General features: G+C 41.5%; 7 protein-coding genes and 1 long non-coding RNA gene across 10 annotated transcripts; 4 read left to right on the top strand and 4 right to left on the bottom strand.

Moving 5' to 3' along the window:
* Positions 1 to 56,675: 56,675 nt before the first annotated feature.
* slc36a1 (solute carrier family 36 member 1) lies at positions 56,676 to 88,354 on the bottom strand. The gene is made up of 12 exons (XM_044040421.1): positions 88,128 to 88,354; positions 85,500 to 85,637; positions 83,494 to 83,608; positions 81,926 to 82,016; positions 80,764 to 80,852; positions 80,141 to 80,230; positions 79,737 to 79,821; positions 77,135 to 77,362; positions 75,627 to 75,725; positions 75,216 to 75,382; positions 74,380 to 74,549; positions 56,676 to 57,036 (listed from the first exon to the last, which is right to left on the bottom strand). Exons 2-12 carry the CDS (start codon positions 85,534 to 85,536, stop codon positions 56,762 to 56,764), a joined length of 1,446 nt encoding a protein of 481 aa, XP_043896356.1. The 5' UTR covers positions 85,537 to 85,637; positions 88,128 to 88,354; the 3' UTR covers positions 56,676 to 56,761.
* An 895-nt stretch (positions 88,355 to 89,249) lies between these two features.
* On the top strand, positions 89,250 to 91,666 carry atox1 (antioxidant 1 copper chaperone). The gene is made up of 4 exons (XM_044040435.1): positions 89,250 to 89,370; positions 90,256 to 90,331; positions 90,412 to 90,566; positions 90,922 to 91,666. The coding sequence occupies exons 1-3, from the start codon at positions 89,365 to 89,367 to the stop codon at positions 90,534 to 90,536; spliced, it is 207 nt and encodes a 68-aa protein (XP_043896370.1). The 5' UTR covers positions 89,250 to 89,364; the 3' UTR covers positions 90,537 to 90,566; positions 90,922 to 91,666.
* Positions 91,667 to 92,104: 438 nt separating this feature from the next.
* LOC122778475 (zinc finger protein OZF-like) lies at positions 92,105 to 94,336 on the bottom strand. Its single transcript, XM_044040430.1, has one exon. It carries the CDS (start codon positions 93,995 to 93,997, stop codon positions 92,789 to 92,791), a length of 1,209 nt encoding a protein of 402 aa, XP_043896365.1. The 5' UTR covers positions 93,998 to 94,336; the 3' UTR covers positions 92,105 to 92,788.
* Positions 94,051 to 109,789, bottom strand: LOC122778474 (zinc finger protein 112-like). Of its 2 annotated transcripts, XM_044040429.1 has the most exons (5): positions 109,357 to 109,789; positions 108,481 to 108,735; positions 103,410 to 103,488; positions 99,678 to 99,756; positions 94,051 to 94,212 (listed from the first exon to the last, which is right to left on the bottom strand). In XM_044040429.1, the coding sequence occupies exons 1-5, from the start codon at positions 109,715 to 109,717 to the stop codon at positions 94,051 to 94,053; spliced, it is 936 nt and encodes a 311-aa protein (XP_043896364.1). In that variant the 5' UTR covers positions 109,718 to 109,789. The 2 variants fall into 2 exon arrangements, with proteins under 2 accessions (XP_043896364.1, XP_043896363.1); XM_044040428.1 differs by lacking the exons at positions 94,051 to 94,212; positions 99,678 to 99,756; positions 103,410 to 103,488 and having other exon boundaries at positions 107,498 to 108,735.
* LOC122778473 (zinc finger protein 501-like) lies at positions 100,456 to 105,853 on the top strand. Of its 2 annotated transcripts, none has more exons than XM_044040425.1 (3): positions 100,456 to 101,539; positions 105,361 to 105,493; positions 105,660 to 105,853. In XM_044040425.1, exons 1-3 carry the CDS (start codon positions 100,564 to 100,566, stop codon positions 105,775 to 105,777), a joined length of 1,227 nt encoding a protein of 408 aa, XP_043896360.1. In that variant the 5' UTR covers positions 100,456 to 100,563; the 3' UTR covers positions 105,778 to 105,853. The 2 variants fall into 2 exon arrangements, with proteins under 2 accessions (XP_043896360.1, XP_043896361.1); XM_044040426.1 differs by having other exon boundaries at positions 100,456 to 101,546; positions 105,368 to 105,493.
* Positions 109,790 to 109,893: 104 nt separating the features above from the next.
* On the top strand, positions 109,894 to 116,280 carry LOC122778821 (zinc finger protein 771-like). Its single transcript, XM_044040923.1, has 4 exons — positions 109,894 to 110,621; positions 111,484 to 112,299; positions 113,552 to 113,586; positions 116,143 to 116,280. The coding sequence occupies exons 1-4, from the start codon at positions 110,450 to 110,452 to the stop codon at positions 116,278 to 116,280; spliced, it is 1,161 nt and encodes a 386-aa protein (XP_043896858.1). The 5' UTR covers positions 109,894 to 110,449.
* Positions 116,194 to 134,896, top strand: arhgef37 (Rho guanine nucleotide exchange factor (GEF) 37). Its single transcript, XM_044040420.1, has 16 exons — positions 116,194 to 116,397; positions 119,757 to 119,945; positions 120,235 to 120,331; positions 122,557 to 123,041; positions 124,480 to 124,609; positions 125,203 to 125,350; positions 125,437 to 125,636; positions 126,078 to 126,208; positions 126,704 to 126,808; positions 127,190 to 127,303; positions 127,941 to 128,110; positions 128,627 to 128,774; positions 128,858 to 128,986; positions 129,926 to 130,121; positions 130,800 to 130,969; positions 133,199 to 134,896. The coding sequence occupies exons 4-16, from the start codon at positions 122,568 to 122,570 to the stop codon at positions 133,385 to 133,387; spliced, it is 2,304 nt and encodes a 767-aa protein (XP_043896355.1). The 5' UTR covers positions 116,194 to 116,397; positions 119,757 to 119,945; positions 120,235 to 120,331; positions 122,557 to 122,567; the 3' UTR covers positions 133,388 to 134,896.
* LOC122778480 lies at positions 130,699 to 132,238 on the bottom strand. Its single transcript, XR_006361435.1, has 3 exons — positions 131,281 to 132,238; positions 131,052 to 131,151; positions 130,699 to 130,876 (listed from the first exon to the last, which is right to left on the bottom strand). It is a non-coding gene; the product is annotated as an uncharacterized LOC122778480 (long non-coding RNA).
* Positions 134,897 to 144,179: the final 9,283 nt, after the last annotated feature.

The raw sequence follows: 144,179 nt of genomic DNA, 5'->3' as shown, positions 1-144,179 counted from the left end.
TATACACAAGCTGAAAGAGTTTGTAGAAAGGTTGAGGGTTGTCAAAGATTGACACTATATTGCAACCTGTTGGTAACAGACTATGTTAAGTGACATCTTCATATCAACCACAAGAATCATTAATGGTGTATGTGCACAATAACTCCCCAGTGGCTAATTCAGAAAACTGACTAATGTGTGACTCACACATTTCTATGTTGTTATGCTCACTAAAGACACTGTCACTGTTCATTTTTGCAGTGATTGTGGGAGCAACAACAGGGCTTGATTGCATCCGTTGTGGTCTGCCGCTGCTGACAACACATTCTTTTTTATTTATTTATTGCATTTCCATGAAGCACAGCTTGATCTAAACTCTTTTGTGTGTAAACACTCCAGTGGTCAAAGGGGACACTGAGCTCATTAGTACTTTGTTTCCCCCAGTTTTTTTTATCAATTCCTGTCTACCTATAGCAGTGCAATCATTTGGAAATGACACATACTGTATAGGACTTATACAGTGTCACGGTTCAAATCCCTGTTTGGCCGAGGACCTTCCTGTGTAGAGCATGTTCACCCTGGTTAACTGGATAGTCATGGGTGCAAATATGGAGTGAATGGTCATTTGTTTCTGAGTTTTTGGTCTGCAAGAGTGACCTGTCCAGGGTGTGACTCCGCCTTTCGCTACAAGTCACCTGAGATTGGCTCCAGCTGCCCCTGTGACCCTCATGTGGATGATAAAGTGGTAGACAATAAATGAGTGAATCCTTTCTCCTGTTAAACTCAACTTAAGGATGCTCTAAGAATCTTGTTGAAGTTCAAGGTGGGAAAGTGCTAGTTACTGTATATGTTTGTGATGTATTTTAATTCCTTTTAACAGTCTGTATGTCTGTATGAATGGTTTTATTTGTCTAAGTGTGTGCAGTAGAGTACATTGTGAGTCTGTAAATAAAGTTATATATTTACCCTTTAACCAAGCAGTTATATTTGTCCACCCAAAACCAGAAATTGGGAATAAGTGATCACATGGTGTGACAATATAAATCATATCAAGTGTAAAAAGATTTTAGTGAACAAAAGAAAAACAATTTAATTTAGTGTAATTCAGTTACACTTCACACGTGGCTCTTAAGTGGTTCATTTATCCCTTTGTTTTGTAGGCTCATCAAAATAGAAATATACATAATCCACTTCAAATTGAGAAAACTTTTAATTACATTTTATTTTACTTAATTTGATTTGGGATTCTGGTTGACTACTGAGACACTGATGAACCTGTTTAAATAAACAGTATTGCACTTTGGCACTTGACCATCTACACTTGAGGAGTTTTCTGCACCTGGCTCTCTCTTTAACCGACTGCTCTTGGATCGGACCAGGGGTGTAAAATGCAAATGACCTGCAGACCAATGAGCATCTCATCTGGTCAAGAGGGGGCCGGTCAAGTCAAAAAATAAATATTCAAAAACATATCAATATTCCATCATCACTAGTTATAATACTTGTAATGTCACATAGAATAAATGTTGTTTTTAAATTGAACAATATATACTATAGTTTATAGTTTTTTTCAAAATTATGCAAAAAGAGGTTCGAAAAGGCCACTACATGCTTCAAATCACAGTATTGTAGGTCTTTAAACCATATTAAACATAAACATACATTTTGTATTTGAATTGGTTGTTTGATCGCCGTGAATGGCGATATCACATTCCAGTGCGCTGTGAGTTTGTGACCCCTGATCTAGAGCATGGAGGAAACTCAGATTTGCACCGAAAGTAGTTTCACAGACTTTGTCTGCACTGTGAGCTGTTCAATGTCAGAGCAGCCAGTAAACCCGTTCCCCATCACTTGTTTTGCAGGTTTTATTCTGGGTTATAACTCACAGGTTCAGAGACACCATCACTGTTTGCCATATTTTAATATATAATCCTTTGCTGTGCTGCACTGTGTTGTTCTGTTGACAACTCAACTCAAGTACCTCTCAAAGATTATTGCAAAGCCATGCTTTTTTTTTTTTTCTTTTTCAAATTGCACTGCCAGATTATTGAGAAAGCTGTTCTGCAGCTGAGCATGGAGCAGCAGCAGCATTTGGCCCAGTGCCACAGTATATGAATATATTAATGATGATGCATGGAAAGCTGCGATTTCTGCCATTTTCTCACTTGAATGGAAAGTTTGCACAGCCACTGCCATGCGCTCAGTAAGTCCTGTAATCCTCAGACTTATTAGAAACCTACTTACACTTTTACAGACCAGCTGGAAATAATTCAATTGACAAAAAAAGAGCTTCATTTTATTTTAGCTTGCTAAAAAGCTTCATCAAAAATCCACAGTGTCATGTGAAAAGTAGAATTATTGCACACAAAATGCATGTCGTCCTGTCTGGCTAACTGAGTGAAATGACTGATTAAGTGACCTGTCGCTGTTCTAAGTCTGAGAAATCCTGCTGCTATGAGTGACATGTTGGCGGCTCTGTAAATGAAATCCAGCATTTTATTGCTGGCAAGTCACTCAGGCAGTGCTTGGCCTATTCTCAGGGATTTGCATAGAGAGTGTAGAATAATACACACACACACGCACACAAGCAGGCACACACACTTCATTAGACTCGAATAGACAAGCAGGAAACACATGTGTGTGTGTGAGCTATACAAACTGAGAAAGAGTACATTTCCTTGACGTAAGCAGAAATTGAATTGTTGTGTTTGTCCAATTAAAAATGTGCTTTTAAATAACATGTCCACGTTAGTTTGAATTAAATTGTAGTGACTAACATGCCAAGATAATAAGGGATGGGACTTTTTTTTGACAAAACAACCGATAATTGATACAGACTCACCTCAACAAAAAAAAATAGAATATTTTATTAATATTAAACATTAAACATGGATTCGACCGGCGAAAGATAACATTGTTGACACTGAAAGGGTGATGTGTTAGAATAACTTGGGCATAAGCAATGTGCGGCGTAATGTAAATAATTACTGTGTTAACGTTGCTGTGCAGACTAGCCATTGGCAAATCTATATGCTCTGGGCTTAGTGCAATTATTATATTTGTTATATTGCAATTATTATATTGCAGTTATGTTTAATTAACCTGCAAACATTGCAGATACAATTTCAAATCAAAATGAGGAGAGAGAGGGGAAAAAAGGTATGTACAAGCCTCTGACCCAGGAGGAGACACTTTCAGTTGTGGATTTATACACCGATATAATATAACTATAATCAATCTTACCTTTTTATAATTCTTGTATCAATCAAAAGTGAAAATGCTGACAACATTTACAGTATTGGTAATTTTTGGAGTGTGTGTATGTGTGTGTGTGGGTGGGAGCAATGAGAAACTGTGTTGTTTTGATGTAGAAAAAAAAGTAAATGAAAGTGGTTCTTGCAGCTTTCACAGACTTTTTGAACGTGCCTGTCTTTGAAAATGTTTTTGTTTTTTTTTAATCCTAATGAGCACTAAGCAGCGGCATGACATTGCGGGTACCAATTTTCTTAACCGTGGTGTCTTGACAGTAATTATTGGTGTTGTCTTACACTGCACACACATTTAAGTATCCACATGAAGCCATGTATTTTAGCCTGTCCCCACTGAAGAAAATGAACCTCTGGAAGATCAGCCCCTGTAGCTATCCTACTACAACCACGGAGAAAGAAAGATTAACAACATCATTTACAAATGACTTGTATCTAATTTAGCAGAGAGAAATGTGTCTTGATACTGTGGCTGTTTCACAAGCTTCTATTATGTCACTTTTCAGACGCCGCCCTCGTAACTCTCAGTCCCAATCAACGGCCAGAATTTAAGTATTGGCTCAGCTCACTTGTAACCTCACCAGAGCAAGTAGGAAAGCACCAGGTACTATCGCTAATAGAAAAGCCAAAAAAAAAACTTGAGCTGATCCGAGTCAGAACTGAATAGTGCGAAAATGCCTTTAGTCATTGTAACTGTTCATTTTTGACAATAAATAATCATTATACATTTGCTGAAAGGCAACAGAAAAAATAATTATAAGCAAGTACTGTAGGTACAGAATTAAAAAAATAATAAAGAAATGATAAAATACTAACCGCTTCAAGGCCATTTTGTGGTCCCTTCATCTGAGTGGCCCAAAAGAAGATAAAGATAACAAAAAGAAAAAGAACACTGCTGAGTATGACAGACTTTTCAAAATAAAGCCGCTTTATGAGGAGATGGTGCATGCTTGGAGGGCCAATTTCCAGCCCTACCAAAATCTTTCAATTGATAATGGTCGCTAGCAAAGCCCTTATCAGTATGACACAGTATATCAAGAACAAGCCCACAAAATGGGGATACAAACTTTTTTTGCTGGCTGAATCCTCAACAGCAGGGGTCTCAAAGTGGCGGCCTGGGGGCAACATGTGGCCCTCCAATCGATTTCATGTGGCCCTACAAACAATATCAAGTTGTAACGAGTCATTTCTATATGTTTTTATTTTTAAATGAATAGATTAATTTGCATTGCATAATGTTTTTTTTTTTATTGTTGCATATTTAAACAACCACTTATATTTTGAAATTATCCAATCTAATCCAACTTTATTTGAAAACCTTTGTAAAGCACTTTAAAACAAACACAGTGGACCAAAGTGCTGTACAGAATAATGGATAAAGAAGAAGTAAAAGACAGAAAAGCTCACACGTGACAAACGTAAACAAACAAAAATGTCACGGAGCTCCAGTGAACGTTAAAACACCTAAGTTTAATGGAAAAACGGCGTGGGAGGTGTTCATAGCCCAGTTTGAACTGTTAGCTGATGCTGTTGGCTGGACAGATGAACACAGAGCACTGCAACTCGCTCTGTGCCTGCAGAGGATGCTGCTTCATGTTTGCTGCTGCTGAGTCGGGAGGAGTGAGGTGACTATGGTGCCCTGGTGGGGGCAATTCAGAGACATTTTGGGCAGTATGGACAGCCTGTATTGCTGCGTTCTGAGTTCCATAACAGACGCAGACGACCTGGTGAGCCCCTCCGCATCCTTGCAAGCGATATTGAGTACATGTGCAAGCGCTCATATGAGACTATGCCACCAGCGGTGCAGCAAGAGCTCGCGAGAGACCAGTTCCTGCAGGCGCTCAGCCCTAAAGATTTCCGGGTCCACACACTTCTCGCTCATCCTACCATGCTGAATGAAGCACTGGAGCTGGCTGTTAAGCGGGTGATGCTGAACAGGGATTTTGGTGAGACTGAGGGATCACCTGTCATGAGGGCTATGACAGCACTCAGCATAGGGTCTAGGGCCCCGGAGGAACCGCAGGAGGCGATCCAAGCTGCTGCCCTGCAGGTGAGAGCTCCAGACGCACGTTCACGGTGCCGCACACAGAACTGTTGGGGGTGTGGACAGACCGGACATCTGCTCAGGGACTGCCCCAGGGTTGCCGCGGCGCAGGGAAACGGCAGGGGGCCCATGTAAGTGGGAACGCACGGGCCGCTGCTGTGAGGTGCATCTGGGCTAAAAACTGTGAGGGGCTAACTCAACTACAGCAGGATAAACTGTGGCAGGTGCTGCTGGAATTTAGAGCCATTTTCGCCCTCAAAGATGGGGAGGTGGGGTTGACGCACATGGTGGAACACTTTATAGACACTGGGGATGCTCGACCCGTTAAGGTGCGACCAAGACACCTCCCCCTGGCCCGACAGGAAGCTGCTGACAGAGAGAACCGGAACCGGATGGTGCACGCGTCTCTTCCGGTGGAGCCTTCTGGTATTGAGCCTTCTGATAGTCCGTGGGCCTCCGCGGTGGTGATGGGTCCTCTTGGTTCTCCACTTTAGACCACCGGGTCGGTACTGGCAGGTCCCGCTGTCGCCAGAGTCCAAGCCAAAGACAGCTTTCTGCACCAATAGGGGGTTGTGGCAATTCAGGGTCCTGAGTTTTGGTCTCTGTAATGCTCCAGCCACCTTCGTGAGACTGATGGACAGTGTGCTGGCTGGGGTCCCACGTCAAAAGTGCCTTGTCTACTTGGACGACCTCCTTGTCCACAAACTGGGCCAAGAGGGCATCGGCACGCTGGAGGAGAAGATTAGCGCCATCAGAGACTGGCCCACCCCCGCAGACCAGACCCAACTGAAGAGCTTAATGGGTCTCGCTTCTTATTACAGGAGGTTCGTGAGGGGGTTTTCGTCGATCGCGGCGCCACTCTTTCGCCTACTGCAGAAGGACTGTGTGTTCAGCTGGAGCCCAGAGTGCCAGCAGGCATTTGGCACCCTCCGGAGAGCCTTGACTGAGTCCCCTGTTCTAGTACCACCTGACCCCACCCTGCCTTTTGTCCTGGACACAGACGCCAGTAATGTTGGACTGGGAGCCGTGCTGTCACAGGTGGGACCGGACGCAGAGAAGGTGGTGGCGTACTTTAGCCGGATACTCAACAAAAGTGAGCGGCGTTACTGTGTCACATGGCGGGAGCTCCTAGCTGTTGTGACGGCTGTGAGACATTTTAAATATTACCTGTGTGGGGCACCCTTTGTTGTCCGGACTGATCACGCTGCCCTACAGTGGCTCATGTCTTTCAGAGAGCCAGAGGGGCAGGTGGCCCGCTGGCTAGAAGATCTGCAGACCTTTGACTTCACTGTGGCGCACAGGGCAGGTGCACAACACTCAAATTCGGACACGCTGTCCCGCCGCCCGTGTGCTACAGAGGGCTGTCGCTACTGCGAGAAGCGAGAGGAGAGGGAAAATGAGCTCGCACAGCCCGAAAACCCAGCCCAGCTCTCATGCAGAATGCTGCAAGTGGTGGACACGCCAGATTGGAGGACACAGCAGGAGAACGACCCCGATCTACAGCCGGTGTTACAGTGGCTCGAGGTCGGACAGAGGCCACCATGGAGTGACATCATGGGGCTCTCCATCGCTGCTAAGAGTCTGTGGGCTAAGTTTGAGGCACTTCGGCTGAAAGAAGGCGTGCTGCAGCGGGCGTGGCGGGACCAGTGTCAGAGAGGCCGATGAAGTGCTGGAGACGATGGAGGAGGATGTTGTGGTCAATGGTGTCGAACGCAGCAGAGAGGTCGAGAAGAATGAGGAGGGATGTGGAACCGGAGTCAGAGGACATCAGCAGATCACTGGTGACTCTGATGAGAGCTGTTTCTGTGCTGTGGGAAGGGCGGAAACCGGATTGGCATTTTTCAAATAGGTAATTTGATTTGAGATGGTTGTGAAGCTGGATGGAAACAACTTTTTCTAGGATTTTGGAAATGAATGGGAGATTTAAAATGGGTCTGTAATTTGACAGAGGGATTGGGTCTAAGGTTGTTTTTTTGAGTTGAGGTTTTATCAAAGCTGTTTTGAGGGAGAGAGGAACGTTGGCTGTTTGGAGAGAAAGATTAAAGATTTTTGTTATGAGAGGGTTAATGGAATGGTTGTGTGTTTTGAGCAGAGGAGAAGGGAGGGGATCAAGGGAGCAGGTGGATGGTTTGGATCTGCGGATGATCTTTTCGACCTCCTGCTGCGTTGTGGGGATGAAATGTGAGAAATGTTGTGTGCTGAAAATTGCTGGGATGTCTTGAATGGGACTATGTGTTTGTATGATAGATGAGCGGATGAAAAAATCAAGGAACTTGTAGCAGTTACTGTCTGTAGTGTAGTATGGAGTGATCTGAGGTTTTATAATGTGATTTACTGTAGAGAAGAGCTGCTTGGAGTTACCTGGGTTATTGTTGATGATTGTGGAATAGTGTTCTGACCTGGACACGGAAAGGGCTTTAGCGTAAGATCTTTGATGTTCCCGGTAGGCCAACTTATGCACCGTCAGGCCAGATGTTACACTGGCTCCCTCCAGGACACGGCCTAGTCTATCTCAAATGTGTTCCAATTACTATGACACCCACTCAAACTTGTACACACCTGTTTCTGATGGTCCCCAAAAACCTTTTTGTTTTTTTGGGCAGTTGCACGTTTCCATCAAGTTGCATGAATTTTGGTATCACACAGTTTCAGCTTCGTGATGCCGGGTTTCATGTTAGGGGGCACTACTGGGCGTCCCTCAAAAGTGCTGTCCTTTAGGGAGAAACACAAAAATATTGAGTCCATGAATTTCAATATGTTTTCACACCACTGTGTGAGTGTTTGGGCCTGAATTCAACATAAAATACAGCACATGCACATGTACAACATGAGCAAGTATAGTATTTTACTACACTATACAGTCAGTATGTGGAAAAGGAATTCAAAACAGTGTATTTGCTTTACTTTATTTAGACAAAATGTGGTGTTAAAATGTGTAGAAATAATCAAATGCTTTCAAAAGATGAAATGAGTACTTCATGATTGTGGATAATGAATTTAGGATGATCAATGTTTTCTATTTTAAAGTGCTCAGTGTCACAAATAACAAAATGCAATGGAAGCATTATGTAGCAGCATTATGAGAAGAGATGAGGAAAGACGGTAAGAGGGTGTGTGAATTAATGTCATGCATGTCCATGACCAGGGTCAGTGTTAGTGAGGGGCTGATAAGGCCAGCAGCAGCAGTGGGAAAGTCACTGTGGCTTTGGGTCCTGATGGACTGTAACCTTTCGCCAAAGGGAAATGTCACAAAATTATGCTGGAGGGCTGGAATTTTAGTAATTAGTCTGTGTCAGTGCCATTTTTTATACTATGTACTTCAAACTGCCTCACCTGAAGTAACATGAATTATCCCTTCAGAGCTATAGACATATACATATATAGACACTGTATATGTGTATGTGTGTGCATAAAACTATATATAAGGATTGCTGACATGTGCAATTGAAAATCCATGGGAGCCATTCCCATTGAAGCAGTAAAGGAGCAGAAAATGGAAAATGAACCTGCATCTCCTGAGCATATTGCGGTTGCTAGGAAATCCTCATAATACTTTGCATGGTGTCTCGCAAAGCTCTGCCTTCCTCTCCTCCTCATCCCCCACCCAGCCCCTTTAGGTGATTCCTAATAAGTCATCTCACCAACTCCTCGACCCGCACCTCATCTGTCCCATCACCTTTTCTTTTTTTTATCATCTTCTGTATTCCCTCTAGCCGTAGCAAACAGAGAAACATACAATAATTGCAGTGTTGAATGGAGTTCCCTCCCCTTGATTTCCCTTTGGGCAGTAGTGGATACACTGTATATACCATAATACAAACAGTTATTTTAGATTTAGTGAGGAAGGAGTGAGTGAATTAAATGTAGAAAAGGCACATTTCGTGGGTGAATGCAAAATAAATATGCATTCTGGTTTTTGCTGTAATACATTTGAGACACTTTACTTTTTCTTAAGGCTGTTGGCAATATTGACATGTTAATTGCAATTAACAAACAGCTGACCTGAGTGACTCTTGCATTAATCATGTGTAGTAGTAGCTACTTGATCAGCCGATGATCATTGTGTGGCATTATGCAACTGAAAAAACCTGGAAAGGTGGAATACAAAGGGACTTTGGGATAAAGACTGTGGCTCAGTCACTTAAGCCCCTTTTCCACCTGTGGTCCCAACTGGCCTCGATACGACACGGTTTAGGTTGGCTTTCCACTACAAAATAGTACCTACCGCATGTGACTTGGTTTTACACACGACACACACAAACTAGTGACTAGTGACTTGTAAAGCAGTTATTTTTGATGTGCAGAATCATCACAATCAGTTAATTAAAAATATTTGTTCTGTACTTCCTCCATGACGGGAGCACAGACTCCGGCTGACAGTCACTGGACTGAAATACAGTGGCAGGGTTTGTGATGCCACTCGCCAGTCGCGATCACGTTCTGCAGTGCTGTCGCTTAATGCACTAGACTCCTCAGTTAAATATTGAGATTTTAGACATTCCTGGCAATTGTTGGAGATTAACCCATGTTTTTAGGATTGTTAAGTCTTTTTAACTGATCTACAGTTCGGTATTGTTCGGCTTGATTCTTGTGTCGGACGTCTCTTCTTGTGACGGCGCTAATCAGTGCTAATCAGACTGTATAGCGCCGTCACGCATAGTGTCACCTCAGCTCGCTTGAACCTCACCAGAGCAGGTTCTAAAAACAGTACCAGGTGCTATTGCTAGTGGAAATGCAAAATAACTGTGCGGTGCTGAGGCGAGGCGAGTCGAGCCAGTAGAAACGTGAGAGACCTGCTTGAAACAGAGAAGGCACCTAAAACTAGAACTTTGGCAGTGTGAATGCTGTTGCATTAACATTTCTGAAGTAGGCATTGTGTTACCTCAGGTGTATTGTACTTCTTTTGATTTTATATAATGCTTTATATTGTTATTATAAACTTAAAACCTGTTGTGAATCATTCATCATGATTAAAAATGAAGTTCTGTCACGAGACATCAGATCTGTTAGTGTTTTTGTCTTGTTTAGTCAGTTCTTGTGTTAGTTTATGTATAAAAGTCACGTTTAGTTCATGTCACTTTTGGTGTTGGGTTTGATTTTCACTTCCCCTTTTATTTTGGTAAACGTTCATGTCTTCCTGTCACATTGTTCCTTCATCTGACTTGACACATCTCCCCTAATTCCCTCATGCACTTCACCTGGTGATGCTTAAGTAATCACTCTCACCTGCCCTTGATCCCCTCTTCCCTATATAGTGTCCCCAGTCCCTCTGTCATGTGCCAGTGCGTTGCTTGCAGAGAACACGTCAGAGTCCAAGTCTGTTTCACCTTTTGCTAGTTATCATGGTTAAGAGAGAAATTGTTTAGTAGCCCTACTTTTTCTGCATTTTTTAGTAGTGTATGTATATACAGTATATATATATATAGTATGTAGTCCAATTCACAGTTTACCCTTGAAAATAGAAAATAATTGTGTCCCATTGTGCAAATGTTCCATTGTGATATGTCTATATCAAATACTTGGGCTGTATGCAGATGACTGCATGGTGTTTCCACAAAGTTTGCTGATATAGGCAGAGGACAACTTAAATTTCATGAGGCTTAAAACTTACCTTTGGCAGATCTATATGATCAAATATGAAGTGGCCGCGTAGTAGAAATCATTAACGTTTACGTTCATACTGCAAGAACACTAACTGTATTTACAAACTGGTTAAGCAACTTCAGCCTCCCCATTTGACTCCATATTATGTTGGGCAATCCCCCATTATAACCAGTTTATATACATATGCACATATTGTTTCATAAACCATATCATATTTGTGATATTTAACCTCATTATTGCCAGGCCATTGAAAACTTTGAGGGAAACTGCAGTTTTCGTGAGACTGCAGATTGGACTGTGCCAGTACTGTAACCTTCTCATACCAGAGAGGCTATAAACACAATTTCACATTTCTCCTCTGGGACTTATTCTTGTTCCAAATTTAAAAACCAAAACCAGTAAAACAAACGTTAAAGCAAACCTGTCAAAAGTACACCTCATTCCAAGGCTATAGGGAAACCAAACAAGTAGTATTTCAAAGTAATTTTACACTCATACAAACATTCTTATGGCTAGTTTATTCAACGTCTACCACTAAACCCCACTACATGTGGAACCTTTAACATCTGTGCAGATGCTGGATGAGATGGTTGCAAATGACTGTACCTGTGTTTCATGACAACTTTGTTGGACAGAGAGATGCAGTTCTCAAAAGTTTCATAGTGCTGAATTTGTGTATTTGTTATGTAACAGCCAACACAGTGCAATTTTCCAAAAAAATACTTTACCAGAGACATGAAATGAATAATTATCCTTCAGGGTACCCCAATGAGAGGAGAATTACCTGGATGTTAAATGGGTTGTTTGCTGGTCTGAACATTTGGTTCTCTGCAATACATCATATTCTACTGATGCAGCGGTCAAAGCAAAAATGATCCTATTACTTTTGAACTGAAATGGGTGGAAGTGCCTTTCAGGTCATTATAGCTGAAGGCAGCCAAAGTTCCCTTAATGGAAGATACAAGAGGATTGATCATTCAACTTGACCTTTCCAGAACCTTTGTGCTTAACTACTTTATGAACCCAAGGAGAAGTATTTCTCTTGGCACTCAGGATACATGCAGATAGTAAAAGATGCACTGTTTAAAACTTTTGGTTGTCTTTGACGTTATTGTACTGCCTCGTATTTGTATAGATCAAGCAATACTATCAGACCTGACTGAGGGAGTGTTTATGTACATACAGCAGGAACACAGGGGTTTTTCACAGGAGCAGTAGAATTCACTTCTGTAACTCCATGCTCGCTTCTTTGTGCCTTCAGTCATACCCCATCCTGTTTGCAGCTGTCTCGCTTTGCTAGCACAATTTTGCTGTTGCCTCCATCTGTCTTAACGTAAAACAAATTACTTATCTTGCGCAGTGCAGTAATTTTGCCAGGCAAAATGAGATGTAAACACCGCCATACGGAGAAGCACAGTCGTGAGGTTTGAGAGTAAATGATATTTGTTTATATTTAAAAGTTTAGAAGCTTTTAATTAATACAATTAAGATTTTAATCTTTTTAAGCTTTGGTGTTTGAACCTTTTCCACTTAATAAAACTTAAAAAAAACATAGATTTTAATTATTTTATTGACTTCTGAAATCTGAATGGCAGTGATGGAAACATGACACCCGGATGAACATGCCAATTTTCTCTTCTATTCATTTATTTCGGCAATCTAGTCACACCCTCGTCCCTCCTATGTGGCCCCTGAAGGTACATAAATGGCTTCATTAATCAAAGTAAACAGTGCCATCTCATTCCCAGTCATTTGGGATCAACATATGTGCAGATGTCAGGGAAGAAGCATAGTTAAGTGGCTGCTAAATCGAGAAGCATGTGGCCCTTGTGAGGGAGAACGACACCATCGTTGTCATTGTTGAGCTGCTACAGCCTCGGTTTTGGAGAAAACAGTCCTTAGTCCTATTTTGAGCAGCGGTTGTTTAACAGTTCCCAGGCTCTAAAATAATGGGATTCAAATATACGAGTGAAATCGAGTGTGTGCTTCCATTTCTGTCTTGTTTTTGCATGTCTAAGCAGGTGCTAGCTCCAGTGACTGCTCATCCACGTGGTAAAATTATGCTCAAAACTTTGTCCTACTAATTAGCTGTTAAACGATCCCAGCGCCTGGAGCTAGTGCAATAGGGGTGTGTCCAAATTCACTTTGCTAATTCAGAGTACATATCTTTATTGTCACTGAGGGGCAATTTGTTGTGCATTCAGCAGTATTCATGCATATCACACAGGCAGACAACAAACCAGGAATTAATAATGTTTTTTTTAAAGAAACAGTCAAATATATTTAAACATAGTTAAAAAATGAATAAATAGAAAATATAAAGCAAAATATATAAATAAAGAGCCATTTTGTTGTCGGAGTGTGGTTTAATGGGCAATCACCACATTATCAACACTTGTTCACATAGTTTACGAGCCTGCCAGCTGGGACACAAGGGAGGAATGGGTTTAAATGCACAGTATGCAATTTCTGCTGCTAGGGGTTTCTCTCGCAATCAAAACAATGACAAATGACCTAGTTTGGTGAGGGGAGCAGCATGGGATCAAAAGCTTCTGCTCGCTTCTTGCTTTCCTGACTGATCTTTGCAGTCGTTTTTCCAATGTCCCATTTTGGTCCACAATGATCAGCTGTTGTTGAAAAGTGTGACACTGACTGACCGACTCCCCTCCCTCCCTCCCTCCCTCTCCACTTGCTACTGACGAGCATGATTACACACTTCACCACAGCTGGTGAATCTCAGCTCCTCTATACAGCCGTCAGTGCCTTTATCTGTGGCATGTGTCACAAACTCAGCACGTCCTGGACCCGTTTCAAATTAAAAGCACTCCCGCAATTCTGTTCCCAGTTTCCATTCATTTTTTTTTCAAATAGGCTTATCCAGAGAAATATTTGCAGCATAATCCGTGGATTCACATTAAAGGGTCCTGGCATTAAACATTTAAAAGATTATTATTTATGGCCCTATGTAAAAACAGCAGCTGCTCCACAAAGCGTATGATGGCAAGTGAAATTAATGAAACTCTGTGACCTTAAATGCCATAATGGATTTCTATAGTTTTAAACACCTTTGGAAACATGTTCTCCAATGTTGGTACACTACTGAAAAAACATACTCATGTCATTTTTAGATATTTTAATACAGCAATTGTACATATATCTTTAACAAAAGGCTCACCTCATAAAAATCCATGCCTATTGAAGTCTAGAGCATCATAACAAAATGATGATGATGAAATGATGAATGATGAATGAAAGAGGGCGAGTCTACGTCGCACATGGTAAGGTCAGTGTTGATAATGCAGTGTTAATGCCTCCTACACCCGAACTTCAGATACTGAACTGTAACTTTAAACAGTCATTAAATGAACAATGACAGTTTTAAAACAACTGGAACCGTGTCAGTAAATTAGACCTACAGCCAGATGGATGCAGAGAGAGTTTAATTGCATGCAATTTTGGAAAAGTTGCAACATGCAGCTCACCGTTCAGACTGCCATCTCCCTGTCCCTTCAACAGTCAGGTGCATGTGCAGTTTAGTGGATTTATTTTATACTGCTGGACATAGCAGTTAAAATGAGAGTGAGTGCATACTACTTATCCACTGACACACACAGTTATACTTCACCAAGGATGGACCAAGACATGATATTGGTCCAATACTCAACGAACGAAAGAAAGAAAAGCCATTATGATCGATAAACGTTTCATGCAGCCGTGCGGTGATGACTCCGCCCACTCCACATGTGGCGCTGGTCATGGCGACACACAGCAAGAGTGTGTGGGAGTGATTGTGGGAACTGCGGTTTTTTAACTGTGGTTTTACCTGTGTTTTTAACGTTTTTAACGTCTTTTAAATACTTTAAATACCCGAGTCATCATGGATTTAGTGAGTGTTTTTTTCCTGAACTTGGTCGCTCTTGGGAGTGCTATAAGCGTCCAACAGAGCAACCGACCTGACAGGCTCCGATACAGCCGTGACTTCCTTATTCACTGCAGCAACTCAGGGGCAGTGATTTCACCTGATGGCATCACGCCGGAGATCCGGAGGAATTGGGCTGGAGGCTCCCGTTCGGACCGGCTGGCATCGGTGGCGGCGGGGCATGCGGCTTTTCGGAGACCCGGAAGCCCTCGGCAGCGGACTGCGGCTCGAGTGAGGAGGCGTGGCCGGAGAGGAGGTGTGCGTCAACGGCTGCGGAGACTGGGACTCCGCCGCTTGCCGCTCCCTTCAATTATCCTCGGCAACGCGCAGTCTCTGAGAAATAAGGTGGACGAGCTTCAAGCGAATGTGAAGCATATCTCGGAGTACAGGGAAGCCTGTGTGATCGCTTTAACCGAGACCTGGCTGAAGGATTATGATCCGACTCAAGATTTTGACATTGATGGTTTTGGTCAGCCTTACCGGCTTGATCGTGACGCACAAATCACCGGCAAATCATTGGGAGGGGGCGTGTGCTTGTACGTCAATCCTCGTTGGTGTAAGTCTGTCAAAATAAGAGAATCCATATGCAGTCCCCACGTCGAACTCTTATCAGTCTCACTGCGCCCATTTTATCTGCCAAGGGAAATCCCACAGGTGTTCCTGACAGTGGTTTATATACATCCCAGAGCTGATACGGCAGAAGCAGCGTCCACTATTGCTAAACTTGTGCACCAATTGCAAAATAAATGCCCTGATGCCCCACATTTTATCCTTGGTGATTTTAACACTTGTAGTCTGAAACAGCATCTTGGTCATTTGCACCAGTATGTAAAATGTCCAACGCGACATGGTAAAATACTGGACTTGTGCTACGGCACTATAAAGGGAGCTTACAAATCCTTCCCACTGGCTCCACTTGGCTTTTCTGACCACAGCTGTGTCTTGCTTGCTCCGGTCTACCAGCCGGCCCTCAAGAAGGGGAAAGTTGAGCGCAAAGAGGTCGCTCTATGGACAGAGAGCGCTATTCGGGAACTGAATGGCTGTTTGTATAATACGAACTGGGATGTTTTTAAAGACTCATGTACTAATTTAGATGAATTGACTGACACTGTGGTAAATTATATTACCTTATGCGAAGAGATGATAATCCCAAGAAAGACAATCACACTGTATCCTAATAATAAGCCTTGGGTCAGCAAATCCCTCAAGAATTCTATCAATAAGAAAAAAATAGCTTACTATCAAGGAGACATATCTGAACAAAAAGAAGCCCAAAAATTGGTGAAAAGGGAAATCAAATTGGCCAAAATGCAGTACAAGGACAAGGTTCAGGATGAATTCAGGATGGGCAATTCTCGCTCCGCTTGGAGAGGAATTAAGTCCATGATGGGAATCCAGGACAAGAAGAAAAGAGTATCTAACAGTGACAAATCTGACTCCTCCCTGGCAGAAGAATTAAATCAGTTTTATTTGAGATTTGATTCAATTGACTTCTCTGGAGAATTGTCTAAATTCAGGGAAGTTCCAGTAAGCAGTGGGATTCAGATAGATGAAATCAGTGTGTGGAGCAATTTTGGAAAGACTAACCCAAGGAAAAGTTATGGGCCAGATGGAATAAGTGGCCGACTACTTAAATGCTGTGCCCCATTCTTAAGTGAAATCTTTACATACATTTTCCAGTGGTCCTTGTCATTAAATAAAGTTCCCACATTATGGAAAGAATCCACTATTGTTCCCGTGGCAAAGGTACCATCACCTAAGACATTAAATGATTATCGTCCTGTGGCCCTCACCTCAGTGGTGATGAAGAGTTTTGAGCGTATAGTAAAAAAGAGCTTGCTTGCTATGACGCAGACCGTGATTGATCCCCTTCAATTCGCCTACCAACCCAGGAAAGGGGTGGAGGATGCTGTGGCGACACTATTGAATTTAATTGTCAGGCACCTGGAAGGCAGGAAAACACACATACGTCTATGTTTTGCTGATTTTTCATCAGCCTTCAACTGTATGCAGCCTCTTGTCCTTGCTCACAGGCTTTCAGAAATACCCAGTGTTGATTTGGGAACTATATGCTGGTTAGTTGATTTTCTGACAACTAGGCCTCAGAGAACTCGTGTTAATGAAACCCTGTCCGGGACTCTGTTGTGTTCCACAGGCTCGCCCCAGGGATGTGTCTTGTCACCTCTGCTGTTTATGTTGTACACTAATGATTGTAAGAGCACGTTTGAGTCTAGGCACATAATTAAATTTGCTGATGACTCCGTGATTGTCAGCCTCCTGCAGGACCATGAGGCGGGCCACGGACCGGTCCTGGACCATTTTGTTAGATGGTGTGATGATTCTTATCTGCAACTTAATGTGTCAAAAACGAAAGACATGAAAATTGATTTCCGTAAGAATCCACCTGTCACAGCCCAAACCTTTGTCAAAGGCACAGCTGTGGACACAGTCAACCATTATAAGTATCTAGGCACCATCCTGGATGATAAACTGTCTTTTGAGAGCAACTCAGATGCCATCTGCAGGAAAGTAAATCAGAGGTTGTTTTATTTAAGGAAACTGAGGTCTTTTAATGTTGATAAGAAGTTTCTTAAACTGTTTTACTCATCTTTTATTGAGTCTATCTTAACTTTTGCAATGATTTGTTGGTTTGGGAACCTCAGCATATCAAATAAGAATAAGATGAAGAATGTGGTCAAACTCTGCCAAAAAACAATTGGCATTAACTTGAATGACCTTGATAATGTTTATCAGGTCAGAGCCATTCAGAGGGCAAGGGCCATTCTGGCAAACCCTCTTCACCCTCTTCATGCAGAGTTTCGACTCCTCCCATCTAAGAGGAGGTACACATTCCCTTGTCAGGCCAAATCAAACAGATATTTAAAATCCTTTGTCCCGTCTGCCGTTAGATTCCTTAATACGCTGTAGGCGAACCTGTTGGGAAGGATGTACAGTACTGTTATCTGTGATGACTATATGTATTTATATGTATTTATTGTGTCATGTGTGTGCTATGTGAGCTCTACTGTGTTGAACTTTTGCTGTAAACCAAATTGCCCTTCGGGGACATTAAAGATTTTCAAATCAAATCAAAAAAACCTGGTTATTATGTGATTTTGTCACATAATCACATAAAATACAACTTAAATTCTGATCTTCAGGAATACCTTTATACCCGCTTGTTTCAGTTGTCAGTGGAAGGGATCTTATCTGACAGCACAAGGACCTCTGTCCAATTCTCTAATTAAATGGAAGTAATATTTTTTTTTTTTATTTAAGCATACCATCTGAACTTTGATGTACTCCACATCTCCCCCCGACGCTCCCCCATACCTTCCATCTTCCTGGCTACTTGACGACCCACTAACACAAATGTTGATAACAGACATTGTGCATAAAAATGCTTGTGCAAACGACTTAACAACACTAGTAAATATCAAGAAAGTGAAATTGCACATAAATGTATAGAGAGTTTATCCCAAATACACCTACAAGTGCAACAGAAAGAATTCTGTGTATTTCAATTCTTGCCATTCGAATGCGAGTTTGATGTTTACTTGTTTGGCTCCTCGCTTGGTAAGACATGTCTACCAAGTCTTTTGTTCCTTGCTTTCTCTGGTAACGCTTAACGTTTCTCTGCTAGTTTTTTGTTGGCTCTGCCATGATGAACATCTAAAATAACGCTAATATATCTCCGCATTCACTGCCCAGTTATTTCTCTCTGAAAAATACATTCCCCGAGGAGACCAAGTGTATCAAACATTTTGAAACACTTGGTCTAATTGAGTGCATATAACCTGGCCTTGGAAACGTAGGCTTTCAATGTCTCAAAAGACCTTGTCAAAATCAGATGCTTTGTACCTTTCTGTACAATTTTCTCTACAGGGTTTGAAATGTCAGCTGTCATTTACATCAGCAGATGGTCTTTCCTCCCTTCCAATAACCTCACTAAACCCCAAGGAAATCTTATACCGTGCTTTTTTTCTTACAGATAAAAATCTATATCTGGCTATACAACAATAACCCATTTCACCAACAGAGTAGGGCGATAGAGGAACAACATTGTAATTTTGGATGCTTTCAAAAACATGTTTGACTTCTTTCACCAGCCCCTGTGAAAAAAAGAGCAAATGTTTTCTGACAATAAGCACAGTACCTGCAGTATGAGTCATTTGCACGTTTTTTTTTTTTTTTACATATATATATGTATATATATATATATATATATATATATATATATATATACATATATATATATATATATATACATATATTTACTCATAAAGTCCCCAGGCAGTAGGACTGTGTATTTGCCCATTTGCAAAAATATTCAGTAAAGTAAAAAAAAAAGTGTAGACGTACAGTATGTGCTGTAGTTTGTATCAGGACACAATGAGTCACACCTCCATGACTGTGTGTTAAACTCTTCCATACTAGGCCTATTTTTGCTGCATCGTGTCCAACATGACTTATTCAAAATAAATGGAGTATATCTTCACAATTACATTGTATGTATGTAAAATCTTGGTCTCAAAAGAAAGCTAAGACATGTGCGATTGTTACAGAATTGTCAGAATCGAGATAGGAAGCCCTTTTGGAATTAGTAAAGTAATATCTAAGGACTAACTGTGCTAAAGTTTATGCTAAAAAAGTGAGTTTTAAAGATGTTTTAACACAGATTTGTTCAGGCGGAACCACCACTTGTGCCATTTGGTGCACATTTTGGCACCATATGTACCATTTGAGCTTTCTCAGGTACCAGGTTGGAATACTAATTGTATTTCACTGATGTATCACTATGTGATGGATCCAAATTCAACTTATTTTGAATTATTTTGAAAATTCACCCAGGACTCTATATATTTCTATTCAAATAAGATCATACAAGATAAATTTGACTCCAAAGGGAATATATTTCTTAGTAGCAAAAAAGTTATATTATAAATATATATAAACAAAGCTGAGGAAGAGATGCGTCATCATTATCATCACCTGTGGAGTGACTCATTGAGTCCTCGCTGGTTGTGTCCTTGTTTGCACCGCAAGCATACAGAGTGCATCTGTTGAACAATTTCCTCCATTGTTGATAACTTTATAACCAATCGTACTAATTCTAAAGATTTCAAAGATGACAGCTTTGTAATCAGCAGAATCTCTGCTTTCACACGGCATCTTTGTGTGGGGAAGTTAGCAGACGCACGGAAGTGGGCATACCCTGTTTTCGTGTTTCGGTTAACTTCCCATATAATAACTTGAGGTTTGACTTGTTTCGTGTTTTGTTTAGGTGGCTGTGCTGGTAAAGGCTTTTAGCTGAGTTTCTTCCCGTCTTTTTGGTATGCTACATGGTAGGATTGCAGCTTTCTACTGTGTAGAAATTGCCTGTATTGCACACATTTTGCGCTGCCACAGGGGGTTCTCATATGGAAGGGATTTTTCTCCCAAAATAACTGATGTCGCAAATAATTTTAAATAATCTAAATGTGTAAATGTATATAAATGCAGGGTTGTGTACTCACTTATTTACAGTTGAACTATAACACACCTATATGTCTGCTTCTTTTATTATCCATGTTTTGCCAAGCTCCGTTGTGCCATGTAATATGAAAATGTCTATTTTGTGCAGAGGAAACACTTCCATGTTTGCAAAACAATTGACACCCCGTGTATATGAAACAAGTGTGTTTTCAATTTAGGACTGAACTCAACTCAATGCAATTTAAAACAATGTAATTATCAAATTGCAAGCGATGCAATTTAATATATGCTGTTCTGTAGCATATTTGTGCCCAGCCATGGAAAAACCAGGAACAAGTCTCCCAAGGAGTTATTTACAGATTCAGAAAGTTCCAACAATGGCTAACACATGGACATCTGAAAATATTTGAAGAAGATGTGGCTATTTGAATTTAAAATTCTCCTTAAACTGGTGTAGGAAGAATTTTAGCCTCAAAGATTCATACCTTCTGGGAGTCAAGTGACAGTATCATCACATTTACATAGCCCAACCCCCTCCTGGTCTAAGCTGTCATTGACATCTGATATATGTTAGTCCACAGGACAGAAACTATTGTAGTAGTTTGAACAATGCTAATCAATAACAGGTCTAGGGACGCAGAGGGTTCTATGAAGAGGTCCCAAGTGGTTTCCAGAGAAAAATAAAATGGATTCTGAAAATGGGTACATATTCTGTGTTGTCTAATGGAGTTGTTGATGGGACAGAGGGTCAGTAGACAATGTTGGCAGAGGGTCAACAGGCCAAGGACCTTGTACTTACTAGTGCGGGGAAGATGCAGGCTGCCAGTACTGCAGCCCCCTCCTGTGCATAAAAGGGCACCAACAAACAGCAGGAAGGTTGCAGGACTCATATTTGCTGCTGTACTTCTGTCTCGTCCTCCTCTCTGTGAGTAAACTGTTAGACTACTGATTCGGCTGGGAATCTAAATACGAACAAGCAAAGTGTCAAACAGTGTCTTAAATGTGAAGAATTATTTTGTTTGAATTTATTTTTTCTTATCTTTCATTTGTCCATCTCCTCAGGACAGAATTAGTTTCCTGCAATCGCCTTTTAAATAGCAATGTGCCAGACACAGGCACACTGGTCTTAAAGTGAATAACAAGCAAAAGTTTGATTGGCTTAATGATGTTATGCCTATAACACACCTTCAAATAAATCAGTCCATGCAGCCACAGCTTAATGTCAATTTATGAGCAATGTAATGAGTTATTTCTGTATGTTTTCGTGATTATATACTCTATATTAATTGTGCATAATAGTGAAGGATATATATTATTTCACATTAAAACAAATTCTGTGAAATATCATCATGAGTATTGTTATTGTGATATCAGGAAGAATATCATTTCATCACCCACCACTCCCCACTTCTTGTTTCTACTTGACCGAGCGCCAACTGTCCAGACTAGATGTTAATTGGCCCCCAGATCATGCATGAGTGTGAGTCCCCTGATTTAACACATTTCCTTAAACTCATGAGTAAAACAAGAATGCACTTAGCAAAAATAAGTTTTCAGTGAGAACCAGTTCCCCTTCGTCATCTCTAAACTATCAGCTTAAGGAATGTCTCTTGCACAGTGCAAACAAAATAAACACAGAATAATGTACTGCTTTGGAACGAGTGTCTGAGAGCACACAGTCCAATAATGTTCTGTGCCTCTGTGTTTATTCAGCAGAGTGAGCCCAGAGAAGAGAAATTGCCCTTTTGAAGCAATGAGATGCTCTGGTTTGCAACAGCTCCGCTATGAAAACAGCATACAGGTGAGCAATAAGAAGCCCATGTATGGTAAATACTAATCACCAACAGCAGACTCGTTCAGCAATAATACTGCATCAGCACACTGAGGCACTTTGATGCCCACTGTTGGAGAGAGTGGTGCTTATTTTGGGAAAAAAAGGGTAATATTTTTTGATGTTAAATAACATAACACTGCTTTTTAGGGTATCACAGTCAATACTGAGAGGTGAATGTATGTTACAGAGTGAACAAAAATAGATAATGTCAATATGTTCTGTCTGGTCATAGAGTAAAACAACAGCTGCAGTTTATAAAGTGCCAGTGGGGAAATGCTCAGACGGGTGACGCATCACAAAATGCCAGCAGCTTTTTGCCATTTCCCCTCATTAAATCTGCAATGCAGAGTCATGTTATGTCACCTGCAGCCATCCACGCACCCACCGACCCACCCACTCACAGACACAAACTCTGTGCAGAGCAGTGCAGTGCAGACATCACCTGTGGGTGGTCAGTTGTCAGTTAGCATGTTGTGTTGTGTTTGCAGTGTTTAAAAATTGCAATGCCGGGAGGCATAGAAAGAGTAAGTCACTGTGTGTAAATATGTGTGTGTGCTTCAAGTCTCCCTGCTGAAGAGTAAAGCAATCTCGGAAGCCATATTATTTATGACAATGCACAATGTGGATAAATTGCAGCTAGAACAGAGAGGGGAAAAGGAAAATGATTTCTGGCACAACCAGACTCTGTGATGTGCTACCATCTGCCTCAGACCGGTGAGGTGAAAAACAGAAAAATAAAGTATTGTATGAAGTACTGTCAGAGTTGTTGTGAAGACAATAGTAATACTATAATGATATAACAGTGTTATTAATAACAGGGGCAGTAACAGCAGCATCCCACTGTGATATCACGCTGATGATACACATTTATAACAGCAAGAACACCAACAATAATAATTACACTTTAAGCAACGCTGACCGGGCCTTTGCACTCCCACACTTTTCCAGATGCATGCTGGATGCTGGCCAGTGCAGCTGTGTGCTGTTGTGAATGTGAGAACCCATACGGACAAGGGAGCAGGAAAAGAAGCACTTTGTGGCCATGTAACTTTTTCAAAGTGTAGGTGTCTTCAGGCTGAGACTGTGATCAAACATGTGAAGTTTAGGGCAATTTATACTTCCTGCTTTATGGAGAAAAAAATCTAAATTAGCTACAACGTCGGACCTGAATCAAGGTTTAGGGCAACCAATATTGACATACAGGTCTCTTCTAGCCGGGACTTAAACTCAACATGTAGGCAAATCAAACAATATACAGTCAATTTCCAGGCAAAGAAGACATGTTTTTTCCTGTTGCCAATGGGAGAGCTATAACTATACATTAAGTATATTGGATTCTGGATTCACAATTTGATCCATGCCATGGAGTTAAAGGAGTCACCTGTAACTATAACACTGGTGTCCACTGGGGCGAGGGTAGCTCAGTCATAGAGTGAATTTGTTATATTCCCCTAGATTTCCATTCAAATTGGTTTATTTTTCCGGCCCCCTAGTGGCTAACTGCTACATTTGACCTGTGGAGCTTGATTTTTCAAACATTCCTTACCTAAACATCATACATCCATTCAGCTGTTTCACATTCTTTACATTCTGTGGTTACCCTTTAGTGTTCAAGCTGAGGCTCTTATTAAACATGTGGAGTTTGGCTAGGATTTAACTATTTACTTTGGAATTACAGCAACTTCCTTCTTGGCAAAAGATATTTCCATTTGGAAATATCATAATTGTCATAACTATTGCTACCCTCCATTTACATCAGGCATCAGAACTGGGAGTGACATCACCCCTGAGCTCACCGCGTACCAGTTAAGAAGTTTAGAAATTGCAAACTTAGTTCCACGGTTAAAAATGTGACCCTATAGTATTTGTATTTTCATCTCCTGGCACTTTTTCATGAAACAGTTGTAGCACTACTCGGCTCTACTCGATTACTTTACAGTACCTCCTCAGAGATAAAGATAGTTCTGAAGCCTCTGAGGTCAAAAGCCTTTTTATGTAGTTTGGTATGGAAAGGACAATTCACTGTTGCCGGAAGGATTTTGAGTGAAAAGACATTACTGGACATGGGCGAGGTTGTCATAGCATGAAACTGCGTGAAACTACCTTGAAGAAAACACTAAGAAATGCACCAGGCACCAGGTACTGTCCCTAATGAAAAAGCAAAAAAAAAACTGAGTCAATTTGAGTCTAGTCAGAAAAGTACGAGTTGGTGAGTTGGTAGCAAGTTTTGAATTTGGAAATTTGAGTTCGCAGCAGTGTGGCAGCCATCTTGGAAGCCTAACTCATGACTCGTGGGTTTCGGTACTGGACTTTCAACAGGTGTGGCTGAGAGTGTGCTTATGTACAGCCACACTTTATTTAAAATGGATAATCATTTTCGATCGTTGTTTGCCTGATGGAGGTATACTACCAAAACTTTAGAGCAATAAAAGCATTATTTCAAGTTCAGACAATTTGAGCCTCCTCTGAGAGATATTTGTCTTCTGACACTGGGAGCCGGTTGGGCTGAGTCTCTGCCTCACTGACTCTCGGAACCACAAGTAAGCAACATTTAGACAGTGAAAGGAATCTATTGGGATGATAAAGGTACTATGAGCTCCTTGAGATATGATAGGGCCTAAACATTAAGTGCTTTGTATGTGAGGAGGAGGAGGAGGAGGATATTAAATTCTGTTTTAGATTTGACAGGGAGCCAGCGTAGAGAGGCTTACACTGGAGCAATATGGTCTGTCTTTCTAGTACTTGCCAGTAAGTGTGCTGCAGCATTTCGGATAAACTAGAGGCTTTTTCACACTTATTGGAACATTCTGAGAACAGAGAATGTAATATAAGACAATATAAAATCTGAGATAATGGAGAACTTGAATATTCCTGTCTATACATGACATAGAGGATCAGTTTGATCATAGCTCATTTGATGTGACATATACTATGTCTCACTTGTTTGCCGAAATGGCATTTCTGAGTAACCCTAATGTGTCCTGACATAAACCGAGACATAGAGAGAGAAGAAGATGAACTAAAATAGCCTCAGGGTGAAGGGGTGAAACAGCTTAGCTGACCAATGTCCGGGGTTAAAAACATGTTTAGGGGATAGTAAATTCCAGCATGTGTGTGTGTGTGTATGTGTGTTAATGTGCTCTGCATCTGTGTGGACCTGATCTGCATGTCAGCACTTTCATAACGAGAGGAAAACATCTCACTGTGGGGGTTCCTGAACACAGTCTGGGTTTAAGTTCCATAAGTCTCCATTATTTAGTGTAACACTTCAATAGAGTTTGTGATATTTTCTCTCTTTAGATGTGGGTCAATTATTTGTTCGATTCCTCAATGGCAAACCAACCTAGTTTCTTTAAGAAAAGTATGTCTGTATGGCAAACAGGTTGCAACTAAATAATACCTCATATATACCTCATGTATATATATATATATATATATATATATATATATATATATATATATATATATATATATATATATATATATATATACACATATATATACATATACACATATATACACATATTGAGTATATCTTATGTTGGTGTACCTTGCATAACTGCATGAACCCATATGGCACAATGCAACCTGCACTGAATGGAATCAGCCAGGGTTGCCTTTGTGAGAAATGCTTTTTTGAGGGAAGTCAGGGAAGACATTCAGTGAGCTGTCCGAAGATAGATTTGCAGAGCAGACGAACGCGCTTTCAATATGACATTGTGAAAAAAAGTCCTCCCCCCCATTCTGGATGGAAGTTGTAAGTCTTTGGTTTACTTGGTCCAGCTTCCTGTCCAGCTCGCTGGTGATTTGCAGCTGGCGTGGTTGAGGATGGATGATACCTCTGATATCGACCAGTCGATCGCGATCGATGTATTGGGCACCCCTACTCTAAAAGATGTCAAAGACAATGCTGAAGCTACCCAGAAACCCATGACACTCAGATAAACGCAGCATAATGAAAATCACATACATTTATTTGCTCGGGTGAAAACCACCCGGCAATGGTGTTCTAGGGTTAAAAGAATGTTTATGTTTCAAATAAAGGCACCCTTTGACATTACCAAGTGATAAAAAGGGATAAATCCATTGGAGCGTTCATAATAATAATATATATATATGTTTGTATTTGCAGAATCCTGATTTTTGTTTGTTTTATATATCTACAGATGAGACCCAACTTAAATTTCTGTGGCAGCATATTAATTTCATTTAAAGTGGGAGGCCAAAAAAGAATTATGTCTTTTCACTCAAAATCCTTCCGGCAACAGTGAATTGTCCTTTCCATACCAAACTACATAAAAAGGCTTATGACCTCAGAGGCTTCAGAACTATATTTATCTCTGAACATGAAGTTTTTCTTTTTTTACAGTGGCAAATTAGTGGAAAAAAAGCAGAATTTGATGGAGTGTTTCCTGAAGGTATCATACACTGCAGAAATCATTTTGTGCCTCAAATCAACACCACTATTTCTGAGCTGAAAGGTTAGGTCAGTGGGTTGGTTGGTTTGTTCTACTGGCTGTTATGACTGCAGGCCAGTGGCACAAGTCATACATAACAGACATCTGAGCATCTATGCCTGAATCCATAAGCTTCAAAAAAACACCTTGAACCAGAGTGCACACAGCTGATATACTCAGATGTAGTTCTGGGACATACTTAAGCCTGGACTTCTCTGCCTATACCTTAAGGAGGCCATTGACATTCTGCACCCTGAAATACATGAAACACTTGTGGAAGGACCAGAGGTGTTTTTAACTGAGTCACTTGAGGTTCACACTCCTATCACATCCATCATCACTAAGCAACCAGTACCTGATAGCTGCAGAGATGACCAGCCACAACATTAATGAACCCATAAAATTAAGAAAAATAATCAAAAAAAGCGATGTATTATCTGTGGTTTCGGTGCTTACTTCTTGTGACTAAATAGCAAGTGGTGGGAAGCTGCAGAATAGAGCACTGTCTATTTTATGTGTATGCAAGAAAAAGACGAAAGTCTTGCTAAATAAGTATTTTTTATGATTTCCATCATCTTCATCATAGACCATATCTGATTTATGAGCAGTCTTGGTCTCATTCACTCGTTTTGGTTCCTCTTGAATCGACCATGATGCCAACGTTGTAAATTATGTTCTCATAATTTAAAAAATGAGTGGACACTAGTGTGATTCACAGCTGGTATTGTCCAATAGGGGCCGGTTTGCAAGTGACAACTCTGAACTTTGGTTTGAAAAACGTCAACATGGCACTGGCCAAATCAGTTCTCGAGGCGTAAAATTGGAGTTCAGATTATTATGGTTGACGTCACACCCAACTGCCTCTTGGTTAGACAGCTCTTATTACAATGATGTATGTTTCGTTGACGCGTTAATGTCCTGTGAATATCACAATGAGTTATTCATAGAAATGCTAGTGGGACTTTAACACTGCGTCAACAGCAAAAGATGGCATTTTGACACACATATGGTCTATGTGTGTACAGTCAATGGTTTCAATACTAACTGTAAGACTCTGACATTAACAGCAGATGTAAGACAAGCTTAAAGTAATGCTGTACCTCTTTTACATATATCTCACCAGGAATAGTTCACCTGTGGAAAGATGAATGTTTATTAAAACTGAGTCATCTATATAGCAGAAATGTGAAATAATATTTGAAGTATGTTAAATCTTTTCAGAGAAAGGCAGAAAATGTATTTTTGGCTAATGTAGATGAACGTCAACAACTCCCAGAATGCACTGCGCTCGCTGCCCAGCGAGGCACAACCATAGGCCACAACCCCTCCTTACAGAGTAAAGCCTTGATGACATTTTTTCCAATGGCCACTTGTGGTACTGCAACAGAAAATACTGGCGGCCCAGAAAGCAATTTTATTTTTTTTGACTGCAACAGATTCCATAGAGCAGCATATTGCAAGTGCCAGTGCCAGGTTGCAGATTCCACACGCTGCGCGTCTTCATTTAATATTGCATGTACCAAGCCTGCAGCTTATTGCGAAAGCAGAGAACGTTATCGCCCTCGAACCACATTTTTTCTAACTAACGACGAGCACAATCGAGAGCATAGATATGCCACAATGCTCTGTCAGGACCTGTTGAAATCTTAGTTTTTGAATGATTCTGGCCCAACACCTATTTCAGATTGGGTTCAGTCAAGGTGACTGGACCAGTCTGAATACATGTGTAGCATCTAATTATAGATTTATATACATATTGAATGATATGTATACTGTGCACATCTGTAAACATCACTGTCAATAACCATTAAAACATTTTGCAAGTGCAAAAATAACTCCATTTAAATGGAGGTCTAAAGGAAAATTACTCAGGGTTACTCAAATTCAGTGCATCAGCTTATATTAATATTAACTGTGTTGAAATTGTGTAGTTTAGACAGAAAACTATGGCCAGAGCTGGATGAGTGAACCTCATTTTATCCACCATAAAGCCTCTAGAAAAAGAAATCAGAAATTCAGTGACCAAGAAATAATTGTGGTGAAAATCCTTTTAGCTTGTCTTCTGTTGTCAGCTGCCTTTCTCTTCACACATTTGCACATATGTCATCAAATAGACCCTTGCTTTTAAGAGTGCCAATGTTCATACATACTGTACAATAATAAATAATATTTCACTCTCATTTATGTGCTGAACTCCAACTTTACCCTCTGCCATTACGACATGTAGTGGCAAATATGTGTTTTCAAACGCTGTACATTTATTAATTACACCATACTGTTTATACCATCACTACAGAGCCGTGCTAGTGTTTGTGTCTCTTTAAAGAAGAGTAGAGCAGAGTCTCCTGTATCTGGGTGGGCAAATAGGCCATCCGCACAAAGCATTATTTCCACACTAAACAAACGTCTAAACAATCGTCGCCGTGCACTGGGACAGTATTAACACGCTGATTAAGATGTGTAATTGCTTTTCTGGTAATTAAAATTTGGTTTCATGCTAAAGCAATTTTAATTCACTCAGCTCCTCCCAATTTTTTTCTTTTTCTTTTCTTCCTCTCCATCACTTGCACAGGACACAAACACACAATGGACACAGGTGTAGTTAGACTAATTTCACTTGGCAATCAAAGATGATATTGATGAGCATAACAATCACTGTTTCTTTGGAGGCGGGGAACAGTACTACATAGAGCGGTCTGTAGTGGATGTGAGTGAATGTGTTTGGGGATGTTTTTATACTGGGATATATGTGTTTTTTCATTTTTCAGCCAACATATATGAAGACATTTGCAGTCCATATCACTCAGTCCTAACACCATACTAATGTGAGTAGCACCATGTTGACTTAAATGTGTTGCTCATGTCATGGACTAATGCATAATATCCATGCTCCAGTATGTTTTTGCTTCCTAACTAAGTTGCAAGCCTTTTGCTTCTCTGTGGCCTTGTCTTGGTGTACCATATACAGTAGCTTATTATATCTTAGATTATTTTGTTTTATTTTAATCGAGGGTTATGGAAACACTAGTTTTACTTTGAATAACATGACTTGCTAAGCTAACTCAACCACAAACATGTACCCAACGGTGGCCCCACCCACGTTTGCCTCCATGGGGAGCCCATGTGGGGCCCATGTTACTAAAACCATGTGGGACATACATAATTTGTCTAAGTCCATCCTCACTTCGTACCCTGGTACCCTGGAAAGGCTACTAAATGGGTATGGGCTTGAAGTTGGCAAATGCAGGTGCTGGAGGTGAACAATGTGGATTTATTCACATAATGTCAATATGATGATTAATACGCATTACTGTCTTACCGCAATCTGAAAAAAAAAAATAATAATCAGTGTGCTGAAATGATGTGTATTTGTCTTGCTGTTGCATTTCCCCTGGTGAGTCACTGTTTACATGTACTGTATATGTTGCTCCACATAGACATCAGTACTTTGCCAACCCAGTGGTGTTTGCACAGATACACAATCTATACTGTATTTCCTTTACAGAGTTGTCTGAGTTCCCTATGGTTCAGTGGTCATGATGTTCTGTGAAATGGGTGAATTACAGTTAATTTGTTGCATAATCAACCCACGCATTCATCATAGGTGCTGCTCTCCATGGCAACCCCATTAATACATTAGTCCCTTGCTGGTTTCTGCCTCACTCTGATTCCTGTGTTGCTCTTGAAGTCACTCTGTTGCTTGATTTCTCTCTCTCTCTCTCTCTCTCTCTCTCTCTGTGTGTGTGTCACCCCTGCCTCATATCCTTCTTGAACTGTCCCTCAGTCATTTTCACAGTTTCTCCAAATTCTATTTCCACCTCTTGTTTTGTCCTTACTTGTCTGTTTTCTGCGAGTCCACCATCGCCTGCCTCCGGGTGTCATGTGTCCTCCTCCTCCTTCATCTGGTTTATATATCTGCCCGAAAAAATCCTCCCACCTCACGAGCACTCTGTCGACCTCACCCCCCTTTCTTCTTTACTTTCATGCTCTTTATGTTTGTCCATCTCACTTTCTGTGTCCTTTAGGGGACAGACACACTGGGGGCTGGCAGCAGTGTCTAATGGAGATGCATTAGCACAATGTTACTGATGCTCTGAAGACATTAATTCATCCTCCAGAGAGCAACAAAGAGACTTCACTGATGTCTTTAGGTGACAGCACACACTCCCTTCAATGTTAATAATCAAACTGGCAGTTTTCAGGTCACTCCACATTTAAATTGAGATTATTATTAAATAGAATTGATTAAATGGAGAAAACAAATCAACGTTGCCACACTTCAAGAGCAGTGAAGGTTAACAATAAAAGGAAGTCCTCAAACCTTTTTTTTATTATTTTTAATCTATTGAGAGCCCTAATTTATATATATTCAATATACAGACAAACAATTATTCACTCTCACATTCACACCAATTCACCTCTGCATGTTGTTGCACTATGGGATGAAAACCCGAATAAACCCATGCACATGGGGAGAACATGCAAACTCCACACAGAAAGGCCTGGACCAGAATGCAAACTGACAGCCTTCTTGTTGTGAGGCAACAATGCTACCCACCAGTTCCACTATGTGTCCAATTTATGTTTTTAATATGCCAAAATGTTTTGCTTGAAAAAAATATTTTTAATTCCTTTTGCTTGACAAACCATACCAGTTTTCTGTTTGTCCTCTTCCTCTTTCTCTCTCTTGCCAGATGCATTCATTTGCTCCACTTGGCCAACTGTCATCACCCGGCACCATGCACTGTATCATTGTAATTGAAACATCCTGATATTGCAATGGCAGTGATTAGTATTTGTGTGTGTACTTTTTAAAAATTTGTGAGGATCAGTTTGAGAGTAGACCTCACAAAATTAGGACATTGTGGGGACAGTAGCTATTGGTATATGTTTAGACCCAAAATATGTACACAGAACTGCTGAAAAAAAATACATCAAAAATTGTGTGCGTAGGTTTTTAAAATAATAATCATGTTTTGGGATAATGTCTCTCTGTCCTCAGCTCCTCTCATCACACGCACTAGTTTTATACGTGACAGATGGATGGTAGGCGGATTTTATGAATCAAATGGATCAGTCAATTTAAATGTCTTACATGAACAGTCCATGGTACAGTTTTACTGATGCTATTGGACAGCATTACCCAAAGTCTGGGTCAGGACCCACAGATGGGTCGCGGGAGGTAGTTTTAGTTTTTTCAGCTAAATTAATTAGCATTATTTTGTTTTTCAGATTTGTTGAATAACATGCATAAAATGAAGTTGTGATTAATTCATGTGTGTGGGAACATAACTTTGCCAAGGGGTTCTGTATTGTATATAGCATGCAAGACTTTGTATGTGCATGCGCCAACACGTTTTCATTAATTCAACACACGTCAAGAGCTAATACACCATCAAAATTAGGGACTGAACAATATTAGAGTAACCAGCAACATACTTCAATGTTAAATATACCGATATTTAATGTGGTGTCGGCACTCAGCAGGAACACTGAGTGCCGACACGTTATTTCTATTGTTTTTCCAAAAACAAATTTGCTCACATCTCACTAACGTTGCTCCAGGGCTAACGAGGGCTGATGCTGCTCATGCTCCTGAACTTCCCAAACATAATATTTGTTGACACTCTTGACACTCCTCTGTGTTTTGGTTGCTTTGAGGAGTTTTAGAAACAAAGAAATCCAGGAGTGTTTTCTGTGCCATTGCTTTTCCTACATTCTTTTGGACCAGTGCTGACCCTTACACTTTGACCTGAGTGTGCTGATGTCATCAGTTAGGGGGTGGAAAGTAATGATTCAACATACTTTAAACACAATTATATATTAAATTGTGTTTAAAGTATGTTGAATCATTGGACAAGGAAATTATCATTCAAAAATTCTATTAAATATTAGAAGAAATATAGGAAAAACAGCCAAACACACACTCCTCAGAACCCCCACTTCCCACCACCCTGTATTAATTTATCAAGTACTGTACCTCTTCAAATGTCAAAATGGTTCAACAATTAAAAATCTTATTTAATATTAAATAACAAAAATGACAGTACAAATAGACAAAAATGTATGCACAAATGTGCGCATGTCACTTTCTATTGTGAATTGGGTGGTAATAGTTGATAGATGATACTTTCAAAAAGTAGTTCCACATATAAACTGTCTGTGATTTGCTGTTCACTTGAGGAACAGCTACAAATCCATTACAAAGTGCTGAAACTAGTACGTTCATATTGCTGTTCTTTATTATCTATTCAGCAGCGACTTCTTAATAGCTTAGCATTGCGTGTCCAGAATCAGCTGATTGTTTCCATCTAAAATGCTGATGATTTTGCCCACGTCGTCCCACCTCATCGATCCAACCATTTTCTAACACTATATCCCCCACGTCAGGGTTGCTGTGGGAGCTGGAGCTAATCCCAGCTGACATAGGGTGAAAGGCTGGGTGCAGCCTGGACGGGTCACCAGTCCATCATAGGACCAACATACTGTATCAAGACAAACATTCACTCTCACATTCACACCCAGAGAGAACCCACACAGAAAGGTTTGGGGTGGAGAAAGGATCCAAACCAGTCACCTTCTGGTGTGAGGAATCCCTGCTAAACCACCGTGTGACCTATAGTCACAGATCACTGTAGCACAAATCCCCATCAACGATCAATGATAGATCTAATGTCATGACCCAAAGCTCACATTGACCTATTCAGTACCATGTTACCGAATCGTAGGACTCACATCATGCAGTGTACTTATGGTTCTGCATTAAATATACAACATAAACTTTTACATTCTTTTGATTGAATATTAAAGAACATAAACAGTTTTTACAACTATTGATTACTTTTCTTCTATGCTAAGATCTTATAATTTGGAAGCACCCCAAAAAACATATACCTAATACATTTCTATGGAGAAGTGGACGCAAAAGCTGAGCTCAGTTTGGCATGACTGTATGAAGAGGTAGAAACGTATCGGTCAAAGTTTAGAAGACAGAGAGAAAGTAACAACGAGCCATTTTCCAAAGAGGTGGGAAAGGTTGAACAATGTTGAAAGATGAAATTTTTAAACAATTTGAAGTAAAGAGACAAAGAATTTAAGTGAAAAATGTTGGAGTGAGAGAAATAGGAAGGAGGGGAAATATGAGGTAAGAGGTCTGCTAAGGCCTCAGAAGTAAAGTTTGAAAGGACAAAAAAGAAGAAGCTGGAAGTCTGCACTGTAAGCTGCAGAAAACTACGTTGTAGATAAACAAACACCCATTAACATTCGAAAAAGCATCCGTCTGTTGTTACTGCCGCTATATTCATTGTATTGTTTCCATGGGTGATTCTACCAGGCATGCGAATCCAGCTGTGTGATTCCCTGTTGAGGATTGGTCCTTCTGGACCAGAGGCTGTCTACTTCCTGCTTCCTGTTCACTGGCGTCTGTGATTGGTGTGGCTGTGATTCGACCAAGTCTACCAATCGAGACTCTTCAATCAACCCCAACTGCAGTATAAATAGCTTGTGTGTGAACCAGAGATCAGTTTGCCTTGCTGTTGGTTGCATACCATTGTGTGTCTAGGAGTATTTGGATAGTGTTTCCTTTTAGTATTGCCTGTCTGAGTGGTTCCAGTCAGTGTTTAAGAATTTTGTGTCCCTTGTGCTTATGGGTGCTGATCTCCTTTTTTTCTTTCGTGTTCCTTTTTATCTGACTTTACCCTAAGCTGGTCCAGTTGTCGTATTCCACCTTATTTCTGATTCCAATCACATGTTACTACTCTCCAAAACGAGCCAGGTTGTAACACAGTGGGTTTGTGTAAGAGGGGCATTTTTCAGTTGTTCCCTTTTCTACGGTGTTCGGGAAGCACAAAACGATATTAAAAGATGTGAAACACTTTTACATGGCCAGAGACAAATTTGCATTCTTGACAAACAATGTCCTTTCACAAAACAAATTTACATGCAAGACACTTTTTCAAATCCCCAAAACAAATTTCTGAAGGTTAAATCAAATTTACATTTTAGAATACAAATTTGCAACCTGTAAAACAATTACAAATTCAAACTAAATTACCATTTGGAAAACATGTTTTGCATTTTGTAAATACGCTTTCCAAGATATACTGCCATGCCCCGCCTTGTCTCCGCCTGCGTCTCCTGCGCTTCCTCACTCCCCTCCCACTTCTCTCGGTGTGGCGTGTATTCAACTCACCTGTGTCAGGAGCACACCTGTTCCCAATCTTCTCATAAAGAGCAGTCTTTACTTCCCGGATCTCTCTAGGCCTGAATACTTAGCCATGGAAAACTAAATAAATGACTCTCTCGCAGCAAGGCTAATTTGCCCGTCCTCCTCCCCAGTTGGAGCAGGTCTCTTTTTCCTTAAAAAGGACAACTCTCTCTGACCATGCATTGACTACAGAGGACTTAATGACATTGTGGTAAAGAATAGATACCCTCTGCCATTAATAGAACTCGCCTTTGAACCACTGAATCAAGCCAATATTTTCACCAAGCTCAACCTAAGAAACTTGCATCATATTGTTCGTGTTGAATACCTTGTTTAAAACACCTCTAGGCCACTTTGAATACTTGGTAATGCCTTTCAGGCCCCCATAGTTGTTAAGGCCCCAGTGATGTTTCACGGGATATGCTGAACAAGTTCATAAGATGACATCCTCATTTATCCCATAACTTAGATGAACACAAGGTACATGTCAGTGCTTCAATGATTATTAGAAAACAGACAATTTGAAGTAGAGAAATGCAGTCAGTTTCCTGTGTTTCATTATTGAAAAAGGTGGGTTGGCCCACACCCACCACCCGCAAGCAGCTTCAATGGTTCCTTGGTTTTGTCAACATCTACCACTGTTTCATCAGGGATTACAGCAAGGTGGCGGCTCCAATGACTCAACTCACCTAATCCTGCATCCCGTTCTCCTGGTCCCTGTCTGCTGATACAGCTTTTCACCAGCTGAAACTACTGTTGGGGCTGGCCATGGGGCTGTCCTATCACAGTGCACATCCTCTAACCAGAAGCTCCACCCCTGCGCTTTCTTCTCCAGACAACACTCCCCTGCTGAGAAGAACTACGATGTAGAAAATAGAGAACTCTTAGCAGTGGTTTCAGCACTACAGGAGCGGAGGCACTGGTTGGAGGGGTCCTCCCAATTTTTCATTGTTTGGATTGACCATAAAAATCCGCTAAGCACCTCAACCCATGTCAGGGCAGTTTAGCCCTCTTCCTGGGTCAGTTTAATTTCACCCTCACCTAACGTACCAGCTCATGCAACAGTAAACCCCATACCCTGTCCGGAATTGGACCCTGAACCCATCCTCCCTGCTTCCCGTTGTGTTACGATGGCGCCGCGGATGGTTGCCTCGGTGTGTTGGTGCGCGTTGTTTTGTCTTGTTTTGTGTTTTAACTCCGTTTTTTGCGATTATACCCGGAGCTCTTTCACCAGAGAAGAGCTCATGAACATCGGGGTAACAACACCAGCGGACTTATTTCCTACTTTTCTTCTCCCCACACTGGAAATTTTGGACATTATGGTCAAAGGTGTGCTCACCTTTGTCCACGCAGTGAAACGCCGGAGGAGAGGGAAACGGGCCGGTGCGCTTGTGCGTCTTCGCCAGCGCGGATTACGCACATCGCTACCGGGAATATTTCTCTCTAATGTGCGTTCACTGGCAAATAAACTGGATGAATTACAACTGCTGTTGGGAAAAAACAGGGACTTCTATTCATCGGCTGTTTTGTGCTTCACGGAGACGTGGCTGTGTGGATTAATACCGGACTCTGCGCTGCAGCTGGCAGGCTTCCAACTCTACAGAGCGGACAGAGACACGGAACTTTCCGGCAAAACAAAAGGTGGAGGAATCTGTTTTTACATCAACAGTGGCTGGTGCAACGACGTGACAGTGATTCAGCAGCACTGTTCTCCTGACCTGGAATCTTTCATCATAAACTGCAAGCCTTTTTATTCACCCCGTGAGTTTGCTTCATTCATTCTGGTCGGTGTTTACATCCCACCGCACGCCAGCGTGCAGGACGCACAGCGCATGCTCGCCGATCAGATACTGTGTGTGGAGTGGATCAACCCGGACTCTTTAGTTATTGTCCTAGGCGACTTTAACAAAGGAAACCTCACTCGCGAACTCCCCAAGTACAGACAGTTTATTAAATGCCCGACCAGAGAGGAGAACATTCTGGATCACTGTTACACCACAGTCAGGGATGCTTATCACGCCGTCCCCCGCGCTGCACTGGGACTCTCTGACCACGTCATGGTCCACCTGATTCCTGCCTACAGGCAGAAACTAAAGCTCTGCAAACCTGTAGTGAGGACATCAAAGAAGTGGACCAGTGAGGCTGTGGAGGATCTACAGGCGTGTTTGGACTCTACTGACTGGGATGTATTCAGGACTGCTACCAACAGGCTGGATGAGTACACAGAGGCTGTGACGTCATACATCAGCTTCTGTGAGGACTGCTGTGTTCCATCATGCACCAGGGGGAGTTACAACAATGACAAACCCTGGTTCTCAGCCAAGCTCAGAAGGTTAAGGTTGGATAAGGAAGAGGCCTTCAGGAGTGGAGACAAAGACAGATTTAAAGAGGCAAAGTACAAGTTTAGCAAGGCGGTGAAAGAAGCTAAACGACTGTACTCTGAGAAGCTCCAACACCCATTCTCAGCCAACGACTCTGCGTCTGTCTGGAAAGGGCTTAGGCAGATCACCAACTACAAGCCTAAAGCCCCCCACTCCTTTAACGACCAACGCCTAGCCAACGACCTGAACGAGTTCTACTGCCGCTTTGAAAGACAGAGGGACAGTCCTGAAACCATCCCCCACAACACCTCCCAACACCCCCAGCTCCAGTGTTTCACCTACACCTCCCCCACCTCAGCAGGGGCCTGGGCATCTCCACCAATGCCCACCTTAAATGTCCCCCCCTTTACCTCCCCACCCACCTCAGAGTTGACTCTTTCCATCCACGAGAGGGACGTCCACAAACTCTTCAGGAAACAGAATCCCAGGAAAGCAGCTGGTCCGGATTCTGTCTCCCCATCCAGCTTGAAGCACTGCGCTGATCAGCTGTCTCCAGTGTTCACAGACATTTTCACCACCTCATTGGAGACATGTCACGTGCCAGCCTGCTTCAAGACCTCGACAATAATCCCTGTTCCCAAAAAGCCAAGGACCACAGGACTCAATGACTACAGACCCGGCGCCCTGACCTCTGTGGTTATGAAGTCCTTTGAGCGTCTTGTGCTTTCACACCTGAAAGCCATCACCAACCCCCTCCTGGACCCACTGCAGTTTGCCTACAGAGCCAACAGGTCTGTAGACGATGCAATTAATCTGGCCCTCCACCACATCCTCCAGCACCTGGAGGATGTGGTGTGGATTTCAGCTCTGCCTTCAACACCATCATCCCGGCTCTGCTCCAGGAGAAGCTCTCCCAGCTGAGCGTGCCTGACTCCATCTGCAGGTGGATCACTGCCTTCCTGTCTGACAGGAAGCAGCATGTGAAGCTGGGAAAACATGTCTCCGACTCACAGGTCATCAGCACCGGATCCCCCCAGGGCTGCGTTCTTTCTCCTCTGCTCTTCTCCCTGTACACAAACAGCTCCTGAAGTTCGCGGACGACACCACCCTCATCGGACTCATCTCTGATGGTGACGAGTCCGCCTACAGGTGGGAGGTTGACCAGCTGGTCACTTGGTGCAACCGAAACAACCTAGAGCTCAACGCTCTAAAGACAGTGGAGATGGTCGTGGACTTCAGGAAGAATTCAGCCTCACCTGCACCCATCAACCTCTGTGACTCCACAGTTGACACTGTGGATTCCTTTCGCTTCCTGGGAACTATCATCACCCAGGACCTCAAGTGGGAGCTGAACATCAGCTCTCTCATCAAAAAAGCCCAGCAGAGGATGTACTTCCTGCGGCAGCTGAAGAAATTCAACCTGCCAAAGACAATGATGGTGCACTTCTACTCCTCCATCATTGAGTCCATCCTCACCTCCTCCATCACCATTTGGTACGCTGCTGCCACGGCCAAGGACAAGGGCAGACTGCAGCGTGTCATTCGGTCTGCAGAGAAGGCGATCGGCTGCAATCTTCCATCTCTCCAGGACCTGTTCGCCTCCAGAACTCTGAGGCGTGCAGGAAAGATTATGGCTGATCCCTCCCACCCCGGACAGAAACTCTTTGAGTCACTCCCCTCTGGCAGAAGGCTGCGGTCCATCAGGACCAGAACCTCACGCCACAAGAACAGTTTTTTCCCGTCTGCTACTAGCCTCATCAACAAGGACCGGAGACCCCCCCCGACACTCTGACTCCTCACACTCCTCCTCTGCCTCTACATGTCACATTATCATTACATCCTTTTTATGCGTTATATTAACGTCATTACTGTGAACTTTGCACCTGGTGAATATTTCACTGTTACTCACTTCTGCCCAGTTGTACTGCTCTTTACTGCTCTTTCTGTAGTGCTCTTTTTCATCTTTAAAAAAACAAAAAAACATTTATATACTGTGTATATATACGTTTACTGTTCACTTAACCTTTCAAAATTTTGTATGCTTGTTATGCGCCACGACACCAGAACAAATTCCTTGTATGTGCAAATCGTACTTGGCAATAAAGCTCTTCTGATTCTGATTCTGGGTAATTTGAATGTAATAGTTTACCATCTGATATTATTGCACTTTACTTAGTGCATGATGGTGGACAGTTGCTGCCTCCCTCTGCTCAGTTTCATTCATTCTGTAAGCATGTGTGTGTTCGGGCTGTTGGAACCAATTTTGGTAGTTGAATATAATTAGAATATTAAAAAACAACAATCATAATCCAATGCTGTAATTACTTTTCAAATGTGTAGTATTTTAATACATATGGTAAAACGTGGTGACGGAAGCCCGGCCCTCCAGTCCTCTGCCTCTTTCCGTGTGAAAAACAAAATTCTTTGCTCAAGTTACGACCCTTGCAGAACACTAAAGTTTTCTGAATCGCAACAATCTCACATTCAGTCAGAAATTCCTGATGGCAATAAAACACCCACGGAGATCAGATTTTTAATTCCGAGCAGGCAAGAGTCTTTTTAGCCTCACTCCTTTTTTGCCTCACTCCACATCAAAAGCTGCTCGTCAGAATGCTATAACGGACAAATTGGTACGCTTTATTTTACAGAGACATGATACCAATCAACATCTCGCAGGGTTCCGGTCTTAAGGACTTAATTCAGGAGCTTGAGCCAAGGGGTTCTTAGCCACCACACACAAAGCGGGGCTTATTATATTAACGCCGTCGCGAGTCACTTGCAGTCTGCAAGTTGTATAACAACCACATATTAAATTAAAATGTATTAACATTTTAATTGGAAATTCTAATACAATTTGAATATTAAAAATAATAAAGAATGGAATTCGAATGAGATCATAGAGGGAAACTGACAGCCCGAGTGTGTACGATGAGGAAGGAAAGACTTCATTTTAAAAACACAAAATATTTCAGGCACTGAGTAGTGGGTAGTTTTCTTTTAAATTTCCCACTTAAATTGAACCACCTCAAAGAGTTGAATTTGATTTTAGATTAGACCTACAGTTTACCGTCTATTTTTGTTTAGAGGGCTTTATTTACATGGGAGGTCTACCAGTTACCTCACACCAATCGAACAAAATGATAATGTAGTATTTTATGTGTATTTTAGTGAAATGAATTATTTCCATGGCAATTCAAGGACAAGAAGGAGGAGAGTCAAAGCTAGAGTGCAGCAGCATTTAATGACCCTTGCCATGGAGGCTGTGGGACAGGCAGATCAGGTGGTGGACCTGGCAGTGCAGCCAGTGGATCAAGTAGTGCAGGCGGTGGATCCGGAAGTGCACGTTGAAGAATATATGGAGAACAATGCTGATGAGGCTGTAAATCTGCAGTTGGACTTTGACCTTGATGTTGATGTTGTACATGTGTAGTGACTGTGATGAAGATCCTGCCTGTGATTTTACTGAAGACGATCCCCATTCAGATGCGAAGAGGAAACTAGCTGAGTGGGCAGCTAACTGCCAGGTGTCTCATTCTGCATTGTCAGAGTTACTAGCAATACTCTTGGAGCTAGGTCTGGATGTACCCAAGGATCCCAGAACTCTCCTCGGTACAGTGAAAAATTGTGAGGTCAAAGAGATGGGACAGGGAAGTTACTACCACTTTGGGCTTGCAAGTGCAATAATGTCAGAACTGAAAATGACAAATGAACATGATCTGACAACAGACACATTGACTATCCGTGCGAATGATGATGGGCTGCCTCTTTCAAGGAGCTCTAATATCCAGCTGTGGCCTATTTTAGGTCAAATAGTTGAACTACCAAAAGCAAAAGTGTTTATCATAGGTGTATATGCAGGTCCCTGTAAACCTGAATCTGTGAACAACTACATGCATGATTTTGTTGAAGATTTAAAAGCCATCACTACAACTGGTGTAAAGTTAAGTGGGAAACAGTATCAAAGGTCATGGTGGCTATAGTTCTTGTGAGCGTTGCACACAGTATGGCATTTAGGTTGACAGTAGAGTTGTGTTTCCAGACATGGATTCCAGCTTGAGGACAGACTCAGTTTGAACAAATGTCTGATGAAGATCACCATCACTCTAAATCACCTCTGCAGGGGCTAGGCATTGGTATGGTTTCTGCCTTTCCTCTGGACTACATGCATTTAGTTTGTTTGGGCATTGTGCGTAAATTGATCGCTCTGTGGTTTAAGGGGCCTTTGCAATGTCGGGTTCCATCTCCTGTCCTTTCTGCCATCTCTGATCACTTGAAACTGTGTAGACAAAGCTTACCCCGTAGCTTCTCCAGAAAGCCAAGATCTTTGTCCGAGTACAGCCATTGGAAGGCTACAGAATTCAGGCAGTTCTTATTATATACAGGACCAGTTGTGCTTTTCCAAAGATTGCCTAATCAACATTATAGAAGCTTCCTGGTTTTGTCATTTGCTATGAGAATACTTCTGTCTCTTCTGTGTAGGGAATTCTGTGGTTTTGCCAGAAAATTGTTAAGTTACCAACTTTGCTAAGATATATGGGACTACATTTCTGGTTAACAATACACACATTCTTATACATTTAGCAGATGATGCTGAAAAATATGGCCCCCTGGATTCAGTTTCATGTTTTCCTTTTGAGAATTATTTGGGACAGTTGAAAAAAAATGGTGAGTAGACCACAGGGTCCTGTGCAACAAATTGTCAGACGTGTCTATGAAAGGCAATTATTTCCTCACGTGTCGAAAGACATGCCTGATGGTGTTGAACTGAAACAGCCCCATGCATCTGGACCACTGCCAACAGATGCATCAGGGTGTTCAATATAAGATGTATAAACTCAAAGACACAATAATCTAAAACTCCAGTGGTTCCAATTGTTTTGAATTGGGGGCAGAGTTGCAATTGTGAGGAACATTGTGCATTCCAATGCAGAAACACATGTAGTGTATGAACTTTTTGAGACAGGGGCATGTTTTTTCAACTACCCCATTGATTCGACGTGTCTTGGAGTTTGTTTACTATCAAAACTGTCTGGTCAACTTGCCAGTGCTCCAGTAACCGACTTCACAAAACCACTGCTGTTACTTCCTCTTCGGGAAAAGTTTGTGGCTTTGCCTCAGCTACACAGCACATACTGTAACATAATGAACTTTGCAAGATGTCCTCATTCAGTGTGGTGGAGTTTGTGGACAAAATTGACCCTGGTGGCTACAAGAAGGTGGACATCATTCCATCAGAGTGCTGACAGAAAATGATGCTGGTGGCCACCAGCCACATTGCTCAATGTGACCAAGGCCGTGAAAGAGGGCACACCACCCGCTCAAAACTGGATTCTGTGTAATGTGCGTGTGATGGGAAATGCAGGTAACTTTGATTGTCCTCATTAACTACTGCTCTATTTCCTTTACTTACTTTAAACCCCTGTGATCCCCAACTTATTTTTTGTGTTGATTTTTTCTATGGTTCTCTGAGCTAATTGGTCAGGGGCTGGTGTAGCCGCAGATCCTCATTCCAAACAAGCAATATCACACCAAGCCAGTGATGACTAGCCGGATCACCAGCCCCACTGCCCAGCGAATTGCCAGCCCCATTGCCCACAGGGTTGCAAGACCCAGTTGTGAAGCCATGTTCTCTAAACTTCTTACAATTGTAGAAGAAATTAAGGAGACCCAGATGGTCCATGATAAGATGCTAAATGTCCTGCTGAAGAAGGAAGATGCATCAGTCATGGAGGTTCCTGATAGAGAGGTCTTCCCGCTGCAAACTCAAGCAGATGTTGAGGCTCTCGAGGAGAAACTAGGGGAGCGCAGTCTTATGTCTGCTGTTGTAAGTTTTCCTAATTGATTTTTATTATATGTTTTACATTACAGTACATAATAACATAAAGGCTACAACTTTAAATGTTTAGTTGACTTCATGGCCTTGACAGTTAATGTAAGCCTTTTTTTCTCCTTTTGGCCCTCATCTCTAGGTTGCCATGGTTGCAGATATAGGGGGCACAAGTGTGGATGATGCAACAAGGAGAATGATGAAATACGTTCTGTCAAACCAGCTGGCATTGAACTATAACATGTTTGGCCGAAGTTTAAGGACTTGCGTCTTTTCAACGTTATGTATGGTAAGTAAATTAGAGAAGTTAGAAATAACAGATAGAAATAATGTTTTGAAGAAAAATCCATCTCTGTGTGCGGTCCTCCCTTCAATTTATGGACTCGCATTTTTGGCTACGCACCAGTAAGTGATTAAGCACAATGGCATTTTCAAATTTAAGTAAATGGGAGGAAAAATGTCTCACGAGATGAAAATGCAAGGAATGTCATTTCAAATCTGAAGCCTGCATTGTACCATGGAAGCCTCCAGTAATGTGCATCGGTTATTGCTTTTAGTGCTTTTGGGCCTTTTAATGTGAAAGAATGTGCATCATTTAATTTTATGATTATTTGTACACACCTCACAAAGCTGTTATATATTAATTATGATTATGAGTGAACTCAATCATACTGAAGAAAACAGGCTCCAGTGACCTGTACACCATCCTCCGCCAATACCATCTCAGATGGTCTGGGCACATCTGTCTATAAATTTTCTGTCTGTGTGTTACTCTAATATCTCTCAAACCAAGATTTCAAACTTGACAGGTGTCTTGCTACGAGCACGAGTTAGTGCAGTGGCAAGTTTGACGTTGTTTGGATAAGTAATGCAAAGATATCTTTAAATATATTGCTAAATGAACCACATGTTGGCTTTCGCCACTCTACTTTTAGCCACTCCCCCTCTCATTCGCACTATGAGTGAGACAAGGCGCTGTCAAGCTGAGTCAGCCGACAAATGCAGAGGATAAGCAGGCTGCACACGCCAACAAACAACACGCCATCAAGCTGAGGCAGATGACTAACGCAGTGCACCCAACCACAGACTGTTCACCCCACTTCCCTCTGGGAGGTGTTACAGGTCTCTCCGCACCTGAACCAGCAGGTTAAGAGGGAGCTTCTGTCCTGCAGCTGTCACCCCACTGAACTCTATCTCTGCATCCTAGTGAAAACCAACCAACTGTTATGCAACCATGTAGTTCAATTTTCCATTTATTGTATGACATTATGACAGTATCAGTATTTGCTTTCTAGCATACACAAATAAAAATGTCACTGAACGTTTGCTGTGCAATAGTAACAATGAGCATTCAAACACACCAAACCAACAATTACAAAAAACACACATCAAAACAGATTTTGGACGGGCACTGCACTAGTTCATCGAATGGATGACACTCGCCTCCCTAAAATCCAATTTGCCAATGCCCTCCGCAAATACAGATGGATCTTACACATCTCTCCATCAACCTGGACAACTGGGAGGCAATTGCAAGTGGGAGATTCAACTGGCACGCAGTGATTAACAACGGCTGCAGAGCCTCTCAGGAGCCCTACAAGTTATTCCTGGAAGAGAGACCCTCAAAACAGGAAGCAGTTTGTTGCATGTGACAGGAATGGCCATAGTAGTAATAAAATGTTTTAAATTCAAGTACTTCAGAAATATTTTCTTGTGCTAAAAATCCATGACGATTATCGATCATATCCTTCATACTTTTGCCAATATGGCCCTGAAGTTGGCCATTGTCTAATTCTAAATAGAAAGAGAATATGTTTTTAATGTTAGCTTATACTGTCAACCAAATTTGTTTTACACAGGCCCTTAAGAAGAATTCTTTGACGGCAAAGGTGAACCAGCAGGAAGCAGAGAAGGCACTGTCCAAATGGTTCACTGGGGCAAGAAACCGAGGAGGACGAAGGGCATCCAGACAGCCAGTGCCAAATTAAACAGTACTGAGCAGTGGTGGAATGAGTGAGTGCTGAGACTAACCTTTTCTTTTTCTTTTTCATTGTTTTCTTGCCAATGTTGGCTAAAAGGTTTGCAAAATGTTGACACTGTGAGATTGTTTTTCTGGAACCATTATTTTTTTCACCAATAAATCTGTTGATTTAAAATATTCATGAATAAAAGGTTGAAATCAGAGAATGTGGCCATTTTTTTAATTCAATCCTTACTTATATATCTTATATATCAATACCTTATTTATTTGTATTTGTATTTGTATTTATTTATTTGCACCATAAAAAAAACGACAATACAAAAAACAGAAATTAAAGAAGAATAGTAAGTGCAGGAGAGGTTAAAAAACCCTACATGGGCTTATAAGAAGCACCTCCCCGAGAAATATACACATTCAAAGGATAAATCAACAACAACAACAATAGGAGAAAGCAACAACAAATAACAACAAAAAAGGAAGGAATACAAGTGCCATTTTATAGCAGACACTCAAAGAAGTCAGAAATAAAAACATGGGTATGTATAAATATAAAATGATTGTATTTAACTGAGTGTATAAGCATGTAAAGAGATAATGATCCAATGACAAATATACTGGAAATATACTGGAAAAAGAAAAAAAAAAAAAAAAACTATTAGGAACTTTGATTTAACAGGTAAGCTTTCAGTCTTAACTTAAAAGTATTGAGGGATGAAGATAATTTAACAACATGAAGATGGGAATTCCAAAGTATGGAGCCTCTGTGAGCAAAAGAAAACTGAGTATGAGTAGTGCGGCAAAAAGGGGGATGAAGTTTATCAGTCTGTCTGGTGTTATAAGAATGGACCTGAGAGTTAACTGTAAAGAATTCATGAAAGGATTTGGGCAGCAAGTGGGAAAGTTGAATATATTTATAAGTAAATACACATGATTGAAGTATATTAATATCGTAGACTGACATTATCTGAAGATTCTTAAACAGAGGGGCAGATGGAGACAAATAATTAGAGAAGGTGGCTAATCTAACAAATTTCTTTTGCGCGATTAATAATTTCTGTAAATTAGAAGGATAAGTGCTAGCCCAAACGATATTACCGTAACTGAGATGTGGATGAATTAAGCTATAATACAGTATATTTAAAACTTCCTGAGATATGAAATCACGAATTTTTCTGATGATACCAATTTATAATCCTTACGTATATTATCCAACAGATTATCATTTGCTGGCACACGTCAGTTCATGTATTGCGGTATTATCCTGTAAACTGTCTAAAGCAGCTCATCTGCCTGGGGTTTTGTGTGTAAATGTGTAAAATTGCCATGTTCCATGTTAACATAGAGGTTTGTGAATGAGGGAGGTAGGTATCATTTTATTTGAACATTATTTAAATCCTTTCATCTGGTCAGTGTGGTAAAATAGACTGAGATCCAACTGGATCTTAAAGCTGGGACCAAGATGGGTCTTGTGTATTTACCCCAGTTTGGGCCCACTTAACACCTAGTGTAATCCTGCCTTAAAGCCACATGGGCAAGCATGTTGGTCGCATGCTTGCCCATGTGGGTTTTGACCAGGATTACACATGACAATCCCACTTGCAACCCATGTTTCAGCTCATGTTGTCCCCATTTAGGACCCACGTAGGACTTAAAGGTGGGACCAAGATGGGTTTTGTCTGTTTTACATCCACTGAGAGATGTCGGTCAGACAAGCTGAGATCCGTTCTGCTACATGTGTGTCGGAGCTGGGAAGTTGGGTGTCGTCAGCGTAGCTGTGATAGGAAAAACCATGAGAGAGAATAACGTATAGAGAGAAGAGGAGAGGGCCCAAGACAGAACCCTGAGGGAACCCAGTAGTTAGAGGACAGGGTTCCAACACAGATCCTCTCCAGGTTACTCTGTATGTTTGGTTTTGAAGATAAGATGAGAGTAGGATAAGTGCAGAGCCTGAGACACCTAGTTCTTGAAGGGAGGAAGTAAGGATCTGGTGGTTAACTGTGTCAAACGCTGCAGAAAGGTCCAAGAGGATGAGCACAGAGGAGAGAGAGGCAGCCCTGGCAGTGTGGAGTTGCTCAGTGACAGCAAGAAGTGCAGTTTCAGTCGAGTGATCGAGGATCGAGAAGGTTGTTCCGGTGAAGGTAGGAAGTTGATTAAAGATAGCACACTCTCGGGGCAGCGTTAACCTACAGTCCTCACTACAGGCGACCCCGGTTCGAATCCCGCATCGGACGGTCCTTTCCTGCATGTCGTTCCCCCTCTCTGCCTCCCCATTTCCTGTCTCTCTGCAATAAAAACTATCAATGAAAGGCATTAAAAGCACAAAAAAAACTAAAAAAGATAGCATGCTCCAGAGCTTTGAAAAGAAAAGGAAGAAAAGAGACAGGTCTGCAGTTATTTACTTCAGAAGGGTCAAGGGTGGGTTTTTTAAGGAGTGGGGTCACTATGGTCTCTTTAAGAGAGGCCGGAAAGCAACCAAATGATAGAGATGTGTTAATGAGGTGGGTGAGGAAAGGAAGAAAATCAGAAGCAATTGACTAAAGAAAGTGAGAAGGGATAGGGTCAATTTAATTCAATTCAATTCAATTCAATTCAATTTTTATTTGTATAGCGCCAAATCATAACATACATAGCGTACATAGACAACATCAAGGAGAGCGGAGAACCCCAACAGTTCACACAATGAGCAAGCACTAGGCATCAGTGGAGAGAAAAAACTCCCTCTTAACAGGAAGAAATCTCTGACAGAACCAGGCTCAGAGATGTGCGGTCATCTGCCTCGACCGATTGGGGTGAAAGTAAAAATGGGGGACAGTGGAGAGGTGGGGACAGAAAATGGGGGGAGAGAAAAGACAAGAGGGAGATGAGGGAGAGACAGAAGAGAGAGAGGGAGAACAGCAACAGATACACAACAACTGTATCAGGTTTTAATTACAAAATAATAATAATGGTGATGATAAGCGTAGCCTGGAAAACTGGATCTAGATCCTGCAACCTGCATGATGAGAATACAGAGAGAGAGAGAGGGAAGGAAGGAAAGACACAAACTAGGGAGAGAGAGAGAGACAAAGTTAATGACATATAAAAAGTCATAATCATACCCTGAGTGTGAGAGAGTGAATGTGCATGCACCACAGGAAAATCCCCCAGCAGTTAGTTCTATAGCAGCATAACTAAGAGATGGTCCAGGTTTCCCTGAACCAGCTCTAACTATAAGCTTTATCAAAAAGGAAAGTTTTAAGTTTAACTTTAAATACAGAGAGAGTGTCCACCTGCCAAACTATCATTGGAAGCTGGTTCCACAGGAGAGGAGGAGCCTGGTAACTAAAGGCTCTGCCTCCCATTCTACTCTTACAGACTCTGGGAACCACAAGTAAACCTGTATTTTGTGACCTAAGTGGTCTATTAGGGTGATAGGGTAAGACTAGGTCTTTCAGGTATGAAGGGGCCTGACCATTAAGTGCTTTGTACGTGAGGAGGAGGATTTTAAATTTAATTTAGTTATATGGTCTCTCTTTCTAGTTCCTGTCAGAACTCGTGCTGCAGCATTTTAAATTAACTGAAGGGTTCAAACAGACTTGTTAGAACATCCTGATAATAAGGAGTTACAGTAATCTAATCTAGATGTAACAAAAGCATGAACTAGTTTTTCAGCATCCTGTAAAGACAGAATGTTTCTAATTTTCATAATGTTCCACAGGTGGAAGAAGGCTTTTCTGGAAATTAGTTTTATGTGTGAATCAAAAGACATTTCCTGGTCAAAAGTAACTCCAAGGTTCCTCACAGTGGAACTGGAAGCCATGGTGATGTCGTCTAAAGTGACAATGTGATCAGAAAGTTTTTCTCTGAGGTGTTTAGGGCCAAGTATAATGACCTCAGTTTTTTCTGAGTTTAAAAGTAGAAAGTTACAGGTCATCCAGGACTTAATGTCTCTGAGACATTCCTGGAGTTGAACAACCTGATTTATTTCATCCGGCCTCATCGATAGATATATCTGTGTGTCATCTGCATAACAATGAAAATGTATGTTATGCTTTCTAATAATGTTCCCTAGAGGAAGCATATATAAGGTAAAAAGTATAGGCCCAAGAACTGAGCCTTGTGGAACTCCACAATTAACTTTTGTTTGTAGTGAGGCTTTATCATTAACGTGAACAAACTGGAATCTATCAGATAAGTATGATTTAAACCAGCAGAGGGCAGCACCTGTGATACCAAGAGTCTGCTCGAATCTCTGCAGTAGAATATCATGATCAATGGTGTCAAATGCAGCACTAAGATCTAACAGGACAAGTAAAGAAACTAGACCATTATCTGAGTTAGTAACTTTAACTAGTGCTGTTTCTGTACTATGGTTTAATCTAAAACCTGACTGAAAATCTTCAAACAGGCCATTAATGCGCAGATATTCACATAATTGATTGCTTTTTCCAAGATTTTAGAGACAAAGGGAAGATTAGATATAGGTCAGTAATTAGCTAAAATATTATAATAATAATAATAATAATAATAATAACAATAATAGATTTTATTTGTATCGCACTTTACATTCGAACAACAAATCTCAAAGTGCTACATTGTAAAAACAAGATAATAAAAGAAATTAAAAAAATAAAGAAGAAAATTAGCTGTATGCTTTTCTAAAAAGGTAGGTTTTGAGTTCTTTTTTAAAAGCATCCTCTGTCTGTGGAGCCCTGAGGTGGTCAGGAAGGGCATTCCACAGGCGGGGAGCGGCAGCTTCGAAAGCTCTGTCCCCCATGGTCTTGAGCCTTGTCCTGGGTGCGAGCAGACTGTGCTGTTGGCCTGACGGGGTCCTGGCTGACGTGTGTGGTGTGAGGAGGTCAGTGAGAGTGAGTGGGGGCATCACCGTGCAGACAGGTGTGGGTCTGCAGGAGGACCTTGTACTCAATGTGGGCGGAGATGGGGAGCCAGTGAAGGGAGTGGAGGATGGGGTTCATGTGCTCGTACTTCCGCACCCTCATCAGAACCCTGGCAGCTGTGTTCTGAACATACTGGAGCTTTTTTGAGGCAGGAAGTTTTGAATTATCCATGCGTTTATCTCCTCCAGGCAGGAGCCGAGGTGAGCAACAGTGGCAGAGGGGGACCCAGAGGGGGAGACCATAAGGTAGAGTTGTATGTCGTCAGGATAGCAGTGGAAATTAATTCCATGCCTGCTGACGACACACCCGAGGGGAAGCATGTAGATGGTGAAGAGGGTTGGACCGAGCACAGAGCCCTGGGAGACCCCACAGGTGACAGTGTGGGGGTGAGATTTAGCATCCCCCAGGACCACGCACTCGGCCCTGTCAGTGAGGTAGGAGCGGAACCAGTGAAGGGCAGTGTCAGAGAGGCCGATGAAGTGCTGGAAACGGTGGAGGAGGATGTTGTGGTCAATGGTGTTGAATGCAGCAGAGAAGTCGAAAAGAATGAGGAGGGATGTGGAACCGGAGTCAGAGGACATCAGATCACTGGAGACTCTGATGAGAGCTGTTTCTGTGCTGTGTGAAGGGCGGAAACCAGATTGGAATTTTTCATATAGGTCATTTGATTTGAGATGGTTGTGAAGCTGGATGGAAACAACTTTCTCTAGGATTTTGGAAGTGAATGGGAGATTTGAAATGGGTTTGTAATTTGACAGAGGGATTGAACGTTGGCTGTTTGGAGAGAAAGATTAATGATTTTTGTTATGAGAGGGGTAATGGAATGGTTGTGTGTTTTGAGCAGAGGAGAAGAGAGGGGATCAAGGGAGCAGGTGGATGGTTTGGATCTGCAGATGATCTTTTCGACCTCCTGCTGCGTTGTGGGGATGAAATGTGAGAAATGTTGTGCGCTGAAAATTGCTGGGATGTCTTGAATTGGACTATGTGTTTGTGTGATAGATGAGCGGATATTGTCAATTTTGGAGGTGAAAAATTCAAGGAACTTGTTGCAGTTACTGTCTGTATGAGTGTAGTATGGAGTAATTTGAGGTTTGAGAATGTGATTTACTGTGGAGAAGAGCTGCTTGGAGTTACCTGGGTTATTGTTGATGATTGTGGAATAGTGTTCTGACCTGGACACGGAAAGGGCTTTAGCGTAAGATCTTTGATGTTCCCTGTAGGCCAACTTATGCACCGTCAGGCCAGATGTTACGCTGGCTCGCTCCAGGACACGTCCTGATTAATTTGAGTTAATATAGAGTTGTTAATTAAAGGAAACACACCTTTAAACAGTTTGGTGGGGATAGGATCTAACTGACAGGTTGATGGCTTAGATGATGAAACTAATGATGTGAACTCAGGGAGATCTATAGGGGAGAAACTGTCTAACTGTGCACCTGGTGCTTCTAAAGCTCTTGTGCTAAAAGATGAGTCAGTCCCAATATGAGGGAGGAGATGATCAATTTTTTCTCTAATTGATGTTATTTTATTCACAAAAAAGTTCATAAAGTCATCACTGCTCAGTGTTAAAGGAATAGATGGTTCAGTGGAGCTGTGGCTCTGTGTCAGCCTGGCTACAGTGCTGAAAAGAAACCTATGATTATTCTTATTTTCTTCAATTAAAGAAGTATAATAGGCAACTCTAGCTTTGTGTAGGGCTTTTTTGTAAGCTACAAAACCGTCTTTCCAGGCTATATGAAGTTCCTCTAGGTTACTGGAACGCCATTTTCTTTCTAATCTACGTAACGTCTGTTTAAGAGCACGAGTATTGGAGTTAAACCATGGTGCTCGTCTCATCTGATTCACCACTTTCCTTTTCAGAGGGGCAACACCATCTAATGTAGTACGCAGTGAGGCTGCTGTACTATCAACAAGGTTATCTATGAGGGCGGGAGTAAAATCACAAAAGGTACCTTCAGATGTACTGACATATGGCACAGAGTTAAATAAAGGTTGCACTGTCTCTTTGAATGTATTAATATTATTATCAGACAGGCACCAGCTGTAGCTGTATTTCTTATTTATGTTATTGCAGTTCATTATTGAACAGTTAAATGTGAGTAAATAATGATCAGTAAAGAGAGGGATAACTTAAACTATGTTTAAGTTATCAATATCAATACCATAAGTTAAACAAGGTCGAGGGTGTGACTAAGGCAATGAGTTGGTTTATTAACGTGTTGAATAAAACCTATTGATTCCAACAGCGAGTTAAATGCACAGCGAAGACTATCACTGTCAACATCTACATGGATGTTGAAATCCCCTACAATTATGATTTGATCTGTTTTAAGCACCAACTCAGATAAGAACTCAGAGAACTCTGATAGGAACTCTGAATAAGGTGCAGGTGGACGATAAACTGTGACTATCATAATTGGTTTCTGTGATTTACAACTAGGATGAGATAGATTAAGAATAAAGCTTTCAAACGATGAATATCCTGGTTTGGGCTTGGGATTGATTAATAATCTAGTATTAAAAATGGCTGCTACACCTCCTCCTCGGCCTGAGCTTCTAGGAATATGGGTATTAGCATGAGTGGGTGAAGTTGATTCATTTAGACTGATGTAATGTTCTTCATGTAACCAAGTTTCAGTTACACAGAATAAATCAATACAATTGTCAGAAATTAGATATTTATTAAAACAGATTTTGAGGAGAGAGACCTAATATTTAATAGTCCACATTTGAAAGTGGTATTATTTGACTCTATTTTATTGTTGGTATTAATCTTTATTAAGTTAGAATGTCTAACTCCTCTTCTGTTTGTTATTGATTTATTTACTTTAGTTTTTACTTTAGTAGGTCGAGGGGCAGACACAGTCTCTATGGGGTTTTTAATTGGTGACTGCTTGAAAAGAAGCACAGAGAAGCATGAAAGACTGCAACTCTGTGTCCTGGTCTCAGCTCTGGATTGTCATGGGTTTCTAATAAAATGTCCTAAACTGCTAGATAAGAGAGCTGCTCCATCCAAAGTGGGAGGGACACCGTCTCTCCTCATGAGACCAGGTTTCCCCCAGAAGGTTTGCCAGTTATCTAAATACCCAATGTTGTTTTCTGGACACCACCTCGACCGCCAGCGATTGAATGACGACATGCTGCTATACATGTCATCACTGGTTACATTGGGCAAAGGACCAGAGAAAATTATGTTGTCCGACGTTGTGCGTATGTTCTAAATTATCTAAATGATTGTTTTAACAAAATAAACACGTCATGTAAATTATACTTTGAACAAGTTATCATGGGACATTTGAATAATGAAATGTATTTTTTAACCTGATGACTTATTAATTTTCGTTGTTATGAAATTAACTAGACACAAATATATTAAAGGGGACATATTATACCCTATTTCCCCATTTAAAATAGTTCCCTGGTGTCCTAATGAACATGTCAGTGACATGCATTGGTCAAAATAAGGATGAAGCATCATAGCAGTTCAATAACCCTGCTAAACCCGCCCCTTTCAGAACGCTCTGTTTTGTGCATGGTCCCTTTATATGCAATTGAGACACAGGCAAACACACACCCACACATACAGCGCCAGTTTAGGCAGCTCGCCGCTTGCCGCTGGCAATCAGCGGTGCTGTCCCTATGTCTTTTTAACTGATTTTCACAGAGAGAAAAATGAATGAGAAAATTAAATGAATGAGAAAATGAAATGAAATAGTCACACACTCAAACACCAATGTCAACATTCAGACTCTACAGCGTGGCGACGGGTTATAAGGCTACGAGCTTACACGTCTGAGTTAGCAAGAAACTAAACAACAAATAAGTCCAACAAAAACGTCTTTTCCATGCATTTTAAACCAGAGTAACGTTTAGAAAAATACAATCAACATGTGTTCATAAGTATGCAGTGCTTTGCAAACGGTAATTACCTTAAAGAGGGGAATAGTAACGGGAGAAGGATGAGGAAAACACACACGCAGCTCTTTCCTTCACTCGTCTGTATTGAATGAGGAAGAGGAGCGCGATCCCCCTAATGGAGCCCCGAGGCATTACCAACAGATCGACAAATCATTAAACCACACAGATCAGGATCTGAATTACTTATCTGCATTCCTCTTTTTTGGTGTTACTCACTAGTTGCATAGTCTCCATATACATTCACTACTATAAATGAAATTACATCTTCTGAAAATAGATACTATAATAACTGATAACATCCACCTGAAATTATGTTTACGTCAAAATAAATTGTATGTATGAATAAATTGTTATACAACTTGTCAGTCAGTCCTGTGTTATGTGACCATAAGTCAATAAAGTGGATCTAAAGAGGATCGCAGAGTGACAGCGAATCTTTTGCATAACACTACAGTAAGATAATATTTAAATTGCAGTTACTGTCCAAATCTTCAAGAGCACAATTAACTTTTAATTTAATTGTATTTATTTCTTTTTTCGTATAATTTTTAGCATGCAAGACACACAAGTTTGTGCAAGAAGAGGTGTGCTCATTGGAAAAATGCTCAGTTTGCTATGGACCATTTGCACCCCTTAAGATGTAGAGGTTGGTTAAAACATTCTTCCATAATATATTTTGCTATCTCAATCAAAACATATTTAGTTATACATCACAGTATTTGCGTACATTTGGCAAGTTGGGAAGTTGTAGCATGATTTGGTAACTTCTATTTTATTACAAAACACCTGCCACCTGGACCCCATCCCAGCTCCCCTCCTGAAAGCCTGCATCAACTACGAACTGTTTGAAACATTCCAATCCAGTTTTCGTCCCCATCACAGTACTGAAACAGCCCTCCTAAAAGTCACCAACGACCTCCTCCTTTCCGCCGATTCTGGTTCACTCTCCATCCTCCTCCTCCTCAACCTCAGTGCAGCATTCGACACCATAGACCACATCATCCTCCTCCACCGTCTCCAAACCATTGGCATCTCCGGCACAGCACTCTCCTGGTTCTCCTCCTACCTCTCCGACCGCCATCATTACGTTTCCATAAACAACTTCAAATCAAATACCTTCCCTGTCTCCACTGGTGTTCCCCAAGGTTTGGTGCTCGGCCCCCTCCTCTTCATCATCTACAAGCTTCCCCTTGGTCATATCATCCGTCATCATGGACTTCATTTTCACTGTTATGCCGACGACACCCAGGTGTACATATCCACCAAATCCATCACCCCAGTCATTCTCTCCACCATCACACACTGCCTCTATGGCATTAAAACCTGGATGGACCACAATTTCCTCAAACTCAACAGCAACAAAACAGAACTCATCTTCACCGGACCCAAGGCTCTCCTCCCATTGGCCCAGAACATCCCCCTCACCATCGATGGCCACTCAGTCACTCTCTGTATGCAATCTCGGCGTTATACTGAACTCCACCCTCTCATTCAAACCCCATTTTTCCACCTCCACAATATTGCCCGTCTCCATCCCTGCCTTTCACAATCCACTGCAGAAATCCTCATCCACGCCTTCATTACCTCCAGACTCGACTACTGCAATAGCCTCCTCTACGTTCTCCCCTCCACTCACCTTCAAAAACTACAATATATCCAGAACGCTGCCTCCCGTCTGCTCACCCACACCCACTCCAGTGACCAGCGTCCAAGATGGTGTGTCGGTCAGGACACAAGAAGGAGAGAGGGACCGGCATCACTTCTATGCAGTGGGCTTTATTTTGACACAAGTGTGTACGTATACACACTCACACACACACAGTTCTGAAACAATAAACAAGAAGAAACAGCATCACTCTCTGCCCAAATAATTTCCTGCATTTCTTCACATGAATGGTAAACATAGCTATACATAATAATCTATTGTGTATCTGTTAAATGAACGCATCACATAAATACGAGGTGCATCATCTAACCCCGCCCTCCACTGACTAAGCAGTCATGGAAAACGAGCGCTCCCAAATGGCGCACATATCGGCGCTCGGCAAACAATCAAGTTACTAAATAACATTTTTCACTACCACACAGCCAGCATAAATCAACTCAAACAGTGAAGGAAATCAGCTGTACACTTCACACAAGGCGAGACACGGCGGCGGAAAATACGCACATCACCGCCGGCGCCACCAACAATCAACGATGCAATTCATTAAAGGCGACATAGACCGGAAGCTCCAATTAACGCTGCGTTTGTGTATGTGTATCTGTGTCATTATTATGAAACCCTAAAGTTTCAGAACAAACAGTTCAGCCACTGCTGAGAAAATAGTGTTGTATTGTTTTCCTGGGCTCTGCGAAGCGGATCGGCACATCCTTAATTTGATGTCATCATCAGAAATCCTCAACACTCCTCTCACCACTGTAGCGCCTCCTGGTACGGCACTAGTCCGTGTCACTCCAGCAGTTTTGCCCCGCCCCCTTCTCTGCCGGCCTGCCGGCCCTGATTACACACACCTGCTGACAATTAAGCCATGTGGACTTTAAAAACTCTCTGCTCCCCTGTGTCAGCACCAGTGTGTTTTCGCCCATGCCTGATCACCCGAGCTCCTCGTCACAGCCACAGAACCCTCAAGTTTTTGATCCTCTTTGTGAGCGACGCTTTATTTTGTAAGTTTTCTTATCATAGCCTGTTAGCTGATACCTTAGTTCAGATTTATAGCCCCTTTTGTTTTCCTCCTTGGGAGAGATTTTTTGTTGTTAATTTTCACAGCCTTTTAGGAACTCCAATCACTAGGATTGTGACTTACATTTTACTAGTTAGATCCAATCATTTAGATTGCGTTTTGTTTTTGATCCCATTCTTAGTTAGTGAAGGATCACCAATCATTAGCCGTGTTTTCCTCCGTTTGGAGAGTTTTCTGTTTAAGTTTTACATGATAACCTTAGTCTAAGTTTGTTTCCTAGAGACTAAAACATTATAATGTGTCCTAGAATTGTTCGTAAGTGTCCCCGGGTGAGTCAGTCCCACCTGCCAAAGAGTCTCTGCGTCGCCATCACTGCACCAGGTACGACGAGGACGCGTCCCCGTGTTTGAGCGCGTTGCGGGCGATGATCTCCACGATGGCGATGTACGTCCCTGTGAGGAAGCCGACCAGCCCCACCACGCTGATGACCACGTTCTTGATGGTCACCAGCGGCGACAGGCCCTCTGCGTGGAAGGCGACGAGCTCGAGGAGCGGCGGGAAGATCAGCGCCAGGAAACTGCTGCTGACCGAGCCCACCAACGAGATGACGAGGTCCAGCTCCGGTATCAGGATGGCGAGGCCACCTGGTGGACGAAAGGCACACACACACGCACACACAGACAGAGGGAGAGAGAGGACACAGTGAGAGGCAGTGGAATCTCGATTGTCCCACATTTAAAAGGGTTGATAGAATTGTTGGCGTTTTAAGTCGGGTTTGATAGAAATATCGGTGAAAAAGTCGGGTTTAATTGAAATGTTGGCGTTTCAATTCAGGTTTGATAGAATTGTCTGCATTTAAAGTCAGGTTTGATAGAATATTCTGCGTTTAAAGTCAGGTTTGATAGAATATTCTGCGTTTAAAGTCAGGTTTGATAGAATATTCTGTGTTTAAACGCAGACAATTCTATCAAACCTGACTTTAAAGTCAGGTTTCATAGAATATTCTGCGTTTAAAGTCAGGTTTGATAGAATTGTCTGTTTTTAAAGTCAGATTTGATAGAATCGTCTGCATTTAAAGTCAGGTTTGATAGAAATATCAGTGAAAAAGTCAGATTTAATAGAAATGTTGGTGTTTAAATTCAGGTTTCATAGAATATTCTGCGTTTAAAGTCAGGTTTTATAGAATTGTCTGTTTTTAAAGTCAGATTTGATAGAATTGTCTGCATTTAAAGTCAGGTTTGATAGTAATATCAGTGAAAAAGTCAGATTTAATAGAAATGCTGCGTTTTAAATCGCCTCATAGAATATTCTCATGCTTTTAAAGTCAGGCTTCTGATAGAATTGTCTGGCGCTTTTTAAAGTCAGGTTTGATAGAATTGTTCATGCTTAAAGTCAGGTTTGATAATAGTTCATGCCAAAAGTCAGGTTTTATAGAATATCTTACTTAAAAGTCAGTTTGATAGAATATTCTGCGTTTAAAGTCAGGTTTGATAGAATATTCTTTTAAATAGGCTTGATAGAAGGTTGAAGCGCTTAAAGTCAGGTTTGATAGAATTGTCTGCGTTTAAAGTCAGGTTTTATAGAATATTCTGCGTTTAAAGTCAGGTTTTATAGAATATTGTGCGTTTAAAGTCAGGTTTGATTGAATATTCTGTGTTTAAAGTCAGGTTTGATAGAATATTCTGCGTTTAAAGTCAGGTTTGATAGAATTGTCAGCGTTTAAAGTCAGGTTTGATAGAAATATCAGTGAAAAAGTCAGATTTAATAGAATTGTTGGTGTTTAAATTGGGGCTGATACAATTGGTGTATTAAGTAAGGATTTTAATTTGTAGGAAAGATTTTACCTGAAAAACAAAACCCAAACCCTCATAAAAAACATTTAAGACTCAACGTGCGAGGTTACCGAGGCGATGGACGGCTTCAAGACCCCTGAACTCAGTGACCCTCACCCATGTTACTGCTGGTTCCTTTTCATGTTGGTGATTTACTATTTCAATCATATTCCACCTCTTGTCACCTAGCTGTCACACCGGAGCGATCATGTGTAATAGAATAGCGAGGATGATGAAAGCAAGGGTAGAAGAAGTGGAGAGGAGACCATTTTTCATCTTCTCCGCTGCGCGGGAGTGGAAGGAAATTCTGAACCGTGGTAGATAAAAGGTTTATAAAGACCGAAAAAAGAGGAATAATGTGAATCACACATAAGGCCACAGAGATGGCAATTTGATGGGAAGAGGAGGAGGAGAGAGAAAAGTGACAGAGAGGGCAGAGACTGTGAGAAATAAAGCTGTGATTGAGGGGCCTGTTTTTCACATGTTGGAACTGGTGACCGTGCAGTTGAAGCCGCCAGGGACAAGAGTCACCTTCACTTGTTTCTTGGAGATGGACATAAACTGTGTGAGGCAGCTGTGATTGTGAACTGAGGTGTGCTTCATTTCTGTTTTTGCTGAAAACGAACGCTATAGATGGGTATTTAGAACGCTAACTAAAGCAGTGACGGTTCCTCACTGGTTAAATGGTGTTATTATCAATATTTATGTCACATTTGAAGCTGCACTACAACTAAGGTCATCATGGGAAGAGATGTAGACATGAAGTGAAAATATCATTAAGTGATTCCCAAAGTCTGGGTCAAACCTGCTGAATTTTCCCGAACTTTCATTTAAGTATCACGTGCGAATGTTTTAAATAAAATTCATAAAATCGAGTTTTAATTATTTTTCCCAAAAATCTACTCGACATGATTTGTTCTACCAATTCAAAATAATGTTATGTGTTTCAGATATGGCCATAAATGTGTTGCTACGTAATGCAAACCTAAAAAAAAAATCAGTCAAGCAGCAGCCACTAAAGTCAGTACAAATTCCACCACCTACATCTGCCTTCAGGCCATCCATCTTCAGCCCCCGTATTACAGCGCAGGATCAATAAGAGTCGATATCACTAAGCAGTACCTGCATCAGTGTTGGTTCTGATCAAATCCTGAAAACTGTGTGGTTTGATTTCTTACACACAGACCCAGAGCGGACGCATTGGACGCTCCGTTTCTCCCTGCATGTCGGACACCTGTAACTACCTGCTGATGAAACACAATCAATTGCTTTTCACTCACTAAAGTCAGTCAAATTAACCTAAGGGGGTGACGGCAAGGTTGAGCTTTCATGTGACAGGAAACACGAGAGAGCGCCTCCCCACCGCACTCCCAGGGAGTAAACCCTCTTCACCTCTGAGAAAACTCTCTTGCTATTGAAGGATGCTCTTCAAACTGCATTTGAGGCATCAAACAAGGCCATGAAGGAGGAAGGTGGTGGTGGAGGAGCCGCGCCGTGCCGCTAACGCACAGAGAACGCTGAGCTTTCATAGCAAATGAACCACAGGGCTTGAGCTAAAAGCCCCGGCTGCCGTCCCCTCGAGAGGACGGCAGAATGTGCACAATCAGGCTCCTTCAAAGGGCCGGGGATGGAACACGGAGAGCACACTAATTCGGCCTCACCATCTCCGACTGTCAAAAACAAAGGCAAAGAAAATACTGGGCTCTCCTCCGCTAGTAGACCTGATTGGAATGCCAGAGAGCACTTCACACGGCCAGACGCTCCTTCAGAGAACGACAGAGATGTTGAAGAGGTAGAAAAATGTGAGGGAAATCATGATGATGATGGTTTTATCATGCAAACTTGAAAATTTAGAGTGCTTTTTGCAATCCCCGCCGAGTGACGTGAAGGTCAGATAAAGGCACCGGCAGAGTTTTGAGTGTTTGTGAAATGACAAAAGCCATGAAAACGCACATTGAATATTCATCTTGATTATAGTATAGTTCACAGCACATTTGAGAACCTTGATCCAGACATCCTTGCTGTTCACGTACTCTATGACCAATTAGGTGTACTTATATTGGCTGATATTTGTTGTACGTCAGCGTTTAATAGAAACCCAATTTAACCTCTTTATAGATTCTAAATGAAAATCAAAATCAAATTGCACCTGAGCTCCTGGTCAAGCTTAACTGTATAGATTGTTAATTTAACTCATGTTCTACAGCTTTAACTCATGTTCTTCATTTAGCAAGGAATCAATTAATTGAAAGACCAACAATTCGGGAGCTGCTTCCAGCAATACTTTGGTAGTATCGCAAAACCAAAAGTATCCCAAAACCTTTCGCACAAGTCAGGCAGTCTCTGTCAAAAAAAGCAACCAGAAGAAGAAAATGAGAGAAGTGGGAAGCTTGTGAACCTAAAAATTTCCTTTAAAAGAAATAAAAAAACTTTTATATCTGCTGGGAGAAACAGCTTCTCGGCTGGGTGGAGTCAAACATGGAAGCAGGGACTGCTCTGAGGAGGCATCAAAGACTGGAACAGATCATCCACAGTCAACTGGGACGTACCAAACACTGCCTTCACCTTGCCGCGAGCAAACACCACAAAGGAAGGGACCACAGGACCCGGCTGCTTCCAGCTCCTGCAACTGGAGGCCAACGTTCATCTGTTGCACCCAAAGCTGCCTGATCTGCTGCTCATTAAAGACGATGGGAAGCTCAGTCCCGTTGGCGCGCTCCCAAGACGCCTTCACCGAGACCAACAACAAGTCAGGGTCTGCATCATATGCTAATGTTAATTAGCAAGGAGTGGAGCTGATCAGCGTGGAGCCAAGAACAACTTCCCCAACACTCTCAAATAAAACAATCAGACTGACGCTTACATTATTATATAAACGTCAATGTCTGAAGCCGCGGTATCACAGCAGAACGAGAGCTCACACCAGTTCTGACAACCTCTCCCCTCAGGAAACGGAGCCTAAACGCAATAAACTATAAAGGTCAGGGATTCACCAACATAATGACCAGCAACAGGGATCCCAACACATCACGCTCTGTGGTCAATTTAACCAGAAGACAAGTCACGACCATTTAATGAATGTCACTCGCGTGCAGGGAGGGAGAACTTGACAAAGTGACACAACCGTAAGTTTCCCGTCAGAAAAAGGGCTGTTAAATGGGAAGAAAGACTGGAGCCATGAGTCGATTTTACTTGGTGAACATTTTGTAAGTGACTAAAATCCTTTTTTTATTCTTGTGACATCCATGTTTTAGTCACAGGGCATTAGCTTTTCAATAAGCAATCTATTATTATTATTATTATTATGAACAAAATCTCCATTAAAACTCAAATAATGTTTGGTTTGTCGACAAAACAAGACATTTGAGAACATCACCATTAATTAAATGAAAACCTGTTTGAATCCCACACTGAGCTATAGCTACACCATAATAGTGATTAGCTTATTGATAGTCATATTCTTTTTTTCCATTTAATTTTGTTTTATTTTGGTCTTTTAAATTCCATTTGTGTGCATCTCAACTCCTATTTTTTCAATATTTTTTTGTCTTTATTTGTGTCTTTACCTTATAGCTTTAACTTTTTACCCTTTAATTGGAATAGGGAAATAATTGCAATTAAAGATCTAACGCTGCTCAGCAAATCCATCGTGACAGAAGTTTGTGGAGCGAGCAGAATGACTTTGCCCGAGGTGATTATTTTCCTCTTGTATGCATCCTGTAATAATGAGGTCCTTGCTGTGGACTAAATGTCTCTTACAAAGAACTTATTTCATTTCCTTGGACAAGGTGCTTTGCAGAATTATTGGCGAAGCTTGTGGGATGAAGCGTTGGGGTTTAGAGGTGGTCAAGTGCAGCCTATTTGTCAGTCTAACCTGCGGTCAATGACGAAACTATAAACCACAATGCTGAAAAGAAAAGGTAATAAACCTCTGAAACACGGTGATTTACATTTTTCGGATATAACATAATTATTGCGAGCAAGAAATACCATTGAGCTCAGCAGTCATTATCTCTAATGATAATTAATTTGGCATCAAATGAGCCTCCTCTGCCATTTTGTCTAAAATGACTCCAATGTTTTAGTTGCTTTGGCACTGCCATAAAAAACCCCGCCTCATTTCCCTCATGAGTTCAAAAAAGGTAGACTGTTCTGGGTTAATGACTTTCACTCTTTCTTTGAATAACTGCAGTTCAGAAGCACTTGACACTTCTCTGTGCACAGGCCACGGGCGTCCAAATAATTCCAACCTATCCTGTCAGACCTCCTTCAAAGCTCCACCCCTAAAGATCTGGAAGGTCTAAAATGCCTAGACTGCATTCAAAGACATTTGTACAACTTTTCCCTCCAAATGAGGGTCACCAGTCCACCTCAGTCCACCAAAAAAACATTCACTCTCAGACTCACACATACTGCCAATTTCAAGTGCAATCAACTTAATCCCCAGTTTTGCATGTTTTTGGACTGTGGGAGGAAGCAGGAGAACCCTGAACATGCAAACTCCTCACAGAAAGGCCCTGGGTGGATCATGCCCATGTTTTTTGGACCTGTATGGTGGTTAGGGTTAGGGTTGGGTGGACTCAAGTATGTTTGCTCAGTGTTAGGTATTTGCTTTTGTTTTGCATTTTGAAATTTCTGTACTAAAATGTATATAGTGGGATCCAAACCAGTGACCTTCTCGCTGCGAGACCGCATTAACCACTAGGACTGGCCAATATGGCTTAAAAAATAAATAAAGTGTCTCAATTTCTCAGACCAAACTATTTTTTTTTTTTACTATTTTAATTGAAACTACAAATGACAAAGAAATTATTTCAAGAAGAACTCTCCTTTCACGTTGTTTTCATTTGAACAAAAAATGTCCCCTAAGTGCAACTAAACTCTAAGCCTTGGACAAAAGCATATAAACACGAGATGACAGACACCGTCATTACAAGCAACAACAAAACTTCAGTGAGCTCTCTACTGGTTCGGTGAGTGGGCGAGTGACGGCAATGAAAGTTAAAGGGAAAAAAAACCAAATCCTCTAAAACAACGGTTTCTTGTCGGAGTGATCCGTTCTCTCTAATCTATTCCTTCTCCGTCCTCTAACACAAATAGTGAGAATTTCTTGAGGAGGCCAAATTGATTTATTCCAGCCCTTGGGATAAATTGTGAGCGCAATCAAACGCCTTTCGCCAAGCGGAAACAGGATGTGCCTTGATCACATTTACCAATTCAATTAATCATAGCTGATGGTTGTTTAAAATTACAAAAATAATCAGGTTGCACAAGCTGTCGTTACAACTCTCTCCAAGGAACAAATGAGGAGAATAAAAAAGGAAAAAACAAGGTGAAATGAGCTTGTGTTAGTATTCTATTGAAGGAGCTGTAATCTTTTTTTTTTTTTTTAAGTTCCATTTGAAAACACAAAATATGGGTAAATATGTCAGCTATGTAATCACTTATAGCTGTCTGTTTAAGTCTCCTCACAAAACTGTAACTAGTTTAAAACTCTATTTAATTCACTTCAGGGCCTCGTCACTGCTCCTGACATCCCTTAGGCTCTGGTTCATCCTCACTGTACGTAATTAAAACTGTCAAAAATGACACGGATTTCAACTAAACGCTAATAATGTTTGAATCACTTTGTGATGTATACTTCCTGCTTCTTGCCTCGGTTGTGTTATTTTGTCTTTTATATATATACATATATGTATATATATATACATATATATATACATATATGTATATATATATACATATATGTATATATATATATATATATAATGTACGTGAAAGTACATAAAGTTAAAAGTTTTTACAATGCGTTTAGTTCCATTTGTACAGCGTGTTTATTTAAGATAAATAATACTTGCTGTAGTATAAAATTGATCATTTCTTATGTTAAATTCAAAAGGTAGCAGTATTTTGTTTCACCTTTCTTTTCTCCTGTTCTTAAGTTAGGAGTTTGGTAAGTTTTTCTATCATTTATTTTCTTTTTGGGAGGTAATATCAGGTTTATAGCCAAGCCAATGATACATCATAACATCTACATTAACATCGACTCCCCATCTCTGGCTCCTTCCAAGATAGCAAGAAACTTGGGTGTCATGACTGACAACCAGTTGACCTTTATAGATCATGTTGCCTCTGTCGCCTGCTCATGTCACGCTGCACTATTCAATATAAGAAAAATCAGACCGTAACTAACTCAACAGGTTACCCAGCTCCTAGTAGAGGCTCTGGTCTTCTATCTAGTGGAGTTCTTTCTGAGACTACTTCTATGTAGCTTATTCCTCTTTTGTAAGTCGCTTTGTATAAAAAGTCTGCTATTTTGGCATTTGTTCCACTCCGAAGTCAATAAAACTGCTACACCTGGTCACGCAGACTTTTGACTTATTTGGCTTTCTTTGGAAAGAGGAGTTGAAAGACACACACATACGTTACCCCTGGTTTCCCCTGGACATAACAGTCAATCTCTTCAAAATAAATAACGTGCATCTTGAGGAAAAACTATAAAGCAGGTGAGCGAGCAATCACGTTTTAGATTACGAGGACAGACGTGTCGCAGCAGGGAGAGGTGGACAATCTGAGGAAGTTCGCGGAAAAACAATCGTTCGTCATTCGCCGACTTTGATGGAACAGGTGACGTCGACAAAGGCCATAAAGACGTCCGAAAATCACAAACGAGGATTGAACTCCGGGTGAAGAGAGGACAAACTATACACAGCAGCATAATGAGCTGCCATTCTTTCTTTGTTGTGCATTGTGCAGCAGTGGGGAGGGGGAGAAATGTCATTATAGGCCTTTTTAGTCTGCCATTTCTGTGGTGGACATGGAACATTTCAAACAAACAGAAAAGGACAAGCTTGGGTCTTTCAAAAGGTAACACAAGTAAACATGGATGGACTGCAGTGCTCATGACTGAAGAGAAAGAAAACAAAAGTAAGGGAAAGGGAGGAGTTGGAGGGAGAGGATGACCTTCCCTGTCCAGTGGGAGTTCCCTGTTAAAGACAGAAATCCTCAGGCTGACCTGTCTTCATCACACTCACACTCACAGGCAGTGCTGCTTTTAGATCAGCTTGAAAAATGTCAAGCGCCGTTTTCCCAAATGTCTTTATTTGGCCCCAAATCTAAATAAACTAAATATGTTTTTCATGGAGCAAAGAAAATAGAAAACATTCACGTATAAGAAAAATTAGAAAGCTTGTTTTAAAAAAGAATAATTGATGAACAAAATAGTTAAGAAGGGAACCAAAATAACCAATGTGATTGTGTTTCTTGTTGTGATAGCATGTCGCCACCTGGCCCACTCACAGGGATCAGGGTTTACCGTTCATAATCACACCATGGTGAGCTGAGCTAAACTGTGAAAACACAACTTTTGTTCCAATAAATAAAAATATTAACCCTAGTGTCAGTAAGTGTAGCATTTTGCAGGCCCAAAAGTCCAAAGAAGTCATTGTCTGAAGTAGAAAATGTGATTTGTGGCTGCAGTTTATCGTGTTAATACTCACACATGTAGAAATGATGATTTAAAAAGGAAATTAATTTTAAATTGAATTTCATCACATCATCATCGTAAGCAGGGCGGTAATGAGGTGGAGTGGCTCAGTGGTTAAGACCCTACCTTGTGTACCAAAGACATCATGGTCGCAAGTTCGATTCCACCCCTGGCTAATTGTACTTGATTCCATTGTAAGTCGCTTTGGATAAAAGCGTCTGCTAAATGACATGTAGTGTAGTAAGTGACAGAGCCACCATAATGTGGTCGGAATGAAGTTATTGTAGCAATGACTATTTTGATGGTCGATTTGTCATCCTCTCAGATGTTTCAGCTACTTTAACGTGAATATTTTCCTGTCTATCTGCCCATTTTTGGTTTGTGGACCACACACGGGGAAACAACAAATCAATCTTTTTCTACATTGTCATTCACTGTGAAGGAGATTTCAGATAAGAGCTTCAGGAATCTACACCTCTATTATCAAGCTGCTTCAGATGAGGGTGAAATTGCTGTAATTTATAGTGTCACTCATATAATTTTATAAGGTTTTTTGTGTCTGAATGGGAGCAGGTTCATACTCCATGTTTTTGCCAATATGGAGTATTTGATGTACTAACTACAACAGGAGTTTCTTGAGGGTAAAAATCTGTATCTGTATTCATGGAATTTATTGTTTTTTTTTGTTATTATCATTCCAGAAGCTGATGATGTACTCTCTAAAATATATCTTTAGACACATCACAGTCTGGTCTTGGATTCACTGCTGAAACGGGCACAGAAAACAAAGGCCACGGGACATAAAGGTGAACGTGGTGCATGTTTCTCAAAGGGTAAAAAAAAATGACAACAGTGAAGTTCGACAACATGCAGCACGCATCCCCCAGTGGCACGCCACCTTTGAGCCACAGGTCTCCGGGATGAGGTAGAAAAGACTCACACGATGTCGTCACGTCCTCTCTCGTTCCCATCAACAGTTTAAAAAAAACCACATGCAAGCTGCTCAGTTGCAGCCTGTGGCAAAGTGACTCAGACAAAGAAAGCACTTTCAGAGAGGAAATTAAATGGCCAGGGCCGGCAATATCGCTGCTATACAGGCTGGAACAAAACACTGAATACTTTTCATGGTCTATTTCGCAGCCACTATGGGAACAAGGGTAGAGAAATATCTGGTGTACTTTGGAATGGAAAAAGCTGCCTGGAGGTGTCTGATTCATAACCATTTTTATTTCAAAGATATATGTAATTTCAGCACAAATCACACAGCTCCCTCTGCTGGACAACTTGTCAATTAATCTCTAAGCGTCTCTTTTGAAGCATCTCTTTTTTTTTATATATTTTGAACTTAAACAGGTATGGGGTTTATTAAGGTCTTTGCACACCAGAGGCAATGCAAATATACGGGACGAAAGTACGGATAGTTATCTGTCCGCTACCTGTACAGGCGTCAATTAAATATTGCTCCGAAGTACTGCGTTTGTAGTTTTATTTGTTGATAAAAAAACGGACAATTTAGTACACAGCTATGTCTAAGAGTATAGTTCAAGTGTGTAGAATAAGTGTGTAGTCTAAGCGTGTAGTCTAAGTGTGTCGTCTAGGCATGTTTCAATAAGTGTTTCATCTAATTGTGTAGTCTAAGCGTGTAGAAAAAGTGTGTAGTCCAAGCATGTAGTAATGTTTGAATAAGTGTTTCATCTAAGTGTGTAGAATAAGTGTGTAGAATAGAATAAGTGTGTGAATAAGTCTAAGCGTGTAGTCTAAGTGTGTAGTCTAAGCGTGTCGTCTAAGTGTGTAGTCTGTCTGTCGTGTGTAGTCTAAGCGTGTCGTATGTAGTCGCGTAGTCTAGGCATGTTTGAATAAGTGTTTCATCTAAGTGTGTAGTCTAAGCGTAGAATAAGTGTGTAGTCTAGGCATGTAGATAAGTGTAGTCTAGCGTGTCTGTAAAGCATGTGTAGTCTATCTAATGTTTGAATAAGTGTTTCATCTAAGTGTGTAGTCTAAGCGTGTAGAATAAGTGTGTAGTCTAAGCATTACATTACATGTCATTTAGCAGACGCTTTTATCCAAAGCGACTTACAATTGAATCGAGTACAATCAGCCAGGGGTGGAATCGAACCTGCGACTATGATGTCTTTCGCACACAGGGTACCAGTCTTAACCACTGAGCCACTCCACCCCCCACCAACTAATGTAGTCTAAGCGTGTAGAATAAGTTTGTAGTCTAAGTGTGTAGTCTAGGCATGTAGTCTAAGCAAGTGTGTAGTCTAGTCTAGGCATGTTTGAATAAGTGTTTCATCTAAGTGTGTAGTCTAAGCGTGTAGAATAAGTGTGTAGTCTAAGGGTGTAGTCTATTCTCATACAAAGTCTTGTTGAAACAAACAGCCACAATCAGGGGGAAAAAAAGCTGCTGGATGTCCTCCACTGTCGTCAGCGCTCACCCCATCCACCAAGTAAAGGTACTGTTCCCAGTCGAAACACAAGGCTGACACAGGGCTTTACCACACCAAACTGTACCACGATGGAAAAATAGCATTATTGTCAAAGCGTAAGACTAAAGCACTCAAGCACTCTAGAATAATAGTAATATAGAACTGTTTAAGACAGATTTTAAATCAAGTATTTCACTGATCAAGCAACAACTGAAGGACTCGGCCTTGAAGACATTCTCATTAAACCCTGCAAAATAATGTTAATCTGGAAAGAAACAAAGCAAAGCTCCACAACTGCCACTCAGAGACTCTCTAATCCAACGGTAATAGAAACCGTAAGCTTCTCCAACCCAGCGCATTACAATACAGTTCACTTCAAAAGAAATCTCTATGCATTGAAATGAACTGACCTTTCGAGTGGGACTATAAGTCACATGGCACAGTATAGAAGAGGGGGAGAGTTTGCTCAAGGCTGTCCTCTCTTTTAACTCTTATACGACTGACAGGGGAAAAAGATGAGGGCGCTGCTGTTGCAGCAATCAGAGGAAAAAACAGATGAACATCAAGGTTCGGGGAAAATGGAAAAATTTAGGGACATCAGTCACTACTGCAGTTCCTGTGACATTTCCCCATCATTTCAAAGACTTTTGAAAATGGTTAAAGAGGACATTTCCATTAAATGATTTCAATTTTTTGCCTATGTTTTACTTTAACATTTCTCTTTTCTTCTCAAAAGTAGACATTTCTGAGATTAAATATTCTTCACACAAACATTAACCCTGAGTGCTCATGCGGCACAGATCTGTGTCAGAGGTGTACTCCTGGTAAAATGCAAGAATACACAACTCCTTATATAATATATATTATACAAACTAGGGTTCGATTAACAAAATTATATTTGTGCATATTAAATTTAGAAAATTCTCTTTTGGATAATCACGACCCAAATTAAAACCCAGTTCTTGGTCCACCATCTCTGACCAGACCAGTACAGGTCATGGAAGTTCAGAGTCACAAATACTTTTGTCCATATAGGACTGTATATCACCTTCTGGTGCTTTATCTGGATTTTTTGGGAGAAATCTAAATTTCTCACTTGTCAGAGTTGCGCATTCACACCTCCCCAAACGAACCGGACTTCCCAAGCAAACAACCCAGGGCTCGATTAAGAAGGACTTCGACGCAGCAATTCTCACTCTAGCCAATTATGATTTGCTCTCTATTCAAAGACTAAACCTCTCGGAGGTTTTCTCTACAAGATTCACTCAACACATACGCAGATGATGTACTCTTCTTTTTGAATTTTCGTCCTCCATTTGGGCTCCAGACTAAAAATGAATCATTGACATGTACACAGGAGTGGTAACGCGATTAAGCGGAACCCAATTCCTCTTCTTATTCATCTAAACGTGCATCAGTGTCTGTTCTTGTTGCTGCACACACTCCTGCTCAGCACCAGCGAGACCAGAAGCTGCTTTGCAAATGACCCGCGGGCATGAAGTGGCCGCATGTATGCATATATTCCCTTTTATTGGCTTATCAACATGCATGCTGGAAACCTGTGCGGCGTACCAAACGTCATCTGCATAAATTCTCTATAGGTACCAATCACGGCTAATAAAGGAAATGAAGATCCTGGGGCTAACAAGGGCCGTCCGTGGTCCTGTAACTCAATAACTCCGGCGTGACTTGAGATATTATTCCATATGAAATGGTGTGAACAGAATGGCAATGAACTGAAGATGGACCTTTCCTCGGCGCGAATAAGATTTACATATTTTCCACCTAATTGTTTATCAGGAGCCACGACTGACAATATCTGTATTATTAGCAGTTTGAAACCACTAATTGCTGTTTCCCAGGCCTTTAGGAACCAGGACGTGTTAACATTAAAGAAATCTGATTAATCGAGCCGCAAAATAGCAGGCAAGTCATTCATTCTGACAGTGGCTTCTTGGTTACACTTGGAATAAAATCTGGAGCTCGCAAATGTACTTTTGTAAGATTCTGTACAAATCTTACCCTGATGAGTTACAGTCTGCAAATGCTACTATACTTTTAAATATAAGTTAAAAAAAAAAAAACATTCCTGTTTTCATTAGCGTGTGAGCTGAGTTAGAGTGGGTGTGTCTCCAATAGACTGCAAGGACACATTTTGATTTGAACCTATCTTTATGAGGTCATTATGTATGGTCCTTGTGACTTTAAGGGGCATTCTGAGAATTAAGATTTGGATTTAGGGTTAGAACTGGGTTTAAGTTTAAGTGTTGGGGGTTAGATATTTATCTGTCATGGTTGAAGTTAGTGTAATGTGGGGATAATTGTTTTTTTTATCTGTGAAACTTTGTTTTTCACTTTGGAATTTGGCTTTCAGAATACTGTTGTTTTATTTTTTGTATTTTCAATTAATGTAGTGTTATCTAACATTAAAAACCAAACATCAGAGTAGTAACTAAGTAATCTAGGAGGCAGTAACTCAAGTAATGGACGATAAAATCCAGAGGACGGCAGTAATGCAACACAACAGATTCCAATTGCTGTTAAACACCACCATCAGCCAACCGACCGACCAAAGTCTCCACAAAAGTCTCTACATGGACTGGTGCAGTTCTGGCTCTGTATTTTTTAAACTCTAGAATATTGGGTTGGGGATTTTTGGAGAAATGTATGTCAGGACATTTGTCCACTTGCTTGTGAATTATCTTCAGCTTTGCCTGTTGTGTCCCCAACTCATCACCTGGAACTGGCTTGAGAATATCTGAAAGTTACCCGAGGAGTGTCTTCTTTTGGACAGTTGCGGTCTCACAATCAGTCCCTCGAGGGCAATTTCTGGAGAAAGTCCAAACTTCAGTGCAGGCCTGAAAGCAGATTAAGTTAGTGTTCCATCCAGTCGACATGGTCCCGGTGGCCTCAGAGGAGACAAATCTTTGTGGCTTGTGGAGTGGAAACCCTACACTCCTCATATAAATGGAGCCAGAGTGTTTGTGTTTCTGGCAGAGGGTCAAGCACATTTATTTGTTGGGCAGTGGACTCTGCCAAGTGTGGTCCTTGTGACCAATTATTTATGGTCAGAAACTCGAAATGCAGCTCAACAGTGGAGTGTGTCCACTCTTTTGACCCTGGGATCGATTCACTGCTTTCTGCTGATGATGTATTCTTCTTGGCTTCCTCTGACTGTGGCCTTTAGCAGATGCAGTAGTAATGTGCGCAAACCTGTTTGTTTTTTTCAGACACAGAACAGGTTTCTGGGTTTGTCTGTCTGCTACAGTGATTTCAAACATTCAGAAGAAACAGGGACAATTGTGTCCCACTCCCACTGTATGGACAATTACAATTTGAAACAATTCAATTACAAAATGACAAAGGCTGCAATTGAATTGCTCTATTTCGGATTGCCAATCGCCAGCTTGTTGTCTTCATTATCTCTTGGAACATGTATGATTATTTATTTGTGTTCACAATGCTCAGTTTAAAGGAACCACAACACGGACATAAAGCCTGAATATGGATCTGGATTAGTTTGGAGGGCTGAAATGGAGCAAAACATCCGCGTGTTCACATGTCTTAAATCTGTTGTGCCACCAAATTAAGTGCAAAATCAATGGTGAACTAACGATTATGGAAGCTCCCGCTACAGTTTTGGACTACATGCTTTTACGACACCACCATAAACATCCATCGTCTACCTCTTTATCCTGACTGTCGTAAAAACTCACCCTCACTCGGTAATTTCCTCTTCCTCGCTTCATCCAACAACAATATTCTCGGCTCATTTTTCACCGGCTCTGCCATGAAGAACGTCGAAAATAACACTTTTACTCAGTACCTGGCTGAGTGTGTGTGCGCAGTGCTGTGAAGCAATTGTTGATACTCATGAGACCTCTTGATTCTGAGGACTCCAGGTGGGCAGCACTGAACTTGCAAGGCTGGAGTTTAGCCAACAGACGGTAGGAGGCGGTGGAGACAGACCTCAATCGCGCCAATCACAGCAAGACATTTAACCATGACAACGACGCCAAAGCTGTTAAATTAGGGTAAAAATGGTTTCAGTTTCCCGTTGAAAGCACATCACTCGCTGTGATGGTTAAGTGCTTTACACAAAAGCCTCCATGAATGGAGTTAAGACCACAGCCGTCTGAAGGGAGCAGTGAAAAGGATCTAAAGTAAAGCAGATGAACGTGACGATTCTCAAGGTGAGTGAAACTCTTGTGCTTCTCTGAAGTGTCTCTGCACTAAAAGTCTTTATAGAGTATGCACGCTTTATTGGACTGCAATGTATACGGTACAAGAGAAGATATACTGTTCCGACGTTGTAGATGTATTAAATCTTCTTTATCTTTCCACATAAGAAAGTTCCCCCCCCCTTTATTAGGTTCTGCGTGTTTGCACAATGGACATTTTCATGAAAGATGCAAGAGAACACAGCTGTACACACACTCCCTGTTACTCTCAACCCTTCTTCATTTTTCACCTCCAGAAGCTTCTTTTTTTTTTTTTCACATAATAAACTTTAAATGACTTCACCTTGCCTCTGCACCAGCACACATTAACACAGCAGTGCAACCGAGGAGGCACGAGACAACAACAACAGAGCTAAAAAAAAAAATAAAAAATCAATGGGAATCAATGGCAATTGGAGGATTATTGCTGCTAAAAACAGCCCAGCAGAGCAATTACAGGGAACTGTTTGCTGCCGTCTCAGTAGGTGAAGAAGGAGAGCGGCAGAGTCCACGCGTGATTGTTTAGTTATTGGCTTTCATCCCCGTCCATGTGACAAACAGGAGAACAAGGAACAATTGTCAGAGGTAAAGCAACAGCAGGTTTTCAGAGATACACGCACACTCAGCACGAGTGGTCATTTCTCTCTCTGCTAACTGGTATTAAATATTATTTATTATCTATAATATGGGGCCAAAACAAAGATATATAACTATTACATTATATTGATGGAACCAAGAGAGCATTATTCCAGAGATAACTCGTTTTTTATTAGTTTCAAAAACTGACTCTGTTTACGCACCATGCTCGCTGATGCCTGCTGTTCCCACATGTATTTAGTTTTTTTCCTTAAGTTGATTAGGGTTATAGATTTTCTTTTCTTTTTTCTCTTTCTTTTTGAAGAGTTCTTTTTTAGTTATATATTGTTTGCGTCCACTGCAAAGGGAAGATTCCCGGTACATTTACAGAAACTTTACATGGAACTGGTGGGTTGGTTGATTGGTTGTTTGGTTGGTTGGATGATTGGTTGGTTGGTGGGTTGGTGGGTTGGTGGTTGGTTGGGTTGGTGGGTTGATTGGTTGGTTGGTTGGATGATTGGTTGGTTGGTTAGTAGGTAGGTAGAACTGTATTTGCATGCGTTTTAGCCAAAGATTACGCTACAATTTATTACCTACCAAATATATAAGTTCACATTTTTAAGGGACATTTTTATCCACACTCACTCATTTTCTACCACTTTATCCTCCACATGAGAGTCGCCAATCTCAGCTGAAATCAGGTGAAAGGCGGAGTACGCCCCCCGTCATTTTCCATTTTGAAAATTCCTAGTATTTTGCAAGCTTCGTTGGGTCGTATCATGGGCGCCTGGAATCGCCTGACAAAAAAACAAGACTAACTTATGAGGAGTCAAACTGTGCTCACTGATTGTTCTGCTGCGCATTTGTACAAGAGGAGAAAAGAAAACATGGGTAAACCACTTCAGAGACAGGAACTCTGGAGTCCGTCATCAGATGTCTGACAAAACCTCCTCATCCTAACGCTCCCTCACTAACAGAAAACCACAAAGGGGAACTTTAGATTTCCAAGTTTCCAAAGCACAGTATGTGGAGTAATTGGTTGCAGAGGGCTTCCAGTAGCAGCACAGAGACTGCTGTTTAACTGACTGAGGAAATCACTTGACACTACTGCTGCTGTGGAGTGAGAGGCATCTTTGAAAAGGATTTTTCAAACAAGATTCAAACCAACAATATTGTCAGTATGAAGTGAATATTATCGTCGGATCTCACAGTTTCAAGGTTCTCGTGACGGTGCTGTTCCAATGATTCTATTTTATCTGGTACATCATCCTACCTGCCATATTTGCCTTTGTATGATGTTTAGGCAGCGAACAAAAGATACAATAAAAGAATCATGGTGTACCACAGAATAAAGTTGGCAGTTGTTGTTGCTCAGGATTGAAATTAAAGCACTGATGTACTGCAGCAGAACATCCAACTATCTAAATCTTTTACTTTTACTTACACGTGAAGATGACCAGGGCGGTGCGGAGCAGGAGGTTGACGGCCATCTCCCATCTCTCTGAGACGCGGGCCAGGACCGGAGGTATGAGGATCTCAGCAGGAACGTAGAACTGCAGGGCAAAGGAGATGAGGATGCCGAAGGAGTACAGAAGCTTCACCGCCTGATAAGTCCTGGAGAGAAAGAGGGGGGGGGAAGCACAAGGTCTTCAGTCAACACTGGGCATCTCCTGCAAACTCACAGAAATCAGTAATTACAGTCTTCACTTTCAAACTGAAGTCACATTCTGTTGCACTTAGTGCCGCCATCAGTCCAGTCACGGGAAGATGGTTTGACTTTTATCCAAAATGCTTTCATTTACTTTCTGGATTAACTGATTAATTGTTTGGTTCATTACATAAAAAGTCAGGAAAAAAGTTGTCCCTATGATTTCTTTGAAGAAAAGAAACCCGAAAATAATCACATTTAAGAGCTTGTTTTACAAAACAAAAATGATTTATCAGATTTTTTAGTACTTAGTATTATTTAGTAACCGAGTAACATTGCAGTCCTACATGTATGTGCACATTTATTAAATGAAATGGGGCTGCAATTAACAATTCATTTCAAAACCTATTCGTTTGTTGATTATGTTGAAGTTTTTTGGGCCAGAAAATTCTTGAAAAATGTTAATCGTTTTGTCCCCAAACCAAAATTACTCGAACTTGAAAGGAACCAAGAGAGTATTAACAATTAAGAAGCTGAAAAATGAGATTAAAGCTAATAATCACTGGTTCAGAAGGTTGAGAAGCTTTTTTGTGTGTGTTTTAAAAAGAACATAAATGCATGTGCCACCTTACCAGCAGTTTGGCAGGTTGAGCGTGATGCTGCCTCCGATGCTCTCTCCAAAGCACATGTATCCAATGGTGCCGAGGCTGATGTAGAGGAAGGTGACGATGCCCATCCCCACGTACAGAACCAGAGGGAAACTCTGAGGCCGCTGCATCTTGTTCTCCAGGGGAAGAACCTGACGACGCCCACAGAACACACATTTGAACGACGTTAGACATGAACCATCCAGAGAAGAGACAAAAATAATGCCTTCATATACTGTGCTTATATCGTTCATATGAGTTTTACAGGAGAACAAAATCAGTTCTTTGTTTGGTTCTAAACAAAATCCTCCTCAGTGTGTTTGCTGTTGACTTTCTTCTTTCTGAATTTTTACAATTAAAAACCCTCCAGACGACGGAAAAATTGGTCGTACGTACCACGCCGATCCCTTCAAAGGCAAAGATGGCCGTCCCGAAGAAGAGAGGGTAGTCCTTAGCCCTGCCCACTTTAGGAAGGTCGATGGGATACGTGATGTTCTGGAGAAAAAAAAATGGGAGGAAAAAATGTAATGGGTTGCCAAATCTGCCACAGAAACTGCGTGTTGCCATTTCGATAAGTGTGTTGCTTCTGAAGGACAGTGTGGACAGACTCTCTCCATCTCCATGGACAGAAAGTGATCAAGTGTTGCAGGGAGAACGCCTTCTGCTGCAGGTCCAGTTTGGACTCATCCGTTTCCTTATGCTCGTTATTTATATTAGCTGGTAATAGGATCATTTATCATGATTATAGGGTCTGTGAGGATTAGACACCGTCCACTTCACTTCGCTTGATGACGATAGTTTAAGTCTGTAGTGTCTTAAGAACACGTTTGCCACTTTATCTCGTCATTGGACAACATTGTTGGCAACCTTTTACTCTCCCTGCACCAAACTCCATAGAGAAAATCAGTGATTTTACATCACGGCTCACAGTAGTTGTTGATCCGCTGCTGCGTCCATCTCCAAGTTCAAATGTGTTCTTTTTTTTTCTCCACTTTGGGGTTCGAATTCCTTCCTTCGTATTTACCTTTGAGACAAACTTGTACAATTGACAATGGACTTTGGTAGAGGAGAGTGAGCCTTCTGACATCTGTTTATAAACCTTATTTCCACTATTGTATTGTATACTCGAACTATCCCTTTAAACAATGACCTTTAATTAAAATAATCAGCCTGGGGTAATAAAAAAAGAGTTAACTTAACTTACAACATTAATGTTTTTTGTTTTAAAAAGCCAAATCCTTGAAATAATGACGAATATAGAGTCACATTACTCTTATAATGCAGTAAATAATGGAAAAGTTGAGAAAACAGCAGACAAACAGACGACTCGGGACTGTTTTGGGACAATTTTGTAGACTTTCTGCTCTAGTTTTCCCCTAAATCACCTGCTCAGGTGACTCATCAGTCCCAGTTTCTAAGGTTTCTGATGCAAGAAATTACTTTTCCCCCCCCATTTTTCAGTAAACACCGCTGCTGTGTATCTGCAGTGAGTGAGTGAGAAGCTGCAGGACGAAATACTCCACAGCTGGAGAACGTGCAATCTGGAGTCTCTGTCACTACCACTTGTCCTGTTATCCATAACATCACCCTGAAGCAACGAATCAGCAATGGAGGAGGGGAAAAAAAGAGACACAACGGGAAAAAGAACAACCACTCACTTCACTTATCCACAAAAGGGAAAAAGGCTTTTTGTTATAGTCGCCATCGCAACAGCATTTTTGAATAGAAACAACCGTTAATACACATTAAAACCTGGGTCAATAAATGTTTGCTTGTTAGGTTGTTTGTCCCAACTATACGTCAAGCTTTGTATAGATTCTGGTATCCCAAGGTAAAGGGTTGGGGCTGTACCGGACCAAACCGAACCGGGCGGTGACTTTTACAGTCCATCAGTGATGGCTTACCATGAGGGAGTAGAAGTAGATGAGGACCAGGCTGATGGTCATGACCAGGTTGGCCACCAGGGACAGGGGAGCCAGGTACTTCAGGTTGGGGGTGAAGACCAGCAGGACGACGGCGGGCAGGAAGCACAGCATGTAGAGGCGGGAGTCGAAGCTCGGCACCAGGACCTGCGTCTGGTTGGTGTAGTTCACGTGGCAGTTGAACGTGGTGGCGTTGGCCGCCTCGACCACCTGGTGGCGGCGGAGAGGAGGAGGAGGAGGAGGAGGGAATCAGAAGGAAGTTAAATACGGTTGCTGGCAAATATTGGTACCTGTGATGACTTTTCCTGGTGTTAAAGGCTTTTGTATGGCTTAAAAATGCATGACATTGACACAAATTACACTTCTTATTATACTATTGTTATTTTTAAGCCTAATTCTTTGTGTGTATAGTCAATTTCATTGTTTCTAATACACATTAACATTAAAACGCCAAGAAATAAACCAAGGCAATAATAAGTTTAAAGGTGATGTAATAAAGGTCATAAACAGTCGATATTTTAACACATATTAATGCGAGATATTTGTGTGTCAGAAACAATGAAAGTGCATTTGACTAAATGCCTTAATATCAGCCAAAATTTAACCTAATCATTTACATGTGCTTCCATTAGAATATAGATTTTTGTTATTTTGCGCTTATCACATTACACTTTATTTATTTGGGTTTTTGCCATTTATATACATTTTTCTTGTAATTTATTTACAATTTCCACCTATTATTATTAATACTATTATAGAAATGTATTTATTCTAGTGCTTGGTGCAGTGTGGTTGACGGGTGTACCAGATGCCACTGTGGCGGACAGACACCACCATCTAGTGGTAAGAAACTGCACTACAACGTAAATATATTCAGTGTCTTCAGGACAAGAAAGCCATTAGGCAAATGTGATGTGATTTGCTTTAAATCAACTCAGCTGCAAGTGACATAATACAAAGGTTTATTTACGTACGTCTGACTGTATGTCTGGGCAAATAATTCAATGTCAATCCACTTGTACAGTTTATATTCTGGAAAATGTTCATTCTATTTTACCTTTTTATAGTCGTATTAATATCTTTCCATGTTGTACTTTGTTAGAAATGCATGTTTATTATTTATTGCCTTTATCTTTGCCGTCCCACTACGGGACTAATCGTACTGTATCTCTTACCAGTCTGTACACTTTGTGGACAACCCACTTGATTTGATTTTATTGTTTTAATATTTCTTTTTATCCTCTGCTGTGCTACTGTTCAGGACAGGGGTCAAAGGTCACAGCACTCACAGCCAAAGTAAACACTCGCGTGACATCACAGGTATGTGGCTGGAGACACGACGGCGAGGATAACCGCTGTCAAAATACACTGCATTTATTCATATCTGCTGTGGTGTGTGTAAACTTTGAACGCACACCGAGGCGTATCTCGTCGCGGCGGCGCATGTGCACACACAGGTGTGACGTAAGTGCGGAAACTGCCGCTTCGACTAAAAAGGACCCGTGTGTGACTGAGCTGAGGCCATAAGTCCACAGACGGAGTAAACACACACACACACAGACACTTTGATTCTTGTTGGTGTCTCGTAAAAACGCGCGGGGTCAAAGACACAGTGACCGGTGTGTTACACCGACATGAGAACATTTTCAACATCAGAGTATAATCATAGGTTGTGCAAATTTTATACAAAAAGGGCCCAAACACACGGGAGCGACTTTAACTGAATCTGCACAGGTTTTGTATCGAACCGGAGTTTTAAAAGCAATAAATAGCCATAAACCGCGCACTAGATCTGTTTTTGCTGTGTTTCTGTGTCAGCGTTACAGCGCCACACACAGGCCTGGCATGTATACTACAGCACTTGAAACGGGGAACGCCTTATGAATGAAAAAGAAAACGATCGTATGGTTCTGCTAAGTTCTGTTTACCAAGGTTGTAAGGTCATTTTCAGATTTAGGTAAAAGTAAAAAAAATACATAAAATATTTGTTATATTCTAAGACTCCATGCAGTAACAATCACGCATGGAATAAAACTAATTTCACACCAAAAAACTGTCTCCTGGGGACGACTTGTCCCTCTAGGGCAGGGGTGTCAAACTCATTTTTGTTCAGGGGCCACATACAGCACAATGTGATCTCAAGTTGGCCGGACCAGTAAAATAATAGCATAATAACCTATGACCAACAAGAACTTCATTTTTTACAAAACATGACATTTCTTGAGAAATAAAAAGTGGAATTTCAACAATATCATGCCTAAATTTACTATTTACACATCACACTGGATCTATAAAGGCACAAACATTTAGTCCCAGGTATTTGGAAGTGAAAAATATTGCATTTGACATTACGTTTAGATTGTAATCGTAGTGTGAAATTTCAACATATTCATCCTGTGGGCCGGATTGGACCCTCTGGCGGGCCGGTTCTGGCCCCCGGGCCGTATGTTTGACACCCCTGCTCTAGGGTGACAGAACTTTGTCCGCAGTTGAGGAAAAGACAATTTTTGAGGGGGATAAGAGTCGGTGTGTAACCCTATATGATGTATATTTGTGTGTGTGTGTGTGTGTGTGTGAGCTTGACCTGCTTGACATTGTCACTGAGGAAGACGAAGTAGACGCAGCAGAAGCCGAGCTGAGTGATGATGAGAAACAAGTTCACCGTGCGTCTGACACAAGGAAGACGAAGAAGAAAAAAGAGGGGAGAGAGAAGTCAGACAGAAGGTGAGAATCCCCATGATACAATATGATAAAACTCATATATACACGCACATATGAACCACGTGAGCTTTTTTTGAAGTAGTTCCACATTTTGGGAAATACGTATTGTTTCTCTAGTAGACACACTAGATAAAACACTTCCCTTATAATAAGACAGTACTAGTGGACAAGGATTAAATAATCTGAGTCATTCCTGTTATCAAGCAATCAGTATTTGCTGCCTTAAGCCTCTTAATCAAACATTTCAATTGTTAAATCATGTCTTACTTTCCCCACTGCGAGTGTCTCCTCAGCCACGGAACGTTTTCCATCCCGTGCTGCACCGCCTCGCCATAGGTCAGAGACGGCACGTTCACCCTGGACCAGAAGATCAATCCATCAATGACTTTATTCACAGTCACACAAGAATAACTCAATGAATAAATATAATACATGTTGTCCTAGTGAGACCTCCTGATTCTGAGGAGATTCTGCGGTGCAGACGGTCCCCAAACTCACCACAACAAGACATTTAAGCATCACAGTGACGCTGAAGCTGTTAATTTAGGGTAGACACGCCTTCTTCCTTCCGCGTAACGTTGCATGCACAGCGTAGCGTGATGAGTTTGTGTAAATAGGCTGAGCAGTAAGTCAACAACACTTCTAAGAATCATACTTTGGGGTTTGTTGTCTCATTGGTTTAATTACATCATATTGACTTCATAAATCAATTACACATCACTGACGCTTTATGCCTCGTTGCGCAGTAGAAACAGAGTGTAATCTGTCAGCAAACAAGTCACTTTTGGCCCAGGAGGACGTTACGTAAACATGGCTAAAAAAGGAAAAGCATACACAGAAAAACAAGGCACACATTTGAGCTACATTTGCATGAGCAAACTCCCACTTACTTTGCACTGAGGTGGTGGGAACATAAGACCAGCAGCCTCATACAGTGAACTGCAATCACACCCATACACAGCAGACTGATCGGCCCCAGCTGCACAGAGGAAGAGAAACACATTTAATCTCCTCAAAGGGAAAACACGCACTATTTAACTTAATTTGAGCAGCGCCACCGCGAGGAGAAATGAAGTAGTGACGCCCGGGCGAGTGAAACCGTCAGGGACGTTTTATTAAGATATCGATATTCTGACTCACGCCTAGACTCGTCATTTAACATAGGGATATTTTCTCGATTAATCGAGTGCTTGTTTGGTCCATAAAACGTTGTTGAAAAGAAATGTTGAAAAATGTTGATTATTTTTTACCCTAAAAAAAAAAAAATAGACAAATCGACGACAGAAATAAATGATAGATTTAAGCTTAAATAGACTCGATTATATATAAACTGACGCACTGAGAACAAGAGAGTCCAAACCTCCGACTAAACCATTATCTTATTTAAATATTCTTTATCATATCAGGTCTACACTTTTACTTTAAAAAAAAAGTAGGTCGTCTGCACTCAGCTCCTAAATGCTCCTGGTACCCGTTCAATACGAGTCTGTTTTGTGTGTATATTCGGGTTTGTGGAGGGGGGCGGGGTTTATTTGTTTGTGACGTTTTAGTGAAAATGTTGCTGTTGGAGCTTTCTCCTGTTGACAGTGGTTTGACGTTTATTCCATTCCTACTCTAAGGGGCCGTCCTCACAGAAATGGTGTTACTCAGTCTGACACAGTCAGTGAAATACCACTGAACGAGTTGACAGTCGATCCTCTCCTCCTCTTTTGCTAGACGTTGGAGATGAACGCATGTTTTCGGGGATTTTTAAGTATTTTTAACCCATCTACAGTTCGGCATTGTTCGCCTGTTCAAAGTTATTCCACTGGATTATGTGTCATTACCTAGTTTGAAGCTTGTCACGTGGCCTGTTGGACCATTACGCCTCTAACAGACAGACATTATTTGCATTTATGGATACACGGCTAACGGCTCTTCGGCTAAGGCTTCTCTCCCTCCGAGGCATCAATGCCCACAGTGTTTCAAACTTCCAACACACGAGCCTGACCACGTCTGTGTCGCACTGTACTGAATATCTGATAATGTCAGATAATGTGCGGGTGAACTTACCACCAGACCTGCATTTTTGACGGCCAGAGGCAGACCCAGCAGCCCCGTGCCGATGTTTCCCTTCAGGAGGTGAATCAGAGTCTGACAAAAACTTGAGACGAAAGGGGGGGGGGAGCCACAAATGATCTGTATTAGACGGATAACAACGACATTTTTCGGCTTCATAACTCAGTCAGGAGTAACAATTTCCATCATCAAGAGGAGCTGGTGACATCATTTCTGTGCACTTTGGATATCCATATATATCTACAATTATACATACATATATATGTATATGTACACATATATATACACATATATACATATATACACATAAATGTGTGTGTATATATATACACATATACACACATATATACATATATATGTATATATACACACATATACATATATACACATATATACACACATACATACATATATACGTATATATGTATATATATATACACATATATATGTATATATGTATATATATATATATATATATATATATATATATATATATACGTGTATATATATATACATATATATATATATACATATATATATATATACATATATATATATATATATATATATATATATATATATATATATATATCTATGCATGCAGTACTGTGCAAAAGTTTCAGGCACCACCAGCTCTGTTGTTTTTTGTCGGTCAAATTCTGTGATCATGTGAATTTGGAATGAAGTGATGCGACTTAAAGCTGCTCTTATATATTAGCGAGCTGTCAATGCGTTGAACTCATGCAACATGTGTGTGTCATGCTCAAGCATGTCTTGAATAAACCTGGCGTAATAGACGTTTTTTTTACAGCAGATATTTCTTTAAATGAAATAGTAGGACAAACACAGGATTTACCAGTAACATTAATTAAGGTTCCATCCAGTATCAACAGAGCTGTGTTATTGTTCAAGTGTAAGGGTGGATCACGCTAAATACTTGACACCTGTAGAGGATGTTTTTTTTTTAAACAACAAAAAATACATATTTTCTGGATGTGCCCCAATAAAATGAAATAGAAATAATTATCCTCTATTGTTGTTATAGCATTGCTAAAACAACAAATCTAATGGTGGCCTAAGACTTCTGCACAGTACTGTAAATATATGTATATATATATATATATATATATATATATACACATATATATATATATGTTTTCTCTGAACTCTGAAGTTTGCGCTTCTCAAACAGTGACAGTGAACCACTGTGAATACACTCTAAAATGAAAACATAATCCACTGTTTATGATCTGTATTACACAATCTTAAAATCCACTTATTGTTTCCTTCTCATTTAAGGTAATAGCTGCTTTATATCGTTGGGCTTTTCTAATGTTAAATGAAAGATATTTACATGTGAGAGTATGTTAGAAAGAATGAAACTGACCATAAATATGGTCCATTTCTGCTATGTCACACAAATAATTAGGCTTAAAATGAACAGGAAGTATCGTTTGTGTCAATGTCGTGTGTTTTCAATAGATGCAAAAGCCTTTAAAACCAGGAAAGAAGATATTACGATATAAAGATATCCATATCGTCCCATTTTCGATAATACTTACGAAGTTCCCGTCCGTCCTCCAAACCGCTCGTAAGTACGCTGGGGTCTGGACGGTCCCGGGGGAGAGGGACACAGAGCGTCCATCTCTGATGGGTGGTGGTCAGAAAACAAAGACCCTGGGACAAAGAGGGGGGGAAAAAAAAGAACTATATATCGTGTATTACTATTGTAATGGAGTGTTTCTCTTCTGGAGAAGACTACGACACTGTCCAGTCTGTCATCGTCTCCTTCTCGTTTTGACACAACTTGTGTGCAGTTTTTCCCCTTCATTTGCATTTTAATATTTATTCAACACAAACAAACTGGATCAGGATCAGAGTAGTCACATTTCAAATTCTGTCATATTCTCTAAAGGGCTCCTCACGACACGCGATACACGATCGTGCCATAATCAATATATTGAGAGACAATTGTTTTCATAATCAATTACATATTTTCGCGATTAATCGAGTACTTGTTTGGTCCAGAAAATGTCGAAAAATGTGGATAGTTTTTTCCCCCAAACACCTCGACGTGACGAGGTTCTCAGATGTTCTTGTTTCGCCTCAATTTGATAATTAACATTATCGATATTTGCCCTGTCGTATCCATGAGGACGGGCAGCGGTGTACGACCAAACCGAGAGGGCCTTTTACAAAAGGGGGAGGAGTCTGGGAGTCTCTAATTCTGCTATAACACTTAACAATTAAAAATTAAGTGACTTATTTTCTTCTTTTTTTTTAAAGAAAAAAACCAAACATATATAAAGGTTTATATCTGGAGGTTTATATCTTTTTTTTTTTTTAAATCTAGTTTATTTTTATTTCCATTTTTTGCATTTTTAATATTTACACGATACAAACTGAAACCAACCAAACACCCTAGAGGAGGAACAGTACAGACTCACAGTGTCATGCTACGAGGTACGTGTACAGTAGACACATATAGCTGTCCTCATATAACGTCATGTTAGAGCTGCTCTGATTCCCATTTACCACCACTTTTATCCTTTTTAGTTCTACACTAAGATTAAGAAATTCAAACCGTTGTGAATCTCTTGAGAAAAACACTTAAAATCTTCCATTTTTTCAATATAAATCTATGTTTTTGTTCGCTCGTTCATGAAGCTACAGGGAGTTGAGGAGTTTGAGAGTGAAATTAAATTGTAATAGGGTTGCATGTCTCATGGGAATCTTATTATCTATTCTACCAGTATGACAGAAGTGACAGCGGGCGGAATGTGACACGTACCGACTGAGGCCTTTTCCCACACGGAAAACAGAACTTTCTATTCCGTTCTTAAAGTCACTCTGGGATCTGTTTCCCCAAAACAGGTCTCCCAAAACAGCAATTCCGTGAGGGACAAAAGTGGTTGGTCTGATTTGTCCTGCACCCATCATATCTAAAAAATCCAACTTCATGTAGTCATGACCTAAAACTGAAGGAGCCTCATGACCTAAAACCACCTAGAGCCTCTGGCTGTAAGTGGTTTTTTTAACTGTTTAACTGGTTTTAATGTCTCTGAGTACTTGTACTTTACAAAACAACAGGTGTACTTAAGACTTTGTGAACACACACTGCTTGCAGACACGGTTGTGTGATGTTGTTTTGTTTGTCGGGACCCGAGGCACTCAGATTCACCAGTTTAGTCCACGTTAGATCCAACAGAGACCAGACTTTCACTATATATGAAACCTGAGGGCCAAGTGATCTAATACAAAACTGTAGAAACACGGCGGCGCAAGGCGGTGGCCTCTGTAAAGCGGGGCCCTTGCCTAAAATACACAAAAAACCCTCCTAAATGCTACACACCAGAGCTTTAAAGCATACTTCAGGTATTCAGGAGGTATTCAGGAGCTCATATAGAAAAACTAGGTTCTTTGGGTTCCAGTAAAGACAATTCTGCTGAATGAAAAGCTGCTCTGATGATGATTCAGTGTCTAAAACGCACCGACTGGGGATTACATATAATCCCGGTGTGTACACAGACCTGCGTTATGTGAAACTGTGTTTGCGAGGTCTTAATACCTTCGCCTCGCGTGTCGACGTCGCTGGAGGAGGTCATTACAGGTCAGGCGGTTTGGTCGGCGGCCCGGGTTTCGTCTCCGGTCCAGCCTCACGGATCCTAGTGCTGGTGGGTCGGGGGAGTCCAGCACCGACAGCCTCCTGCAACAAAAGAGAGTGACGTTATAATGACGGTGATCTTTTTAAAGACCCTGTAAAGCAAAAGGAGAGTTTAATCATTAGTATGTTGTCTTTCTTTTACCTCGACGTAAAGGACACACAGACAAGCTCTGACTTCTCTGACAAGAACATCAACACAAAGAAAAACATATTTTCATGTCTTTAACAAAGACGTCCGTTTCAATTCCTCATTCAGGTGTGAGATTTCGCTGGTGCATTATCACCTGCTCGGGAAATCATTAACCTCATTGGCCGCTGATGGTTTCTTTGCTCCTCCTTAACAAGGAAGCCTGAAAAAATGGATCTAGTCTTTGTTTTGCGGACAAAACAAGACACGTTGTGGACATCGTGGCTTGGAAATTGCTGTGGATGAGAACGTAAATGTCTACAGACTTACTTTATTTACAACGTACAAAGAATCTTATATTTGTCCCTATTTAACTAGACATAAACAAAAGACAAATACAATCAAGTTCAGGTTGGTTGTTGGTTATTCACTTTTCATTTCTCTATACGTCTGGATAACCAGACTAAGTTTTACAGATTAATCATAGACATCTTAATCCCGAGGCTAAACTACACAACCACACTGTGGGACAAGATCGCTCTGAACTCAACAGAACTTTTGGACTTTTTTATTATTATAATAAATGGGAACATACTTGGGTGATCACCTACCCGTCACAAAAGGGATTCTCAGTGATCCGTTTAAAAACTGCACACAGGAAGTTGCGAAAAAAGGACAAACTTACAGATAAACCCACGCCGATGAAAGCGTGACCCTCGCGGTGGAGGAACTAATGAGCCATGGTTTTCAAACGTTTGGACTGTGCAGATATTTTCCGGATCCTATGCTTATTCTCATTTCTCAGCGGCCGTTTCTCCATTTTAAATCTACTTCTGCAATATTGTATTACACAGCAGTGTCTGTCTGTCTGTCTGTCTGTCAGTGAGTTCACAACAAGTTATTGGATCTGTGGGAAAGAGAAATGAGAAATATAATACGATTTCTTTGTGGACGAACTGGAATGGAAGAACAGAGACATTCTATCCAACATAAACTATTGCTTGAACGACTCGACTCAGTACAACCTGTACTGGAAACTTGAAAGTGAAACTCGATCCCTGAAGGCAGTTCCTCTTCAGGATGAGACAGCATTTGAACATTCAGAGAAAAAACAGGGTGTTACTTGGCTGTTTTTTACAGTGCGTGACCAAAGTGTCCGCGTTATAAACCAATCAGCAGTTTTCACAATGTGCGGTGAGACGTCAGCGATAATGTGTAACGTACACTGCGTGTTATTTGAGTATCAGTTGATTATTCTCCAGATTGATCAAATAGTCGTCCACAAAATAGCCAAAAAATGTTGGATCAGTGTTTCCCGAACCTCAAAATAATAATGAAAACTATTCCGTTTTAATGATTTCTTGGTTATATGGAGCAAAGACACTAGAAAATATTAACTTTAATGACGCTGTCATGCCAGTATGATACTCAGTATCGGTCTGATGGGGCAAAAAATAACTGTATGGGATAGAGGAAAATAAAAAAAGGAAAATCCAATTAAATCCATAAACCCTAAATATGGCGTAAATGCATCAGCACAGATGTTATGACCAGACTGATAGGAACATGCTCAGGGTTATGATACTGGTATCATAGCGGACACCAAAAATCTAATCAGAAACATGGGACTAAAAACTAAAACTTTAACATGTCAGTGTTTAAACACTGCTGACACATCACATCCTGGTTTGACAAGGGCGTGGCCAAAATCAGCTGAGTTTTAAGTACTTTTATTAGATGTACACAGAGGTGTTGACCTTTCTCAGCAGCACACACACACAAGCTTGTGTGTGTGTCTTTGTGAGGACACATCATAGACATGAGGAATTGCCTAGACCCTTAACCCTAACCTTAACCATCACAACCAAGTGCCTAACTATAAAAAAACACAGGCCTTAATCCCGAAATCATTTTGAAAATGATCATGAAAACATGTTTGTTTCGATTTTGAAAATGAATGGTGAGGTGATTACAGGGTGTTTTACACTTTATTTTACTAATATTCTACAATAAGCTAATTAAGATTATTCCTTTTGCCTCCAAATTTTGCCACCTACTGTGCACACTGGTAATTAACAGGTCATTATCATGAAGCAGTATATTTGACGGAGACATGTTATGTCTGTTTGCTCACAGATGACACTCAATTTAAAAGAGCGTATCCTTCATTATACTGAACCAACATAGCTGATTTAAACTATCACACAAACACATACACAGGAATAAATCTGACATGAGCAGCACTGACACTGCTCACAACCTGTAAACCCCTCAATTACGCTTAATCATCCAAGCTAACTCAGCTACCTGGAGATAAAGCTGGAGTTAGCAGCGGCGGCTAACGTTAGCATCAAATAAAAACATTGCTCGCGAACGCGAATAAAAAAGGCGACGCAGTAACTTACCTCCTTTTCTCTCTCTCTCTCTCTTCTCTCTATGTCTCTCCCTCCTGTGGCCTGATTTTAGCTCACGCTACCGTCACCGTCACTGCAGAGCCGCAGGTTTCATTCCGTAATCATGTCCGGAGGTGCTTGGAAACAAACAGCGGAGCAGCGGCAGCACAAGTGACGGACAGGGACTCGGCTCCTCCTCGGCTGCGCTCGGCTCTCCGCGTCGTCGTGGTGGTCACGCGCGCTGGCTCAGAGAGCAGCAGCGGTGTTGTTTAGGTTAAAGCTACAGTATTTCAAAATAAAATTCCCAAAACAAACACATTCTCGGATGATTTTATTTAAATTTTAACCAAATGTATCGCCACCTCTACTTAAAACATCCCTGCCACTGCTAATATAACACTGAAACTTTCTGAACATTTGAGTGAGATTAACGGAAGACTCACAATAATCAATAAGAACAATAACAATAATACAGCTTTGTACAATAATAGTGTACAAAGTTGTATTCATTCACTACGGAGGCCAGGTAGGGTCATGGTGGGAAGTAATTTAAGACCGAATTTTTGCGTTCACTCGCAATACGTCTTGTAATAACTTTTGCGCTTCCTCACAATACCTTTTGCAACATTTGCAACTCAAACATTTACAATGCGACGAAATACTACTTATAATAATAATTGTCATAATAATGCATTTTAGTTTGAAGAGAATGTAGCGGAATCGAAGCGCTTGATTTGAGAACCGGGGCCGCACGATGATTGTCATATGGGCGGGGCACTAGGGCTCTCTGCGCTGTTCATTGTGAAATAAAAATCGCGAATTGTGTCTCGTTTTAAAAACTAAATAAACACAAACCTGTGTGGGGGGTTATTTTTTAAATCACATAACTTAAGACACCGAGGTGGACGTTTGTTGACGTCAAGTTAGCCAAAATGGCTTCAGTTTCAAGGCGGACGTGAGCACATTTTCCTGAATGTTCATTTCAAAAGCACTCAAACAGCACGCGAACATTTTATATTGTTGATACATAAATATAAAATGTTGAATATAACATAATAATAATAATAACATACTCTTCAAGACCGCAGCGTGAAAAAATATGTTTACGTTTATTGTTGATACCGGAAACGCTGCTGCTCATGTGTGCTAGTTTGACGCTAGAGCAGGAAGTGACCATTTCGGGAGATTAACTTACCTTTTCCTACATCTTTCAGTCAGAAGCAGCAGTTTGTGACACGTCACTTCAAACATGACCGTAAGTTCTTACTAATCGCCGTTTTATTGTTAATAACTTAGTTATGATGCGTTTTTGGGATAGCATTTCTGCTCCCGGATGCTAAGTAGCCTGTAAGCTAGCTGCTTGAAATGGATCATTTCTGTGTTAGCGAGCACTTTGATTATCAGGCTAAAAATATATTCTTTTTAATGACCTGATCGAGCTTTAATCCAACACTTCATTGAGTTGGCATCAATAATTTACCATACATGGGGACAGGTAAATAACAAAAAAGCGAAATCAGTCTAAATAAGTCACCATTTGTGGCATTCCTGAAAGAACCCGTGACTAATCTGCGTGTGCACAACCTTCATTGAAGTAGGAAATTACAAGTTTGCACACAGACAATAACAAGTTAAAGTACAATTAAAAATGTGAAAACATTCATCCAAAAGATGAAAAACACAGAATCACAACATATTAGACTAAGTGATGAACATAAATCATATTAATTGGGATTTGATCAGACCTTTTTGAAGGTTCCAAACAAACCAAGAATTCCTCTAGGTCTGCAACTAACAATTATTTTTATAATCGATTGATCTTATCAATATTTTCTCAAGTCACTTATGAGCTCATTGCTCAGTTTTAATGAATTTTTTTCCTGGGATGATGTGGAGCAAAGAAACCAGAAAATATTCACACTTAAGAAGCCGGAATTTGAAGTAATCATTAATGTCAGTTCTCAAAATCGGATATGTGAGCTTCCTCTGCTGGTACTTGTAGGTAAATGAGAAATACCATTCCACTGTATATATACCAGTGTATGTGATCAGAGGTGGAGCTGAGGAATTGGATTAATGGACTGATCTCTGCAGCCCGACTAAAGACACTAATGTGCAATATTGAACGTTTGTGTAACAGAAGTACGAGTTTCAGGTGGAGATGACGTGTGAAGGATGTTCAGGAGCCATTTCCAGAATCCTCAGCAAACAGGAAGGTGAGGTGTGTCGCAAATACAACTAAACGTTGCAGACAATGACCACAACTATTCAAACGACACCTCTTTTGTTCTCACAGGCGTGAAGTTTGAGATCGACCTGCCGAAGAAACTAGTTTGGATCGAGTCCGACAAAGACTCGGACTTTCTCTTGGAAGTGCTGAAGAAAAGTGGGAAGAAAGTCACGTACAACGGCACCAAATGAGCGGAATCTTGCTCCATTCATGTAGAACAGGTGATGTGATGCCGGGTTTTCCTACAGTGTTCTGCGTTCTGACTCAAAGTAGAGACATTCGTCCAAAATGGAGAAGCTTTTCCACTATACAGCTCAAGCTCGACTCGACTCTGATCTACAGTTAGGCAGTTTGATTATTCTGTCGCACTCGTGACTTCCAGTGACGACACTCTCTCACTAATCAGTGGCCGGCAGTTTGTCGACATCACATTTTAGTATCGGCTCAGCTCGCAGCAGGTACCAGGTGCTAACCGAGCCGAGTCGTGCTAGAACTGCCCAATGGAAAAGCTCCTTTTGAGTCTCATTCAGTCTCTAGTGGATTCACAAATTGTTGTCCTCGTCTGTATTTCTTTAGGAAAGTTCTTTATTGGTCAGGAGGAGGAGGAGTCTGACGGATCATCTCCCTCCTTCAAATCTCCTGAAGCTGACACGCACAAAAATCTTCCCTGAATGCAGATCATCCTACAGTGTTGTCATAAACAACTATAAAGTTGCTCTTCTGTGATAATGTTTTCTATTTTGAAAAGAGAAAAAACCTGAAGATCTAAAGTGTTTTTTTGACTTCTTTTAACTCAGCTGAGACACATTCCCTTTGCTGTGCGACACTACACGGATATGTCTAAACACTTCATTCAGTATTGATTATCATCATCAATATTATTATACTCTTGATTCTGCACCAGGGAAAACTCATAAACTCATGATCGGATTAGTATTGTCACATGTGATTTTATTTTTGAAAACAATTTTTTCTTTTTTCCTTTTTAAAGAGCCACAATTCTGACTGAAATCTCAGATGAATGACGTATTTCTGAGTTCTATCCTCAGAATTGTAAGATTAAACTCTGACTTTAAACTCAGAATTCTGACTTTTCTTCCTCTGAATTCTGATTTAAATCTCAGAATTCTGGCTTTCTTGTTTTAATTTTGTTTCAAAAAATAAAAGATATTCTCATATGACTCTAATCCTCTTCCGTACAAGTGAAGTAATTAAGATTTGCTAAAAATCTATTAACGAGCTGTAATTTACATTTTGCTTGTGTTACTTTGGAAAAATAAGCTTCTCTTTTCTTGTTGTAAAATAAATAACATCAGTTCTGTTTCAGTTTCTTTCATTCTTTTTGTCCCTCAGACTTTATTTGGAGTAAAAGTGATAGTTTATAATTTAAGTTTAAGTTGTCTGGAAGTTATCTTATGGAGTTAAAAATAGTTGTTTATTCTAATGTTTTACATTTTGTATCATGTTTTTCCAAGGCTTTCCACGTCTTTCTCTTAATTGTAATGGTCCTATTATTCCACCAGGTGGAGCCATTGAGTGTGAAATTATGGGTAACCATAGTTTTTTACACTAGTATTTGTTTATGGAAGTCTGAAAACTTACCTAGAAACAACAGCCAGAACATTATAGCCCTTCGACTTTCCGAATTTTGTATACAATTCCATGACCTTCAGGTCACTACTGCTGTATTTCGTCGTTATCAGAGATCATTTAAGATGTTGGGCTTTATTTTCCCCAAACAAAATTGAACATTACGCAATTTAATTGGAGAAGCATGGATTTAATTTTTTTGGTGCTGCTCAGTATTTCCTCATCGTTAAAGGTAAGTGCTTTTCAGACAGTTGGAGCATCGGTGCATTTTTTCGGAAATGTCCGATATACATACGTGACAGTTCATCTGAAACATCGAGGTAATATTTGTGATTGAGTATTTTTCTAAAATACATTCTAGAAGGTCAGTGAAATTTTTCATACACGACATCTGATATAAATTAATTATGATAAATCCAAAACTTTGTAGATGTAGACGCAGAGATTCGCTAAGACGCTTTGCACTCACTGCAAAAACAGCGCAAGGAACAAGCCATATATACTTAACATTCATTTTAATACTTACCTCAGTGATCTTTTAGATCCTTACCGTCCCAATCACCGAGGTCTGCAGAAAGATCTTTTATTGTAGTACCTATGTCGAGCTCAAATCACTAGGGAGGCGGAGCCTTTGCCAGTGCTAAATTGTGGAACAAGTAATAACAATTAGTTTTTTGGGTTTTTTTTTAAACCTCAGCTAAAACCCACTTCTTCTCCTTGGCGTTCCGTGTATAAGAGCTGGCAGTTTTAGTGTTGACTCTGAGGCGTTACACATATAAAGCTTTTCATTAATGGCGAAAGATGAGACACAAACGCTTTTTTAAAAAGTTGACCCATCACCACATGAGTTGGCTCATGGCTTCTCGCCTGCGTGAGTTCTCATGTGGACCTTTAACGTTCGTTTGTACCCAAAGCAATTCTTACAGATGCTGCAAACGTACGGCTTTTCACCCGTGTGAGTTCTGTTGTGCTTCACCAAAGTCGTCCGTTGTCCAAAACACTTCCCGCATGTTTCACAGGAATGCGGCCTTTCGCCCGTGTGAGTTCTTTTGTGGAGTTTCAGGTGCGACTTCTGTCGGAAACACTTCCCACACGTTTCGCAGGAATGAGGTTTCTCGTCCGTGTGAGTCTTTTGGTGCATTATCAAATTCGGCTGATGCTGAAAACACTTTCCACACGTTTCACAGCAATGCGGCTTCTCGCCCGTGTGAGTTTTCTTGTGCATTATCAGAGTGGGCTGATGTCGAAAACACTTCCCGCAGGTTTCACAGGAATACGGTTTCTCGCCCGTGTGCGTTCTCATGTGGATCATTAGCGTATGCTTGCGTCCAAAGTCAGTGTTACAAATGTCGCAGATGTAAGGCTTCTCCCCCGTGTGAGTCGTTTCGTGGGTTTTCAAATGCCACCTCCGTTGGAAATTCTTTCCACACGTTTCACAGGAGTACGGCTTCTCGCCGGTGTGAGTTCTGGCGTGGACCATCAAGGCATCTTTGCGCGCAAAGCCACTCTTGCAAATGTTGCAGATGTGCGGCTTCTCGCCGGTGTGAGTTCTTTTGTGGACGATCAAAGTCTGTTTTTCTCCAAAACACTTTCCGCATGTTTCACACGCGTACGACTTGTCGCCAGTGTGAGATATTTTGTGGGCTATTAAATGCGAATTTTGCCTGAAAGTCTTTCCACATGTTTCACAAGAGTAGGGTTTCTCGCCGGTGTGAGTCCTCGTGTGAATCAACAAAACACCTTTGTTTGTATAGCATTTGCCACAGGTGTTGCAAGAAAATTCTTTCTTTTCTGTGTGAACTTTCTGGTGTAGATTTAATGCACACTTATGTGCATATTTTTTTCCACAAGTGTCACATTTAAAGGACTTTTTACCCGTTTGAGTTTCGGTCTCAATCTTTGACACGTTGTCCACTTTGTTGCCGCGACTTTTCCTTTTGTGACGTGTCTTATGTGGCTTCGACACAGAGTCAACGTGGTCACTTCCTGTGTGATCTTGCCTCTCAGCTTCAGGAGAGCTGTGGGAGAGGAGCGGTTGGTCACTGTCTGGTTTTGGTTCCATGTGATCACTTTCCACATTATCCAGAGTCAAAATTATTATATCGGCCTCCTGCTTTAGTTCAAGCTGTTCTCCCACATGACTGGTGCAGATTTCCTCCTGTTCCTCTTTGAGCGACTCTGGTTCCTCTTGGTCCAGACTGGAGTTCCTCTCCTGGTTCCAGAGCTGCTTCTCAGTGAGAACCTCCTCCTCTTTACAGACATGTTGCTGTGGAAGCTCTATAAACACAAGAGACACAAAGGAATAGGTTACAACTTCACTGACACAGAAAAAAAACAGTCCAGTTGCAGCTTGGTTAGAAAAAAAGTCAGTCACTTGTCTCAAATAAGTCTTAAAAACCCCAATTTAACGGCGTCATTGTGATGGTTAAATGTCTTGTTGAGGGGAGATTATGGGCTGTCTCCACTGCCCCCTACTGTCTGTTAGAAAAACAGCCTTGCAATATCACGGCCGTCGACCCGGAGTCCTCAGAATCAGGAGGTCCTGCGAGAAACACAAATTGCTACGACCGTGAGTCGAATCACAAACCTTTCAGTCGTATTTCAGTTCAGTGACTGTGTGAGGCGGACATTTTCCATCAGTGACAGATCCTGGCACCTGGTGTTTTTTTAGTACCTGCTCTGACGACGATCCAAGCGAGCTGAGCCGATACTAAAATGTGACGTCAACAGACATTTACTTCAGTACTACTCTTGATAGACTTCGTACATAATGTGTGTTGGATTTGTGTTTTTATTGTGATATTGTGAGAACAGAAGCCACATCCTGGCTATACAGACCTGTCCTGTGTACATTTAATAAAGGGCTCCACTTTATATTGAACAGTCTGTGCTGAAAATCCACATCTTCCTCATGTCCACTGATGTTTTTCTCCACATGGTCACTTCCTGTCTGATCTTGACTCGCAGCTACAGGAGAGCTGTGAGAGAGGAGCTGGTGGTCACTGTCTGGTTCTGGTTCCATGTGGTCACTTTCCTCATTATCAGGAGTCAACATTAATGAATCAGCCTCCAGCTTGACTTCAAGATGTTCTCCCTCATGACTGGTGCAGATTTCCTCCTGCTCCTCTTTAATCTGTCCTGACTCTGGTTCCTCTTGGTCCAGACTGGAGTTCCTCTCCTGGTTCCAGAGCTGCTGCTCAGTGAGAACCTCCTCCTCTTTACAGACATGCTGCTGTGGACGCTCTACAGACACAAAGAGACACAAAGGAACAGGTTTATAACTGGCAAAAAAAGCTTCAGATTGGTTAGTGATGAAAAGGTGAAGACTATTTTTGCCTTATGTTCAACCACCAATAATCACCTTTAATTTTACAACGCAAAGTTCACGCAATAAGTTGACCAATCCAGGATACACTCAAGAGTTGTGTGTGAAACTCTAGCATGCAGATGTGTGTACCATACCATTGAGGACACTTTCATAAATCATCTTTAAAGTATCCAAGGCGTCTTTCGCGTCTCCTGCATCCGTTTCCCACGGACAGAAGACTTCCGCTTGAAAACTGTCCGTGGTTCTTTCGGCCAGGAGGAGGACTGGATGCCGCTCTAAAAGATTCCACTTGTGGAGCTGGAACAAAATTGATTGACGAAAATCATAAAGACACGCATACAAATGCAGAGCACAGAGGAAAAACAGCTGACGTCACATCTATTGTCGTATATACTTTATTTATGTATTTGCACAAACATATCATTTAAAATAATATACAAATTTATTATGATTGGGATGTGCCAAGGAAAGGCATGAAACCTGTGAGGGCTTACATGAAAACCTCTCCCATGAAGACGTCAATCAAAGACCACATTTGTTGTAAACAAAGACAAAAAATTATTAAACGATAACAAGAATACGGAGAACAAAGAACCAATCATCTAAGTGACTATACAGTGAATATAGGGAAAAAACAGATGACTTATTAAGTTTGATGGTACATAGTGTGACTGATGAGGTACCTTTTGAGCGCCTCTTTCAATGATGTTAAATAGTTAAATTTCGCACAGCGAATTGTATTAAAAGTCAACCCACCAGTAGATTTGTTGCATCGTATAATTTGTTGATGCCGCTGTTTTTTTCTGGGGCCCTTTGTTCTTTACGATTCTCCAGTGTTTGTTTGACGGCTCGCTCGGCTCCACAGTGCTGACACGACTCGCCGGCACCTGCGGTGTTCTCGTGGCAAACGTGGCACTCGGTTTGAGTGGGCATCTGGAGAGGAACACACAGATAATGATTAGAACGGTGTACGCTGCGGTATATTTTTCTTCAATTCACACTAGCTATGTTGCATTTTACGTGCAACACACGTAACGTGCCAACACTTTTTTGTGTTTATAGGTCACATCTTCAGCCGATAATTGTGCAGATGACACAAAATAGACACTTTTGTGATTTTTGTTTAAGAAAACAAGCCAAGCAAACTCTCAAATGTAATGCATTTACAAATTTCACCAATTCAATCAGATTTCATATGCATAGGTTGTGCTTAAAAAAGGATACAAGACACTCTACATTGTACATCTTCTTTTATATAATAACTAACTTATGGAATAGCATATTATTGTGATTTGAGCATATCTTCCCTTAATTCAGTGGTTTATACAGATAAATAAATAAATATTATCAGGTTCTCAATAGTAGTTAAATTCAAATAAAAATGTCTGTCCTCTAGGGGGGCAGGACAGGTGTATGTATTTCCAAATAAATTAATCCTCTTCTGTTATAACTTGACTTGAAAGTGGACCTAGTCTAATGTGGCCTGGATACAGAAAAAGCAGTTAAATGTCTCCACAAAGAGGTAAAATGTTTCACAAGTCAGAAACTTTTACATTTGACAATATTGACAATATTCAGAATTTGACAATTCTATATATAGAGATTTGGCATTTGGACTCGGTCCAGTATGGTCCAGATGCAGAAAAGGCAGTTTAATGTCCCGTTTTCTCTTTGTTTTACTATCAAATATCACAAATAGAATAAAAATGTTGTGGCAGGTGTTCAGACAAGGTTAATGTTTGTTTTAAATGCCTAAAATTCACGATCATTCACGATTGTAAGGGGTGAAATCAAACGTAGGGTGTTTATTTACACCGACAGCCGAAAGGAAAAGAAGAAGAAGTTTCTGATGACCGCGACAAAACGTATGTTAGGGATATTAGCCGACAGGCTAGCGGTTCGTATTAGGACGATATTAATTATTCAACCACAAATACGTAGATGTGTTTGGCTTCACTATGGTGGATATATTCGACAACGTTTCCATGAAAATACACCGACGTCCCAAAATGACATAAGAAGTATGTAAAGCACTTTACCTTAAATGGATCAGGAAAAACTGAGCAGCACTTGACATAACGCCATTCACGAGACACAACGAGTACGCGCTTCAGTAGTGTGCACGTACACAGCGTGACGTCACTCGAAAAATTTATAATTCTGGACATTTCTATCGCCTTTAGGAAGCTTTAATGATAATAAAACCCCGCGAATTAGAAATATTGATTAAAAACATGAGTAAATCTCTCGGTTCGTCCTGTGAACTGTTTCTACTATCCCAGCGGAAGTAGACCAACACAAAGCGGAAGTCTAAAAAAACAAGCTATCAGCGTTAGCTCCGTATTGTCAGCGAAAAGTCGGTGTTGTGTTCACGTGCCGCGGGTAAATATTCCAGTTTTGAACGAAGCAGCGATGTCTTCACGTCAGCATTTGAGACATTTAATCACCGAGCGACTAACTGCTGCCGCTGAAGAAATATTCTCAGCCTTTGAACGAACAATCGCCGAGTACGAGGATGAGGTGAATCGTCAGCGCAAACTGTTGGAAATCGTTTGCAAACCGCGAGTAAAGTTACGGCGAATAGGTCTGTAAAATCACAATGGTCTTTATAAATACTAACAACTTGTTTCACTGTGTTTTCTCTGAATCCTAACCCAACAAAGTATGACGTAATTTATTGTAGACTTATTTTGTATCCACGAGAATAGTCAACAGAGTAAGCAGTTTACCTTTACACAGTGAACTTAGTGCTGCGTTGCTATGGTGATGTAACAGTTTAGGGTTTATTTACAGCTTGTAAATGCACAGCTTAGCTCGACTTTTTTGTCTCAAACCAGGACACACTGTTTAAAATTAGTATGCATTCGTAAACTCTCTAAACTCTATAAAGTTCACGTGATCTTTGAAGGACGCAGTGGTCCAGCACTGTCCTCATGTCCTCAACGGTACTCACATGCTCCACCTGCTGGACTATAATGGACTATAATGTAATTTGAATGCAGGGCTTGGTAGGTTGTCCAAACTTAGATCACTTCTATCTGGACTTGAGTAAGGAGTTGACTGAATTAACCTTTTTCAACAGTTTCAATTTTGCAGTCGTGAACCAATAACTATGCGATCTGAAGCTAACCTCCTTCTTATTTTACTTGTATGCCAATTGTAACCCACACCTTTGTGTGTGTAGAGCTTCCACAGCAGCATGTCTGTAAAGATGAGGAGGTTCTCACTGAGCAGCAGGTCTGGAACCAGGAGAGGAACTCCAGTCTGGACCAAGAGGAACCAGAGTCAGGACAGGGTAAAGAGGAGCAGGAGGAAACCTGCACCAGTCATGAGGGAGAACATCTTGAAGTGAAGCAGGAGGCTGATTCATTAATGTTGACTCCTGATAATGAAGAACCAGACAGTGACCACATGGAACCAGAACCAGACAGTGACCACATGGAACCAGAACCAGACAGTGACCACCAGCTCCTCTCCCACAGCTCTCCTGTAGCTGAGAGTCAAGATCACACAGGAAGTCACCATCTGGAGAAAAACATCCCTGAACATGAGGAAGATGTGGATCTTCAGCGCAGACTGTTCCATATGCAGTGGGGACCTGTAATAAAGTTACACAGGACAGGTCTGTACAGCCAGGATGTGGCTTCTGTTTTACTTTCTTCTTCCCTAAACCATGTCTGTCTGTTTTGCACCATGACAACAATTTCATGAATTCATAATAATGCACTAAAAGCAGAAACCAGGGTTCCAGTCAGAGTTGTAGTAAAGTAAATGTTGCACATTTAAATACATTTGCACAACATCCCTGTCCATTTGTTGATGTAACTTATCTTAAATCACAATATCTGCAACTGAAACCAAGACTTGTGAAAGCTTAAACCTTCTATGTTTGCGACACAAACACACAAAGTAGTGACTTGTAAAGCAGTTGTTTTTGGTGTAACTGAATCATTAGAATCAGTGGATTTGAAGATTTGTTCACAGAATGGTTCAGTACTTCCTGCATGAGCTGAGCGCAGACTCCGTCTGACACAGTCACTGAGCCGAAGTACCACTGAACGTGGTCGTGATTACGAGCCGCGTTTCAGCAGTGCTGTCCCTAAATACACCAGACTCCTCAATTTAGACATTTCCGTTTGCTAAATGTTTTCAGGATTTTTAAGTCTTTTTAACTTTGATCTACAGCATCGTTCGCTTTGATTCTTGTGTCGGACGTCGTGTACCGGACAGTACCAGCACTACTTTTAGTTATTTTATTTATGTTGCTGTTATCCAAGTATTATTTGTCAGTAATTGAAGTTGGAAACCGCGACACAGCGTAGTGCAAGTGATGACCAACAAATTGGTTGGATTAGCTTGTTATGCCTTGATCTTCATAGACAGGTCCAATCATGAGAAAAGGTCTTTAAAGTACCTGAATGCCAGTTGCACTTGTCTTTGACTCTCTACTGGATTGAGAGGGAATGGGATCATCAAAGCAGCCCTCAAACGATCTGAAAACAAACAGAGTTCATTATCATGGTTTAGGGGAAGGCTACAAGAAGCTTCTGCAAAGGTTTCAACTGTCAATTTGGACTGTCAGGAATGTTGTCACGAAATGGAAGGCACAGTTGGTCTGGTAGACCAAGAAAAATAGAGGAGCGGCATAGGCGGAGGATTGTGAGAACGGTTGCACTCAACCCACAGATCACCTCCAAAGACCTGCAAGAACATCTGGCTTCAGATGGTGTATCTACATGGTTCCACAATTCAGCGCAGTTTGTACAATAAACATCTGTGTGGCCGGGTGATGAGAAGGAAGCCTTTCATTTTGGAAAAAAACTCTTCAGGATAATGATCAAGCATCAGTCACAAAGTTGAAGTTGCGCAGGGGTTTGATATTCCAACAAGGCAATGACCCTAGAAACTGAACTGGAGAGCTTTGTTTTGGAAGAATGGTTAAAAATACCTCCATCCAGTATTCAGACACTCATCACAGGCTGCAAGGAGGCGTCTAGAGGCCGATCAGTTTCTCTGTTCTAATTTACCAACAGGTGTCTGCAATAGGTTTGTTTTTTCTTTAAATTGTTGTCAGTAACCTGTTCATTGGTGTCTCTTTGTGTGTGTGTGTAGAGCTTCCACAGCAGCATGCCTGTAAAGAGGAGGAGGTTCTCACTGAGCAGCAGTTCTGGAACCAGGAGAGGAACTCCAGTCTGGACCAAGAGGAACCAGAGTCAGGACAGATTAAAGAGGAGCAGGAGGAAATCTGCACCAGTCATGAGGGAGAACAGCTTGAAGTCAAGCATGAGGCTGATTCATTAATGTTGACTCCTGATAATGAGGAAAGTGACCACATGGAACCAGAACCAGACAGTGACCAGCAGCTCCTCTCCCACGGCTCTCCTGTAGCTGAGAGTCCAGGTCACACAGGAAGTGACCACGTTGACTCTGTGTCTAATAAAAATGCAGAGGCAAATCCACAGAAGAGAAGTGACGGAAACAAAGTAAACAACTGTCGCACATCAAAGACAGGTAAAACTGTTAAAAAGACTTTAAAATGTGACATGTGTGGAAAAGGGTTTCCCTGTCAGTCTCGACTCAATATACATATGAGAGTTCACACCAGAGAGAAACCATATTCTTGCGAAACATGTGGAAAACATTTTGGACAAAGGGTGCATTTGGCAGAACATGAAAGAGCTCACAGAGGTGAGAAGCCGTTTTCCTGTAAAACGTGTGGAAAGTGTTTTGGACGAAACACACTTTTGACACGCCATGAAAAAGTTCACACAGGTGAGAGGCCGTATTCCTGTAAAACGTGTGGAAAGCGTTTTAAACTAAGAACGCATTTGACAGTACATGAAAGCGTTCACTCAGGTGAGAGGCCGTATTCCTGTACAATTTGTGGAAAGTGTTTTAGACATCGTTCACATTTGACACGGCATCGAAGAGTTCACACAGATGAGAGGCCGTATTCCTGTGAAACGTGTGGAAAGTGTTTTAGACTCAGGCTATGTTTGACCCAGCATCAAGGAATTCACACAGATGAGAGACTGTATTCCTGTATAACGTGTGGAAAGTGTTTTAGAAAAAATGCGCATCTGACATATCATGAAAGAATTCACACAGGTGAGAGACCGTATTCCTGTAAAACATGTGGAAAGTGTTTTGGGCAGAGATCAACTTTGACAGTACATGAAAGAGTTCACTCAGGGGAGAGGCCTTATTCCTGTACAATTTGTGGAAAGTGTTTTGGGCGGAGATCAACTTTGACAGTACATGAAAGAGTTCACTCAGGTGAGAGGCCATATTCACACACACATTCATCAACAGTTCACACAGGTGAGAGGCCTTATTCCTGTAAAACGTGTCGAAAATGTTTTAAACGGAGATCAAATTTAATAGACCATGAGAGTTCACACAGGTGAGAAGCCATTTTCTTGTAAAACGTGTGGAAAGTGGTTTGGACAGAGATCAAATTTAATAGACCATGAAAGAGTTCACACAGGTGAGAGGCCTTATTCCTGTAAAAGGTGTCGAAAATGTTTTAAACAGAGATCAAATTTAATAGACCATGAGAGTTATTATAATAATAAGCCATTTTCCTGCAAAACATGTGGAAAGTGTTTTGGGCGAAGTACGCTTGAAATACCATGTAAGAATACACGCAGTTGAGAAGCCTTTCTCCTGTAAAACGTGTGGAAAGTGTTTTACTCGTGCTTCGCTATCGGAGCCAGAGTTAAGTTAGTTTAGTTCGGGGTTAGGCCGAGTGGCTCGATTTAACACTTGTTACAATGTAATTTAACAGTTCTGTAGCGATGTGACGTTCCGTATCCAGGCTTCGAAGCGTGTGCCGAGTAGGGGAGGGGGCGTTTCGGCGATGCGCGTGTCGAAGCTTGCTTCATTTAGGGGAGGAGCCAAAAATGATGGCGTCCGAAGCCTCGCTGCCCGGCTGTACAACGTGATTGCTTCGTGAAGTGGTTCATATTTTGCTGCGAGGTTTTACAGCTATATAGATCCCTCAGGCTCCATTCAAAATGTGGGCTCAAGTGGTTCAATGCCTCATGAGGCTTCAGTGTGTACTTTAAGTTTTGGTGTAACAAGGTTTTTTACGCGACATTAGGTTACGCTGTCTTAATGTTGGAATCTATAGATCGTCATTCACAAACTGAACATCAAGGGGATATTTCTATGTGATCTTCGAGTAGCTTGGATACATATGGATGGAACTGTATTGTATTATATATATGCAGCATTCGTAAGAGTTGCTTTGTCTGCAGCACCTGAGGAAACCCATTTGGTAACAGGTGCAGTTTGAAAGACATTTATGTAAGTAAGTCAATAAAAGGTTTCATTGTGTGTCACAAGCAAATTTGTGTTAATAGTGTTTCCATGATATTTGTGACAGAGAAGAACCCATAGCTATTAACTTCAAAATGAGAAGTCACAGTATTTCTCTCTATTATTATTCATTGGCTATGTCATTGTTTTTTTCTAAGTGTGTTTTATTGTTATTACATGAAAATTTTAGTTTTTTTTAAACATTCAGTCCTGTTTTCTATCATACGTCCCATTATTTGCTGAATAAATAGTTTGTTGATGCCAAGAAGTGTCGTTTTGAAACTGTCATTTAAAGACACAAACACACAAAGTAGTGACTTGTAAAGCAGTTGTTTTTGGTGTAACTGAATCATTAGAATAAGTGGATTTGAAGATTTGTTCACAGAATGGTTCAGTACTTCCTGCATGAGCTGAGCGCAGACTCCGTCTGACACAGTCACTGAGCCGAAGTACCACTGAACGTGGTCGTGATTACGCGCTGCGATCGCCGGCTTTCAGCAGTGCTGTCTCTAAATACACCAGACTCCTCAATTTAGACATTTCCGTTGCTAAATGTTTTTAGGATTTTTAAGTCTTTTTAACTTTGATCTACAGCATCGTTGGCTTTGATTCTTGTGTCGGACGTCGTGTACCGGACAGTACCAGCACTACTTTTAGTTCTCTTTTATTTATGTTGCTGTTATCCAAGTATTATTTGTCAGTAATAGAAGTTGGAAACCGACGTCACAGCGTAGTGCAAGTGATGACCAACAAATTGGTTGGATTAGCTTGTTATGCCTTGATCTTCATAGACAGGTCCAATCATGAGAAAAGGTCTTTAAAGTACCTGAATGCCAGTTGCACTTGTCTTTGACTCTCTACTGGATTGAGAGGGAATGGGATCATCAAAGCAGCCCTCAAACGATCTGAAAACAAACAGAGTTCATTATCATGGTTTAGGGGAAGGCTACAAGAAGCTTCTGCAAAGGTTTCAACTGTCAATTTGGACTGTCAGGAATGTTATCAGGAAATGGAAGGCACAGTTGGTCTGGTAGACCAAGAAAAATAGAGGAGCGGCATAGGCGGAGGATTGTGAGAACGGTTGCACTCAACCCACAGATCACCTCCAAAGACCTGCAAGAACATCTGGCTTCAGATGGTGTATCTACATGGTTCCACAATTCAGCGCAGTTTGTACAATAAACATCTGTGTGGCCGGGTGATGAGAAGGAAGCCTTTCATTTTGGAAAAAAACTCTTCAGGATAATGATCAAGCATCAGTCACAAAGTTGAAGTTGCGCAGGGGTTTGATATTCCAACAAGGCAATGACCCTAGAAACTGAACTGGAGAGCTTTGTTTTGGAAGAATGGTTAAAAATACCTCCATCCAGTATTCAGACACTCATCACAGGCTGCAAGGAGGCGTCTAGAGGCCGATCAGTTTCTCTGTTCTAATTTACCAACAGGTGTCTGCAATAGGTTTGTTTTTTCTTTAAATTGTTGTCAGTAACCTGTTCATTGGTGTCTCTTTGTGTGTGTGTGTGTGTAGAGCTTCCACAGCAGCATGTCCCTAAAGAGGAGGAGGTTCTCACTGAGCAGCAGCTCTGGAACCAGGAGAGGAACTCCAGTCTGGACCAAGAGGAACCAGAGTCAGGACAGATTAAAGAGGAGCAGGAGGAAATCTGCACCAGTCATGAGGGAGAACATCTTGAAGTCAAGCATGAGGCTGATTCATTAATGTTGACTCCTCATAATGAGGAAAGTGACCACATGGAACCAGAACCAGACAGTGACCAGCAGCTCCTCTCCCACAGCTCTCCTGTAGCTGAGAGTCCAGGTCACACAGGAAGTGACCACGTTGACTCTGTGTCTAATAAAAATGCAGAGGCAAATCCACAGAAGAGAAGTGACAGAAACAAAGTAAACAACTGTCGCACATCAAAGACAGGTAAAACTGTTAAAAAGACTTTAAAATGTGACATGTGTGGAAAAGGGTTTCCCTGTCAGTCTCGACTCAATATACATATGAGAGTTCACACCAAAGAGAAACCATATTCTTGCGAAACATGTGGAAAACGTTTTGGACAAAGTGTGCATTTGGCACACCATGAAAGAGCTCACAGAGGTGAGAAGCCGTTTTCCTGTAAAACATGTGGAAAGTGTTTTGGACGAAGTGCGCATTTGATAAGCCACGAAAGAGTTCACACAGGTGAGAGGCCGTATTCCTGTAAAACGTGTGGAAAGTGTTTTGGACGAAACACACATTTGACACGCCATGAAAGAGTTCACACAGGTGAGAGGCCATATTCCTGTACAACGTGTGGAAAGCATTTTAAACTAAGAACGCATTTGACAGGACATGAAAGAACTCACATAGGTGAGAAGCTGTATTCCTGTGAAATATGTGGAAAGTGTTTTGGACGGAGATCAACTTTGACAAAACATGTAACAGTTCACACAGTTGAGAGGCCGTATTCCTGTGAAACGTGTGGAAAGTGTTTTTTAGACAGTGCAAAATTGACCCAGCATCAGGGAGTTCACACAGGTGAGAGGCCGTATTCCTGTGAAACGTGTGGAAAGTGTTTTTTTAGACAGTGCAAAATTGACCCAGCATCAGGGAGTTCACACAGGTGAGAGGCCATATTCCTGTAAAACGTGTGGAAAGTGTTTTAGACTAAAGATACAGTTGACATATCATGAAAGAGTTCACACAGGGGAGAGGCCGTATTCCTGTAAAACATGTGGAAAGTGTTTTGGGCGGAGATCAACTTTGACAGTACATGAAAGAGTTCACTCAGGTGAGAGGCCGTATTCCTGCACAATTTGTGGAAAGTGTTTTAGAAACCGTTCACATTTGACACGGCATCGGAGAGTTCACACAGGTGAGAGGCCTTATTCCTGTAAAACGTGTCGAAAATGTTTTAAACGGAGATCAGATTTAATAGACCATGAGAGTTCACACAGGTGAGAAGCCATTTTCTTGTAAAACGTGTGGAAAGTGGTTTGGACAGAGATCAAATTTAATAGACCATGAAAGAGTTCACACAGGTGAGAGGCCTTATTCCTGTAAAAGGTGTCGAAAATGTTTTAAACAGAGATCAAATTTAATAGACCATGAGAGTTATTATAATAATAAGCCATTTTCCTGCAAAACATGTGGAAAGTGTTTTGGGCGAAGTACGCTTGAAATAGCATGTAAGAATACACGCAGTTGAGAAGCCTTTCTCCTGTAAAACGTGTGGAAAGTGTTTTACTCGTGCTTCGCTATCGGAGCCAGAGTTAAGTTAGTTTAGTTCGGGGTTAGGCCGAGTGGCTCGATTTAACACTTGTTACAATGTTATTTAACAGTTCTGTAGCGATGTGACGTTCCGTATCCAGGCTTCGAAGCGTGTGCCGAGTAGGGGAGGGGGCGTTTCGGTGATGCGCGTGTCGAAGCTTGCTTCATTTAGGGGAGGAGCCAAAATGATGACGTCCGAGGCCTCGCTGCCCGGCTGTACCACATGATTGCTCCGTGAAGTGGTTCAGATTTTGCGCAAGGTTTTACAGCTATATAGATCCCTCAGGCTCCATTCAAAATGTGGGCTCCAGTTTGAAAGACATTTATGTAAGTGAGTCAATAAAAGGTTTCATTGTGTGTCACAAGCAAATGAGTGTTAATAGTGTTTCCATGATATTTGTGACACAGAAGAACCCATAGGTATTAACTTCAAAATGAGAAGTCACAGTATTTCTCTTTATTATTATTCATCGGCTATGTCATTGTTTTTTTCTAAGTGTGTTTTATTGTTATTTCATGAAAATTTTAGTTTTTTTTTTAAACATTCAGTCCTGTTTTCTATCATACGTCCCATTATTTGCTGAATAAATAGTTTGTTGATGCCAAAAAGTGTCATTTTTATACTATCATTTAAAGTATTTTAATTTCTCCAGAGGATGCCCTTTAATTCATACGCGAGAAACCATGTCCTTGTGAAACATTTGCAAAGTGTTTTTCATGTGTACCTGTAATTTAGAAAATGTGCATGAGGCAGTGAGGATTGCTCTTCACTCAGACGAGTAACAAACATATTCATTGTCTTTTAAAATAACCACAAGGGGGCAACAGAGGTCTGTTTACCCGGAAAACATTAGATATCTAAGAATAATGAACAGAACAGCTGAATTCTTCAGGTTTGAGGTTTTGAAATGCAGACCCACGTAAAGAAACTTTGGCAAAATGGGTAAATTTATTGTTTTTCATTTTTATAGAAATCACTTTTCAGTAGCTTGAACAGTGTATGAAAGTTTTCACACAAAAGTCAGGATTTCTTCATTTATATCACGATACAATTTCCCCACAGCTCGTCTTTCCTGTGGAGCCAGAGCCAGAAGCTCGCCTGCGCTGCCTCCTTCGCAATCTCCGACGGCCTTCCTTAGGTACTTCCTTGGTACCTTTAATCAGTGGCCAGCCACACCCTGACCACACCCCCTATGTTATACAAACCCAGCCCTGAAGACGTTTTGACCTCAGTTTCTCCGGCCAAACAATTTGAAGAACTCTTGTGAGTTAAAATGGACCCTTTTGATATATATCACTCCAATGTTCACATTGTTTTATCCTTGATAGATTCCTGTATATAAATCATTTATTTGGCACTCCGCCTCCCTCCCTTCCTCCCCCACCTTGTGTAAACCAGGCTTAAGAACATAACAGTTGGATGAGTTTATTGAAAAGCCAAGCTTTGATAAACTAGAGTTATGCTATTGCAGCGCACTTTAATACTCCAGTGCAAAAATATGGTGTTAAAAGGGAGATTAAAAACAAAGTATTGGAGACGTTACTTGAGTTGAATGTTCTCTGAAGGTCTGTGTCACTTGATGATAATCCTTCTGCTTTAGGGGGTTTCTTTCCTAAAGATGACCAAGTGGAGTCAGTTATACTGAGTCCCATGGATCCAGAATGGATGCTAAAATCAAGACACGCCTTGCTCGTCTTCAGCTGGAGGCTGGGAAGGAAGTTGCGTAACGGCAGCTTGAAGTAGAGGCCCAGAGAATTTCTTCGAGCCAAATGTTACGACAATCAGGCAACCCATATTCGGCAAGTTTCCAATGTTGGTAAAAAATTTAGCTTTGGAAGTGGTAGCATCTCTTTCCTTCGAAGAAAGCTTGAAATATGGCGATACGGTTTCATAATTTCTCATCTGTGTAATCAGGAATAAAAACCTAAAAAGAAAGGCCACGCGCTCCATAAATAAGACAAGAGACTTTTTGTAAGAAATGTATAGATAAGAGTTTTATTTCCAGGACTGTACAGACAATTACAAATGTACAAATATACAACTTCAGGACAATCGTCAGTAAAATAGCAGTAGTGACTCGGTGGTGATTCTCTGCAGCTGCAGTTATGGAACTGGCAGACGGCGTCTTCTAACCGGTGTGAGTTGTTTTGTGCTTCTTCAACGCCAGTCCATGTACAAAGCGCTGTCCGCATGTCTCGCAGGAATACGGCCTCTCGCCCTTGTGCGTCCTCGTGTGGATATCTAACGACTGCTTACTATTGAAACTATTCTTACAGACGTTGCAAATGAGAGACCTTTCACCGGTGTGAGTTTTTTTGTGGGACTTCAAATCAACAGTTCCTGGGAAACACTTCCCACACGCTGCACAATAAAAGGGGTTTTCCCCCGCGTGGGTTCTCATGTGGAGTATCAAGTCATCTTTGCGCATATAGCTACTCCCGCAAATAGCGCACATGTAGGGTTTCTCACCTGTGTGACTTCTCGCATGGCTCCGCAATTCCTGTTTGGTTTTGAAACTCTTTTCACACGTTCTGCAGGAAAACGGTTTATCTCCCGTGTGGACTCGCGTGTGTGCCACGAAATGAGACCTGTAAGGAAAACCTCTCCCACAAAACCCACAGTTATAAGAAAAAGGTTTACCTGAGTGAGTTTCAGACTCTGCATTTCTATTAGACACAGAGTCAACGCGGTCACTTCCTGTGGGACCTGGACTCTCGGCTACAGGAGAGCCGTGGGAGAGGAGCTGCTGGTCACTGTCTGGTTCTGGTTCCATGTGGTCACTTTCCTCATTATCAGGAGTCAACATTAATGAATCAGCCTCATGCTTGACTTCAAGCTGTTCTCCCTCATGACTGGTGCAGATTTCCTCCTGCTCCTCTTTAATCTGTGGAAGCTCTACACACACAAGAGTAAAATGAGAAGAAAGTTAGCTTCAGATTGGGTAGTTGTTGGTTAACCTTGTCCCACAAACATGTTTAACCCTCTTATGACCATCATGATAATCAGGCCGCCTGGATTTACTTTCAAGATAAACGTGTGACGCGCTGGTGAATCTTGTCAAATGTGTGTGAGATGTGGAGAATAATATGTCAAAAAATGCTCAAAACAAACACACACTGTTAATAAAAATATAATAAATGTGCACCCGTCCAAGTACTTCTTCTTTGAGCCTAACATGTGGTCATATGTTGTTATGAATATCCATTCGTGTTTTGTTTTTTCTCTCTACACAAACACAGTCAATTGTCAGTTGGAGCAAATTGTATTTTTTTTGTGTAATAATTCAATAAAAATCAGACTTTTTGGAATCATCACTAGTAGCTGACCACTGACCTAGAGTAAATAATTGTCCTATTATAATAGATTGTTTCTCTTCTCAAGTCAAAAGCTTCTCTAATACAATTAATATCTCGTCGTAAAGAGAGAACAACGCTACATCTAGTGTTATGTGGACGGAGAAAACAGTGAAAGGCCAACGTGAGTTACATTCACTTGTTAGTATTTATAAAAACAGACCTATTCGCCGTAACTCCACTCGAGGTTTGCAAAAGATCTCCAACAGTTTGCGCTGACGATTCACCTCCTCCTCGTACTCGACAATGTTTTGTTCAAAGATTGAGAATATTTCTTCAGCGGCAGCAGTTAGTCGCTCGGAGATTAAATGTCTCAAATACTGACGCGAAGACATCGCTGCTTCTTTGACAACTGGAATATTTATCCTGCGACAAACGAACAATCCACCCACCGTTTTCCGGGAGCTAACGCCACTAGCTTTGTTTTGCTTCCTTCCGCTGGGTGTTACAGTTGTCACGTCCCGGCGTAGTGCCGAAAAGTGACTGTTTGCCAAAAAACGACTGCCCCCGACGGGAACGCCCATCAGTTTAGAAGAAGTGAACTAGATAGACAGACAGACAGCCTCTTGGGCTACAGGACATTTCTGCACAGTAAAAAAAACATTTATCTCGGTGCTGCGCCTGCCAGCTGACCCGTATATTATATCTACGAGTGGATCTACGCTCACTTCCTCTGAACTGATGCGCGTTCCCGTTGGGGGCAGTCGTTTTTCGACAAGCAGTCTCTTATCGGCACTACACCGTCAGAGAACGTACTGACTCACTTCCAGAAGACGTAAATATCACTCATACAGCAATCATTTATTTACTTTTAGTACACGAAACGGACGGTAACTAGTGAAATAGTGCGTCGTAATTGTTTATGTAGAGTTAGCGATCGCAGAATACAACGGTTACAGAGTTGTTTCCACCCGAGACAATGAGGAGGGTGCACAACAACATCAAGGCACTATAACAATACATGAAAGCGTCCGTATGTCGGTGTTTTTCATACACTTATATTAAATAAGATTCTTGAAAAAGAAATAAGGGGCTCCACTTTCACTGAACACGGCAAACCCGCGCTCTCGCGAGGGTTACTATCGCCACCGCAACGTCACAGTTGTAGCACCCAGCGGAGGTAAACAAACACAAAGCTAAACAAAGCTAGCAGCGTTAGCTCCAGCCCGTACTCGACGTCTCGACAATCACGGCGGAAAGGCGGTGGCTCGTTCGTGTGTCGCAGGGTAAATATTCCAGCTTTTAACGACGCAGCGATGTCTTCGCGTCAACATTTGAGACATTTAATCACCGAGCGACTAGCTGCTGCCGCCGAGGATATATTCTCAGCCTTCGAACAAACAATCGTCGACTACGAGGAGGAGGTGAATCGTCAGCGCAAACTGTTGGAGATCGTTTGCAAACCTCGAGTAAAGTTACACCGAATAGGTTTGTAAAACCACAATGATCTTTATAAATGCTAACAAGTGAATGTGACTTATATTGGACTTATTTTACTGTGCTTTTCCTCCATCCACATTACAATACATTCTGTCCACCAAGTTTTTACTTTGAAAAACGAAGAAGAACGATAGAAGCTAAATGTAAAGTGTTGTCTGCAGAGGAAGTAGGAATCCGAGATTTTTACCCACAGCGACTAAATATTATTAATATAAGGGCGGTTTCACCCATTTCACCCAAACGACCAATATACTTAAAATCATTATAATGCTGTTGTGTTTGTTTATTTACATTATATTATAGAGTCTGATTCAGTTTTTGTTTTATTTATTAGATATCTTTCAGGGTTAGGGTTGGATATGTTGTGACCCAAAGTGTGAACAGCCCCTCAACTTTGTGAACGCATGTAACAGTCCTGTGATGTACTGCTGCAGAAAGCGAAAGCTCTGGTTTTCTTAAACTGATCACGTTTATACAATATATTATCACGTTACCTAATCCTTATAACGTGATACAGATCAAAAAAAATGTTTCTGTAGTGGGTAGCACTGTTGTCGGTTTGAAACCCTGCTCTTTGTCCAAAAACATGCAGAGGTTGATTAGACACATTAAATTGACTGCAGGTGTCAATGCGGGAGTGAATGGTTGTGTGTGTTTGCCCTGTGATGGACTGGCGATCTGACCAGGGTTTTATCCCCACCTTTTGCCCAATGTCAGCAAGGATTGGCTCCAGTCTCCTTCAGACCTTCATATGGAGGTTAAAGCTGTAGAATAGATAAGAAGCTAACATCCTTCTCTTTTTACTTGAATTCCTGTTTGAAACATTCCTTGTTCCTCTCTGTGTCTCCAGAGCTTCCACAGCAGCATGTCTTTAAAGAGGGGGAGGTTCTCACTGAGCAGCAGCTCTGGAACCAGGAGAGGAACTCCAGTCTGGACCAAGAGGAACCAGAGTCTCTACAGATGAAAGAGGATCAGGAGGAAATCTGCACCAGTCATGAGGGAGAACAGCTTCAAGTGAAGCAGGAGGCTGATATAATCATGTTGACTCTTGGTCATGTGGAAAGTAACCTCATGGAACCAGAACCAGGCAGTGACCACCAGTTCCTCTCTCACAGCTCTGCTGTAGCTGAGAGTCAAGATCAGACAGGAAGTCACCATGTTGACTTTGTGTTTAATAGAAATGCAGAGTTAGAGAGAAGTGACGGGAACAACATGGACAACTGTCACACATCAGAGATTGGGTTTGAACCTCAAACAGGTCAAAGGTCTTTAGAATGTGAAACTGGTGGAAATGAATACGTCCATACGCGTGTATTTGATTTATATCAGAGAGAGCAACCGCATTTTTGCAATATATGCCGCAAATGCTTCACAACCAAAGCTGGTTTGTCGGCTCACGTGAGAACTCACACGGGCGAGAAGCCGTACACCTGTGAGACGTGCGGACAGTGTTTTAGGCAAAGTTCGACCCTGATGAAGCACAGGAGAGTTCACACAAACGAGAAGCCATATTCCTGTGAGACGTGTGGACAGCGTTTTAGAGAGAGATCCAATTTGAAAGTTCACGTGAGAACCCACACGGGCGAGAAGCCGTACTCGTGTGAAATGTGTGGAAGGCGCTTTCTACGAAGATCAAATTTGAACGTCCACAGAAGAACTCACACAGGTGAGAAGCCGTATTCCTGTGACATGTGTGGAAAGTGTTTTGGACAACTGACCACTTTGGTACGGCACAAGAGAACTCACGCAGATCAAAGCCTGTATTTGCAACAATTTTGAGGATTCCTTGGGGTATAAACATACCTCGATGGTCCAGATGAGAACTCACACAGGTGAGAAGCCATACCTCTGCAGCACCCGGGTGAACTCATTTGGAGACAGGAATAACAAAAGGAACATGTATAGTAATAAACAAACAAACAAGAGAATTTGCAATACAGCCCACTGCAATTTTCAAATCACAGCTGTCTTAAAGCCAAAATGTGTGAACTATCTGCACAAACATCACACAGTAAACATTTTAAATATGTTATTCAAATGAAAATGAAAATAATTATGTAAAAATAAACCATTCCCCCTTTTATCGCAATTAAAGTCGGAATGATCACAATTTGATATCTGTTCAGAATCGTTCAGCCATACTTTAGTCCAAACCCAACCTGGACTTGGGTAACAAGTTGACTGGATTCACCCTTTTAATTGTTCCAAATGGGCCACGTGGCCGAGTTGTGGCTAGCGCTGTTGCCTTATAGCAGGGGTGTCAAACTCATTTTTGTTCAGGGGCCACATACAGCACAATTTGATCTCAAGTGGGCCGGACCAGTAAAAATAGTAAAATAATAGCATAATAACCTATGAACAACAAGAACGCCTTGCTTTTTTTCTCCTTTGTTTTACATTTAATGAAGGATATTTTTACAAAACATGAAGTGCAATTTCAACAATATCGTGCCTAAATGTACTATTTACACATCGCACTGGATCTAAAAAGGCACAAACATTTTGTCACAGGTATCTGGAAGAGATTTAGATTGTAATCGTAGTGTGACATTTTAACAAATTCATCCTGTGGGCCGGATTGGACCCTCTGGCGGGCCGGTTCTGGCCCCCGGGCCGTATGTTTGACACCCCTGCCTTATAGCAAGGAATCTGTCGGTTTGAAACCCTGCTCTCTGTCCAAAAACATGCAGAGGTTGATTAGACCCTTTAAATTAAATTGACTGCAGGTGTCAGTGCGGGAGTGAATGGTTGTGTGTGTTTAGCCCCACCTTTTGCCCAATGTCAGCTAGGATTGGCTCCAGTCTCCTTCAGACCTTCATATGGAGGATAAAGCTGTAGAATAGATCAGAAGCTAACATCCTTCTCTTTTTACTTGAATTCCTGTTTGAAACATTCCTTGTTCCTCTCTGTGTCTCCAGAGCTTCCACAGCAGCATGTCTTTAAAGAGGGGGAGGTTCTCACTGAGCAGCAGCTCTGGAACCAGGAGAGGAACTCCAGTCTGGACCAAGAGGAACCAGAGTCTCTACAGATGAAAGAGGATCAGGAGGAAACCTGCACCAGTCATGAGGGAGAACAGCTTCAAGTGAAGCAGGAGGCTGATATAATCATGTTGACTCTTGGTCATGTGGAAAGTAACCTCATGGAACCAGAACCAGGCAGTGACCACCAGCTCCTCTCTCACAGCTCTGCTGTAGCCGAGAGTCAAGATCAGACAGGAAGCAAATATGTAGACTTTGTGTTTAATAAAAATGCAGAGTTAGAGAGAAGTGACAGGGACAATATGGACAACTGTCACACATCAGAGATTGGGTTTGAACCTCAAACAGGTCAAAGGTCTTTAGAATGTGAAACTGGTGGAAATGAATACGTCCATACGCGTGGATTTGATTTATATCAGAGAGAGCAACCGTATTTTTGCAATATATGCGGCAAATGCTTCACAACCAAAGCTGTTTTGTTGGGTCACGCGAGAACTCACACGGGCGAGAAGCCGTACACCTGTGAGACGTGCGGACAGTGTTTTAGGCAAAGTTCGACCCTGATGAAGCACAGGAGAGTTCACACAAACGAGAAGCCATATTCCTGTGAGACGTGTGGACAGCCTTTCAGAGAGAGATCCAATTTGAAAGTCCACATGAGAACCCACACGGGCGAGAAGCCGTACTCGTGTGAAACGTGTGGAAATCGCTTTCAACGGAGATCAAGTTTGAACGCCCACAGAAGAACTCACACAGGTGAGAAGCCGTATTCCTGTGACATGTGTGGAAAGTGTTTTGGACAACTGAACACTTTGGTACGGCACAAGAGAACTCACGTAGATCAAAGCCTGTATTTGCAACAATTTTGAGGATTCCTTGGGGTATAAACATACCTCGATGGTCCAAATGAGAACTCACACAGGTGAGAAGCCATATTCCTGTGACATGTGTGGAAAGTGGTTTGGACAACTGACCACTTTGGTATGGCACAAGAGAACTCCCAGTGGTATAAACATACCTCGATGGTCCAGATGAGAACTCACTCAGGTGAGAAGTCATACCTCTGCAGCACCCGTGTGGACTCATTTGGAGACAGGAATAACAAAAGGAAACTGTATAGTAATAAAGTAATAAAAAAACACCCACAAGAACTATAAAAATACCCAGAAAAAGACACTGAATTAACAGTAAAAGTTTTTTTCTCTCCGGTACTGTGTGGCTACTGGACCACACAGTGATGCAGGAGGTGAGGATGCTCTCCACAGCAAATCTGTAGAAGGTGGTGAAGCGGGTGCGAGTCCCAGTCCTGTCTGCCTCAGCTTCCTCAGTTTTTACCAAACTGCAGGCTCTTTACTCCAATTTAACAGCTTCAGTTTTCACAGTTATGTGATAGTTCTGCCACATGTTAGTGGAAAACCAGACTTGCAAGATCAGGGTCGCCCACCCGGCGTCCTCAGAATCAGGTTCAGGTCTCACGAGAAACACAAATTCCTTCAAGTACCGGTTATAGGCAAGTAGTAGCAATATTGGCGGAGTCGGCAAAAAAGAGGCAGAGAAAACTGTCGCTGGAGGAAGATGAAGAAAGTGTCAGCGATGACTTTGTGTTTGATTTGTCTGCTGCGGAAGCTTTTACTTCCTGCACGTGTCAAAATACGTTCAGACTGACTTGATGCATGTTTGCGCACACTTGGATCGTTCGATTTTGCGTCCCTGCAAACGGCGCAATTGTAAATTGTAAAATTTCTTCTCGAAATGAAGAGATTACTGTTTGTATGGATGCACTGATACAGTGCCGGGTCCGATGCTGCCCTTGTGTTCTCGTAAAACTGCTCCGATGCTGAAGAAGATGCATATTACGCATCTCAAAGTGAGCTGAGCGGGTTTGTACAATACTGGAAATAAAAGCTGAAATACCGATCTCTTGTCTTATATTTATCTTTCAGAATGATCTATTGTTGTATTTTGTTCATAGTCAAAGTGTGGCAGATAAAAGGTTATTAAGTTATAAAGTACTCGGTACTCGGGAAAGACACCGTACCGTGCATCCCTGATTGTTCGTGATGGCTCAAGTTGTTTCAATTTCTCATGTTGTTATTGTGCCATTTATGTAGAATTAATGTTAATTTATAAAGTGTGTATAAAGTCATTGCCCTGGTTTTCTGTCAGACTATTGTTTTTTATTTCACTAAAAGGCATGTTTACTCTTACCCGAGAGCAAAAGTTGTTGGTTTTTGTTTTTTTATCTTACATTTTATCGCAATATGATGACTTTATTCTCATAATGTTACCACTTTATTCTCTAAAGATTTGTTTGTTTTTTTCCTCTTCAGTTTGGCCCTAATACTGTCGTAGTTAATATTTATTGTGCATCATTTCTATTTTCACACAACATTACAAAAATGCTAAATCATTAAAAACCAATGCTAAAACATCAAGAAAACACAAAAATATTACAAAAAACACCCCTTAATGTGGTGTTTCTTGAATGTGTTAACTGTCTGCCTGCTTTTGTGTTTTCCTAAACGCTGTAGCGTTTGGCACTGCAGGGCCGCCGTACCTTTGAGCTGAACGGGACTATCGAACTTGGATCACAGTGCAGCTTCCGGAATGCTTTTATGTTGAAAGGCATTCACCGGATGTCCTTTGCGACGTCTTATCGCGACCATTGACGGACTGGTGACTGACAACAGGTGAACGAGAGTTCAGAGAGCGAACAGAGCGAAGCATCACGACACGGCGGCGGCGGCGCGTGGATCTGGGCTGACGGAGGGAACAGGAACGACACGGTAAAAAAAACAACAACATATCAAATGTAACGTTTCTGTCGTTATTTATCACGTTCGTTCAAACACGAGGCCGCAGATAAACCGCATCGTCTCGCACTGCTGCTGTTGTTTCTCTAAACGAAGCTTTCGTGAAACCCCGCCGTGTCGCCGCTGTTTGCTAACGTGCACGCGCAGGTGATTTTTAAATAAACACAAAATACCTTTTAGCAAACATGTCCGCCGACTGAAGACGTGATGATGGAATGAGAAGACAAAATAAACCAAAGTGTCGCCTTTTATGGTTCCCGCCCACATTTCTTTACCTCACTTTCTCAATAAAATGCAGGTTATGACGAATTTTGCCGTCATTTTAACATAAAAACACATTTTTAACACATGCTTCATGTAAAAAATAGACATATTTTGGCACACGGTAAAAAAAATAACACCTTTTCACATGTTGTTTACCTTTGAACACACGCAGAGTGTGCACAGTCTACCAGTGGCGTGTCCAGGAATTCTGTACTCGGGTGGCCAAGTTGGGATGACATTTCTTAAACCTGTAGGACTATAACTCATGTTTACTGTCACTGAATAGTCTTGGTCATTATATTAAGAATTCATTAATATTGTTTTCCAACCTGTGGTCCGAGCCTCCCTCGAGGGGGCGCCAGAGATCACATGGGGATTTTGTCTACTCTGAGGTTGTTGGGTTATTAAAATTTTAAAATTATACGGATAATCAGAACTCGGTATGACCCACATTAATACCCGTTTTTTTTAAGTTTACTTTTAAATGTATTAAGCTATTATTATTCTTTCCACTTCCTGTTGAATTGAGCCATTTATTTCCATTATTTTATAAACTTTATCGCTTCTTCACCTGATTTTTGTGCCAATTTCTGTCCGTTTTCACCTACCTTTAATACCTCAACAATGTGATCTATTGGGGAGAATTCCAGGAATACGCAGTGGTGCGAGGACAAATTGGTTGGGCCCTAAACATAAATACAAAATATATATAATCGTTGAATTTTAAGTGGTTATTCTATGATTCTATTCTGTGATTCTAAACCTTACTTAAGGTTCTTTCATTATGTCACTGTAAACCACTTAAACCAGTTACCAATAAAAAAATTGTGCCGATAAAAAGTGGTCCATCTACAGTAAAGCAACAAGAACACAAAGGTGTGACAGTGATCGCACCTGTAATCTGTTGTCATTGAGCCTAAAATAACTCGCCTCACATCAGTCACGCTGTCGCAACACCAGAGTATTAAAGTGCTGACTCAGCTGGCTACATGTCATCATCATTGTTGGCATTTTCTCCCCTCTCTGGTGTGTTTTGTCGCTGCAGGAAGACTTTGACAGGCTCAGCTCTTACTTTCTGAGTCCTCATAAGTACAGAATATTTGCCCCTTTTTTGATCATTAAAATCAGCCCATAATTGCTCATTTGTTTGCAGAAACATGACAAATGTCTGAAGCTCTGTACGATTAATTACTGAGAAAGTGAATGTTCAGACACTCGGACACAATATATGATCTTATGCATTATCCTCATCTTCATCTCTATGCCTTTTTTTTTTACATTTCTTCTCAGAAACATCCGTGACAACAAACCCACAGACTCAGTGTGGGCCTTTTTGAAGATGATTAGATTATGAATATGTTGGCATGAACCCAGAGTGAGACAGTGAAGAAATTCACCGCAGTCAGACAGCGACGTCTCCCCGGAACGAGGGAGTCAGGAAGGCAGCAGCTAATCTGGTTCATTAGATCGGAATGTCAGGGAGGGAATGCTGCACGACTGGATTCTTCCATCAGCTGGTGCTTTTTTAAAGGGCTCTGCTTTGTTTCATTTCTGTCTCTCCGGATCTGTGGGGATCCGGGTAAAATCTTCTCCCGTTAGTCTCTGACTCTTTTGGCATTTCTCCTCGATCTCCACTTTTATGATGAAAAGCGGTATGACGTTACCTTGGTTGCGTGACGTCCATAGGGACAAAAAGATGCGGGTTAATCGCGTTTTACGTAGCTGAACGACATCCGTACATCCCAGGAAAGAACATAAGCAGAGTGTTGACATCATGGCTCAGTGCTAACATCTCCAACCTGTTTTGGGATTTGCAGCGACGTCACGTGTGTGCACTGACTCAAAACCACAGGTTTACTTTCATGCAAGTCTCTCTCAAGGACATCTTGAGGGTGATGCTAGTTGCATAGCTTGAGGTGGCATTCATTTCTCACTTAATCAAGCTAAGGCCTTAGTAGGACTAAGACAGACTTGGCCGAGTCCGTTTGACTTTGTATCTCTATAAGCTAGTGCTAATGGTGAGATGCATCGTGCTGTGCTGGAGAAGCTTAAATCTCGTCTCTTCGTCAGTCCAAACGTGGGTCGTCTCCTGAGCCTTCATTCTCGCGACGCCGCAACAGTACTGCACTTTATACGTGGTCGTCTCCTTCTGTGTCTGGCTCACAGACCGGGGAGGACATTTTGGTGCATTCACAGAACGCCAAGTCCGACATAAGAGGAGTAATCGGACTATAAATCGTGTTATCCAGGTTTGTAAGTCCGACTTAAGGCCTGTACGTACTCTGCTAGAACAAGAACAAAGCTGGTTCTGGGCAGCACTTAACATACTTCACGAGAAACTCCTGGGAAGTCCTCATTTCCACATTAACCACACCCACTTCACATTTCTGGCCAATCAGGCAATAGTTGTCGGACACTGCACAAGGAAAAATAATAACGTCGTTCTTTGCTCGGGAGCCCTGGGAGAGAGAACAACTTTCTCCGTTCTTGCCGAGTGTGTACAGACCTTAAGTCGGACTAATAGTCGGACTAATGTGTTTACAGGACATTAAGAAGTCTTAGTCCGACTAAAACCTGACTAACATGCATGTGAACTGTCACAGCTGGCTCCATCCGTCTGGTAAAAGGACATTTTTCTGCAGATATCAGATGAAGAAGTATTTAATCTTATCTCGTTTGGCTTTCAGTGAAAAGTCGATATGATCTTGTGTATGAAGACATGTCAATATCACATCAGGACAGTTCTGTTTCCGTGCGGATACGGCAAAAAAAACAACTTTTATTTGCTTTTCAACTTTTGAAACAGATTAGAGCAAAATATTTGCAAAAGTTTCCCGACTGGGTCGTTAACGAGGAAATTCCGGGTGTTGTCACCCTTTACTTTAGTGAATGGATTTGTTGTGGACTCTCAAATTACACTGTCATTAGTGTAACTTGAGTGTTTTTGTACTACGGGCTGAACAGTTTCTTTAGAGACAGAGAAGCTTAGGACACAACCCGTGTAAACCTTTTATTTCCGGCTGACAGGCGCTGTAATAAGTCTCTCTCTTGTGGTTTCCTCCTGCCAGAAAAATCCCGCTTTAGTTGGAAGAGGATGATGGTACGCCCCGCGGTGCTTTTGTTTCCTCTGAGAGGAGAACTTCAATCGCTTGCACGCCGCGTCCTCATTGGCCTCCTGAGTGTTTCATGAGGGCGTCGACTGATTGGTCCGTCGTTCCACTTGGAAGACCGGCTCGGCCAATCGGCGTCTGTCTGGGGTGAGAGAGGCGCTTCCTTTTTTTTCTCCCCCACCAGCTGCTGCAGTCAATCAGCTTATTCAGTGCTGTGTGTGTGTGTGTGTGGCCACCCTTCCCTCTCCCCTCCCTTCTTTTTCCTCTACAAAACAGTCAGCCCACCGTCCTCTCCACTCCCATCCCCCTTTTCCTCACACACACTTGTGAATACACATTCAAGCTCTGCTGCCACATGAGGCAGAGTGTGTGTGTGTGAGTCACTGGAGAAAGTTACACCAGCGTGTGTGTGTCTGTGTGTGTGTTTTCCATGCAGCAGCAGTTGTGTCTCCACTGCAGCACTTTTTCTGCATCAGTCAGGACGGCGCTCTGCGACGGAAGGAACTAAAGCTGACACAGGGAATCTGCACAAGGTAACAACGTCAATAATAACAGTCTGCTCTCATGCTGATGAGACACAGTTAGTCTCATGACGTTATATTTAGACTTATAAACATGCTTTCCTAAGTTAGTTTTCATTTAAAAGGCAAATCAAAATCAAAAACTACACATTTTTTGTAAAATGAATGCAATGTGGACTTAATTTAGGGGCAAACTGATCTCAAGGTACCGAATGTGAGACTCTAACAATAATAAGAAGAAGCAGAAGCAGCATTTAAAAAGAGATAATCCAGCATGAGGGAAGCCAACTATCGTATAAATCACTGACACCGCACAGTGCAGTAAACGGAAAAGCTCAAATAAGTACATATCAACTCAATAAATATATAAAACAAATAAATGAACACTCAATTATTTGGTGGCCTTGTTGTAGAAAGTATTGGCCACAAATTATCCATTGTATGAAACTTGATAAATGTTGTTAAACTTTATTTTTGCACCCACAAGTTGATTGTTTTTAAGTTTTGATGACCTGTTTTGTGTAGTTTATACATTGTTTTGTACTATTTGTTCCCATTTAAAGGTTGTATTTTATCAGAGAAAGCACATCGGCGTAAGTTATCGGTCATGGGCTGCCAGGATTTCTAAAAATATTACATCTGGGTCGACCTGTCGTCGAGGATTCACTGACCTAAATCCTCACAAAAACAGCAGGAACTTACAATCAAAACAGAAAGAGAAAACATCAGAGTCACACAGAAAATCAAACTGTCGAACTGTGTTTTACAACATGTAATGAGAACATATGATGCATGGAAGAAGCGCCGAGACTGCGGGTCGTGACTCACTCTTCAGTCAGACGTTAAAATTAAATCACAAAATTAAACCTGAGAGACTCAGAGTCAACTCTTCCAGTGCCGGCGCGTGGCTGCTCAGCTCAACCATGTAACGACTCATTTTCACAGCAGTGGAAAGAGTCGCGGCACTAGAAACTGAGTTGGTGAATTCAACATGTTTTTGGCACTAACTATTACACCTTAAATCAAAGCGCAGGAATGTTTTGTTCTCTGCCTGCTGAAGAGAACATGAGTTAAAACTTTGCCTCATATTACATATATTTAGTCAGTGGCCGCTTTCAAGTTGACCATGAAAAACCATAAATTGTGCATTTTATTGTTTCAATTACGATTATTGACGCAAACCGTTACAAAAACAAATAATCGAAACAAAACTGCGCCTTTTATTCTGAAAAACACAGACATTCAGTGGAATCCCGGGGTTAAGATGTATACACTGTACAATAAATGATAGTTATTTTAAATTAAATTCACAATTTTATCTGCAATAAATTCTATTTGTTTCGAGTTCAAGTCGACGAGTAATCGTTTGAAATAATTGTGATTGATTGTGATCAAAAAAGTGTCGGGTCAGCCATTGGTGGCAATAGTAGATGTTATCCATGCTCAAATGAACGGCACTATGTGTGCGACTAATTTACAAATACAAAGCAGCAGTTTTGCATCTGTTACAACAGTAACAGCGTTAGTACTGTGGTAGTCATCGATGAACCATGGGAGGTTTCTCGGCGCTGGAAGTCTGAGTTCCGACTACAAATGGAACGCATCGTGAAGGCAATGATATCCACACGGACACAGAGCAAAACATATGGGATCTTTTTCTTTGTCATTTTGACAAAGTTAAGTTAAGATTCAGGAAATATCTACACCCCTAAAACCACTAAAAACACTGTAGTCCATGTGCCAGTCCTGTACGCTCAGCTAATAAGGCTGTATCACCGTGTGCTTGCCGGTTTGCTAAAGTCAAATTTTGTCCATGTTCACAAAATGACCAGTGTTTACTTTCAAAGTCCTCAATTAGCTCAATTTGAAGGAAACAACGCAGTTTGTATCAGGAAAGGTTGAATTTAATGACACTAGTCCTCCTTATGCTGTGTTTCCATCATAGTAAAGTACAGTTTGGAACGGAATGGAATGGTAAAGCGGCGTTTGCCTCGACTTCCATGAGATATTTGCAGCGATTGCACGGGCCTGACTGTACCAGACCATTTGACTCTGGTACCCCAAGGCAAGGGTACCAGAGGGTGGAGCGGTTGGTTATTTTGGTACTATTCCTAAAAGGAAACCCCAAAAATATGTACCCTACTGTACCAGACCAAACTGAACTGCTCCTCTCGGTGGAAACACGGCTATGAAGTTTCCAGCCCAGCATCTAAACAGTGTCTCTTTCTCTTTGACAGTGAACTCCATCATGGAGGTGCCCAGGAGGCTGCAGCCTTCCTCCTACACTCTGGCTCTCCCAAAACAATCCTCGATGGCTCCCCTTGTCACTTTACAGAATGTCACTAAGAGAGATTCCTTCCCGGAGGATGGACCCGCGGAGGAGAGCGTCTTTGGAGAGGAGACGTTGGGTACAGAGGACGATGTTTCCGATGTTTCTGCGTCTGTCGGAGCGTCTGCCGAGACCTCGGAACTTGGCGATTCGAGGTCCATACTTTCCTCGCAGGACAGTTTCTCAGAGGATTGCCCTGTTTCAGAGGAGCGGTTGGCAGAGGAGGCTGAAGAGGCCAAGAAGAAAGCTGAAGAGGAGGAGGCAGCGGCGAAGGAGAGAGCCGCCCAGCGACAGCTGATGGCCCTGGAGGAACTGGTGCAGTCTGAGAGGAATTATCTGCGAATGCTGCAAGTTAGCACGGTAACCATCAGGAGCAGCCTGCAGAAAATACAGGTACTAAAGCAATTTCTGGACTTTGATCCACTGGATCCAGAACTTTCTGAGTCTGTATGGAACTTATAGAGCTTAGGATGTTGCCATGGGGGCAGCGGGGCCTAGGGCTGAATAAGGCACTCAATCCCCCAGGGTTTTTATGATGTCATCAGTGGGTAGATTCTTGCCAATCTTTGACGGGAACATATTTGGGGTATATTTGGTCACCTACCAATCACAAAGAATTCTGGTTGATCCGTGAAAAACTGTAGACGGGAAGGCGAAACCTATCGATAAACCCAAGCAGTGGTGGTAAAAACAAACTGGACCAATATTGTGTCCGTAGTTCATCGGACATCTTAGATTCAAATTCTGTTTCTGACCAATCACAAACACACCCTCATTTTTAAACCTGGGCTTGACACTTTTGATAATTGTCACTCGACAAAACTTAAAAGAAGTCTGACACAGTCAAATTCTACAAAAAAAACAACAAGAATTTTGTGACCAAAATAACCAAAGGAAGGTTTTTAATTGCTCACAATATGAAAACAACAGAATAAATCTTCTGTTTTACATCTGGGACGTTGCCCTAAATCGTCTTTGCTTGTTAAATTTAACCAGCCATTCCATGTGGAATTGGCTCTGCAGCGTCCACAGATACGGTTTGTTTTTGTTAGTTTTTCAGTACATTCTAGTTTGTTTGTTACTGTTTGCAGCAGTAATTCAATGAGACCTCCGTAAAAAAAGCCGTCGATAGATGAGCGCATGAACATGAAATAAAAGTGTGGTGAACACTCGCTTGAAGGTGAAAAGTAGGATGAAAATCTGGGATGTGATGGACGGTTGGAGAGGCAGCAGAGTGGAGGAGTGAGAAAGAGAAAACAAACGTCCAGACAAACGAGGCCATTGTGAGGAAAGGAAAGTTGCTGCGTTGTTTTCTGTGGTCTCTGTGTCGGTATTGTTCGCTCTGTCACTGCCCGTCTCTCCCACTCGTCTTTCATTAGCAAGTTTATCAGCTGAGCATTAAAGTGTGAGCCGGTCAGCTCCTCATGACTCTCTCTTCCATTCTTTGTCCACAATGTAGTCCGTTTTCATTAAGAATACAGTGTTTTTTTATGTGTTTAAACTTGAATTTTTTGTCATTTAAAACTGAGACTATTAAAAACTCAGGACCAGTTGTCCTCATGGAGAGAAAAACCTGGTCCTACTGATGCAGAACCTCATTTCTGAGGAGCAGGTGTTTAAGTTTAGGAGAAAGATTTGAGTTGTGGTCATCGGTTAGGGTTTGGTGGCGTGGAAGGGAATTGGCCATGTAACCCTCGGAGTCCGGTCCAAATCCTCAGCAGTTCAAGGTCTGGGGTAGTCCTGAGCAACCTCTGTTCATTGGACAACTCCACCACGATGGAAACATTGGCTAAACACAAATTTACTCTTTCTTCTCCCTGCTCTCCTTCAGCCTCCTCTACCGAACCTGGACAGCATGTTTCTCTACATCGAGGAGGTGATCGACGTGTCCACGCGGCTCCTCAGCTTGCTGGACCAGAAGCAGGTTCGGCCGGGAGATCCTCTCTTCCTGGAGACGCTCTGTAAGAGGTTTTCACTTCACACTCGGTACCACCGACACTAACTGAGCTCTGCTCTCTGCTTGTAAAGTTTATTACTCGGCTTGTTTCGCTGTGAATGTTTGCTTTGCCTTTTTATGGCTCTGGCGTGTGTTTTTAAAAACTTCCTTCAGCTTCTTCAGCTCCTCTGTGTTGCAATGTTCCTGATTGAATGTGTTGCAATAACAGAATGACTGTTTATCTTGTTTACCACATACGGCGCTTCTTCAAAGAGTCAATAATCGGGTGCAAACCGGTTTTATGTGTGTATCTAGTCATGTTATTTCTTGGTCCTGGTTAAACGTTAACTATTTTGTTCATCGATTAATCGCTAATGTGAATATTTCCCGCCGTGCAACACGAGGGGATCATTAAATCGGAATAATCGTTGGTTTGTGGACGGAACAAAACATTTCCAGCTTTGATCAACATGTTTCCTGACATTTCAAGGACCAAAGGATGCATTGATTACCCGAGATTACAGTTCAAATTAAATCTGTGCCACCATTTAAATTACTTTTCAAGATCTCCTCTTCTTAATATTTTACCCAGACATGTTTTTCCTTTCCCCCCGACAGGTTCTTCCTTCCTCAGCTTGTCTTCAGACATCGAGGCGGCGTATAAAGAATACCTGGCCAACTACAACAACGTGACGGTGGTGGAGAACAGCTACAAACAGAGGGAGGCGCTGTGGAACGAGCTCGTCAAGGTCATCAAAGACGCGGCGTAGGTTCATATTCCTCATAGCCACGTAACGGGAAAATCAAGTGTATAAGTGGGTAGAAACGTCGAGTAACCGTCCTCATCTCCAGGCCTGAAGTCAACGCCACGTCCCTGAGCTTCTTCCTGGTGATGCCAGTGCAGCGGATCGCCCGCTACCCCCTCCTCCTGCAGACCATTCAGAAACACACGGACGCCGCTCACCCGGCGTACGCTCTCCTGGAGCGCACCGCTCACACCTCCATCGCCTTGAACTGTCGCATCAACGAGTACAAGCGCTTCAGAGAAGTCGGTGAGTTCCCGACGATCGCGGATAATCACATTCAGGCTCTCGGTGACTAGCGTTGTTGCCTCACAGCAAGAGGGTCACCGGTTTGAAACCCGGTTCTGACGAGGGCCCTCGATTTTGGATATCGTCGTCATGTCGCGGTCGGGTAGCGATGACTTTTCCTGATTTTAAAGGCTGTTGCGTAGATAATCTAATCTTATAATTTATTGAATTAAATAGGTGAAATACACAAAATATTATAAGTTAGATTTGATATATTGATTAAAATACACTTAAAAAGCCTCTTAATAACACGTTTTTGTAATTTTTGCCATTGGAAGTTTGTTTTGAAACCAGAAAACCCCTTTGTCAATGATTAGAGAGCAAATTATTTATATTTTTGCTTCAGTTTTGTTGCAGGTCATAAAATCAGTGTTTAAAATCGTCACATGTGTTTTTTTTAAGCCGACAAATACAAGAAGACGGAATCGTTAACCATCATCGACAAGATCAACCGCCTCAGCACCCACAGCATCGCCAAGAAGACGGCGAGACTCGGCCAGCAACTCAAACACGAGACCGGAATCGTGCCCAAGGTAACGCGGATGTTTAATAACACCCCCACACACACACACACACACACACACACACACAGTCCCTGTGCTGAAGTGTCCTTGAACAACAAACACACACACACACACACACACACAGAGGATTCCTGCTCTGGAAACCAATCACTATAATGTGTCAGACATCACCGAGACGAGGCGTGGACGTAGAAATAAATGAGGAAACGTGTTAGAGGTGATGTATCATGGGAACTCACAGTGCACTTCTAAATCCTGAGAGTCATAAATAACCTCCCAGTCCGCACCTTCACTTCACTGCACCTGCAAACACACGAGTTGATGATTTACTAGTGAGTCGATTGGGATTAGACGTGCTGCGTTTGCTTGTCCGTCTCTGCTGTTTCAGGCAATTTCAAAAGACGACATTTGCATATTCTGCACCAATAAAGAAGAAATAATAAAACCTCCTATTTTTTTATTAAGATAAATAATAAAGGAAACGCTCTGTGCTTTGCGTCGTAGCTGGTCGATGAGGAGTTTGACGCGCTCGAGGGCTTCTTCTACGTTCTGGAACACGGCATCCTGCAGCTCCTGGACAACGTGGAGACGTACCTGCACCACCTACAGGTGAGCTGAGGACGCACGAGGAGATGTGCGTGTTGTGCTCTGTTGTTCTTTTTTAATACAGCATGAATGTATTCTGGACCTTTAAAGTCTGTTTTATATCTGACTGGCTCTGAATCGTTGTTTTTTTTCCCGCTCCCTTGTGACTCACGGAAAACTTGGAATGTATATTTAAGTTTGAACATTTCTCGTGTTTCTGACTCACGCTGTTTAAACTTCCTCATGTCCTGGAGGTTAAACACATCAGTTTGTTCTTCCACTGTGTGGAAACTTCCTTTCCGCGTTGTTTTTTCCGTGCACAGACAGAAACACTGGTAAATTCAGTGGCTCACTATTCATTCGTGTTTTTTTTGTTGACGTTCCTTCCTCTGTTTTCGTCTGCAGGCGTTCCTGACCTGCAAAACAGAGGAGTTTGACTTTGATATGGACGGAGAGAAAGCGCCCATTTGCTACAAGGAGATCACGACAGCACTGAGACAGTGGATACTTCCGACTTTTGTGAGCGTTTTCCTCATATTTTTATCCAAAGTCAAACTGTAATGAAACAAAGGCAGCAAAGGATAATGTCGCTAATGCTGAGATAATGTTTTCCTGACTGAAATGTCCAAGACTGAAGGAAATCTAGTTGTAAAAACATCAAAATAAAGCACCTATGCAACGTAAGGGTGTCAAACATGACACGAGCGCCTATAAACATCATGTCTGGTCAAAAGGGGGCGGGTCTGGAGACATTCTGGTTGATATTTCACACAATTTCAAAGTAAAAGTGTTTGTTGACAATAAAAAAAACATATTTATCATGCAAAATTAGTCTATTAATAAGAAAAAGAGACAAAATAAAGAACTAAACAATCTTATGTTCTCATGAAAACACAATATTAAGTGTTGCGTCGCCGAGTTTGACACCTGTAGCCATTCGTTTAAGTACATATATACTTGTTTATCCTTTGTTGTTGTGCTTATTATGTGTTTGGAGCTCCAAAAGTCATGTGACTCAGTCAGTGCTGGTTCCAAAGAGTGTTTGAAGGACATGGCTTCCTGCCAGCACGCTAAGCTGCCAGAGCGCTGTCCTGTGTTTTCAGAGGACTGTAGTCGTTCCTTCCATTCACCATTTTCTTCCTTTCTTCTTCAACAGGAGAAGAGGATGAGGACGTTGATCCACAAGCCCCTGTGTGACCTCCGCGACCTCCTGGTGGGCCCGAGGAACCTGATCAAGAAGAGGCTGGACAAGCTGCTGGACTATGAACTCCTCGAGTCCAAATCTAACCTGAGCTACGAGGAGCAGGCCGTGGCCAACACGTACAGGTAGTTATTTAAAAAATGACAGACTGAGCTCGTGGTTGAGACCGAGAGACTAAGAACCTGAACTTAAGATATAATTACAGTCATATCTCTGTCCACGTGTGCATTTAACCTCTGACACACCTGAGAACTGACCACAGCAGTAACGCTGAAGCATGAAAGCAGCTGAAGCAGAAGCTTAAATTAAGATAATAATAAGAAAAACCTTATTTGTATTTACTCTATGCCCAGTTTTCAATAATCCAGCTCAACAATTTTTTTGGTAAATATCAGCCAACGATGCTCGAGATGTTCTACAGTCGTCGTCTGCAGAAGTTACAAAAAGTATAACATAATGTTATAACAACCTAGCAGTAACATTTGTGCTAAAATGAACACAATTTTAAATGAAATGTTAACACTGGTTTACAGCTGAAGGTCGAGTTGTGACCAATCAGGAAGCAAATGCAGGAAACTATAATGTTTTTAAGGTCCTCCCCTGTTTTCTTCTTCTTCTTCATCCGTTTCTTCTTCTCTCAGGACAATCAACACGTTGCTCCTCAAAGAACTTCCTCAGTTTAACGGTGTAGCTCTGCAGATGATCTGGAGAATGTTGGGCACGTTCACTTGTCTTCACAAAGACCTCACGTCCGACATGGAGCAACTCTTCCAGAGCTTTGCACAACAGGTAAAAAATCTAATCCAATCTAATCTGATCAGAGTGTTTCTGTTTCATCTTTTTGATTTTGTATTTTTTTTTTTTTTGTCTAGCTGCCTCACAGCTCTCTCAGCCCCGGTGTATTCTGGGAGTGGGCGGAGACCGCGGTGTTGGAAGGCGCGAGGAGGCTGGACACTCTGGGTCGAAGTGTGCAGGACACACTCAACGTGCCGGCCGTCCAGGTTTGAGTTTAGATCAGACTGTTGTGTTACATTCACACAGAGGGGTAACGCGTGTGCGTGTGTGTGTGTGTGCGTGTGCGTGTGCGTGTGTGTGTGTGTGTGTAAAAATGATGATCAGCACTTCCCTATGCTGCCGCGTCGTGTCTTTGTGTCGACGACGATGAGAGACAAGCACGACGCAGCAGCCGCTCGACTTGTTCTGCAACATTTCTTAATCTTTTCGCGAAGAGCGCTGACATTTTCAGTAACGAGAAACCCTGTACATTTTTTCCATCACCTGTCAGAGTCACATTAATTGTTTTCCCGTGAGTTTCTATGACTCAGCACAAAAGAAAATGATAGTAACTCCCTCCTTAATTCCTGATGCTCAGCGACAATTAAATGAGGTCATTTCTGGTCAGAGGTCGGACTTGAGTGAAAGGTTTTGTTTTGGTTATATATTTGTATATTATCTTCTATATTTATATCACACTTACATAGGATTTGGATGTGTTTTGAAGCAACTTTATTTATGAGGCACTTTTCAAACACAAGGGCAGGTTGAAGGTGCTGCTGCTGCTGTACAGGCACGTTTATATAAAAACAACACGTGACACAATTCTGAGGAATGTAAATTGAATATTCCAGTCCATACAAAGCTTATTATGAAGACTCACTTGTTAAAAAGAAGTAAAAATGAATAAGAAGATATGAAGAGCCCCTCCCCCATTCACCAAACCACTTGAATTCATAAATTCTCACTAAAAAATGATGCTTGTGCAAACTTAAGATAGGTTTTTAAGCAGGATTAGGCCCCTTGAAATGGGATTAATTGAGTTATAATAGGGCCCAGACAATAATAAGTAAAAAAAAATTAAATGAATGCAAGGTATTTAAACAAAAGAAAATCAGATTAAAAAAGCAGATTAAGATCACATGTTCTCCTCTGCCTCTCTCCAGCCTCTGAGTCCGTCGTCCCAGCAGCGTCTTCAGCAGCTCATGCACAAACACGGCTCTGGAAAGATCTACCAGGTGGTCGGTGCGGTGGTGGGAAGCCGAGACCTGGACCTGAACCTGGTCAGGGGGGAGCTGGTGGCCATCGTCAGTGAGATGGACAGTCGAGGAGACAAGAGGAGGTGGCTCGTCGATGCCGGCGGTAAAAGAGAAACGACTCAAAAATAGACGTGAAACTGATCTGTTTTCCCCAAACGTCTTATTTTTTCCACAAAAAACAAAACAATTCCCTTGTAATGATTTTTATTTAGTTGAGAAACCAGAAAATATTCACATTTAACAACAGAAAAAGAACACAACACGGTAGTGTGAGGCCGCTGCAGACAGCTCTTTGACACCATCTTGTGGCTGATCTCTGTAATGACTCTGCACTACTCACACGGATGAATCATTGGATTACAGGTTCTACCAGATTAACTCATGGATTAGTGTTTTAAATGTTGAATAACAAGTAACTTGACTTAATGTAGGCAGGGCAATGTATCCATATTACATCTATATTTTGACATAAGATATTGTTTTAGTTTTTTTTCAATATCGTCATATAATCTGGTTTTAAAGGCTGTTGCATTGATAATTATATAATTATTATATTTATTATATCGAATACATTTGTGAAATACACTAAATATTAAGTATTACATATATATTGATAGAAAATACATGAAATCGGCAAAATGATTTTTAAAAAGTCACTTAATTGTGTTATATCAGAGTTTGACCATGTTTATGGTCAATTTTCACTCCTTTATATCCTTCAGAAAGTGTCGTTTACTGACACGTATGAATAACATTACAATACTATTTCCACTTCCCGCAGGCAGGCGAGGCTACGTTCCTGCCTCGAAGCTCGTTCGCTACCATCAGCCATCAGAGGACCCGCCCCCTTCGCCACACCTGACCTTGCCAGAGAGCATGATGGGAGTCAGAAGACACTCGTACACCCCAGAGAGCCGGCCACTGAATGTCAGGAGCCAGCCGTGCTTCCAGGTGATTGAATGACTTTTCTTCACTAAGACAATAAATCAGTTTTCCTCATGTCATGTAGCTAGTCTTAGTCAGACTAACATACCTGGTTGATGTGACTAGTCAGTTTAATCCTGCATGTATACGCTTAGTCGGACTGGAGTTGGACTTTTGCGCACGCACCAAAATTCCCTCCCGTCTTTGACCTGGAAGTAGAAGGAGACGACGTATAAGCTGCAGTAAATCGATGCCCGTCTTAGTCAGACTATGGCCTTAGCTTGATTAAACGAAATAAATGAACACAAATGTAAAACAGTAGAGGTGCAAATACTCACTTTGTCACTCACTGTAGTGACTAATCACTCCACTGGGTGTGACCTCAGTCTTTGGATTGAATTCCCTTTGTTCATCGATCACCTGCTTTAAGGCGGATAAACTGGCCATGCACGTATTTGTCAACGTGTCTTCAATAGTGTTAAAAAAACAAATAATCAAGGTGTAAACAAACCTGATAATCGGGATAAATGAACAGAAAAAGGCTCCTACAATCACGGAAAGCATCTAGACTTGATCACATGGCGCTGCCTAACTTGTGTCCACTCTTTTTAAACAAGCCTTTAGTTGAACGAGGGTTTTAAATGATTGTCTTGTATCGTATTGAGATCTGTTCTTTGGTTGTTGTTGTTGTTGTTGTTGTTGTTATCGTGACACACTTTGTGATTTTATATCTGTGAATTTGACGTACTTACTTATAACATGACATAACAATGTGATACCAGCAGGTGGCGGCGTTAAACAAACAAGTCTGAGTATACATTTTACTCCTGAATATTAAGTCTGTGGCATTTTCTACCAAATATTCCTTAAAGTAAAGCTAATTAAGTAAAGCTATAAAGTCACAATGGTGTTTTACATAAAGACACATCAGCATGTAAATTAGAGAAGCTGGAGGTCGAACCACTAAAATTCTTTTGGTGAGGGGACGAGAATAAAGGTGCGTTTATGTATTTACTGTCCTTGTCTGGATCAGTGATCGTCAGTCGTGAGATGCGGTGTTGGTTAAGGTTCAGATTAAGACCAGATTATGGTCAGTTAGGCAGGAATTGACTGTAGTTACGGTGAGATAAATGGTTTGAGAGAGAGAGAGTACAGTGTTGCCATGCTAATGTAAGTGTGTGTGTTAATGTAAAGGTCCATAATTAGCAGTTTAACCTTGTTAAGTGGGTTATTGTGCGAAAGGTTGAGAGGTAATTTATGCGAGGCAGTGCTGCAGGATTAGATAAAGTGTGTGTGTGTGTGATTTACAGTGAGTAGAGTGTCATGGCTGGGAAATCCATGATGGTTAATGGGGGAGTGTGTACATGAGAGAGAGAGAGAAGGGGGGAGGCAGGATGGGGAAGCAGGATTGCGTCGGCCATCGTGAGTGAGTGAGTGTGTGTGTGTTAGGGGGACTTGTCTCCTCGGTGCCTGTTAAAGTGAATGATTGCTCCAGTGACCTTACAGAGGAGTTTCCTCTCACCTCCTCCTCCTCCTCCTCCAGACCCTTAGTCTGAGGAACCATGTCCCCACTGATCGCTGCAGAAAATCAGGTCATAAAAAACACTCACAATAGAGTAGAATAGAACTTGATTGTCCACCATGGTGGAAAATTCACCTTTTTCCAACGTTAACCCTCTCAGGAACGTCGTGATAATCTGGCCGCCTGGATTTATTTTGATTTTATGGCTGTAGAAGTGTCTAAAAATCAGTGATTCTCATTACCGTAACTCCATTTTTGTCCCTTCTTCACCCAAATAAATGTCATCTGGATCCACAATACCATAAAAATGAAGATTACATCAGGTACAAAGGTTTATATAAAGATGTAATATATAAAACAGAGTTTGTTGCATTAATGAAATTAAAATTAATGAAAAAGACGAGATTCACCAGCGCGTCACACGTTTGTGACGTCAGCTTCTCTGAACCGTGATTCCTAAACGGTTGAATAACTGCCAGATATTGAAAAGTGAACGTTATCTGAGAAAAAAGGGGCAGAAGAACTCAATTATTGAACATTTTTTTTGGACAATTCTACAGCCATAAAATCAAAATAAATGACAGTCAGAAGAGGGTTAATCAATCTGAAAACTCCTGTGACCCACCTGTTGGTCCTCGACCCAGTATTTGGGTAGCTTCCTGTTTTTGTGCTCTGCCGCTGCCATGACTGTTTGTGTTTTTGTCGTTTTTGACTCAGTTTTCCGTCTCTTCCAGGTGTTGGCAGCCTACGACTTCTCGGCCAGAGGGAACCACGAGGTGTCCATCCGGGCCGGCGAGCCGGTCCGCGTCCTGGAGAGTCACGACAAGCGAGGGAACGCCGAGTGGAGCCTGGTGGAGGTGAGGGGCGGGCAGAGAGGCTACGTGCCCTCCAACTACCTCATAGTATCGCCGCTGAGGATGTGAGCCGACGGCTGTGACGCTACTTCCCGAAAAGAAGGAAGTAAAGAAGGAAGTAAGGGTCAGGTGTCGAAGCTGCTTCTCAAACTCAAAGCCTGTATAGCTTTTTTTTACTTATTTAGATTTCATCTAAAAGGCCAAATCTTGCTTTTGATGTTTACAAATGGACGTTTTTTCTCTCCGTGCCTTTTCCTGCTCCCACCCTAAGATTAACACCGCTTTTACTTTTACCCAAGTTTTCCATTCCAGTTTTGCATGTGCGGTTTGGACTAGAGATCGACTGTTGGGCTGATTGTTGGGGCCGAAAATTTGCAATTCTTTTTTCAAATTAGGGTTGTAATATATCCAAACATATCGTAATATATCCAAACAAGTCATAAAAGCTAATCTTAATACACCAATGATAACCCACTGTTATTTGTGGGGTGCAAATGGACTTCGTGTGTGTTCTGCAGAAGTGATGAAATTTACGAGGTTTCATGAATGCTTCTCGAAGCCACTCCTTTTACGATAGCATAATAGCATTTTTCCTAGAAATGCCCATCCCCATTTTAAGTCAACATTAATTGTGATTTATTAATCAGCCTATTATGCATTTTTTTATTCTCAGAAACCTGATCAATGTTGCTTAGTCACTACTATTTTTTTGTATTTTTAATGACGTTTTCCATGTATAATTTAGTTAATACATTATTTCTTACTGTATATAATTGCATAGAACTGTAGATTTGAGAAACAGACCAACAAGTTACTGTAGATAGATTTTATTTGTTATCATTAAAGCCTGATATTTGATCAAAAAGTGGGGGAAAATAGCCTAGCTTAACTATATGAGCCAAAAAAATCTGCATCAGTTATCGGCCGTCGACCTCTAGTTTGGACGATCTCAAAATCTCAACAGTGAAAGTGTGTGACGTTGTTTTTACCGCTTGAGCACGGACGATAAAACCGTGGCAGAACAATCTGAAAAAAAGGACGAGCTTTCAAATATAGCAACAGTGTTTTTCTTATTTTCCCTGGAAACAGAATCTAAACCAGCAGATTAGTGAGCGTGTTATTGCTGGAAATAAAGAAAACCTGAATAAATATGAAGGATGATGCATCACCATGTCCTGCTCATGGACACCAGGACGAGACGACGCGTCTCTGCTGACGGAGCCGAAAACTCAACCCGGCGTCTCAAAGGCTGAAGGACGATGTTAAAAGTTGCACTGTAAAACTTTACTGGACAATTTTGTCAAAGTGACGGGAAGCGACTTTCCAAGGCTGAGTCGTGAAGAGAGACACGTTTGGACACTAAGACCCGACGGGACACTACTGAACTGAAGAAAGACGTGTGTATGAGTGTGTGTGTGTGTGTGCGTGTGAGAATGTACCTCCTCTTCCTCACCTGACGTAGACAAGTCATGTGACAAGAAGAGATCAATCAAATGAGGGCTTCTCAATCAAATGATCATTGACATTGTCCACAAACCAAAATGATCCAGTTTTAATCATTTCTTTGTTACATGGACCAAAGAAACCAGAAAATATTCACATTTAAGAAGCTGAAAAATCAAATCAACTAATTAATTGATTTGTTAAAATACTTGTATCAACAGAAGGGGACGGACGTATCGTACCAAAGCACTATTCTAACGCCGTGGCTAATTAGTCGAATAATCGGCGTCATATCGTGACACGTGTCTAATTGACTAATTTCTCATTTTATTTCTAGTTTTTTTCTTTTATAACTTCCATTTGTGCGTTTTCTCCATAGACCATACATCACGTAGACGCACCTCTTGAGCGCTTTTTACTTTGACTTTTTTAATCAAAATGACAAATTATGATTTCATAATCGTGAGCCATCCCTCATCAACAAACGAGTCTTCTAGGAGCGACAGCTGTCCAGTAATAGGGTCTAAGGACTTTTGTCCCATTTTATAATGGAAGCTACAGCCGACTTCAGTGGACGCCTTCAAGACGTCGCTTCTCTGTCGTCTTCACGTTAAACCCACCTCCAGTGCCAGGAGATTTCATAATCCCATCCAACGATTTTGACATTCTGGTGTTTTTTTTTTGTTTTTTTTTTATGAACGTGGAGTAGTGTGGACGTTATCGTGTGTGTGTGTGAGAAGTCTCCTCCTCCTCGTCCTCCTCACACTGACGGGGACACGGTGCTCTCATCATCTCAGACTCTGTAAGGTGATGTAAATGTGAAATGTCTTCAGGCCTGAGTGGAGACGGAGACACAGAGGTAGAGAGAAGAAATGGAGGAAAGTTTCCTCATCAGCCTTGTTCACCCCGTTTTTTATTTTTAAAGGTGAAGTGTCACAGCTGCTCGTTCTCTCTCTGTCCTCATTACAGTCCCAATCATGTCCCTCCTCCTCCTCGTCCCCTGTCGGGTTTTTTTTTGGAAAAGTTGAACATGGCAGATGTTACCGTGACACACTGACAGGACAGAATCGACCCACTTCTGTGCTTCGTTGGACACCTGATGATGCCTGTTTCCATGGATACCGCTCAGTCCATGCCGGTCGCGTTGGCTCTGTGGCAGCTCCTCACGCCGCTCTTAATTGTCAAAGCTTTCTTTTATTATTTTTTTACGCGGATTAGTGGAAAATGTGCCACTTCATTATCTTCACTTTTTTTTATAGAAACGACGTGATCTGTGATCCGTGTAAAACCTCGGCTGTTTTTTGTTTTGTTTTTGTTTTTTTGGGACGTGGAAGATTCCTTTTCTGGTCCAACACTCATCAATCTTCTTCACGCAGACAGATTTAATTAAAATTTTTAGATATTAAAAAAAAGGGCTCTACTCTATGGCAGTTGGTGACAAATTGGCGAACGTAGCGGAGCGTTGAGTCGCTGAAGAGACGGATATTTCCCCCAGGATTTTTGGTGTAGACCAAAACGGAGATAAAAAAGGGAGAGAGGATGTTTTTTTAATCTTCTGTCAGAATAAAATCCAGTTGCCTGCGATTTATGTGACGTAAGAACACAAAACTTCACAGGCCAGATGTTTGGTGGTAAATGTCGTCGCTACAGCTCCGATATTATCACAATCCACAATAATAGTATATTTAAAGCAGAATAATAGTCACACGGGTTAAACGCAAAATCAGTCGAATTGTGGTAGTTGGGGCACACCACAACCCTAGTTATAGCTAGGTGTGCTAACTAGCAAGCTAATCTAGCCCTTTTAGGCACTACGCAACATTCCGATTATTATTGACGCCAGCAGGACAGGAATGTGTGTGGACGACTTAATGAATTGGACAAAAAAAAAGACAGATAGTCGGGTAGTGTTTCAGTCAAAACCGAACACTCAGTTGGATCTCCAAAATCTTAGCTAGCTAACTATAGCTAATCCCAAAATTGTTGTCAAACTTGACAGGGCTTTGCACCCAAGTCCTTCCACACACACGTCCATCCCAGATGGTGGCGCTGTCTTGAGGAAGATGGTAACCCTGGAACCGCAGCCATGTTAGCCCACACAGAACCGCGTAGCGACTCTTCACAGACACGTAACGTGGAAATAATCACCTCTGTGATAAATGTAGACGACAAAAGGCAAGGATGGCTTTTTAAATCGTATTAAAAACGGGAGAATCTTTGATTTCACACTCATTTTTTACTATGATCCCACTTTTTTTTGTGTTCCGCGTTTGAGTTTAGACCCTGTTGGTTCTCGCTGCGTCAGCATTAGCTGCTGTGGATGTGAAGCAAAGTGAGGAAGCTGGAGCTGAGCGTTAGCATCCGTCTGAATGTCAAAGCAGCAGGGGAGGACACTGTGTGTGTGTGTGTGTGTGTGTGTGTGTGTGTGTGTGTGTGTGTGATGATACTTAAATACCAAACGTCCTCGAGGTTTGATAAATGGAACATTTTACCAGCTTTCACCTTTTCAAACGCCACTTTTCTCTCCCTCCTGTCAGTGAATGAAGATTCTAAAGCTGCTGTCGCTGATTCATACTCACAAGTATTTACTTATTATTCACTCACGGAAAACCTGAAGCCAAAACTTTCTGCACGTCATAAGTAATACTCAAATATTACTTTTAATCTTGTGTCTGACGAGTTTGAGAACGTGTAGAACTTGTGTGTTTGATCCAGAACCGAACAAATCGTACGCCATGTTTCCTGAAAAGGAGGGCGAACCATTGACTTTATATATGAAGTGCTCACATGTGTCCACTAGAGGGAGCAGGAGACTTTGTGTCTGAGTGAGCCTGTGTATGTGTGTGTGTACCTCTGTCAGTATTAGCATTTGTCTGAACTCACAGTTGAATCAAATCCTGTACATTTTAAATATTATTCCGTTTTTTTCAGTTTGAAGTGGAAAAAACTAAGTTTAACCTGCTGATGTTGTTGCACAAAGTGTCGAATGATAACTTATTGTTTTGTAACTGTGTGATTTTGTTCAACTTTATGTTATTTAACGCTGCCGCCGCCGCTGAGCAACGCGAGGTCTTGAAGTGTCGATAAAAGTTCTGGTGTTGAACTCGTTGACCTTAAACTCAGATAAAACTTAAACACAAAACCTGTGTTAAGTCTTTTTGTCTTGAAATTTCTAAGTCTCGTGTACGTTCCATTTTCCGTCGGAACTTCCACGAGTTAGCGCTCCAAGATGGCCGCCACCAAATGAACTTCATAGTACTTGTACTAATAATCTCAAATCGTAGTCCTAATCTCAAGGTTCTGCCTCATTAGGACCAGGTGTTTGGTCTCCATGAGGACTGCAGGCCGTGACGAGTTCAGTGTTGATGCCAGAAAAATGTCCTCAAGAGGTAAAAAAAACAACAAGAACCCACACAGACATTTATATGCTGCGCTGTGCTTGTGATTCAGCGCTGCCTTCACCTGCTGTGTGAATGTAAAGCAGCGTTTCCACACAAATGAAAATGCTGTCACAGTGTTTTTATACTCTCCACACACACACACACACACGCACGCACACACGCAGAGTTGTGTTTGCGTCTGTCCCAAACCCCTCGTTAACGTGTTCCTCTGGCTGACAGATGTGTTTACCGCACGACAAACAGCCACTCGCCGGCGCCGTGATGTGCTGTTGGTCTGTCGTTAGCATCGTTTATGTTTATTTTTAAAACTCGCGCTGTTGATGAACGCGCGCGTGCACTTGCGGAAAGTACGAGTGACTCGCATGACAAAATCAACACTAGTGTATTTACTGTGTTAGCTCTGCTCACGCCCCCTGCACCAAACCCCATAGAGAAAATCAGTGATTTTAACATCACCGCACACAGCAGTTATTGATCCACTGCTGCCTCCATCAGTGAGTTCAAATGTCTTATTTTGTGACTTCCATGTTTGAAATCCTTCGTTTAGGTGTTCCTTAATGACGCAAAGTGACCACACGAGGCAGCAGAAGACCAACAGCTCCTGTGTCCCCGCGAGCTAAAATCACAGATTTTCTCTATGGGGTTTGGTGCAGGGGAGTGAGTGAGCCGTGTCCAGCTGCATCTCCGTTTGAGCCATTGTTTCTTTTCTAATTTCTAAATATCTGATCTATGACGACTTGAATACACTTACCTGCCACTTTATTAGGTACACGTGGCACCTGCTGTGGTCGTCTTTATAGAGCATGGATTTATTTATTGGCTTTAACCTTGATGTTTGTGCTGCTGCTGCATTGGAGCACATGTGTGTGTGCACTGTGTGTGTGTGCGTGTGTGTGTGTGTTCTCTCCACAGGCAACATTAAGCAGCTTCAGTGGCCACTGGACTGTGAAGTGGTGCACAAGCTTTTTACAGAGGCACTTAGTCTGTGTGTGTGAATATTTTATTAATATATATTTGTAGATGTTTCCATGTTCTATTTTTACTCAACACACACACGTCTATTTAAGTGTAGGATTAACCTTGTGTGTCTGTGTGTGTGTGAGAGTGTGTGTTGCTCACGTCAGCAAAATCTTTTTTCGTCAGCAGCAGCTCGATATATTAAAACTCCATCTGAAAGCCTCTGACTGTGTGTGTGTGTGTGTGTGTGTGTGTGTCGTTGTGTTGTGTTGTGTTTAGAAATTAGTCTTGGAATCACAGTGTGTGTGTGTGTGTGTGTGTGTCTATAAATACCTTGTCCTCCAGCTGAAGTTCAGCTAAAAATAGACTGACAGCTCACGTGGCCACCTGGAGGACAACAGGAGAACTGCACCCTGACTTTTTATTTTATTTTATTTTATTTTTTCTTAATCCTCAATTGTGTGTGTGTGTGTGTGTTCTTGTATGTGTCACCCCTTTAGGACATTTGTCATAAACACTGACCCTGTCAGGACCAGTAGTCCTCACAGAGACCAAAACCTGGTCCTAATGAGGCAGAACCTCATTTCTGAGGAACTGGTTAAGGTTAGTGATGAGGCTGACTGTTACACGGTCACATCACGGGGATTTGAGGTCAGATGTTAGGTTAAGGTTAGGGTCAGGATTAAGATTAGGATTAGGCACAGTAGTAGTTCTGGTTAAGGTTAGATTATAAATCTCTGGGAAATGAATTTAAGTCTAAGTGTAATGTCCTCTGAAGACATGGAAACCAATGTGTGTGTGTGTTTGTGTGTGTGTGTGTGGCAGCCTCAGGGTGAGAGAGGGCCATCTGTGTCCCTGCACACACACACACACACACACACACACAGAGTCATATGACGTCTTCATTCATGTTTAAACTTCACACACATTTAAAATGTTGCTGAAACTGAATTATATTTGGGTCCAAACAGGATTTTGTGTTAAATGAACTTTGTTCGTGAAACAGTTTCGCTGCGCAATCTACAGCGAGAGTGAGTTTGACGTTTACGTTGCTTAGAAATGTGCAAAAAAACTAGAGAGGAAAGACAAATGTAATGTCGTTTGAAATAAAGGATCATTCAACGACTGCTTTGTTTGTTTTTCCACAGGAAAACGGCTTCAAACCGGTTTATTGTGTCTAGCGTGACGTGACGTCTGATAGTGAGGCCGTGAACGGAGCTGGCGAGGCAATAACTGCAGGTCACGACCTCCGTCTGCCTTTCCTAGAAAGAGTTAAATCCTCGCCGTGACCTTGTTCTGCTCGACTCACCTCCAGATGAAATAAATAAAAAAGATTTAAGTGGCTATCTGTCTTAGACAATGAAGAGGAGCGATGGAGGAGGAGAAGAAGGCGGGATCATAAAAAAACCCTTAACCTCGGCTAAAGAAAAACATGATAAGCATAGAATCCACCTTAAAATTGTCCTTTAATCGTCAACTGTCATTTTAAACGTTGTAAACCTTTTCATAGCGACAGGAAAGTGGTATATGCTGGACTTCCTTGACTCCAGGTGGCGCTGCAGCACCACGTGACCACTACACCGCTCACTACATTTAATACCAAAAGAAATCAGAAGAAGAGTTGGTATTATGGTCTGTATTTATATAGAGCGTTTCTAGTCTTGATGAACTGCTTACACTTCAGTTTTCACCCATTCACACGCTGCAACATGAGGTTAAGTGTCTTTGCTCAGGGACACATAGATGAGCAGAGCCAGGAATTGAACCCACAACCTCCCAGTTGTAAGACAACTTGCCCTACCACTGAGCCAGCATGGCACAATCCTAACTCCTTGCTTTTTTTTTATATTTTTACTTTTACGTCTTAAACTTAAGTACATTTTGAATCATTAAATAACTTAAATGATATTTAAGGACTGTAAAAGCCGACAAAGTCGAAGCGCGGCTGAAGCTCACGTCCACAAGAGGGCGCTGCTGCCATGAAGAAAGAGGAAATATCACACGTGCTGAGAGACCGACGCTGATTAGGAAGCTCAGGGTCAAGTAAACTGTTAAAAAAAAGCTCCGTTTGTGCTATTTTCGGGATCTGCTGCTGCTGCTGCTGCTGCTGCTGCTGCTGCTTCTGCTGCTTAGCGCCCGCAGCCTCCTCCCACCTTGTGCGCTGCTTATTTTTGCCTCCACGCCCTCAGCGGAGTCACAAACTCCCCCGATGATGCTGCACAGACCTGCTCACAGAAGAGTCCCGGACACGTCGCTCTGTGTTTATCAGTAAACGGGAGTTTTAGGAGTTGAAGGTCGTCTCTATATCACTGAGATGCCCTTGAACGGCTCACGTAAGCGCTGTTGTTATGACTGCCCAGTGTGCTGTTGTACTACACTGAATAATAATCACGCTTTATTTTTGTCGTCAAACAGTTGAAGGTTCTTTACGAGCAGAAAAAAACACTTCTGAACGATGAGAAACTTCCCAGTGTGTAAAATTACTGTGAAGTATTGTTTTTCACTGCCTCAGAGTGAAAGAGTCTCTTCCGTGCTGCACAGATTTTTGTTTTTATTAATATTTCCTATTTCTCTTTTGTAAATAGTCTCTTTATTTCTTATGTTTTTTGGTTTTACGCTCATATACTCTCTTGTTTTTGCACCAAAGCCTAGAACAAACTCCACTGTTTTTACATTTGCGCTGTTTCGTAAACCGTTCCCTCTCCCACACCAAATCCCATAGAGAAAATCAACGTTTTTAACCCACAGAGACACAGGAGCTGCTGATCCACTGCTGCCTCCGTCAGAGAAATTCTAATATGTCATGTTGTGACTTCGGCTATTAAAATCCTTTTTTTGGATTTACCTCAGTGACACAAACTGACCACACAAGGCAGCAGTAGACCAGCAGCTCCTGGGTCTCCGTGGGCTAAAAACGTTGATTTTCTCTATGGGATTTGGTGCAGTTTACAAACTGGAGTTTCCTGTTGGAAAAATGTTGCCCACACAACAATATTGTTAAAATACGCTGTAGACTTTAAAAGAGCAGTTTGTTAAATAGCTAGACCTGGTTTTCCCCACTGGCAGCTTTCTTTAAGGTCATGTGCGTTTAAGCTAACAAACAAACAGTCGACTCTAATGGGTTTTTTTTTACTCCGTCAAACTCGTTAAACTTGTTAAACTTGTTTACAGGACGTTAGCAGACTGATGCCAAACACGGTGAGTTAGCATATTCTGCTCGTTAACACCTGGAGGCGTCACATATAACTGCCACGTCATCCCAGACAGAGAGTGACTCAGCAGAAACACTTAAGGCCTGAATTTAACTGATGCTAGCCTTTTGTTTTTGTGTAAACAACCGATGCTGCTTAAAAAGAAAATGCTACATCTCTCTTAATTTGCTGTCACTATCTTTGTCATGATCGTTTTCTTATTTTTATAATTACATTACATGTCATTTAGCAGACGCTTTTATCCAAAGCGACTTACAAAAGTGCATTTAAACATTTGGGTACAAATAAGAGCTAAAAGTAAGTAAGAGCTTCAAGTAGAACAAACTATGGAGTGCTAGTCATAAGAGCGATGTACAAGTTTGTTTGTTTTTTTTTTTGTTTTGTCGTCTTAGTCGAGGTAGAGTCGGAATAAGTGTGTTTTTAGTCGGCGTCGGAAGATGTGGAGGCTTTCAGCTGTCCGGATGTCGATGGGGAGATCGTTCCACCATTTGGGAGCGAGGACAGTGAACAGTCTCGAGTTCTGCGAGTGCCTCTGCGATCCTCTCAGTGAGGGGGCAGCGAGCCGGTTTGTCGATGCAGAGCGGAGTGGGCGGGCTGGGCTGTAGGTTTTGATCATGTCCTGGATGTAGGCTGGACCGGATCCGTTTGTAGCATGGAACGCAAGCACTAGAGTCTTGAAGCGGATGCGAGCAGCTACAGGAAGCCAGTGAAGGGAGCGGAGGAGCGGTGTAGTGTGGGAGAATTTTGGTAAGTTGAAGACCAGTCGAGCTGCTGCATTCTGGATGAGTTGCAGAGGTCGTATGGCGCATGCAGGAAGACCAGCCAGGAGGGAGTTAGGGAGTTAGCAGTAATCCAAGCGTGAGATGACAAGAGCCTGGACCAGAACCTGTGCCGCCTTCTGGGTTAGAAGAGGCCGAATCCTTCGGATGTTGTGCAACATGTATCTGCAAGATCTAGCTGTTGCAGTAATGTTGGCAGTGAGGGAGAGATGGTCGTCAAGTGTCACACCCAGGTTCCTTGCGGTGTGAGAAGGAGTTACCACAGAGTTGTCGAGGGTGATGGTTAGATCTGTGGTGGGAGAGCCCTTTCCTGGGAGAAAAAGAAATTCAGTCTTGTCGAGATTGAGTTTCAGGTGATGGTCAGACATCCACTGAGAGATGTCAGTCAGACAAGCGGTGATCCGTTCTACTACCTGTGTGTCGGAGCTGGGAAAAGAGAGAATGAGTTGGGTGTCATCGGCGTAGCTGTGATAGGAAAAACCATGAGCGCGAATAACCGAACCAAGAGAGTTGGTGTATAGAGAGAAGAGGAGAGGGCCCAAGACAGAACCCTGAGGGACCCCAGTAGCTAGAGGACAGGGTTCCGACACGGATCCTCTCCAGGTTACTCTGTATGTTCGGTTTTGAAGATAGGACGAGAGAAGGGTAAGTGCAGAGCCTGAGACACCTAGTTCTTGAAGGGAGGAAGTCAGGATCTGGTGGTTAACTGTGTCAAACGCTGCAGAAATAATATATATATACTTGTTTTACTGATGCTTTAGGTACTCGTTCCACAACTTCTTAATGATTTTGTATATCTGTAGCAGCGTGACAGCACCACATACAGGCCTGGAGTATGTACTACAGCATTTAGAGTCATTTTTTGGGTAAAATAATCCTTGATTTATTATCCTCCAGATTACACTGTATTACAGCGTGAGCTTGATATTTACATGTGTAAACATTGTAAAATAATAATTATACACTTATTTATTTATTGGCTGCAGCGATGGTGACGGACACGTGAACTCCTGTCGGAGGGAGACTTTAATCCCAGCGTCCCTCACTGTGGACTTTTTGGAACGAGTGT

This window comes from Solea senegalensis, linkage group LG12 (genome assembly GCF_019176455.1).
Source record: "Solea senegalensis isolate Sse05_10M linkage group LG12, IFAPA_SoseM_1, whole genome shotgun sequence".
NCBI classification, from domain to species: domain Eukaryota; kingdom Metazoa; phylum Chordata; class Actinopteri; order Pleuronectiformes; family Soleidae; genus Solea; species Solea senegalensis.
This window is presented reverse-complemented; position numbering and strand designations above follow the sequence as displayed.

Excerpts from the sequence above, each read along its gene's own strand:
- slc36a1 (XM_044040421.1), bottom strand. The coding sequence starts at position 85,536 with ATGACCTCCTCCAGCGACGTCGACACGCGAGGCGAAG. Across the intron at positions 83,609-85,499 it reads CGTCGACACGCGAGGCGAAG|GGTCTTTGTTTTCTGACCAC; the intron begins GTATTAAGACCT and ends TCTTTGTCCCAG. Across the intron at positions 80,853-81,925 it reads TCAAAAATGCAGGTCTGGTG|CTGGGGCCGATCAGTCTGCT; the intron begins GTAAGTTCACCC and ends TCCTCTGTGCAG.
- atox1 (XM_044040435.1), top strand. Across the intron at positions 90,332-90,411 it reads AATCCTCAGCAAACAGGAAG|GCGTGAAGTTTGAGATCGAC; the intron begins GTGAGGTGTGTC and ends TTGTTCTCACAG.
- LOC122778475 (XM_044040430.1), bottom strand. The coding sequence starts at position 93,997 with ATGGAACCAAAACCAGACAGTGACCAACCGCTCCTCTCCCACAGCTCT.
- LOC122778473 (XM_044040425.1), top strand. The coding sequence starts at position 100,564 with ATGTTGACTCCTGATAATGAGGAAAGTGACCACATGGAACCAGAACCA. Across the intron at positions 101,540-105,360 it reads ACATGAAAGAGTTCACTCAG|GTGAGAGGCCGTATTCCTGC; the intron begins GTGAGAGGCCAT and ends GAGTTCACTCAG. Across the intron at positions 105,494-105,659 it reads CGAAAATGTTTTAAACGGAG|ATCAAATTTAATAGACCATG; the intron begins ATCAGATTTAAT and ends TTTTAAACAGAG.
- LOC122778474 (XM_044040428.1), bottom strand. The coding sequence starts at position 109,717 with ATGGGCGTTCCCGTCGGGGGCAGTCGTTTTTTGGCAAACAGTCACTTT. Across the intron at positions 108,736-109,356 it reads AGTGGAGTTACGGCGAATAG|AGCTTCCACAGATTAAAGAG; the intron begins GTCTGTTTTTAT and ends TTGTGTGTGTAG.
- LOC122778821 (XM_044040923.1), top strand. The coding sequence starts at position 110,450 with ATGTCTTCGCGTCAACATTTGAGACATTTAATCACCGAGCGACTAGCT. Across the intron at positions 110,622-111,483 it reads AGTAAAGTTACACCGAATAG|AGCTTCCACAGCAGCATGTC; the intron begins GTTTGTAAAACC and ends CTGTGTCTCCAG. Across the intron at positions 112,300-113,551 it reads CCACAGAAGAACTCACACAG|AGCTTCCACAGCAGCATGTC; the intron begins GTGAGAAGCCGT and ends CTGTGTCTCCAG.
- arhgef37 (XM_044040420.1), top strand. The coding sequence starts at position 122,568 with ATGGAGGTGCCCAGGAGGCTGCAGCCTTCCTCCTACACTCTGGCTCTC. Across the intron at positions 125,637-126,077 it reads CAAGCGCTTCAGAGAAGTCG|CCGACAAATACAAGAAGACG; the intron begins GTGAGTTCCCGA and ends GTTTTTTTTAAG. Across the intron at positions 130,122-130,799 it reads GTGGCTCGTCGATGCCGGCG|GCAGGCGAGGCTACGTTCCT; the intron begins GTAAAAGAGAAA and ends CACTTCCCGCAG.